This window comes from Ammospiza nelsoni, chromosome 11, assembly GCF_027579445.1.
Source record: "Ammospiza nelsoni isolate bAmmNel1 chromosome 11, bAmmNel1.pri, whole genome shotgun sequence".
Lineage (NCBI taxonomy): Eukaryota > Metazoa > Chordata > Aves > Passeriformes > Passerellidae > Ammospiza > Ammospiza nelsoni.
In genome coordinates, this window is record NC_080643.1 from 3035783 (window position 1) to 3179961 (window position 144179).

Genomic DNA, 144179 nt, shown 5'->3' on the forward strand with positions numbered 1-144179 from the left:
GGCAGGGATGGCAGCAGAGAGCTGGTGTGGTTTCCTTACTGTCACAAAATAAATGTTAATGTTGCACTGATGGAAAACCCATTTGCTCTTTCCTTTTGCGAAGTTTAACTCACAGTGAAGTTACAGAGAATCCCAGAATGGTTTGGGTTGGAAGGGAACTTAAAGGTCATTCCAGTCCCATCCATGGGACATCTTCCACTGTCCCAAGGTGCTCCAAACCCCAATGTCCAACCTGGCCTTGGACACTCCAGGGATCCAGGGGCAGCCACAGCTGCTCTGGGCACTCCAGATGCTGTTCTGGGCACTCTTTTTATTTGTTGTTTATCTGGTTCCTTGCCAACCCTCCTGAGGAAAGCATTATTCTGATAAATTGCACAAGTTCTCTTTGCGTTATGTGGAGGATTTCTAAAAAACCCAGCCCTTTGTTTTATGTACCTGAGACTTTTCCTGATTAAAAGGGGTTGGGACTTCTAGAAACAAAATCCCAGCAAGGCTTTATCATCAATTGGCAAAGCTCTGTGGTTGTGTTCTTCCTCTCCATGAAGTCCAATATATGCAGATCCAATTAATATTATAGGAAAGTGAAAGAAGTCCTGAAAGTCTCCTTTAATATTAGGCTTTGAAAAATCCTGCTTCTCTGATTCATTGTGGTCAGGTGAATTTAATGGTCTGCTTAGTCAAAAAAAAGAAAAAAGCTAAAAGCTCCAAAAGCCTTTGTAAAATTAAAATTCTTTTTTATGAGTTAAAAACATGCATTGCAGGCACAGCTTCAAGTATTCTTGTGCAAGCTTTTTTTCGTTGATGAGTTTATGCTTTGTTCTTGTGTTAATGGCACCACTTCAAGCCAGGCACAATGTGTTCCTCAAGGCTCTGATTTTCACCTTCTCTCCTGTACAGTGAAGGATGCAGAGGTGTCCCAAATATTTCAGCAGCTGCAGCCTCTTTCAGGCCATGTGAGAAAGATGTGACTCCTCAAATTCCCTATTCAGCTTAGAATCACCTCTCCCTGTGAGGAAGATGAGAACATGACACACACAAATATGCATTCTTTAGAGAGAATCTTTCCTCCTGATGGTGGTAACTCCAGAAAAATGAGATGCAGAAAATCTGGAGTTCTCTGGGAACATCTGGAAAGAATTCAGGGATTCTGCTGCCCCTGGATCTGACAGGTTTGGGAAGAAGTATTAGGTAGGACTGTGCTTTAGCACAGAAAAATACAGATTTATTGGTGGGTTAAATTTATGTAGCACATCTCTAGTCTCTGTTTTAAAGGACCTCTGGTGTCTTTGGCCTCTTCTTCCTTTGCTGGCTCAAAGCACAGGACTGCTGTTACACCATATAAACAGTTTCCAGTCTGTGCTTTAAATCAAGGTGCTAGGGGATCTTGCTAAAGGGAATAAAGCAGCTCTGTGTGCCTGGAGCCCAGCGCAGAAGGGCTGAGCTCTCTGGTTCAGTGGGTTTATTGGTTTTTAAAGAATTATGAATTTAGTTTGGGGTCATTTCTGGAAAAGCACTTTTTCTTGGTCTGCACTACACGATTAATGGCGAGAGCAACGCCAAGTGCATTAAGACGTGAAGTGAACCTTGGAGATCTGAAAGAAAAACAGCATCTCCTCAGGCCTGGGGCTTGCTGCTGCGTTCCTGTTGGACATGGTGCAAAGGAATTGTTACTCTCTGAAGCAAAGTGGTATTTGGGAAGTGGAGCTTTTGGGTTAGTAAAGCTCCCAGTGTGACCTTCCTGGAGTTGTACCTCAAACTCGCTTTGGTGCCATAATAAACCTCACAACAATATTAACATCAGCATTATGGAATAAAGCTCCTGAACCTCAGAATTTAAATTTGTGCTTGTTTCTCCATCCCTGTGCATGGGCTCTGTCTGCATCACCCTTGTGGAGATTTGTTTTCCTGCCAGTGCAGAATGCCAGGGGATTTTGTGTCTTGGTACTTTGAATACTTTACAAACCAATTAACCTCTCTCCCCATCTTTCTTTTCCTTCCATGTTTTTCAGACCTTTGTCAGACAGAGATTTCCTAATTTGAATTTAGCTCCTAAGTCAAGAAATTGATTTTTTTCAGCTCTTTAGATACTCCTCGGTTCATCACCACTGAACGTTATCTCAGTGTAGGTCTCTGCTCCTTCCAGTTTTGTTTGGGTTTTTGGTGGTTTTTTTTTAAACCAAAGCTGTCAAACTTGCCCAGCAAAGGCAGTGGAGTCTTTATCACATCTAACCTTGTACTGATATTTAAAGGGATCTTGTTAAGTAATTTAAATACTTGCTTGGTTGTTTTTTTTTCCTCCCTGAAAGTGAGGCCTCATTACATGGGAAAGATAAAAGAAATGTTCCAGAGTTGTTTGGCTAAAAAAGCTTTAGGTTTTGTTTGCTGCTTTTGGTGGATCAGCCACATTTGCATGCATTAATCTTGGGATGGGCTGTAGCATTCATCTCTTGGAAGTGTCAGTGGAAGAAAACTTACTGGAATTTAACCTTTAATTTTTGCTTTTTTGGTCTTATGCTGAGACTTTTCCTGAAGACACAAGGAACAAAGATCCCCATATAATAATAACTGCAATATCTAGATTGTACAAAACTGAGATGAAATTCCCTTCCCATCTCAGGGTGCTGGACTCCTCCAGCAATGAGTTAATGAAGCAAATGTGTATCAAAACTAATGCTGGAATTAAGTGGATTAATGAAGGGGAGCAGGGATGTGGACAGCGAGGAAGTGAGGAGTGGGAGGAGGGTGCAAAGTGTTTGTTAAAATGAAAATAATAACTGAAATAACATATTCTGTGTTATTAAAAATAACCATAAAATGGTTTGATTCTCTTGCTCTCTTATGTGAGAGGACACAAATCAGCCACACTCATCATCCCCTGAACATCTCTAGTGGGATTCTCATGGTCTCCTGTGGGTTTTGTTCTGCCTCCTGGTTGGGTGTTTCTTCTCTTACAATCTCACTTTTTGATTAATATCTGTGCTACTGGTTTGAAATTTGGCTGAAATGCAGTATTCAAGTTCTCAGGCAATGTCTCATAGTTTCCTTTGTGAAAAAGAAAAGAAACTTTTTCACAAAAATATTTGAGCATTTTATTCCTGTTCATAAGAGAGAGGAAACTCTCTCAGACTGAAGAACTTTTCAAGTGAAACTTCATAGACATCAATGCAGATTAAGCTGCCTTGGTCTCAAATAAGAAGTAGAAGGGGGGGAAAAAAAAAGTGCAGAAATGGGTTCAGCTGTAACCATTCAGCTGTGACTTTGAGCTTTTCTCTCCTTTCACATCAGTGCTCTGTGCTGCCGGGGATTATTTTCCTGCATGTGACTCGGAGGGAGATAATCACAGACAGGATAGATTAGGGGCACCTGTGGCCATATCTCCCAAAGCTCAGTTCCTTGCTGAAATTGGTGAATATTTCTGTCAAGCTCCTCCATTCCCACTCTCTCTCTGTGTATATATATTTGAAAAGAATAGGAAGAAGCTGGCAAAGCTGTATATGAAATGTAAATTTCACTTTTTTTTTCCTTTATTCCTCTTGTTTGCTTCCCTGCTGAAAGCATCTGTCCCATTTTCCTCTCTTGCTTTATTATTTTTTGGGAATTAATTGTTCTTTTGTGATTGAACAGAGAAAAAACATCTCCTTACCTGTCGCATCTTGGGCTGTAAACAAATGTGATGCTGGAGCACCTATTTTGTATCAGCTTTGGTCTGGGGATTTTCACTGGTGTTGGTCAGGAAGAAACAAATGTGTAGTAATAATAAAACATCAAATTCACACCATGTGTAGGATCAATTTAGAGTACAATCATCTGCCTTTGTGTCATGGAATACATTTGTTTGTTTGAGTTGTTGATGGATTAGACTCCCTCATGTTAAAAACCCCAAATAAAACCAACCCAGCCATCAGAGATGATCTGCAGGGCAGTGGGAAAAGCTGTCCTGTCTTGCTCTGAGTAAACTGGCCAGAAAAGTCTGCATTAAAATTCATTATTTAAGAGTTTAAAATCTGCTGTCTTGGAGGCATTTTCCATTTAAAACCCAAGCTGCGGCCAGGGCTTTGTGGGAAGCCCCAGTGCCATGGTGGCATTTGGGTGGGAGAGGTGCAGGTTCTCATCTTTACATCTCTTAGGAATTCTCTTTAATTTCTCTTGGGAAAAAGAAGTGACTGTCCTGCATTTTCTGGAAAATTCCTGGCTAATGCAGTGCACAGGTCATGTTTTAGGGGTGGGTTGGTGTTTATGTGGTGATGTATGGGGGGGAATCTCTTCCTGTATTGGGATGGCCATAGGACAAAAATGCCATTTAAATGGAGTAAATTTTCTTGTTGGCACTTGAGCGTTAATGAGACTTGGGAGGAGGAAAGAGAGGGTGAGAAGGAAGAGATTTTTCTGCCATTCTCTCTTTAATATACATTATTAAACTGATACATATATATATATGTATGTATGTAGAATATATATATATGTATGTATGTACATATATATATGTATGTAGAAATATATAAAATATATATATATTTGTAAATATATTTATACATATATATGTATGTGTAAATAAATATATAAATATATATATATTTGTAAGTATATATATGTGTATGTGTAGGTAGCTACACATTTTACTGTTTGCCCTAAAGAGTCTCTGGAGTTTTTCAGTCCCAAAGTGTCTGACTGTTTAGTTTGTCAGCTCTAGAGGTATTCATAACCAGCCCAGAATGGTTTCCTCGTGTGTTGCAGTTTAAGTTGTCAGGGTGAGGGGAGTTCAGTGGGTTGGAAATGCTGTTCCTGCCTGCTCTGATGGACTTTGAGCCTCTACTGTCGTGAGAGGGACCAGGCAGGCTGAGTGCTCATTTTGATCAGGATTTTTGGCGCTAAGGGCAGCAATAGGGAGCTCTGAAAATCAGAGTAACCTCTTAGGAGAAGTTAAACACTGCCCTGACGTCAGTTCTGGCACATTTGGGTGTTGAGAGTATCTTTGTGTTGAATTTTACATTCTTTTAAGTTGCAGAGTAATATTGCCAGCACTTTTTAAGTGGAGTTTCTGTGTCACTGTTTTGTGGCATTTAATGGGCTGTCTATGGTTGGTTTTTGTAGTTTCATTTTTAATTTGTTTTCAGTGTTTTTGTTGAGGACAGGCTTCATGTTTGTGTCAGATTTTTTGCTCTGTTTATTCAGTTGCTTGCTGGCCTGTTGTCACTTTGCTCCCTGGCTGCCTCAGTTCAGGATCTGCTTGAATTTCCCTTCTGGGATTTGCTCAGGTGTAGGATCTTGTCCTACCCTGTGATTTTTGAGTAGAGATATGAGGGAGAACAGCACATTCCGTTAAAAAACATATTTGAGGAAGATGGTTTTGCCATTTGCTGTAGCATCATTGGGAATTCAGCAGCCTGTAAATTTTTGATGAGGAGGGAACTGTTGACAAATTGCTGCAGGTGACCCTTGGAACCAGGGCAGCCAGCATGGATCAGCATTCCTGCAGGGGATCCGTCTGGGATGTGGGTGTTAATTCCAGCTGGACACCAGAGAGAGGCACAGATCAACTTTGTTCTGGCCAGGGAATATCAAAGTGGAATTATGTATGCAGGGGAAAGTGAGGAGTTTTTATTGGGGCAGCAGTGCAGGATGAAAGAGGCTTTTGAAGCTGTGATTTGTGGTGGATGGCAGGAAGGTGCTTGCACAGAAATGCTGATTTTTGTGCCTCATCAGGGACTGCTCTGAGTGTGCTGGTCAAGGCTCCAGACTCAGGAATGAGGTATGAAAGGACCCTGGGCTGGTGCCAGCAGGAAAGGGGGGATCCTGCCCTGTGCCCAGGTGAGCCCCCACCTGCAGAGCTCAGAGAGCCCAGAGGAGGCTCCAGGATGGTGCCAGGGATGGAGCAGCTCTGCTGGGAGGAAAGGCTGGCACAGCTGGCATTGCTCACCTGCACAGAGGAAGCTTTGGAAGCTTTGCACCTGAGCTCATGGCGGCCCTGCAGGAAACATGAAGAGAGACAATTGACAGGGGATGGAGGGACAGGACGCAGGGAATGGCTTCCACTGCCAGAGGATGGATTTAGATGGAATATTGGGAATAAATCATTCCCTGTGAGGGTTCTGAGGCCCTGGCACAGATGCCCACAGCAGCTGGGGCTGCCCCTGGATCCGTGGCAGTGCCCAAGGCCAGGCTGGATGGGACTTGGATCAACCTGGGACAGTGGAAGGTGCCCCTGCCATGGCAGGAGGTGAAATGTGATCTTTATGGTCCCTTCCAACCCAAACCATTGTGATTCCAATGTTCATCCTTCTTTTCAGGGACTAAGAATTGTCCTAGCATTGAATTCTCCTCCTCCTCCACCCCAAGGCTCCCTGTGCTGCTGGCAGCCCTGCAGAGTTTGGAACACAAATGCGCATGGGAGTCGTTCCTCTTATGGAAATAAAAATCACATCTCACCTTTCCCCCCACTGCAGCTGCACAAGCCAGAGTTCACCCAACTTCATATTTGATTTTTTTTGAAAAATTCCAACAGCTCTGATTTATTTATCATAATTCTCCAGCCCTGCATTATTTTGAAGTGATTTGTGACATGCTGTCATGTGGGTTCACAGAATTCCTGACCTCTGGAGGTACCTGCCTTGGGATGCCTGGTTGGAGGTGTTGACCCATGAATGTTATCAGAAGGGGTCTGGAATTGGTAGGTCACAGGGGAAAAGCCTGAGGCACACAAATTATAACAACAGGGGCCTGAAAATAACAGAGGAAATGCTTGATTTTTGACAGGTCACTCTTCTGGGAAAAAAAAAAGACTTTTAGTCTCTGATAATTAGTTTAAAGCATTGTTACTCTAAGAAAGGAAGAATTATTGGGCAGAGCACAGGTTATGTCATCAAGGGTGCGTTGCAGTTTTTACATTTTTGTGTTCATCAGCATGGGTTTAAATGCACAAGTTGGTGCTGTCGCTGGTTGGGAAGCCATTTAATAATTACTGAATTACTGAGTAATAAATGGAGATATTTAAAGTAGCAGCTGAAGTTGGCTTTTGGCACTGAGTGAATATGATTATCTGCTTTTCAATTTTATTAACACTTTTACAGAATCTCAAGCTTTTCTTTGTGCTAAAAATGCAAAATTCTGGGTTACCACAGGTAAAGAACTTCCTGCAACTATTTGGTTTTTAACATCCTTCTCTCCTGTATGTTTGGGAAGTACAATTTTGGCACTGAAGGAAGGTTTTGGTTGGAGTTTTGGGAGTGAGTTTGGTGTTAAACACAAAGTCTGTGTGCAGATGAGAAAAAACAGATTTCCACAGCAGTTCAATGTGTGGATGTCTCACTAAGTAATGCAGAAAAGGGCAATATAATTCTGATTTAATTTAATAGCTGCATGAAAAATTAATCTGCTCTAGCAGTGTAACACCTTCACTGCACCAACACCAAAAATAGTTTCTGTGAACTCCACGTGTGTGCTGGTGTTCACCGGGGTCCCAGGATGAGGGAAGAGATGAGAATCTTGACTTCATGTTTCAGAAGGCTGATTTATTATTTTATGATATGTATTATATTAAAAGAAAATGATATATTAAAACTATACTAAAGAACAGAAGGAAGGAAGGATTTCATCAGAAGGCTTGAAAGGAAAGGAGTGAATAATAAAATCTTGTGACTGACCAGAGAGTCTGACACAGCTGACTGTGATTGGTCATGAAGTAGAAACAACTCACATGGACCAAATAAAGATGCACCTGTTGCGTTCCACAGCAGGAGATAACCATTGTTTTTCTTTTCCTCTGAGGCTTCTCAGCTTCTCAGGAGGAAAAACCCTGTCAAAAGGAGTTTTCATAAAATACATCCGTGACACAGGTGGCATTAAGTTTGGGTCACTGTGGTGGGAATTGGTCTTCGGTGTTTGCTGGGTTTTGAGTTGCTGTTGCTTCACTTACTAATTTTAAATTGTATCTCATAACTGATAAAATGGCAAGAGTTTAAGGAGAGCCTGGTGAACGTTTCCCAGAAAACTTTGTGAAGAATGTAGAGCTGGTTCTTGGCTGAAGTGTTCCCATGGGTGTGCCAGGATTGATGGAGCTGAGCTGTCTCCACAGGTGCTGCAGAGCAAAATCCTCTGGCAGGATGTGAAGAGGCTGATGGGCTTAAAACAGAGCAGCATTCCTAAGGACTTCAGGATAACTATCACTCCTTAATTTATTTTTTTTTCTTGCTGCTGTTCTGCTTTTGTTGAGGTGAATAACTCCCTGTGGTAAGAGCTGAGCTGAGTTAAAGGTGTTTTAGTGAATAGTGGGATGGCAGAGTTGCAGGAGGGAGCTCAGCAAACCCTGCTGTGTGTGCAGGGGCTGGGCTGTCGTGAGGAATCAGAGATAAAAGCAGAAATGCTCTGTGGCACTGGCTGTGGGCAGAGTGGCCGTTCAATCACTACAAATGTTCTTTGCTGCTCTGGGAGAAGGAGGGACGGGAATCAGTTCCAGGGCCAGGGAAAGGGTTCTGCAGAGCAGAGCCACCTGTGTGAGCTGGGTTCCAGGGAGCTTTGGAGCAAGGGCAGAGGATGGATGGGCTGGGGAGGCCTCAGAGCCCGTAAATGCAGCCTGACAGGAGAAGCTGTAATAAAACTCTCCACAGAACAGTCGCTGCTTCTTCCACATGAAGCTGTTGTAAATTAATTTTGTATAAAACGATGCTTTTAACTAGGCCTCTGCTGATGGAACACTGGAGAGAGCTCTAACCCTGCTCGGTGCTCGGGAATGGAGGAGTTTCTGTGGAAGTTGCTGGCTGGTTTTGTGCCTGCAGCTTGGTCAGGGGGGTTTGGCTGCTGCCAAACAGGGACCGCAGGCTGGGGAACAGCCAGGGCTCCCTAATGAGTGCTGCTGCCCTGCAACTGGGAGCTAATGAGACCCCACAGGAGCTGCAGCAATCCCATTTTTTTTTCCTTGGAGCACCATTTTAAACTTATCTTACTTATTTAAACTTAAATTTATCTCAGGAGCAGGGCACAGCGTTGCTCAGCAGGTTTGTAACTCTGTTCTTTTGCTGCTGTGGCTTTTAACTGGTCAATCCTTTTTTATTTACAGCCTTGCAGGTGTAGTGGGTGCATTTGTGTTTCTTTCAGAAGCTGCTGCCACTGCTGCCTCTGTGCTGGCCAATATTGCCTCTGTGTTTTGTTTCCAAAGCCTTTGCAATCTCTTCCATGAATTTACTGTGATATCTGACTCTCTAGATCTGCCTGGTGGATGATAGCAAATTGAATTAACTCTTTCCTTCAACTGACAAAAAAATCCATTCTAAATTCTTAAACTGGCACCATCTCTGCTTCAGTGCAACAGATGACAGATACCAGTTTAATTTTAGTAAATAATTAGTGGTCACCTGTGCCATTGGACAGTCCAACATTGCCTGGGTATTTGCAGATACCTTTAGCACTTTTGAGTTGGATTCACCTCAACACAGATCCAAGTGAACTGGGCTGTGTTGGTGTCAAAGCAAAATCTGGGGATTCCCTGGTATTAGAGAAAGATCAGCTTGATAAATCAGGCCCAAATGGAGAATTACCACAGGGGTTCAGTTCTCTTTCCTTTGGGTTTTCCAAAGCCTGTGACTGTAGCATTTTTCTAATTATTTTTTATATTTTCATCATGTTATTTTCATCATGGCACTGGTGCTTGGATGGGGACAGTGGGAGGCAGAGGTTGGACTCAGTGGTGAGGAAATTCCCAGCTGTTTCCCCATGGAAACCTGGTTGATTGGGTCACTTCCACAGCTGCTGATTTCATTCTGAGGGTAATCAGAAATGGGTAGCACTCCCCTCCCAAAAAGTAAATAAAATGGGCTGCTTGAGCTTCTTGTGGAGCGTTCAGCACCTCATCTTTCCGTGCTGTGCTGTGGAGATGACTCCAGCATTAACTGGAGGGTAAATCTCAGATTTTATCCAGATGAGGCCCTGGCACAGCTGGGCTGCCCCTGAATCCCTGGGATGTCCAAGCCAGGTTGGGCTTGGAGCACCCTGGGACATTGGAAGGTGTCCCTGCCATGGCAGGGTGGGAATGAAATGATCTTTAATGCCCTTTCCAACCCAAACAATTCCATGATTTTATGAGATTTTAATAATTCCCTGCCTTACCAAAGGTCTGCTGACCTCTAGTGTCAGGACATCACTTGGTTTTCCGTGCTGGGCTTTGTGATCAATACAGACAAATAATAATAACAATAAGTTCTGGGTCTCCACAGCTCTCCTGAGTGCCAGGAATTTCTGATTAATTTAGACTTGATGACTCTACAAATTCCTCCTGCTCAAACTCCAAGTTTAAAATGAACTTGCCAGCCAGCTCTGACAAGTTCCAGTTCTATATATATAGAAATAAAAATTCCACCTTTAGGGAACTACTTCTTTTTTATGTTTGACTCTGTATAGTAAAAATTAAGGTCACTGAGTAAAATTACTGACACTTGAAACTTTCCCAAACTTTTTATTTCTTTCAGATGTTCATGTGCATCATTTGCCATATTATATGATCTGAAAGTTCAAAGGCCTGGAAGGTTAATTTTAAAGGAAAAAAATGTAGCTGAATTTTTTCTATGTGTATGTGCTCCCATCTTACTTAATTTGTTTGGCTGGCAATTTGTTTTTTTTTTTTTTTTTTTTTTTTTTTTTTTTTTTTTTTTTTTCCTGCAAAACTGGTTGTTTCCATCAAGAAAATGGTTGGAGCAACTCATGAGAATTGACTTTTCTCAGAAAGTTGAACAAATTAATAAGAAAGAAAGGTCATCTGTTAATTTTTCCTGGTGATTTTCTCACCACTTCACAGCTGTGCTTTTTTACTGCCTTGAAATAACTTTGGCTTCTGAGAACAGAGCACTGCCTAATAATAGGAAGCTTTCTGATTTAAAAATAAAGTTTTATTTCCTTTTGCATATTCTGTGGCTATTACTTTGTTTCTTTACAGTCTTTTCCAACCACATCAGGTGCTGTTTGCCTTTATTCTTCCTGTCCTTTACATACAAAGTGCCAAATTTGGGGGAGCCAGTTTAAATCTTATTTCCAAAACCCCCCAGATAATGATGTGGGTCTGCCCCTCTGCTTCTGTAAAGGGGGACATAAAGAGACTCTTAATATTAAAAATAATTTTATAATAATTTATACTTTATTGTTATTAATATTTTAATGTAGATGTTTTACAAATTAAATTTTGATGCAATATTAAAATGGGACATTTTCAACACGAAATCCAGAGGCAAGGGGCTGGGACCTGAGGAACAGCTGGGGCTGTGAAGGTGACAGATGCTCAATGTTGTCCTTGGATTCTGGATCCCTTCTTTGGCAGTGGATTTCTTTGATGCAGGTTATTCCGTGTCAGAAATAATTGGAATATGTACATTTCCAAAAGCAGTCACTGCAGCCTTTCTAATACAATATTGGCTAATTTTAACATTTTCATTTTTAGATCATTGGGGTAAGAGATAAGAGGTTACAGTGAGGCTGAGCTGCTGTGGTGCTCAGAATTTGATTTTTTTTTCCTTTTTGGAGCAATGTCCAAGGCAGAATCTCTCTCCAGTGCCAGGCATTGACCAAGGCTCTGTAAACACTGATCCACTGACTTGGCCAGGGGCAGCTCTGCTTTGCAGCCCTTCGTGTTCCCTCTGCAGAGAAAAACTCCTTTGGTTCCTGTTCTTGAGAGAAGAGCAATGAGCTGGGGAGGAACTTGAATAAATTCACGCTTTGGGTGTACATCTGGGTTTGCATCTTTGTAAAGAACAGATATTATTGGTGCATTTATCTGGCTTAGAGCTGGGAATCTGAGCACTCCTAAGTGTGGTGCTTTTAGAATGAAGCAGTGCTAGTCAGGAATAGATCCTAGATTAGCAAAACCTCACAGAACACAGGGAAAATGCAGTGTTTAAAGTAATTTAAGTCTTACAATGCTGGCTGGTCGCTACTATTCTCTCTTTAGATATTAACATTTATTAAAATACAATGCAGCCAGAGGTTGAAATGTGTTTTTATGATTTTATACCCACATACAAAGCTTTCAATTTTTCAATTTTTTTTTTTTTTAGCTTCTACCAAAGCAGTTTTTTTTTTCCTGGCCTGAAATGGATCTATCACGTTCTGCTTTGCCCAGAGCACTTGGAGAACAAAACCAAATTAATTTAGCTTCTCCATTTTTTATTTTTGCCTTGCAAGACTGCAAGAAAGCTGAGACACAAGAGTGACCCACTTTAATATTGATGCTTCTCTCTGCTCTGGGCAGCTGTGGAATTCCTGGGTGCCAGGGGCTGGGATGGTGATAAATGTTATCCATGGGAAGGCTCTGTGGGTGCTCCTTGGAAACACAGGGTGAGGAATGGCCAACTCCAAGTTTACAGCTTCCACAAGAATTTCTTTATGTTGTTTGGTTTCTTTTTTGTTGTTTCAGTTTGCCCTTTTTTCTGGGGCTTTGTGTTGTTTTGATGGGATTTTTTGTTGGCTTGCTTTGCCAAGGAAAGCAAAAAAGCAGAACCAAAAACCAAAGAGAAAAGGAGAAAAGGAAAGCCTTGAGCTGCAGATCTGCCACAGCGCAGGTTTCTTTGTGACCTCACTTTTTGTTTGGCTGAATGAAAAGTTTGGACAATGCTCTGAGGCACAGAGTGTGTCCTGTGCAGGGCTAAGGGTTGGATTTAGGGTCTTTGGGGGTCCCTTCCAACTCAGGATATTCTGTGAAGAGCTAACTGTTTGCCAAAGCACTGTTCTGAGGTTTTTACCGCGCAAAATGAACGGAGTTCATTGTACTTCCACCCTCCTTTTGGAAACCAGTGACATTTTAATTGTGTGTTACCAACATTTTCCATCTGAGATCTGTGAGAACCTGGGTGAGGCTCCTCAAATTGCACCCAGGAGTGCCCTGTGTGGGATATTCCCATTTGAGGTGCTGCTGTGAGCCTTCCTCCGTGCCAGCTTTGCTGGGGGATCAATACCTGGTGTTTGACAGAGATGTGAGGGCCTGGATTTGCTTATTTTGTGGTTTAGAAGCACGTGGGAGAAATGAGAGAGCAAGAGCTTCAGCACTAGATGGAGGATGGCACTGCCAGCTCTGTGTGGGTCCCACAGGAGCCAGGGATGGCAGGATGAGGAAAAAATATTCTCCTTGTTGTGGCATTCACATTGTCTGGAAAAATCCCTTCACCCAGGGTTTTTCTTCTGGGAAGCTGAGAAGCCTCAGAGAAAAAGGAAAACAATTCTTATCTCATTTGCTTCTCCTGTGTTGTGCTGCTTTGGAATGTGTTTGGAGATTGTTTACCCACAGGTGATTGTTTGATTGGGTTTTGCTGTGTATTATTTTGACTCAGTGGCCAGTTGGGGCCAAGCTGTGTCAGGATTCTGGAGAGAATCACAAGTTTTCATTGTTATCTTTTTAGCATTCTGTATCCTTTCTGTATTCTTTAGTATAGTTTAGTATAGTATTCTTTAATATAGTATAGTACCATAAAATAATAAATTAGCCTTCTGAGAACATGGAGTCAGATTCATCATTCCTTCCTGCCACGAGGGTCCACACAAATACAATACCTTGTGGCAAAGGGTGATGTGTTTTGGAGGAGAGAAAATTCTCCTGGCTAATCACAGGCTTGGGAGGTATAAGAAAGGACCCTCTGAATTCTTTTTCTGGGGAGCTTAGCTACAGATTCAAACACTTGTTCTACAGCAATATTAAACCCTTAATTCTAATTAAAAAAACCAAAAAAAGGTAGTTCACATGGAAACATCCAAGTTCAGGCAGCTCAGATTTGGCTCCTCAGAGTTGGTAGTTGTTTTCTTGACCTTAATATGGCCATGCAGTGATCTGTAGGCTAATTCCAGAAGGAATCATTGAGTCTGAGCTGTGTCCTGCCTGTCTCCCCTTCCTCTGAAGGAAAAGGATGCTGTGGAAGTGACATCCAGAAAATACATGGGTCAGAGTTGTCCTGCATCTAAAGAAAAATTACTGTAAATCTGCTTTAGGAAAAAATACGAGTGAAATAATGTCATAGGTTGGTAAGGCTGGGCACAAGGTTTGTCATCTGGCCAGTGACAGAGGTAGAAATCGCAGTAAATTGGTTCATTGCACCTGGTGCAGGAGTCCAAAGAGGAATTAAAAACTGAAAAAGCCTCCAGTGAGCACCTCACACTCCAGTACATCAGAAAAGGGATGGGTTGGACATGGCTTTAATTAAATCAGTCCCAGGTTTGTGTTGCTGCCAGCCTGGCTGGCACAAGGCAAGTGCAGCACAAGCTGCTCCTCCCAGATGTGTTCAGTGCTGAACTGTCTGTTTGCACCTCATCTACTCCCTTCCTTTAAATCCACTGTGTCTCACAAATAAATCAGTGCTGGAGCTTGGGGAAACTGCAAAATCAACTTTGCTGTCAGCTCTGCTCCTGCTGGAGAATAAAACTTCCAGCACCTCATGTACATGAAAAAATGTGAAATACAGATGCACCCTTCTGTTGGGGGATTAAGGCCTGGAGAAAAGAGGAATATTAAAGGATGTGTCAACTTTGTATTTATTTAAAAGTGCATTATCAAGGAAGCTGATTCTTAAGGACCACTAAGGGACTCAGTTTTATGTCTGTTCTTTTAACAGGTTAAACCTTGCCACCTGAAAGTCTCAAACACACATTCCTGTGAGACAGCCAGAATTACTGAATCCAGGAGACTGAAGATGCTGCTGCTGCTGCTGTGGGAGCAGCTGTTCCTGGTGTCATTTGTTGGCTGCCTTGCAGGTAACAACCATCTCTAATTTCTCTCTTAGAGCTGTGCACGAGTTCCCAGATTCAAGGTTTCAGCTGCACTTGAGGAGGAGAACCCAGAGGCTTTGAAATGCACAAGTTATGTAGAGTTTAGAAACCAAGCATGCAGTATATGTGTTAAATAATGCAAAATATTAAAACTGAGTGAATGAAAAGAGCCTTCGCTGTGTAGCAATGTGCTTTCCAAGCAGGCAGAAGATACTGGGATGCCTTGAGGATGCTGTTGGTGGGTGTGCTGTTTGAAGAGCTGCAATGTGTGTTTGTCTTTAACTGGACACTGCGGATTCTTGCTGAGGCTGATTGCTGCAGCTTTTCCCAAAACCCTGCTTTGGAAAGGGGTTTATTGCTGAGGAGCAGCCCTGGGTTGTTGCCAAACTGCTGAATTGGTGCAGAGATTGGCTTTTCTTGCTGTGCCAGACAATTCTGGGAGCTTGGAGCTGGTGCTGCTGCTGAGCTCTCCTTTCCCCTCTGTGCTGCTGAGATCTCCTCTCTGCTCTCACACCAGCCCTCTGCAGATTCATTTTCCTTTCCCTTTGGAGCTCAGTGCTCACTCCCAGCAGCACAGGGCTCACTGTGATGATCTCTCTGCTCAGCTCTCCTGCTCCAGCCTCCCCTGTGATGCCAGGGGTGTGAGGGGAGAGGAGCAGCTCCTCTCCTGTCCGCAGGGCTTGGCTCTGGTGAATTCTGTGCCCTCTGGCTTTGCCAGGCCTGCCAGGAGCGGTGCCCAAATGCCCCCTGTGCATCCTCTTGAGGATGGGCAGCGCAGCTCTGGGAGCAGGGCAGTGCCTGCTCTTTGTGGAGCATGGAAATCGAGTGGTTTATCCCCAGGGCCTGCTGTGGATAGATGAGTTTGCTTTCCTCCACTACAGGAGGGAAATGCTGTGGCTGCCCTGGGCAGTCCCTGGCTGGGATCTCCTCCTGATCCTGTGCTGTGCCAGCCTCCCCTTCCATCCCCTTCCATCCCTTGTTGTGCTCAGGAGGGCTGGGGTCCTGCACACAGCTCCAGGGTGGATGGATTTAGCTTCTCATGGATTCTCAGAGGGCCAGGATTTGTTTTTGGCTATCAGGAATTTTAAAGAAGGGGAAGTGGCGTTGTTAAACCAGTGTCCATCCTCCCAGCCCTCTCTGCACCCATTTCAGGTGACTCCCTGTGACATTGCCAAATGTCAGTGTAGTGGCCATGGGGAGTTGGTAAATTGGAGAGCCAGCTAGAAGTCAAGTGAAGAGCTGATTTTCCTGTTTCCAAAAGCCAGCTGGCACGCTTGGGAGCCTGGAGCACCCATCAAGGATGCACATCCCAGATTTAATGTTGGATTGGTGTCACTGGGGAGGTTCTGTGGAGTCCCTGCCAGCACCTGCCCAGACAGGAGTTGAGGCAGATGCAATTCAAGGAGCTGAGCATTTCCAGCTGCCTGGCCCATCTCAAAACTCTGCAGAAAGGCTCAATCCTGACATAAAAACCTGTTATTTGGGCATGTGTTCATGCTAACATGACCTGTGTGCTTCAATTGCATGAATCTCTTCAGAGGACCTAAAATCCACTTGGGAATCCTGGAGCTGAACTGATTTCAAAACAGATTTTAGTAAGAGCACTCTGTAAATGTGGAAACAAGTTGTCAAACAATTTGGAGAATTTTGTTTTAAGCTCTTATTAAGACAGATCAGCAGGTATTCTGCCTGCCCGTAGAAAACCATTTTTCTTTTGCTCTGCCTATAAGCAAAAAGACAGTTCTTGGAAGAGCTGTGTGCAGTTCAGTGTTATGAAATAACATCACAGCTGCAGAAAAGGAGATGATGCTGATCTTGGCTTATGAACCCTGACATTGTCTGTCTTTGCAGATAATGTATTTCAAACTATGCCCCTTATTGCAATGTCCTATACTGAATTGCTTTTCCTTTATCTGTTGTGAATCTTCATAGTTCATCAAAGAGGAGAATGTGAGAGGATCTAATGAAAAAAAAAACACCAGTGGCCCTTGGGTTTTTGTTTATTGAAGTATGATTATATCTGTGTGACTAATGATCCCATGGGGGTTTTTTTGTCCATTTACCTTGGAGAGCAAAAAAGGTGATTCCTGAGTATTAAATATTTTATTTATATATATATATATATATATATGTGGGGTTTCCAAATGTCTGCCTTTTTAGGAGAAGCATTCAAAACACAAGCTTTAGCATTATAATGTTTAAATTACTCTGAAGAACAACTTCAAAGATAAAAATGAGTAAAACATGGGGAACAACATCAGCAATGAAAGTGCCAAACTAAGCTTTGCTAAGTCATGAATTAATTCCAGGTGTAACTTCCTGCAACTTGTGATTCTTGTAGGGCTTTCACCCCTCCTGAAAGTGCTGGTTGCACTTGGTCTTTGGGGAACTGGGGTAGAATTCCTGTCTGGAATATGTGAGGAGGAATTTGATGAGCAGTTTGATGCATTTGTGAACCCCCATCTCACGAGTGTGTAAAAACCTCCCTGCGGTTTGTGAGGCAGCTGCATTTTCTGAGCACTTTTGTGCACTTTTGGCTTCATTTTCCAGTTCTTGGAGAGCAGGAGAAGGCACCAAGGGCTGCTCCAGCCCTGCAGAGCTCAGGCTCTGCTTTCTTCCCTCCCTCACTGTGCTCTGCTGTTCCCTCTGCTCAAACCAGCTGCTCTCCTCCCCAGAAATGGATGTTCCTGAATCTTCTGAGGTTTAACAGAAAAACAACTTCTGAAGGGTGGTTGCAGGGGAAGGAAAGCTGTGAATAAAGAGAGAGTTCAAAGAATCGAAACAAGGAGGATTCTGTGTGTAAATGCATAAAAATTTTTTCTCCTTCAGGAGATGAAGGGGCACATTTCAAACATCATGTCCAGGGGTGAGGCTGGAGACGCCACTTGGATTAACTTTCTCTCCTGAAATTCTGACTCCCTGCCATCACAAACCGTGGATCCTAACACTGGCTTTGCTGCACTTTATTTACTTAGAGAAAAACAAAAATAATTATTAATTTTTTTCCTCCATCCATCGCGAGCCTTGGCAAAAACCAACCAAACAAAACCACAAACAAAAAACTCAGCCAATGCTCTACTGTAATATATAGAAATTATTTAGACATTGAAGCCTGGTTCCTTTTCTGTCACTTTATACTAAAATTTGCCAGTAGGGAGATTTTTCTTCTAATTCCTTATTCAGCAGTCCATTTGACTTAAAAACTAGATCATATTCTGTGTATTTCTTTATGTCAATTCAGGTGTTTTTATTGCTTTCATTTTCATTTTTTTCATTTTGTTTTCTCAGTCTAATACAGAAATAAACTGTTAAGCCCTCAGGCACAGCAATGTCATGTATCAGATTCACAGTTCTCTCTTTGAGTATCAAGTTTAGGAGACTTATGAAATTGGAAATCATGATTCTTTCTTTATTTCCCAAAGAGCATGAAAACAAACCTTCTGTATTCTTACTGCTCTGATGTTGGGATTAAATCATGCCACAAGGAGAGCAGAAATATCCCCTTCACATTTAGTCTTTGGTGGGGAATTTCTTTATGGGTAAAAGTCCATTTGTAAGGAAAAAAAAAAATAAATAACATCATTTACTACTCTTGTTCAAATTCAGTTTTCATTTAGAGTTACAGCCTTCAGCCAGAGCCAGCCTGGCTTTTGATGGATAATTCTTTTGCATATTAATAGTAATCTCCTTTTTGTGCATTATACATGGCCAGCCATCATGTTCAAGTGCAGCTATGCCAGTGGTGACTGTCAGAATTGTTTAGCTGGGATGGCTTGTGCAGCACCGCCAGCATTCCTTGCACTGCCAGAAAGTTTGGGTTCAGTTAGTTACAAAGTGAGAAACTGGCCCTGAGAGTTCTGCTTTTATCTGAAGTGTCGGGGGAGCAAAAAGGTGATTAGTGAGCCTTATTTTTATATATATATATATATGTGTGTGTGTGTGTGTGTATTGTGTATATATATATATTTAGATTTATATTGTATATATATATTTTATATATGTATATGTTTGCATATATTCAAAATGTCTGCCTTGTTCAACATTTCAAAACACACACTTTAGAATTACTATTTTTGGATTACTGTGAAGAGCAACTTCAAAGATAAAAATGAGTAAAATATGCAGAACAATGTGAAGAGTGAAAGCGCCAAACTAAGCTGTGCTGAAGTTACAGATTAATTCCAGGTATAATTTCCTGCAGTTTTTGATTCTTGCAGGCTTTCACCTGTTGCTGCGGCCCAGGGTAAATCTCACCTTCCTCTGCAGCTCCTTTATTGCTCCTGTAGCAGCCTTGGGCACTCGTGGATGGGGTGACCACATTTAATCCATTCACTTGGAATTAGGTGAGGTGAAAGAAGAGTCTCCTTCATGAGGATCTGTGCTTTCTGGCCAGCTAAATACAAACTTGGAGCTGGATCTAAATTTGAGCCCAAAGCCCATGAAAAGACCTTTGTTGGCATCCCAGCCTTTCTCCAAGTTCATGGATTTCCACGAGTCTGGGTTTCCACAGTGGGTGTGCTCTCACCAGTTGAATATTGAATTCCACAAGTTCCGGAAATGCTGTTATATTCAAATTCTTTTTGAAGGGATACCTTTAATAGCTTTTGAAGAGTCTCCTTGGTCTCTGCTTTATCTTTCCAGCTGAGGGAAGCCTCCTCCTGAAGAGCAGCTGCAGATGCTGTCTAACCTTAAAGCTGAATCCTCACCTTCAGACAATTAATGTCTCATTTTAACGAGGCAAATGCTGCCTTTATCTTCCTTAATTAAGCTCATTGCAGATTTGATGGCATTTGAATGGAGGAATTTTGGCTAGTGGCAATTCTGATTTTCACATAAATTACCAAGAAGGAATTTCCAAGTGGTTTATCCTGCAATAAAATTCTGTTACTGCAAATATTAGTGAGCATGGAGGCTGCACATTTGTACTTCTGCCTACTGCAGTTTGAAGTGTGGTACAATAGAGCAAATAATTCCAATATATTTCATGTAAAAGGTTGTGGAGCTTGGGCACATTAGATAATAATCCCTACTGGAATACTTACTCCAGTCCACAAATAAATATTGATTTAACAGGAATTGTGGTAAATCCCAGTGCTTTAGGACTTCTGTTTGCTGAATTTTTTGGTAGATAGATCATAGCCTGGTATTTTGTTTATGGCTACTTATTTGCTGTATGACTTCAGCATTTTTTTTTGCCCAGACACCTTGGAAAAAAGTGACTTTTGGAGATTCCCAGTTTGCCTGCCTTGAGACAAGGACAGCGCAGGAGCCTCTCCATGGGTGTTTTTGGGTTTTAGTATGGAAAACACAGTCAAAGTTTCAGAAATGAGGTCCTGAAAGTTGTTGGAAGACTCTTTGCTTCCACCCTTTCCACCCCTTCACTTGGGAAGCTCAGGACACCGTGGAGTTAAAAAAATCAGATTGAAGAGGCTGAGGTTGACAGTTGAAAAACAGGGGAGGTACAGTGGGTTGAAATCTAAAGCTGAATAATTTGGCAGATGTTCAGCAAAACAGCAGAACTGAGAATAGTTCAGTTTGTATTTAAAAAAAGCTCTTCAGTAGAAACTGTTCTGATTTTTCATGTTGTTCTTAATGATGATGTTCAAAATGAATGCTTTAGGTTTTTAATTTTTTGGTGATTTTAAATATGTGGCTGCCAGTGCCTTGGACAAAAGCTTTATTTGTGCCATAATTAACCTCTCAGTTTTCTGTGTAATAACAAATGTGTTAATAGTAGCCTTTAGCTCCTCCAACACAGGATGTACATATCAGCAGTAAGATTCCAGGGATCAGTATTTATCAGGGATTAAAACACAATTTACACACTGTTTTGTCAGTAACAAAATAACCCAACATTGTAGAGTCTAAAGCTTAACCTCAGCCATATTTACTAAACGTGTTTGAAAACCTAAGCGAATAAAAGCTCATTTATATTCCTGTCTGATTAGCACAATCAGAACTTATTGATGCTAAAACGAGCCAAATTTCCATAACTATAAACAGAATATTAAAATACAGTTGAGTAGCAGAGCATGGTGCCTTTCCCCTCCTTGGGTGGAACATGGAGTTACGACTTTCTTGGTGACTTTTTAGGGGTCTTTCAAGAAAATCAAAGGTATTTCAAAGCCAGGCCTTTGGGCAGGGAAGCAGAACTTTTTCCAGGCAAGTTTTGCTGCTGTGGAATAGAAAGCAGAAGATGAAGTGGAGGTGAATGTGTTTGTGCTTGGCTGTCCTTAATTTCTGCATAGTTGGGGGTCAGATGTTCAGGTGCATTTGAATACAGAAACCTTTTTTTGAAGAAGCCACTACAAGTATTTGTAGTATTTTACTCAATGAATGGGGCCAGAAAGCCTTAGTGAAGAGGGGAGGTAGAGTGACTTTGAGCAGTGATGTAAATGAAGGAACTCCATACTGAAGCCAACTGGGTGTGTAAAATGAGAATGACAGAATGGTTTGGGTTGGAGGAGACCTTAAAGAACATCCAGTTCCACCTCCTTTCACAGGCAGGGACACAGAAACATGGGATAATAGCACAGTAAAGGAGTTTTGAGGAGACCTGGGTTTGGTTGTGATGGCTGTGAGCTCGTGCAGGTGACTCAGGTTTCCATTTAAATTGCCAGGAACAAGCCCAGTGACACTTTGGAAGTTTTTGTGTGGTCCCAGGGGTCTGGGTGAAGAGTCCCAAAGCTGAGACTTGCCACATTATCCTAAATACACATCAGGATTGGTTTCTATCTCTGAAGTGTCATTTTGTTAAAAAGTACCATGTGAGGAGCGAGCATCACTTTTGGACACAGCAGAGTGTATCAGGATCCTGTTTGAAATAATCAGAAAATTTTGCGTCTCCAGTGCTGCCACTCCGCCCTCACAGACTGTGAGCTGCAGAATCACACCTTGCACCTGCTTTGCAAAATTATTTGGGGCAACTCGAGGTGCCCTGCATGCAACAAGGAGCAAAGGACTGCAAAGAGAAGTGTGGCATTCCCTTGCCTTTGGCAGCTGTTGTGCAATGAGAACTTAAAAATGGTTTAAACCTGAATTAAAAATAGCTTCATTTGCATAGTCAAGGGTAATTAGTGTGTATTTTATCCTCCTACAGCTATTTATAAGTCTGAAAGCAGTAAAAATCCTCAGGTAGTTGGATGTTTGATTCAGTGAAGGATTCTCCTGTAGCTCAGGGTGCCACATAAAGATCTCACTGTTGGCAAACACCTGAGTGCAGATTTGGATGCTGCAGTTGGTGGGCATAACTTGGGATAGATAAAGTGCAAATAAGAGATCCTCTTCCAAAGCTGTGCTGCATGCCCTGGAAAAGTTTTTATCTTGATTATTCCAGATTATTTCCAGGCTTTATGTTGCCAGAGATCATCCCCCGGTAGAGACTTTAGGAATTGGGCGTTTTAAGGTTTCATCCCATTTCTCATGTTTAAGGTTTCCTGTATAGGGAGATGCCATGGCCCTGGATTTGTTGAGTCAGGGCAGCTCTGGGGGTGTGCAATGGAAGGAAAGACATTTTCCCTGCGCTCTTCAGAATGAGAAGAGACATTTATCCTGCATCAACAACCTGAAAATGGGACAGATTCATTCCATGTTTTGTGCTGGCTGGGAGATGATTCCAGCAAGCACTGATAAGAGAGTGTTTTCTGAGATAAACTGCTGACAGTAATGGTGCCTTGGCTCTTTGGGCAGGTGGTGTGTGACAGTTCTTTCTGCCTTCAGAGTTCACAAGAATTGCCTTTGATTGCAGCTGTAGCAAAACCCTAAATCTGAATTTGCTTGCTGGCCTTTGTAAAACTTTATTGCAGACCACAGACTGTAGTTAGAAGTGAGACAACTACATGGCTGACTCTATTTTTTTATGCATAATTTATATATAAAACCTAAAGATTCATCTCCAATTTCCCGTCTTCATCCACAGCATTGCTGCAAAGGGGGCATATTTCAGCTTTTGCTGGAGTTTGCCTAGTGAGTGACAGCAGTGAGCAACATATTGGGAAATATTACTTCTAATTCATTTTTTAAAGTTTTTTGAATCTTAACGTGAAATATTGTATTCTGTAAAGAGATTCTGAGGAGAAAATGAAATTACATAAAAGCAAAGAGGAAATGAGGGAGAAAAAGCAGTGTTGTTTCAGATCATAACCTCATTGGTGGGGGTGACAGTTTCAATTCCATCTGAGTTCTCTCCAGTTCTCATCTTTTTATGTAGGATTAAGTTACAGTTTTTGTCTTCTTATTCCCATAGCAACCTTATCTCTCTTTATTTTTTTGATGTAAATCTGCTTGTCTCTTACTATCTTTCAAAACTTGTGCATGAATAGCTTGTGAAGGAGAGGAGTGTGGCAAGGAGAGAGCAGAGACTTTCTGGCATAGAAAATAAGAGAATATTTTGGAACAAAAAATAGAGAGCTTAAAAACCACTTTTTTCCTTGCAAGGTTGTTTAGTACATCGTTTTCCCATGTAGTTTTTTTCATGAAGGCTAAAGCTTTGGTGCTGTTTTAGGATGTTGCGTGAGCTTTACTCCAACAGTTTAGGCCAGCCTGAAATGCGGATTTAATGCTCTGTAGCGCTATAACTTGGGAAAAGTTGGTTTCTGTGACTCGGGACAAGTGCAGAGGTAAATCTTGCCGTGCCATGGTTTTGCTCCACATGGAATCTCTTAGGAGAAGGTTGAGTTTTGGGCAGGACCCCCAGCTTTGTGTCCAGCCCTCCTTTGGTCCAGCACTGGTTCAATCCTGGTGCTTGAACGCTCAGAGTGCCAGGGATGAAGCTCCAGATCCCAACCCTGCTCATCCCAAAGGCTGCACATCCTCAAACAGGGGCAGCTGCTGCTTGCCCTCAGGCATTAAATGAAGTTAGAAAATGCAGCTGTTCCTTTGTCTCCCCTACATCTTTTTTTCCTCTTAAATACTTAATTGAACTTGCTTAATATGTGTCTGAAGTGCAAGGGAGACGCTGGACACCAGTATGGTTTTATATTTTTAGACTTTATGCCTAAATTCTATAATCTTTTTAACATGAGCCTTTTGAAATGCTGGCTTTATTTCTATAAGAAATATTTATAAATGACAAAAAATTTTAGCATTTCCCGCACAGCTCCCCTCACCTGGTAAAGCTTTAAATCAAAAATACTTTAATTATTACGTGTGTGTGCTTGATTTCTTTGTTTAAGAAAAGCAGTGATGTTCCTTAGGAATTTTGCATTGCAGGACTGTTCTTAAAACTCTGAAATATGGATTATTTGGGAAAACAGAGCTTATATTCACTAAAAAAAATCAAAGCAAGTCCTTGGTAAGGAAAGTATTTCAGCCCTTGATTTGTTTGTCAGAATTACCCTAATGGGGTCTTGTTAGCCCGTTTAACATGCTCCTGATGATATTAAGATAATAGTTAAAAATGTTTACATTACATTAATACCCCATTAAGGGCCTGATCTGAAGCCCATTGAAGTTAATAGGAACGTTCAGTAGGCACTGAATGCTTTGATCTCTCAACTGTACTTTTTGCGAGTTAGAAAAAAATCAAACATGGAAATTGTTCCAGTCAACAGAAATACGACTGTGCTGCGCCCTGCCCCACCCTTCATGGCTCATAAAGCTGTTGGATCTGGAGCCTCCTCAAACTGAAATAAAGATTGACAATATCGATTTGGAACGTGTTTTGACAGCACCAGGTTGTGATGTAGAAAAAAGGTGTTGCTAAAAGGGTGAAATAAGGGAAGGCTTGGCTGGGTGGCTGAGAAAATTTGACTTTGTTTAGTAGATGTAGGGTTTGTTTTTCTTTTTTTTTTTTTATTTTGAGATTTTGAGGTGTGGAGTGCCCTGGCGTGGTTTTAGACAACATTACATTATTTAAAGAACACCTTCAATAAGACAGAGCAGATCTCCTTTGCTTTTGAGGTCACTTGGAAGATGTGCGGAGGAGAATTTAGGGATGTGGTTTAGTGGGACTTGGCAGTGCTGGGGACTCGAGACTCTTGGAGATCTTTCCCAGCCTAAATGATGCTGTCATCTATAACAAGCACAGATCTTGTGATCTGCAGAATTACTCTGACATTCAGTGAATTTATAAGAAATACACAGCAAAGTTTGGCTGAATTAACCCCTGGCTGCAGCCCAATAAATGTGGACAGATTGCAAATAACAATTTCGGTGCCTTCACTGGGTATCACCTTGCTTTAAAGATACTTTTTCAGAGCTCCAGCTTGCTGCCAGCTTGTGTATTTTGCTTTCTGATGTTCATTACAAAGCCAAGTAGGCTTTGTAATCTTAAAACTGAAGCAGTGGAAGTTAGAGAGCTGCTCCTGTTACACTGCATTGCTGGTGTCTCTGTTCTGGTATTGATTATGTATTTATGTCTTGTTTTTCATCCACTGTGGCACTGAGCAGTTACAGAGAGCCCAGGCTGGGACTTGTGGGGAGTCTCATTTAATAACCAAGGAAATTCTCTGTACTTATGAGAAGAGATGCAGTACCTGATTTTATTTTCCTGTTATTGCTTCTCTCAGCCCTGTGCAGTGAGACATCTTCTCTCTTTTTTTATGGAGCTGTATTTTTTCAGCCCATGACTTTTTATTCAATTAGTTAAGGATATATTTCTGAGGATTACATCATCTTGCAAGGAGCAGTGTGGCTTGGGCTGGGGATCAGCATCTACCAGGGAACAATTCTGCTCAGATACCACAAAAAGATTTGAGGTCTTGTTGTTTTTTGGGGGGTTTCTCCTTACTTGCATGTCTCAATCTATTAAACTCTCCTCAGCAACACTGGGACTGTATTTATGTCTCTAAATGGAGTAGCAGAACTCAGCTATTTCTCAGGAGTTGATTTTTTTTTTTTTATTCCACTCCTGCAGCCTCTGTTGTTGGACGGTCTGATGCTGAATTTATTAATCTATGCTGTTGCTTGCTCAGGTGTAATCCTGTTCAGCCACATTTATTCACCCACTGAAGGATGTGCACATTGGTCCATCATGGCATATTAAAGGTTTGCCTCCTCCTGCCACAGCTGTCATCTCTGTGACCCCTCAGTAAACTAACAGTCTTCCACATAATTTTGCTTTCATTCGAGTGTAATGCCGTTACTGTGGAGGCAGACAGAATGCAATTCTCTAAAGATCTTGTCTCATTCCCTTCTCTTCCAGGGAGGTTAATGTGCTCAGATGATCCCTGCCTTTTCTTTTTGCTCTCTTGCTGCAAGAATGGCAAAAAAATAGTGCTCCTGGATAATCTGTTTGGACTGGCTTTTGGGGGATGTTGCAGGCTGGGAAGATGAACTCACCAGCTGGGTAGAAACTCTCTTGAACACTTGTGTTTCAAATGCCTTCATTTGTTTTCCTAGCACTTTTTATTTCTACTGCTTTTTACAAAAATGTTGTACAGATGTTTTCCTGAAATGGAAGTAACTGAGTCAAAACCTCTTTACCCAAAGCAAGCTAAGCCAGGTTGAAATATTAATGATGTGTGGGAATCACTTTAGTCTGAACTTGCAGCAGTGTTTTGTCCACAGCCATTTGTCATTTACAAGTGGCATCACTGCAGAAAAGCCCCAGCCTGCAGGGAGTGTCTGCAGGGGCAGTGCTGGGGTCACAGGGATTCCTGATTTTGGGAATGAGAGCTGGGAGGGGATGGTCAGAAAGGAATCCTAATCCTGTCCCTGGGTGCAGGTTCCCTGGATGAACTTACTGTCATTGTCACAGCTAATGACTTGGAATGGCATTGATTGCCCCTACTGTACACACTGCTATTTTACCCACTAATTAAGTTTAAAAATCAAATGAGGCAGTGATTTGTTGGGTGTAGGGGATGGTTCTGCCCTGCCACAGCCTCTCATCTGCTGGCTGAACTCTTGAGTGTGATTTGCCAGAGGCTTCCCTGGGTATCAGATGAGAGTATGAGTGTGTGATATGATGCTTTTGATTTTTAATAATCTGATCTTAACAGTGGTAGTTTGCATTTCCTTATCTGTTGTTAACCCACCTTTGCATTCAGCTGGTTTTGAACCTCTGATTTCTTACCACATCTCTTTTCCTGATTTTATTTCAGATTCTTTTCAGAAGAATTTTTATCCTGCTTTAGTTAGTGAAATGTAGCATCTTTCTCCTTAGTATTTCATAACTTCAGCTCTTAATAACACATGCTGCTCTAACTCACTCTTTCATCTTTTTCTCTATCTCTTTTTTGCTTCCATTTAGGAGAAACTTCAGCACCTCTTTAAGCCAATTGCATCTTGTCAATCCCATATTTTTCTCCTGTCTGTCCTGATGAGCATTCAGTGGAATTACTGTTTTATTTCTTCAGGAAACCTCTTTGCCTTATAATGAATGAGTGGGGGAGGAAGAAAAAATCAGCTTATCTTGTGAGTGCAGGTCTGAGCTTTGTAACTAAAGTTGTGAGACCTGAACATCCTTGCAGAGTGTGGTGTTTTCTGATTCTGTGGCCAGGGTGGGATTGGTTTGTCCCATCCCAGAGTCTGGAGAGGCTGGCAGAGGGCTGAGAGCCTGGCACATGGGCACGGGGAGCTCCTGGTGTGCCATCAATCTGTCTCTGCACAAGGTGACCCAGGAGCTCCAGGTACTGAATGAGTTCTCACCATTTTGTGTAATGAATTTAATTTATTCCAAGTCACGCTTGCAAGGGTCTCCTGCTCTTCTTGCTCCAGACTCTGCAGGTCCCAGTTCAGCCTGATCCTTGGAATAGAAAGCTCAGATGCAGTTTTGTTATCTCTTTACCCTTTTGTTTAATTGTGTAACGATTATCGTTGATAAAGCAAAACCTGGGATTTGTTATCTGCCTGGGGATTACTGATTGGGTTTTCAACGTGCCTCTGCCACATCTGGGTCAGAGCAATGATTAATATTGAAAGAGAGCTTTTGTAACCAGGCTGAAGCTCTAGCACATGTCCTGAAAAGGCTGCTGTGATTTTAGAGAGGCTCTGAGGGGCACAAGTGGATGTGTGGCCGAGCAAGGGGAATTTGGGCTTGATGACAGCAGGTGGAATTTGTCACCCTGCTTGGGCTGATCAGCCTGGGCTTGTCACTGGCAGGAGCAGAGGGATGAAAGGTGGTGCTCACAGTGCTTAGAGTGCAGAAAATCAGCTGTGCCAGAGGTTATTCAGAGCTCTGTGTTGTCTCACAGGTATCACAACAAGGGCTTTACTGCATGACCCTGGTGTCAGCCCTTCCCCACTCTGCAGTAGCTGACCTGGGGCTGTCATTCTGGCTTGGGTTTGCCTGGCTGCAGCCTTTGGGTCTGTTCTGCCTCAGAAGTGCCTCGAGGATCAAGAGCTTTGACCTTGTGGTGGGAGCATCCTGCAGAGAGCCCCTCTGGGCATCCTCTGGAGCTGCCCCCAAATCCCTTCACCCCTCACCAGGGAGCCTGTGCTGCCTGCTGGGAGCTCCTGATGGCAAAATCACGTGTGAGACAGTTGTGTACACAGCTCCCCATCAGCAGAACAGCAACCACGGGTCCAGCTCTGTATGTTTGAGCAGCCACAAGTGGCCACTGCTCCTCTGGTTCCCCCAAACACAGAGCCAGAGCTCAGGGCCTGGGTGCGCGATGGCCTCACTCCTTCCACTGAGCACTCAGGCTCTTGAAAACTGATTGAACACACTCAGCAGCACTTGAGAGGCTTCCAGGTAAGGCAGCAGAGTGGCTGCTTTAATGGCAGGAGGCCCTGGTGTGTGGTGGTGTTGGCAGGGGTCTCAGAATGAGGGAAGAGATGAGAATCTTGACTCCATGTTTCAGAAGGCTGAGTTATTATTTTATGATATATATTATATTAAAAGAAAATTATATATTAAAACTACTGAAGAATAGAAGAAAGGATTTCATCGGAAAGCTTGAAGGGAATACAGAGGAATGAATAATAAAATCTTGTGACTGACCAGAGTCTGAGCCAGCTGACTGTGATTGGCCATGAATTAAAAACATCCGCATGAGAGCAATCCCAGATGCACCTGTTGCATTCCACAGCAGCAGATAACCATTGTTTGCATTTCGTTTCTGAGGCCTTTCAGCTTCTCAGGAGAAAATCCTGGCAAAAGGATTTTTCAGAAAATATGAACACCATGACACTGGTGTGAGCCACAGTGCTGGAATGTCACTGATGGGGCTGCTGCTTTGTGCCGCTGCCAGCGTTTGTGGTCTTAGGCAACCTTAATTCTGGCATTTTCTACCTCCAAATAATTGAGTTTGCAGCCTCAGTGTGTTCTTTTAATTTTATTAGGGACTAGAGAGTAATAAGTTTGCACAATGCTGAATTAGGTTATGCAGTGGTTGTTATGCAGTGGTTTTCTTCAGCTTTTCATTAAATAATTAATTAACAGCTCATGCTTGTGCACAGGCTGGAGATGTGACTTTGGTGGGAAACTTCATCATTTGGCTTTCATCTTCAGCACTGGAGAAATGATTTTGCCTCATGGACTCTTCCTCAGTCTGTCTCCTGGAGATAAAGTTCTAATTTTCATTTTTGCATTTTTTGTAACCTGGCAAATTAGTATTGTTTTAAACATCTCCACTGTCCACACCACAGTAACGTGGGGCTTCTTTCAATTTTTCTGCCTTATCTGCCACAGAAAATACCTGTTTTGCTTGTCAGCTGCAAATGACATCAGGATAAGAAATGCCTTTCCCTGCACTCCTGTTCCTGAAGTCTGTAAGGAAATAACTCCAGCCTGTCTGCTTTACCCACATTTTTGCAACTGTGAAGGAAGTGAACAAAATCTCTTCTGCTTTGCTTTGATGTGCTCCTGAACATCCATTAAGCTACAACCTCAGTGCTGCTGTATGGTGCTGGGATAGAAATAGATCATTTTTCTTATCTCTGCTGTCCTTCTGAGCCTGTTAATGTAGTCTAATCCCAGCGAGTAACCCCGGAGATTCAGAGGCAGAAATGTTTGCAGCAATTTTGCAGAACCTGTTCTGTGCTGTGCTGACACCTTGGTGCTCACTCAGGTCCTGCTGGGCTGGAGAGGAGTCCAGGGCAGAGATTCAGAAATGGTGGGTTTGAACTTCACAGGAGCAATTAATGTCAGTCCCAAATGCTGGGTTCAGGGTACTGAGTCTGAGGTGCTTTATGTGTCAGATGTGGAAATTCGCCCGCCCTTCCTTCAAATTGTGATGTGAACAGTTAATAAGTGAAATAACTGTTCTTCCTATGAGCCAGGCAAATGTGCTCTGAAAACATATTACTTTTATTTCTGCCTCTTTTTCATCTTCAGTAATAGAATTAAAAGTTTAAATTTCTCCTAAATTCCTCTGTAAATATTATTTTTGTTACGGTGTGAATCATCCTTGCATCTTATCCTCTCTACAGCTCACTTTGAGTGGGTTATTGAATTCAGTTATGCAGAAATAGTCACCTTCTCCAGGTTCCCTTGTATTCCTTTTATTAAAGAGTTGAGGCATAACAAACCTGAGGTTGAGAACCAGTAAAGAGGAGAATTACTAAAATAAATACAAAAAATAAAAGTCCATTAACATGTGTTAATGTCCAGTGTTTAACACATCCAGTTAAAAATACTGAACAGCAGCTGGACCTGGAAATGAACCCCAGAACAGAAAATGGCACAGGTGATTCTGTCAGGGTGAGTAATGGGTAAAGGTTGGGTCTCTTATTCTTGGTTTATTATTTCACTGTTACGAAATAATTATTATTACACTGTTATATATCAATAGTAATAATATATAAATACATTCTATAATAATATACTACATATTATATATTATATACTATATATAATATAGTATATAGTATATCATATATAGTATATAGTATATATTATACAGTATATATTATATAGTATATAGTACACAGTATATATTATATAGTATATATTATATTAATTTATATCTAATATAAATTAAATAATATTATTCCACTGTTGATGGGTAGGGAGATGATGTTTTTCATTACACATACAACCAAATATTTTTTGTTATTTTTTGCTCAGCCCAGGTAGGGCCCCACATTTGGATGAGCACACAGCTGTCAGGAATGGCTGTGAACATGGGATTTTTCTGCTGACTCAGGTTGGTGGTTTGGAGGTGTGGAGAGCAGCCAGGGTGGGACATCTGTGGGCAGGACATTTCTCCGTCTGCTGTGTCTGCTCTTTGTCACTGTCACATCTGGGTTGGCCCAGGTGGCCCCTGCCAAAGCTGGGATCTGTCCCAGCTGCTCCATACCTTGGAGACAGATCCTGCTTGTCCAGGAATCCTTTCTGATGATGTTTTTTCATACTTGGGGCAGAATCTGTGCAATTCTGTGTGGAAGGTTCCATCTCTGGAAATACAAAGGACTGAAGTCAGTGACAGTAAAAAAAAAACCCAACAAATCCCACTGTTGTCAGCATGTTCCCAGTGCTTTAAACTGTGCTGTTGTAGGATGGTTTTCATTGATTTATTTATTGAGGAAAGGCTTTTTGGGAACATTGCTGCATATTTAATAAATAAACAAACCTTCAGATAATTAGAGCTAGATCTGGCAGGGCTTTAGCCATCTGTTTGACTATTAAAATGTGAATAGCCTGGTGTTCTTCAGCACTAAACCTGCTTTGTGCTTACGTGGCCTGGTGCTCACTGACTGCCAGGATGTTCTTAGGGTTTGTTTTGGGAAAGTGTTAGAGGGAAAAAAAAAAATCTGTGTTGCATCTGAGAAGTCGACTGTAGGATAATTTCCTTGAGCAAACATCCTTGCCTCCTGAGATATTCCTCAAATTGCTTGAATTGCTTTGTTCAGTGCTCTGTTTGCCTGGAGTTGAGTGGTAATTCCCAGATAATAGGAATTTATGAAAGGCATATTTTTGGAAATACCTATTGGAGAACATTTTTCTTTCAAAACATGCATTTCCCTAGTAATGCTCTTGGGGCTTGGTTTGGTTTTTTCCCCCTGTTCTTTCAGTGCATTTTTGCCAGGGCAAAACATGTTTTAAAAAAATACTCCTTGCTTATCAGATGTTGACCCAACTTTTATGCTACTAATATTATTTTTCTGGCTTTTTTTTTAATCTCTGCTGTCTCTGGTTCTTTCCTTCAGTTCCACAGGGCCCACAACTCACCTCATCCCTTTCTGTCCATCTTTCCCCTCATTATTGCAAATTCCTCTGCCTCTCCCCATGCTGGCATCTCCTGTTCACCACACTCTGATACATCTGTGCCAATTTATTTTTTGGCTTTTCCTGCTTGTGTTTATATAACAAAGACTTTTGAATTATTCTCCTTTAATTGGTGTAAGAGCATTTAAATGTCTCCTGTTTCATGTTTTTCTGCACCTCAAGTTGATTCAGGGGAAGGGGAAGAGTTTCAAAGATTTGTAGGGTTTTTTTTGGTGTTGTTGGCTTGTTGTTCACCTATGAGATAATTCAGCTTTTAATGGGATGGAAACAACCTGCAGGGTCTGTTCTGCACTGAGGTCTGCTGCATTTTATTGGCAATATTTCTGTGGGTTTCTGTATTTCAAACTCAGTGGATTTCTGTGGTGTTCTATGGACACTCAGATGGGTTCTGACCTGGGCAGAGATGGGGACAATATCCCAATCTCAGAAGTTGTCTGAGTGGTATTTTGGGTGTAAAATGAGCCTTGAGGGATGGGAGGTGGTTCTGCTTGCTCTGTCCTGGAGCTTTCAGGGCATAAAGTGCAAGTTCAGCCATTTGGCATGGAAGGAAGGGATTTTGTAGAGGTTGGTGTGGAATTCTGTGATTCCCCTGACCAAGTGAAACCCTGGGGCTGCTTCTGAATCTCTCCTCAAGTGACGAATCTGATGAGTGATGTTCACTCCTGCACTGTGAATATTTTTGTCCTCTCTCTCTCTCTGCCCAGCAGGAATTGATTACAGAGATAATTTTTGGTCTCATCCCTCGCTCCTAGCTCAGTGTGATTCTGCCAGGCTCCATCCAGGCCCTGGCAAGGCAGCAGGAGGTTTTTCACTGGCTCACTTCAGCCCTGGTGTGGTGGTTCCTGTTGGGGTTCACAGGCTGTGCATCCCAAATATCCTGGTGGAAATTAATTATGCAAAGTGCACGTTTAGTTTTGGGTGTCTGTCTAGAGAAATACCAAGTTCATGATCACTGGTATAGCAGATTTTGGAGTTTAGGGGGATGGGGAACAAGATTTGTTCATGCACACAGGTGAGTTAGGGGATGGTGGTGAAGACTGCTGGGTTTTCTTATTTCTTTTTAAATAAGTGTGCTTGTATTTTTTCTTTTTAAAGAAACAAATTGGTGTTCCTCTGTTTTCTCCAGCAGTTCTCATTACCAGCATAGCTATTACAACGTGCTGAGGCTGTTATTTGCCCTCAAGAGCTGGGAGAGTGGAATTTCCGTTCTTTTTAATAATGTGACTTTTACCAGGGCGAGTGGGCTGTGAATTAGTGCTTCATTATGGGCTGACATCAGAGTCCCCACTTCAGAATTACCCACTCAAGAAAACAGCTTAGATTTGCTTGTCTGACTCATTTAGGCACTTGAACATCCAATACAGAATTATACCTAAAGTACATTTAACAAGTTCTGCTCCTTTGAATAGCAGTGGGTCTGATGCAGCAATACAATAAATATTTTCATGGCTATTAAGGCACAATTATGTTTTTAGAGCTTGAATCCTTGTTCTGCAGTTTTCAAAACATGGTAGAATTACTAACAAATATGTGTTGACAATAAAAAGGAATTGATATAAGTGTGATAAGATGCTAGGGTGTTGCTGGATTTGGAGTTGGAAACCTGAATTTTAAAAAAAACAGCTGGAAAACTGAATCTTGTTACTCTCACAGTGAATTCTGTGTATTCACTTAAAAAATAAGTGTTCTGTGTATTACTTAAAAAAATAAATAGGATTTGGTGCAAGTTCTAGCAGTGCCTGCCAATCTTACAGAGTTCCTGTGTGCAGAACTGGTGTCTGGGGGTGAAATATCACACAGGTTTCTTGACAAAACACCCCATAACTCAGCATTGCCACACGCCAGCAGCTCTGTGTGTGGAGCAGCTTTGTCATCAGAAATGCTCTGGATTTTTCATAGCACCATGTTCTGTGTCTGTCCTAACCCTTACCCATCCCTTCTCAATTACATGAGATCACAAAACAGAAACCTCTGGGAGGTGCTTGCAATGAATGTGGTCAGCAGCCTCTGAGATTGGTTCTGATTTATTCTTTTATTAAAATGTCACTCTTCTCAGTCTCATTTTGTTTGCAGAGATGCTCCAGGTCATGTTTTCCTATCACGAATCCACAGATTTTTGGTTTGCATTTTAATTGTCCTGAGTATCACAGGAGTGTTCCAGTGCAGCTGTTACAGGTTTGGTACATCACTGTCACTCCACATTTTGGAATCTTTCTCAGTCACTTGAAGTCTCAGTGCTTGAGACTAAAAACTTGGCTTAATAAACTCCTTAAAAGGAGGGAACTCCGTGGAATATGCAGTTTTCACATCCTTTTTTATGGGTATAAACTCATTCTGTTCTTGCTTTGGGTCGAATCAAAGACTTTTCAACAAAGCTGAATTGTGGGGTTTTTTGTCCATTTTATTGCAGTGGTGTGTATATTTCAGTTAATACAACTTTATGGACTTGGTACTAAAGCAATGAGGCAAATATGTGTTAGCAGGGGAAAGGAGAAGAAAATGCTGTTTCAGGAGTCAGAAAGCCTCAGTTGCTAATTTTAAACTTCCTTCTATATGGCAAACTATAAACAGGCAATAAAAACATTTAATTTGCAAATTACAGTTTTAGCTTGGTTTTTACGTTGGATTTTTTTTCCCCTTGTAGTCAGGATTTTTTGTAACATTTTCACCAAAATATTTTCAGTGGCAGGATTAGAGCCTTTGCCTGGTAGGGTTGAGTAATAAATTGTTCATTTTTTCCACTTTTCAGATGAAAGGAGATTAAAGTGAGGTGTAATAAATGCAAGGAAGAAGAGAAAAGAATAAAGCAAGAGAAACTAATGAAAGCACTAAGTTTGGTGACCAGTTTGAGGGAGTTTTAAAGATCTGCTGATGGATAAACCATTCTTTAGTCCAGCAGATAAAATGCAGAAACACTTTTTGTGTTTCTGGCCTTTTCTTTGTGATCAGTGGGATGTTGTCATCCCATGGGTGCTGGAAAGTGAATCCTGCTCTGACTCACCACTCCTCAAAACCATCTTCTGTCCTGATCTCTGCTCTTTGTTTCCAGTTATATTTTATCTATCAAGAGAGACATTTCAGCAGGATGAGAGCCTCTGATTTCAGAGGGATACAGTTCAATCTGTAAAAGTAAACAAGCTGTGCCATTATTAGCCCACCTTTTAAGGGATTTTATTTACCCTGAGGACTTCATGTCCCTTCCCAATGAGTTCATGTAATAATAAGTTTTGTTAGAAGACCCAGCTCTCCTCCCTGGCATTATTGTGATTGCAATAGTGGCTTTATTAAAAAATCAAACAAAAATCCAACAAAGAAGCTCAAGGATAAACAATCACTCTTGATACACTTCCAAACATGTCTGGGTTTGACCTTCAGTCCTCTGAATCTGCTGCAGGAGCACCAGAAAATCAGACCAGCATCGTGTTCAGGAGCAGCCAGTGCTCTCCAAGGTCAGAGATTGGGACTTCACTGTGTAATGCTAATGAAGAGCCCTGCTCTGTTCTGCATGCTGATTTTTCATTATCAAAGCTGTGCCAGACAAGAGAATACAGAAGTTTGTAGAGAAATTCAGTTCTGGTATTTGGGCAGCTGTGTGATGGTGGTTGAGTTGCTCTGGAAGGCGGGATGTGGAACTTTCTGCTAATTTTTGGGAAATTATTCTTTTATTGTAGCATGGCTTCTATTCTCCATTTTTGGATGGATATGTCTTGCTTCTTGTTTCCCCAAAAACTGTTTATCTTTGACAACTGTGTCTTCACCTGCAATCAATGATTAATAATTCAAATTTTTACAACATTGCAGCAGCTCAGACTGCAGGGCTGTGGTGGGTCCTGTCTGGGTACCTCTGGGCTGATTGCCTTCCCAATCCTCCAGCATGTCCCACATCCCTTCCCAAGGTGCTCCCAACCCAGTCCCATCCTGCCATTTGTTGGACAGCACACTCAAGGAAGGTTCTGAAGGTCTGTAGTTGCAATAAATGAGCACATGGGCTTAAAAACCCATTTCAGTTATGGAAATGGTATTATTTGAGATTGATGACTTCTGGTGGTTGTGATGTAAGAGGGCAAAATGTGGTCTGAATGAATTTTTTGTGTAAAATATTAATTCTTTGGGTGTGATTCATCCTGGAACAGAACAGTGTGTGTTCTCTGAGGTGCTGTCAGCTCCTGGTTTTTCCTTGCATGGGTCTGAGGAGTGGTGTTGGGGCAGCTGATGAATGTATAATGTTATGGGAGAAAGAGCAAGGTGCTGGAAAGGCCTGAAACAATAATTTAGAGCTGTGCTGTTTTGATCCCTGAGTGAAATCACTTTGGCTGGGGTTTTGTGTGACTTCTCCATCACATCCAGCAAAAGGATCTGAGTTTATTCTGAGGATACCTGCGTGGAGGAAAGCTGAAAATGTGCACTCACAAACGATTGTACAACACTCTCTTACTGCAGCATTTTTTAAAGGAAGCATTGAAATTCTGGTCTCTCTAATTCAGTGTTCTCACTGTAACAGCTGTTGCTTTGCAGCAATAAAAAATGCTGTATTTTGGGGAAATAGCTGCTGTTGGTCAACTTACTGCTCCTATTATGCTTGGTTATAAAGACAGCTTTATTTAAAGACTGTGTTAGTTTAGCATCCTATACAAGGTTATAAACAAATATTTTTTTTTAATTGTCTGCTGTTATGGAAAAATGTATGGCTTATTTATGGAAAAGCCTTTGTAAGTGTAGGACTTTGATCTTGGTTTGTATTACATGTTGTATTTAGCTTAGCTTAACAGTATAATGAGGCCCAGCTTTCTTGGATCTTGACTCACCAGTTAAAGGGAAAGCCAATATAAATTTATGATAAAATATTTACATTTATGGATACTGAAGCGTTTGCTTCCCCCCAAGAAGTGCTGGACAATGCTGTGTATGATTTTTGGGGTGTCCTGTGCATGACCAGAAGATGACATCAGTAATCCTTGTGGATCCCTTCCACCTCAGGGTGTCCAGTGATCCTTACCCAGTTTAAAATAATCCCAGAGACCCGAGGCCAGCCAGAGCAGAGCCCTGGGTCAGCACACCGAGGAGCAAAGCTCTGCCTTAGTGATGCTCCAGGGGATTCTTCTGCTGGAATGAGGTCCAGGAGGTTCCTTGCTCTTGGGAAAGATCCATGTCTGTTTGCTGAATAGCTGTTAGTGGTGGAATTTTACACTGGGCATGGCAGCTTGATGCTGTTCATCATTTCCAAAGAAAGAGTGGATTAAGGATTCATTTTTAAGTCATTGGCTCCTTTTTGGTTATCAAAGTCAGGGTAGCAGAAGCCAGGCATAAGAACAGAATTAGCCACAGGATCTGTTGAATTATCTCACTGCAGATTAGATCCCTTCAGCCCTAATTCTGTCATCCCCCCTTGTGCCAGGCAGCCTTTGCTTCTGCAGGGGCTGTGCTGAGTCTGCTGGGTCCAGCTGCAGAGTGAGAGATGGGAGGTCAGGAATTGGGAATGTCGGGATGTGAGAATGCCAGGATTTGGGGTTGTCGGGATTTGGGATTGTCGGGATTTGAGAATGCCAGGGTTTCAGAATGCCAGGATTTGAGAGTGTCACTGTGCTGTCTGTTGGTGTTCCCTGACGTTCCCTGCCGTTCCCTGGCAGATGTGGAGAGCTCCAGGACGAGGATGAGGAGCGCGGTGTCGGTGCGCGAAGGCCAGGGCGTCGTGCTGCTCTGTGGGACCCCGCCCCGGGCTGGAGGTAAGGGGGACCCTGGGCTGGTGGGGCTGGGCAGCATCCCTGGAGTGCTAAAAACCGGAATTATAATGAAATCTGAGTTCTGAGTAAAAGCAGAGAGAAAGAAACCAAAAACAGAGGAGGGGGGAGGGAAGTATTTAGGAGGATTTACTTTTATCTCGTTCCCAGTAATTTCTGTGCACTTAATGTGTCTGGTTTTTATGGAATTTCTTGTAATTAATGGAGTATCTTCTAGAGTTGCATTCTGCCCAATTTCACAATTGCTGAGCCTCAGTGAATCCAGTTTTCCCCGTGAGCAGAGAATTGCAGGTTGTCTTGAGCAGTGCCTGAGTTCTTGCAATCAAGACATTCTGTGGTGGGGTGGAATGATGCTGCGTAATTTAAACCACTGCTGCACTCAGGGGGTGAGAAAAGTGGATATATGGATTCTTGGTGGACCAAAAGTTGCAAGTGCATTTCTTCCCTCATTCTGCATCTTCAGGCTCTGACTAATTGCTATTGAGCCTCCAGTAATATCTGGCAGGAACTGGTTTTATTGTTTTTAATTGATAGGGTGTGTCATTATTGAAGGGCTGTGATGTTAAACATTGGATCTGATTGCAAAGACGAGGTGATAAAAGCTAGACATTATATTCAATAATATAGGTGTTGTGGCCTCATAAATTTGGCAGAGTCCAAGCAGACACAGCCATAAAGTGGCAATTTTACAACTGTCTGAGCTTGCAGAATTTTTCCCCCTCTAAACTGATACATACCCTTAAATCATCTTTATAGCCTTGCAGCAGCTTTGTCTTTCAGCAGCTGAGGAAATGGGTCATTCTCCCAGCTATCCATAAGAATTAGAATGATGAAATTTTCCTTCCAGATGCAGCCCCAGGGCTGGACTGGCCCAGCTGTTCCTGCAGCTGTGTCCTGCGTGTGGGTTCGCACCCAGAGGTGATGGCCAAGCTGAGGCAGCGCTGCCTGGCTCTGGCAGGGTTTCACTTTGAGGTGTGGAGCAGGAGGTGATGCCAGACGTGCTCCTGGTGCTGGGAACAGTGGCTGGGAGAGGTGAGAATTCCCCCTGCACTCAGCAGATGGGAGATGATTGACACCCCCACATAATTGTGGCGTTCGTGCAAAAACAGAGCCGAGCTCTCCCAGAGTTACCAAATGGCATTGAGAACTGGCACCAAAATTATTTCAAATCTTTGAATCTGTCTGGGAGTTGGAGGATTAAATGTTCAAGTTTTCAGGAGATGTGGAGCAAGGTGAAAAAAATCCTTTCTTCACTGAAATAAAGCTGTAGAAGGGGACACAGAACACCCCTGCAGGGTGGGATGCAGGGCAGGAAACCTGGGATAAAACATCTGGCCAGGAAGCAGAAGTGGCTTGTTAGCAAGAGCAGGGATGGTTTAGGACCAGCTGACCTGGCCTCAGGGATGTTCAGCCCTTTCCAGATCACAGATCTGACTATTTTTTTTTTTTTTTTTTTACTTGGAGTCTGTATTTATTGCGCTGAGCTATCAAATAATTCCAGACAATGCTAATTCTAAAAACGTGCTCCACCAGCTTGTTTCCTCTCCCCCTGTAGCCCCCAAAATACTCTGCTTTTGTTTCCTGGTGTGTTGTGCAGTTTCTAAGATCTTGCTAACTTAATTGCACTTATTTCTTGCATTCTCTGCAAAGAGTTTGCAAGAAGAGACTTGATTAAATAGTGATTATTCCTCCATGTACAGCATCCCAGTTACAATAGAAAGCAATGCTCATCCCCAAAGAAATGCCAGCTCATAGTATGGAAAAGGAAAATTGCTTCCCTTCTGCAATTTATCATATTTTTTTCCTTGCTTATCTTAGGCACAGATATTTACATAAGTCATATGAATGTCCCTTTTCAATGGGGAGCAAATTATTCCTGCAGTGAGCAGTGGTTTTGTCCTTTTGAGTGTGCAGTTCCAGCTCCTCTGGGCTGTGGACATCCAGCATTAAACCAACAATGAAACTCCATTTACGAACCACAAATCACTTTCTTTTAAGTTACCACATTTCCCCTTTCTGGAAATTCATTAAAATTCCCTTTTTTAGCAGTCTTGTTTGGGATTCACTGAGTGGAAGATTTGGTAAATGACTGGATTTGAGTGTGAAGACTTTTTCCCCCAAATATTTTTCTGATCCAGACTGGTTTTATATTAAATACCCCAAGTTGTCTCATAATTGAGCAGTGATGTTTGGATAATTAAGATGGTCATCTGTCATCGTTCTGCATGGCCGTACTTCTGGATCTTTGAATGCTGTTGCAGGGAACCCGTTAAAATACCCTTTTTTTGCCACCAAAAATCAGCAATTCATCTCACCCACATGCTCCAAAGGTAAAATAATGTCAAAACTGGATTTATGTATCTCTCCTGCTACTTACCAGTTGTTACAGCCTTCAAATTGCACTGAAATCTCTACAGCTATTTTGACTTTTTACTGTGTTACTGTGATGTCGTTAATGGTTTTAAAGGGCTGTCAATCCAACAAACCTCTCAATATCCCAAACCTAATGTTGGACACAGTTAATGTGCAGCTGGTTAAAAAACATTCATGTGATGCTAATTTTTGCCCATTCTGCCAAGAATGGGGAAAGCTAGACATATGGAGATCTAAAAATGATTTTTCTCTGCTACTGATTTTGTTCCAGAATTGGTATCTAACGAGTGACAAAGCCCTCAGTAAAGCAAATCTGAGTTCCTGTAGGGTTTTACCTCCTGTTACTACTGAACTGTATTGTGATTATTGTGTAGCTCCTCTTCAGCTGTTATTTCTGTTCCTGTGTATTGTGATTTATATTTGTTTAGTACAGTCAGTTTTCCTCAGCTGACATTGATTTTGGATTTCTGAGGTGTTTCTGCTCTTTGAGAGAGGAGCAGGCCATGAGGCATGATCCTTTTGTGTTGTCTGGGGTGGCTTAGAGCTGCTTTATACACAGAGAAAAAGATGATTTTTAATGGAAGAAGTGAAGATTTGCTTGATAGTTATTTGAACATTTCAACAAATTTTGGTTTGCCTGGAAAAACTCAACATTAGTTTTACATTGGTGTACATCCTGCTGCAGTATTCCCATGGGGAATGGGACCATAACCCAAGAAATAAATAAATTAATTTTTTCTCAAAAACCAAAATGCAGGAAATTAAATAAATAGCAAGAATTTTGTGGAACTGTTGCTTGGAAATTGCAAGGAAATTCTGCTTTTTTCCCAATGAGCCTTGTGTGCTCTGTGTTCCTGTTTCATGCAGTGTGGCAGGGATGTTCCTGCATGGATAAAGCAGCCAGGATTTGTCCTCCCTCTTCATGTAACTCCCTGATAAATGTGGGTTTAATCCATAAATGAGACAGGATTTGAAGGGCAGGGATCAATTCAGCTCACAGCATATTGTGTCAGAGTTGTGACATGCTGATAGGAAATAATATTAGATCATGGAAAAATAGATCCCAATTTATTGCTCAGTGTTTACTGTGACAAATCCTTCCCTGAATAATGTCATGTCTGTTCCAAGTGAGTGTTTAGACTTGCAAATTTTTGCTCGTGTCTCTTGTATTGCCATTTGGAGACCTGCGAGTTCCAGCAGGGCTCTGCGTCATGAATAACATGGCATGGAAAGAGTCTCAGATGCCAGAAATATTTGGATGCTCTGATTGCTTCTCTTCTGCAACTCTTGAATAGCAACATGCTATTTTTTTAGGGAATTTTAAGTTGAATTAGTTATACATATTTGACTTTGGAAATGTTTTTTTCCTTTAAAACAAAGTGAAGTTAAACAGGTGCAACTCCAGAATAGGATTTCTTTCCTACTGCACTGCCACAGACATATTTTATGAAAAATCCTTTCCCTAGGATCTTTTCTCCTGAGAAGCTGAGAATCTTCAGCTTCTCCATGTTTTGCTGCTTTGGAGTGTGATTTGCAGAATTGTTTACCCAGCATGTGAAATTGTTTTTACTTGATGACCAGTGGCAGCCACCTGTGTCGAGGCTGTGAGCAGTCACAAGATTTTATTATCATTCCTTTCCTTGCTAGCCTTCTGATAAAATCCCTTCTTCTATTCTTTAGTATAGTTTTAATATATCATTTTCTTTTAATATAATGTATATCATAAAATAATAAATCAGCCTTCTAGAACGTGGAGTCAGATCCTCATCTCTTCCCTCGTCCTGGGACCCCTGTGAACACCAGCACAGTGCACAGCAGGTTTTGGGTTGGAAGAGACCTTAAAGATGGGATTCCACCCCATGGGCAGGGACACCTCCCACTGTCCCAGGAGTCCCCAAACCCCAATGCCAGCCTGGCCCTGGGCACTGCCAGGGATGCAGGGGCAGCCCCAGCTGCTCTGGGCGCCTGTGCCAGGGAGCAATTCCCAATATCCCATCTAAACTCCCCTTTGCCCATCCTGTTTTGCACCTTTGCTCCTGCTGCCGTTGCAGGCTGTGGATGACACAGGCCTGGGCATCAGGAATAAATCACACTTGGGAAGGTTCTTGCACGAAATGCATTTTGAGGAGAGTGGTACCTTGAATATTGTAAGAGCATTGGCCTTGGAAATGGCTCCACGGTGTTCCTGTGCTGTTTCAATCTGCCAAGGAGAAACGGCATTTTTATTTAAAAACATATTTTTCAATAGTCCTGCTGGTGTCATCATCATCATCTGCACAAATTTCAGCTGACAGTTTGAAATCAAATGGTACCTGAGAGACACTTATGTTTGTCCATATGAGGGGAAATAATACATGTTCACAGCTGGATCTTCCAGTGATTTCTACCTGCCCAGAGCATTATTGTCACCACCAGTACCAAACCAGTGCTGCAGAGACAGTCTGCTGTGCACTTTGTCAAATGCAGTCATTCTGAAGCTCTTTTTTCTTTTGATAAACCTGTTTTCCAGGCTGAGGTAATCCAGGCTGAAATTGTTACATATTACTTATAAATTTTAACTTACCATATATGTTTACAGATTTATTATTATTAATAATATATATATTTATATATTCTTGCACCATCTTCATTTGCTTTATAAGTATATAAGCATAGATAAGCTGACAGAGAGGTAATCCAGGCTGAAAATAGTACATCTTATTGATAAATTATAAATCAATTAATATATATTCTAATAGATTTATTATTATTATAAATATTATAATATTATAATTAGTTTATATATTTATGCACCATCTTCATTTGCTTTATAGTGCATGTTTTTAAGCTGACAGAGAGGTAATCCAGGTTGAAATTATTATATCTTATTTATAAATTATAAACGAATTAATATATATTTTAATAGATTTATTATTATAAGTATTATACTATTATAATTATATATATATTTATATATTTACGCACCATCTTCATTTGCTTTATAGTGCATGTTTTTAAGCTGACAGAGAGATAATCCAGGCTGAAATTAGTACATATTATTTATAAATTATAATTTTTATATATTTTATATATTTATTATTATAAATAATATAGTATTATAATTATATATATATATTTATATATTTGTGCACCATCTTCAATTGCTTTATCATGCATGTTTTTAAGCTTACAGAGAGGTGGATAAACAGCCCTAGAAGCTTTTAGCAATTTCTTACCCCAAAATCTTACAGAACTCTTGAACTCCACATTAATTTGTGGAATTCTCTTGGAAGAATGGAGGGATGGAAAGAAAAAGGCAGAAGTTGATTAGGAAGAACCAAATTGCAAGAAAAAAATTCAGGTTGAACCTTTTTACTTACCCAGTCCCAGGTATCTCAGTTATGCCTTGGGGGAAAACGGAGAAAATTGGAGGCAATAACTGCATTTCACTCCTCCACCAAGTTTATTTTTATCCCTAAATTGTGACTGTGGGGTGTTTCTCCTCCAGCTCTTTATTATCTTCTCTAGTAAAATATTTGGGTTTTTCTTTGCAAACAGGATAATTGATTAGGAGGAGGCAGGAGGGAGGTGGCTGCAGTCCCAGCACTCAGAACAAGAGTGCTGAAAGGAATTTTTGTTTTTCACAAGGATTTTATCAAGTACCTTCTCCTAAAAGAGTGCAAGAGTACCAAATGAAAGTGTCACTAAGTACTGTTTCCACATATAAATATTGGTGCTTTACTTTGAAAATTGACTCCTGGGTTATTTCCATTAGTTTCCCTTGGTTTATGTCCCTAATATTTAACATTCACAAGAAATCAGATTTATTTTAGTTCCGCAATAAACCAAGCGATCGCCTTTTTTATCCTCAAAATTATTACAGGCAGGAAGCAATTTTAAAATACTTCCAGCTATTGAAAAAGCACAACAGAGCTCTGGAAACGCTCTCGGCAATTAAACGTAAAGTTCTAGGGAGGTGATTAAAGGAACAGTTTGTCACTTGGAATGGATGTGGCTGATGGGGATGTATTTACATATTGCTTCCTAAAGCATTTTCTTACTCCTGTGCTGCCTCCAGAGTGGGAGCAGCGTGCTCAGAGCCAGGGCTCCTGCACAGCACAGCCAGGCTGGAGCAATCAGTGCAGAAACGTGATGGGGAGGAACCAATCCATCCCCTGCACAGCTCCAGGGGAAGCAAAATTGGGATTTTTGTTCAGCCCTGGGAGCCCAGAGCAGCAGAGCTGTTCTGTCAGGCTCTCATTGACATCTGGGCTGCCCTGGGAGCACCCAGGGGTGTTGCAGTGCCAGCTCAGGAGCACTGGGGATGCAAAACCATGGGCAGGATCCTGGATGATGGTCCCTGGGCAGCAGGGCCACGTGCTCAGCCCTTCCCGAGGGAATCTGTGGTGGTTTTGGGGTTCCCCAGGAAATGAGAACCTGACTCCGTGTTCTTAGAAGGCTAATTTATTATATGATACGATATATGGTATGAGATATGATATTAATTATATTATATTAAATGCTATACTAAACTATACTAAAGAATAGAAAAGGATACAGACAGAATTTGTGGGGAGGAAAGATGAATCTGACTCCATGTTCTCAAAAGGCTAATTTATTATTATATTATATTATATTATATTATATTATATTATATTATATTATATTACATTACATTATATTATATTACATTATATGATATTACATTATATGATATGATATGATATTATATTACATTATATTATATTACATTGTATTATATTACATTATATTACATTATATTCGCTATACTAAACTAAAGAATAGAGAAGGGATAATTACAGACGGCTGCAAAGAATGATAATGAAAACTCGTTACTCCTTCCAGAGTCCCAACACAGCTGGACAGTGATTGGTCATTAAGTCAAAACAATTCACATGGAACCAATCAAACAATCACCTGTTGGATGAACAATCTCCAAACCACATTTCAAAGCAGCAAAACACAGGAGAAGCCAATGAGATAATTACTGTTTTCATTTTTCTCCGAGGCTTCTCAGCTTCCCAAGAGAAGAAATCCTGGTGAAGGGACTTTTCAAAAAACGTGACAGTGACAGGAATCTTTGGGGTGGGACTGACCAGGAGGGGGTTGGTGCTAATGAAGAAATCAGCTGCCAGTCTGGAGCATCTGTGTTCCCAAGGACGAGCTGGGAAATGTTGGTGCTTTAATTACAGTGGTGAGCCTTGCTTGTGATGCTGCTTGGGATGATTTAGAATTATTGTTGTTGTTATTATTATTATCCAGGAATTATTTAGTGGCTTCAGCCAGCTTCAGTGGCTGTGTGACATCCCTGTGGCAGCTGAGCACCGGTGACACATCATTGTGTGCAGTCACCTCTCCCGTGGCTGTGCTCTAGGCTGGGGGACAGCACAAAAAAGTACAATTCAGTATTTTCAAAGAATTACATCTGGTTTTGCATCAAACTAAAGCTCCTTCCAAAATCAAAGTAGCAAGTGGACTCTTACCCTGTTTTGTTTAAAAATGAAAATCAGGTTTTAGCCTGAAGTAGGAGCCTTGCAGCTTCAGCTGAAACATTTCAATATTCCCATTTAATGAGTAGATTGGAATTGCAGGATATTGTGTGTGTTTGTGTCTCACTGCTCTCATTGTGCTGGGCTGTTCCATACACACAAGTTGCATGCCTGATTACCTGCACAGCAGGCTGAAAATTGATCTGGTGTATTTTAGCTATGAAATAATTCAACTTTTATGCCAAAACAATTAATGTTATACATTAGTTTCAAATCAGAATGTTGCCATCATACTCTGGAACATAAAATTAATTTCTGGGGATACATTTTTCACTTTTGGTAGCTGGACTTGCATTCCCATCACGCAGTTTGCATTTGGTATGAACAAAAATTCAGCCAGAAGAGTTCTCCTGCAGAGTTCAGGTGAAATCCCAGTGGCTGGGAAATCTCTGCACCTATTTTGAGCAGATCTCACTGTCTCCCATCACTCCTGGAGGCCACAGGTCAAGCCCTGCCACACAGGTTTTGTAATTGTCATTATTTTTATACAGAGAACATGAGCAAAAAGTAAATACCAGCCCCATTTGTTCTCTGAAGTGTGACTGCAGCTGAAGTCTTTTTCATTATCAGTGATGGAACTGCCTGAATGGCAGCAACCCAGGATCCCCCTGGAAATGCAGCCTGAGCCTTGGCTTGGTTTGTTTTTCCCAGCTGCACACACCTAGGACAGTTTTTAATTTCTGAGCATTGAATATTTTCCAGAATATACCTCAAACCCTTGAAATTATCTACAATTGATCTCAAATAATATTCTAAACTGATTTTTCATTGCCAAGATGCTGCCATTTCTCACAGAGGCACCTTGTGACATTTTAAGCTCCAGTTTACACATATGTTATGGGAGCACACAAACACCTTGTTCCACACTTCCAGAGCAGGAAATTTTTATTTGGAAAGCAATTTTTAACGTTTGCCAGGAGAAATGAGGGAGATGTTACCTGGTTTGTGGCACAGGGAAGAGCAGCTGGAGGTGGGGCTGGCCAGGGGAGGATGGAGTGCTGGACTGAGTGCAGGAAAATTGGCTCAAGTGAGAAAGGGAAAGTATTAAGGAGAAGCTTGAATTAATTTATGTAAAATAAAACCAGTTATGCCCCTGGGAGCACTGACATTCCATTATCCTAGTCCCACAGCAGTGTAATCCAAGGATTTGCCTGCAGGGAGGTGAGTGGGGACAGTTGCACCCCAGAGCATCCTCTGGGACCTTAATTGCACTTTTACCTCATTAATTAACTTCCTGCTTTTAGGTAATTTGTTTGCACTTTCCCGGAGGTTCCTGTGCAGACAGACTGCTGCAGCCGTGGTGAGAAATGGACATTTTTGTGGGTGATTGTCCCAAAAATCCCACCCTGGATGCTCAGTGTGAGCTCCCAGAGCTCCTCCCTTCTGAGTGAGTGATGCTCATCCACAAACTCCCTTTTCTGCCATTTCATCACACTTGCAGCTGAAATTGGGCCAAATTATGAACTAATTGGTTTCTGCCTTAATTAGGGAGTCTGTTATTATCCTCTCAAAATCAGTGTTACTTTTCCATCACTTTTCACCTAAGGTAGATCATTCCAAATAGCTGTTTGCTGCACATTTCCATGGTTTTAATTGCAGTTTCTGTCATTGCTAAATTCTGTCTGATTACTTTCTTGGAAACAGTTTTCCAGGAGCCACCTGTGCCATCCTGTGGGATGGGCAGAGAGCCATTGGGAGGCACAAAATTCCAGGATATTTCAGCTTCTCCTGGTGTTTCTGCTACAGAATAGTGTAAAATCAGAACTGGAGAAATGCTGATATAATTGGGATTTGGGGATTAATGATTGACATGAAACCTCTTAATGTTTTGGTGGTTGGTTTTTTTCTTTGTTTATGTTTCTGGATTTTTGTTTTTTTGGTTTTTTTAACCTTGAAGTATTGTTCCATCAGCTCCATGCCCCCCAAAATCAAGAATTTTCATTTCTTACCAGCTTTATTTCTGGAAACACCCACTTGGCTAATTCAAATCCAGTCAGTTTGGAACATTTTAAATCTGTTGCAGAAGAACATTGTTCACTTTCTTGTGGCTATTTTAGAACTTTCAGTTCTGTGTGAATTATGGGGCTGGCAGGTAGCTATTAAGCAGTTTTATTGAAGTGATGGCCCAGAAGACAAGGAGCAAGAGCTGGCATTATTTATGCAAATAGTGGATAAAATTAACTTTGTTAATTGTTCTTCTCCTTTTGATCATAGGTCTCTGTGCCTTTTTTTCCCCCCAAAATTTTGCTTTTCCAACTTCTGAATTTAATTACAGTTTGGGGTTTCCACCACTGCTGTTGTCACTTAAATACAAGAAGTAAAATCACCCTGGTTCTGTAAACAATCTCCCAGTGAAGTGATTCAGTCTCATTCAGAAAAAATGTGTAATTTCTTTAAGTTCTATATTTCTAAAATTCTTTAAATATTATTTAAAGCCATATTTTCAAAAGGATGTTCATAAACTTTAGCCTTGACTTTGAACATAGTTAAAAACCGATAAATGTGGGGGTTTTACCCCTTTATGTTCCTTTAACAACAGTAATTTGGTGTTTTTTAAGGTTCATAAATGGCAGGAAATGACCCTGGTAAACCCCAAAGGCCATGGTGATTTAATTGTTGAATTTTGTAAAGAATTCAGGTTTAAAAATGACAGGTAATTTTATAAGCATTTTTTTTAATTGAGCACTTAGGTGCACAAAAGGCTTGGAACAGTGTGAACATGCTGAGTGTGTTGGAAACTGCACAGTAAATAATAATCAAATAATGCAAAATAAAGAGAGGCCGCCAACCAAGACGTAGTAAACAAATAAAAATTGAGTAATAACTGTAATTTCCAATACCTTATCCATGTATGGTTGCCAAATAAGGAAAAAATGCATTGGAAAGCAAAGGCTCAGAACTCAGAGGAAGCCCAGGAGAGACATATTACTTCCATTTATAACAGAAAATCAACTGAAAACTTGTAATTGACAGAAAAGGAGTGAGTTTGTGTCCCTGGAGGTGCCCCAAGATCAGCAACAGGCAAATGGTGTAAACATAATAAATCACACCACAAGTTGTTTAATATGATTTTTTTTTTTTATTTTGAAAAGTAAGAGTGCAATTTTGTAAAGAACAATAAATATAAAATGAGGTGGTGGGGCACAGGGCTAGAAATACCCCAGCCTTTTTTAAAGGGGTCGGTTAAAATAAGTGTTGAATGGGGAATTAGGTTTCCAGGGGTGTTTATTCATGGGTTGAAGGCCCCAATTAAACTGGAATCCACTTTGCATGGCTGCCATAATCCCAGTGATCGATTTCAGTGGGTTTATTCTTGACTTACCCAATATCCTAGCAATGAAATGAAGCTGCTTCTTTTCCTGCTGCATCTCCAGATCTCCACGCTGTTGTGGACATCTTTCTTCTTTTTATTTCCTCCTATTTTTAAGCATGACATAATGTTTTGAGGAAGGAAGCACAGGTGGTTCAATAAATAGCAGAAGCAGGAAAGGCTGGTGTCACCCACAGCTGCCTTGTGGGTGTCTCAGTTTGGAGTGGAGGAGAAAATTGGCTTTTTTTGGTCCCTAACTTCAGGGGACCTGTTCAGCCCTGAGATCATTGTGTCCACCCAGCTCTTCTGCAGAAAGAATTCTCCTCTATTTTCTGCCTTTCCCATTTAGAAAGACCCCACATTCCTTTTTCCCTCAGACCACGTAGTGCCCTTCAAACCCCTCAGGTGTGCTCTCTTTTTTTCTTTATTTTCAAAATAATTTAATGCTTCCCACTGCACTAATTCCCCCATTATTTCATAACAAATCCTTGCTGCTTTTCTTTCCATAAATTAATTACACCTCTGAGTTCTGGAGGAAGGAATAGTGGTGAAAGCCATTGGTGATCCTGAGGTCCATGGAGGTGATGGTCTTGCAGGTCTTTTCCTCCTTATGGTTCTGGTTTTGGCAATAAATATTTATAATATTTATTTATTTATTTCTAATACTTATTTATTGATTTATTGATTTGTCCTATTCATTTATCTTCATTTATTTCGAATGTTTTTAAATTTGACAGAAGTTTAACTCCTGAGCCTGTTAATGGTTGGCACAGGCCGCTGCTGCGGAATTATCGTAATGGAAAGAGGTTTAAATATTGATAGAAGAAAATTAAATGCAGGTTAATGATCAGCCATTTCATTTGATGCCTTTTCTGCATTAGGCAGCCCATAAATATCTTAATAATTTCATTTATTGAGTGGGGGGTTTTTTTCCACCTGCACAGTCTTGCCCTGTGTTGAATTGTCCTGCTGGCTTTGGCAGCCTGGGGAGGGGTTGAGGCCTCAGGTTGTGTCACCTTTACATTCCATGGTGCACCCACATTTGTGCACCCTCAAATTAAAGCTGTGCAGGAGGGGCTGATCTCCATTTCGTGGGGGCAGTGCCAGTGCTGCAGACACTGCAACACAAGAGAGGTCAATCAGGCTGTAATCATTGCTAATTAGCACCTCCAGAAGCTGTAATCTTTGTATAAGTGCCACGTGGGTGAAAAAAAAAATTATTCCTTGCCTAGAACGCCATTAAAAATTTATTTTCCTTTGATCCTGTAGGAAATGAATGAGACAAACTCGTGGCCTGGCACAGGAAGGGGCTTTTGCCAATTAAAATTGGCCACACAAGGCTCAGAGTGATGCTCAGGAAACAAAACAAGTGCAGTGGATTTTTTTGCCAAATTTCTTCGTTTCTCTTTCGAGGTGTGGGTTTGTTTTTTTCCCTTTCACATAATCATAGTGAGTGGTAGGGAGGGCTACTTGGCCACAACACAAAGAAATGTTTTTAATGGAGTTTTTTATGGATTTTTGTATGAAAAAAATAGTTTTGCTGTGTGATGAGCCCTACTGGGAATTTAGGCTTCTTCTGACATCCTTATCACGTGGATTCTGCTGTCCTGATTCTACCTGCTAATCATCTGGCTGAGCAGTTAAGTAGCTACTGAATGAATAATCTTTCCATTTTAGCAAAGTTTGCTCTCGTTTTTGCTGTCTGCTCCTATTTCTGTGCATAATAAATTTCAAAAAAAAAAAAAAAGAAAAGAAGTAGATTTAAGCAAACCTGCTAATATTCTGGATTTCTTTTGCCTTTTTTTTTCTTCTGCTGGAGGAGATGGTGAGAAAAAAAATGGGGGGTTTTGCTACTTTCTGGTACTTTTTTAACTGTATTTTTCTGTCACTGCCTCTGTTTGTTACAGAGTACAGTACTGTAAATAATGCAGTGCTGTCAAATATAGCAATAAAGCAGTCTTTGAAGGGGAAAAAGGTGGAAAAATCCTATCAAACACCTTTGCATGTGTGCTTTTCCCTATCCCAGAGATGGTGAAAAAAATGGGGGGTTTTGCTAATTTCTGGTACTTCTTAAAATGTATTTTTCTCAGTCGTTGGCTGTTTGTTACACAGTACAGTACTGGAAATAATGCAGTGTATTGTATTTGCAGGGATCCCCGTGGCAGGGAGGAATGATGAATCTCACTCCATATTCTCAGAAGGCTAATTTATTATTTTATGATACTAGAATATATTAAAGAATACTATACTATACTATACTAAAGAATACAGAAAGGATACGTAGAGAATGCTAAAAGGATAATAATGAAAACTCCTGACTCTTTCCAGAGTCCTGACACAACTTGGCCTCAATTGGCCATTGAGTCAAAACAATCCACATGAAACTAATGAAACAATCTCCAAACACATTCCAAAGAAGCAAAACACAGGAGAAGCAAATGAGATAAGAATTGTTTTCCTTTTTCTCTGAGGCTTCTCAGCTTCCCAGCAGAAAAACCTTGGGCGAAGGGATTTTTCAGAGAGTGGAATGCCGCATCAGTGCTGCCAAGTGTAGCAATAAAGTACTCTTTGAAGGGAAAAAAAAAGTGGAAAAATCCTACCAAACACCTCTTCTTGTGTTGTTTTTCCCCACCCAGACCTGTCGTTCGCCTGGATCTTCAACGAGTACCCGTCGTTCGTGCAGGAGGACAGCCGGCGCTTCGTGTCCCAGGAGACAGGGCACCTGTACATTGCCAAGGTGGAGCCCTCGGACGTGGGCAACTACAGCTGTGTGGTGACCAGCAGGGCCAGCAGGAGCCCCGTGCTGGGCTCCCCCACGCCCCTGGTGCTGCGCACGGACGGTACGGAACGGAATGGAATGGAATGGAATGGAATGGAATGGAATGGAATGGCATGGAATGGCATGGAATGGCATGGAATGGAATGGATGCCAGGGGACACACGCATGGTGTGATGGTGTTCATAGGGGGCCCAGGATGAGGGAAGAGATGAGGATCTGACTCCCATGTTTCAGAAGGCTGATTTATTATTTTATTATATATGTTATATTAAATATAATATACAATATACAATATACTATATATTATATATTATATATTATATATTATATATTATATATTATATATTATATATTATATATTATATATTATATATTATATATTATATGTAATATGTAATATGTAATATACAATATGTAATATAATTATATTATATATTATTTTATATTATATATATTATATCAAAACTATACTAAAAAGAATAGAAGAAAGGATTACATCAGAACGCTAGCTAAGAATAGAAAAAAGAAGAAATTAATAACAAAAGCTTTGGTCTCAGACAGAGTCCAAGCCAGCTGTGATTGGCCCTTAAGTAGAAACAACCACACGAGACCAATCACAGATGCACCTGTTGCATTCCACAGCAGCAGATAACCATTGTTTACATTTTGTCCCTGAGGCTTCTCATCTTCTCAGGAGGAAGAACCCTAAGGAAAGGATTTTTCAGAAAATATCATGGCTACAACACGGAATGAGCAGATGTCTGAGGCAAAAAAGGGCATTTATTTCTGGACCTCGGTATTTATAGAGTTTGAAAAGCAGTGACTGTGGATTGGAGGATGAAATTGCCACCTCTCCAACCACACTGGTCAAACCAGCAGTCCATTGTTGCCCTGATTAAGTTTTTCTGAGCCTTCTGATGTTGACATTCTTGTAACGAAGTTTCTCACACACTTTCTGTAAATAGTTAATTGTTTTGCATTCTTTTATGGAGGAGGAGAAATTTCATGGACTGTTGTCTAGTTCAATGTCATTGGAGAGGTGGCACTGTCACCCTCCAATCCACTGTCACTTTTGGAAATCTGTAAACGTTGGAGTCAGATAATAAACTCCTTTTCTCTTCACCTTGAGAACAGCGGTGTGTGTCCTCATGTTGTTTCATGTCCTATAGCGACAGTCCATCAGTTCTGTCCTCCTCCAGAAAGGAATGCAAAACAATCATTATTTACACTGCATTGCAAAAATGTAAACATCAGAAGGCTTGGAAGAACTTTAGAAGAACAGGGCAACAGGGAGCTGCCAGGAGCCTGACTGCATTTGCAGCAACTCAGTTCCCAGAGTTTTTGGCTCTTGCAGCATAAATTCTCTTGTGTTGTTCTGTCATTGTCACCTTTGTAATAAAGGGTGACACCTTTGTAATGAAGGAATGGGACCACCATGGGGTTAAGAATGATTTATTGCTCAGATAAACATCAGTCTCAGAGGCTGAGAGGTTTTAGAGGAGCAAGAACTCGGCCATAGCTCAGAGAAGTCACAAGTTCTTTGTTACAAGGCAATACAGAACTTTCTAACCCAATAGACAGTTGCCACAGGGTTTATTTTGCTTTTCTTACCTATCACCTTTACTTACTTCTGCTGCATTGTGGATACTTTTATCTTATGGGCTACTATTACACATATGCTTCTATCATAACTTGTAAACTCTTAGTTTATTCCATACAACCCCACCCTTAGATTATAAAACCTCCACCATTTTATCAGTACAGTTTATCACTTGAGGCATATTCTCACCTACAACTATAGAAACAGAACTATATTATTTTTCTGCTTAATGTCTATGTGTATTTTTACATCAATCCAAGCATCTCTCAAGGCTGCAGATCAAACCCTTCAGTGTCTGTGCAAGTTTCTGTATTTCCAATTCCCACAGTCCAAACTTTCTTCTAAGATAAACCCTGTTGCATCCTAACTCTGTCCCTGATATCACTGTGCTTCCCTTTATAAGCAGATAGTCAGAGAAATAATCTTGAATTGCAAGAGAGGGAAAGAAAACCCTTTGAAAACTTGACCTTCTCAATTGTCTCACGCAGGTGTGATGGGGGAATACGAGCCCAAAATAGAAGTTCAGTTCCCTGAGACCCTGGCAGCAGCCAAAGGCTCCACTGTGAAGCTGGAGTGCTTCGCACTGGGAAAGTAAGTGTTCGTCTTCACTGGAAGGTGAAGCACCTTTGGGTTCACCTGCACAAGAGCTGTGGGGCTCTGGGGTTTCCCTGATTTTGGTCATCACAGCTCCTGCCTTGAAATGAGAGAGCAGAGACTCATGAAGTGTATTTTGATTTTGTTTAGAATTAAGATGTGTATGTTGGCAGGGCAGGAATTCACATTTCATTTCAAATTAACTTGAGTAGATACTCTGTGGTTTTGCATATGACCTTTGAGCTAAGTCTCTTTTCTTTGTGCAAGGAAATGGTGCTGAAGCCTGTGAGAATGTTGTCTGAATTTTCCCCTTAAATGTACTTGATGCTTTCATAATATTGTTCTTTCTTTATGGCCAAAATAAAGACGGAAATGCATTTCTCTTCTGAATGATGCTTCCATCACAGCTGATACCTTTTCTCTTTCACAGATGATCTGAGAATGCATTTGTGTTTCTGTAACTGTATTTATTTACCAGTGTGGGGTTTGTTTGCAGGCAGGTTGTCAGGTGCCCATGTCAGATTGATAACTTGATCACACACTGTTGCTTTGGCTCCCTGGAGAGGAGAGGGGAAGTTTGCAAACCAGAGCATTAAAGGCTGCTGGAGGATGGCAATTCCAAAAGACTTGCCTGGATTCTTCCTCTGTGGAAGCCTCTGGTAAATCACACCCATCCTCTGGGGAGGCCACTGCTGATTTACAAGAAATGTTGCAATTATTTGGCATTCACAGAGTTATTCCTGACAAATTTGGGACCACAAATGCAACGTAGGAATCAGCAGGGAATGCAAATCAGGTGCCTGAGTGTCTGACCATCTGTCATGTACAGTGTGGTTACTGCATTTAACACAGCCTGCAAGTCACTGCTGAATTTAGTTTGCTTTAAGTATCTCATTATGACAATCAAGGACTTTAAGCAAAACTGTTTAAAATCTCATTACTCTCTCTTTAGCCCCGTGCCTCAGATTAACTGGAGAAGAACTGACGGGCTGCCATTTCCAAGTAAAATAAAGCTGAGGAAATCCAATGGCATGATTGAAATCCCTGATTTCCAGCAGGAGGATGCAGGGCTCTATGAATGCATTACTGAAAACTCCAGGGGCAAAAACATTGCAAGAGGACGTCTCACTTACTATGGTAGGAAACCTCTGGTCTGTCTATCCCTCCTTTCTTTACTCATGAAGCAGAAACTGCTCTGGGGTACTCTGGAATTTCCACTTTCTGCAGTTCCATTGGGCATTTGGGCTTGAAAATCTGTGGCATTTTAAGTGCTTGCAGAAAATGAGAATTTCTGCAGTAGTTTCTTGGTAAGGTCTCTAAGAAATGGCTTAAAAGCTCACAAGGATTGCTGAGAGTAAAGCACAGTGTGCTTGTGCTTGGTTTTTTCTCTGATGGAAACACTATTTTTTTTTTAAGAACATTTCTTTTTGGTCCATTGGTGAAACCTTCAATTTTCAGTCAATTGGATTTATTTGGGGGATCATTTAGGCCTCCCATTTATGACAAGTACAAATTTTGTCTTGCTTTGTGAAAAGATTACTGATGGATATTCTCAATCCTGTGCTTTCAAAACAGCCAATTTTATTTTAAAATGAGTAAATAAATGGGAGGATATAATCCAGTATAGGAAATGAAATAATATGAAATTTTATAGCTGGAAAAAAAGCAGTCTCTTGTGCATTTGAGGCTATAGAGTGAAATGAGTATCAGCAAAGCACACTGGTGGTGGTGCAAAGCGAGAGTGATTTGCAACAAAGTGGTAATTGACAATTTTTGTTAAAGCCAGATCTCAGCAAATATAATTTTCTTTACTTCAATGGCAATTTAAACAGTGATTCTGACTCTGCCTTGGAATGTTTCCCTCATGGAGGAATATTTGAGCAAGGAGATGGGTTTAGAGTTGGATAAAGGCACAGAGCAGGTTCTTCACTGCCTCTCCATGGGGAGCAGCTGGCTGGTACAACACACATTTTGGTCCTTGAAGATTTTACTTTAAGGCACAATAGGTTTTATAAGGAGGAAGGAAAATTTCTCTCCTTTCCAACTTCCAAGTTAATCTAATTGAATGAAGGCCCCGTTGTTGGAAATGTTCAGGGTCAGGTTGGGCAGGGGACTTGAAGCAGCACAAATTTTCCATGCACTGATTGTAATTATGACTTTTTGAGAAATCCTGTGGTTGACATAGGGCAGCAAATCCAAGCTGCTTCATCTGCCAGTGTCCTCTGCCATGCCAAACTTGGCACTGTGCATCTGGTTCTATTAAGTGACCTTATTTATTTTTTGCTTGAAAGTTCCAGAGTTGGGGTTTGTTCATCATTTTGCCTCAACATTCCTATGGCAGTGTTAAATCAGGACAGTTGTGAGATACATTACTGTAAATAAGATATAAATTAGAGTAGGTAAAAAATAGAGAAATCAGATATAAAGTAGAGTGAATTTGTTCATCAGTCCTTGTAATTCCAGCAGTGCCATTCCTGGGGTTCCTGCCCTGCTGTCCAAATTCTTCTTTGCTCTGGCCACAGAGATGAAATAAAGGATGTTGCTAATGAGCAAAAGCAACTCATCTGCAGTTCTGTACCAATGGAATCATTGGAACAAATGGAACCTTTTCAGTGCAAATCCAGACAGGGATTTGAACCCTCCTACTCCAGGAGGAGTGGCTGCCCATGTTAGGAGGCATCCCTGATATGGATGTTTATCTTGAGAAGAATAATGAGAGCTGTAATGGCAGTAATGGCACTCCAACTGTTTCATTTCATTTGTTCTGCTTCATGGAACCCATTCTGCAGAATTAAATAGATCTAAGTAATCTTTCTTCTTTTGGTGCTTGCTTTGTTGTTGCAGTTAGAATTCCAACAAGCCTGGATTCGGGATGAGAGCATTTATAACTTCTCTTGATAATTCAAAGTTTTATAACTGAAGATAATGTCTTCTGATGGGTTGCCACCTCATCTGGTGCCAGAGCCCAGAAATCTGTCTGGTGAGGAAATCTAACCACATCCCAGTCAGCCTTCCAATAAAATATCAATATTTAAGGAAGTTGTTCTAAAAGCAGATGAGGATTTGGGGGAAACTAATGCAATAAACTGAAGACACAGAGTAAAAAATCACCCATCTGCCAGAAATACCAATGCTGTCAAAAATCCACAAATCTGCTGTTTTTAGGGAATGGTGGCTGCTGTTAGAACATTTAGAAGTTTAAGGCAAGACTGCTTATCAAACATGGAAAAATAGAAACATTACAAAAGCACAAATGTCTTTTTATTTCAATAGTGACAACATTCATTTTCCTCTGGGCAGAACAAAGCACATTTCTGCCTGACCCCAAAAGAAATCAGTATGAGAAGGATTGGGGTTAATGTTTTGCAAGTTGTTGTGGTGAAATAATATGAAAAAGAAATCTTTATGCAGAAAAAAGTATTGATAAAAATCATTCATGTCCCTGAAATATAGGTTTTTCTTTCTTTGCAAACTTTAAAGATTCTTTGAAATGTAACATAAAGCTGGTCCTAAACCAAAGTTTGAAACATTCATTGCTCTGGTACAAAGTGAAACACTCCTATTCTGATTTGTTTTATGACCTGAAACTGCAAAGTTTAAAATCTGAAAATCAGGTTTTCCAGTTCATAAACAGTTTGGTTAAAAGCCTTCCTTTTTCATCCAATAATGAATTACAGCCTTGAAGCCACAAAGTCCTTGAACAACTTCACTCCTGTCCATAGTCACTTTCCCAAGAATTCCTATAAATCTATCACATCTGTAACTCCTGAAAGAAATGAAATGAGTCTGTTTTATTATAATTATGGTGTGTTTTAAATATAGCTCTCCACCCATAGTTGGAGTTGATAATTAAAATAGATATTCTAAACCAGATATTCTGGGTTCATTACAGTACTCACAGACTATTAATCTTCCTTTTCTCTCCTGAAGGATTTTATCAAGAAAAGCCTGACATCAAATGTTCAGTTTCTTGTCCTTTTTACAGTTCCAACATTTGTTAAATGCCAGTTTTCTACTCAGGAGAGCTCAGATTGTGCTAAAAATAGGAGAAGATTATCCAACTTTGATGGAATGTAGAACCTGAAGATTTAAATAATTTGCTTTCCCTTTATTAGCCTGTTCGTTTGTCATCGCTTTTAGCTTCCCATAAAGAGATAACAGGGGAAAAAAAAAGAATCCACAGAGGTGTTCCATGGCAGAGAAAAATGAGAGGAGATGAAACAATTTCATTTTTGTCTTTTAGGATGCAATTAAATATGAAGCACGGTAAAGATATGTAAAGCAATTAATTTTAGGTGTAATTGAAGGAAATATATTCTTAATTAGCCCATGCTGATACAGCAGCAGTCCTGCTTGGCAGTACCAAGGTAAAATGTTTGACAGGAGAAGGAAATTCTGCTGCTGTTCTCCTTGTGCTCTGAAGTGCTGGTCTGTGGTAACAAAGACAAAATCCCCCAGGAATCAGTAGAATCTGCCTCATTTTTTTAGTGTGTTAAGAAATATGGGTATATTTTGTTGTTTTTTTTTTTTTTTAATAATCTATCAGCAAAACTAAACTGAAACTGTTATTTGTGTATGTGAAAGAATTTCTCTGTTTAGAGGTTTTATCTGATGGTCTTGTGCTTGGCAAGTCTTCAAAATATAAACAGCAAAGTTACAAATGATTGAATAATATCAATGAGTTGCTGAGCTTGATCACCCAGAGTTTAATTGTTAATGCTGTCTAATAATACCATTTCTTTGCTGCCCAGATAAACAGTTTTTTCTTCTTTTACATACTAAAGCTTTTCCCTGTTGCTTGAGGGCATTCTGATTTTCCAATGAGAGCCAAAAAATGAAATTTTCAGAGATGTCTCAGCTGCTTCTCCAAGCCCAGCTGGTTCAGCAGAACAAAAGTGATTTGTGCTTGAAATCCTTGGAGTTCTGAGGTGAAAGCAGAGTTCATCCCTGCTGCGGGCATAAGTGGGAGTGTCAGAGCCTGGCTTTGAGGCAGGAAAACTGCAGGTCACATTTTTGGGGTGGGTTTTTCTCCTGGTTGCTTCACAACTTCCCCTCTTGTGCTCTGGGAAGTTCTTTGTGCTCTGATTTTCCTGCCCAGCTTCTGAGCTCCCCAGAGGTGTTTCAGAGAGTTCCAGCCCAGCTTTCCTGGTGGAAATGTCAGAGTGCAAGTGTAAGAATGGAACATTTTGTGTGAATCTGGAGGAGCTCCCCAGGGGCTTTGGCTCCCAGCAGTTCTGCCTTCCCTTCACTGCATTCCTACAGAATTAAAACCAGATTTTTGTTGGATTCTCTCACTCTGAAGGAAATAATACATGAAAATACGTGTTTTGCTGCACTGTGCGTGGTTAGGCCACAAATAATTCACAAATCCCAGCCCAGCCTCTGGAAAGTGTCACTCCTTCAGCCAGAAGCATCCCTGCAGTCGTTCTTCCTTCACATCAACCCCCAGGACATCACAAAGGATTTTGTAAAATCTGAAAAAATGGGTTTTCCTTCCCTTTTAGCCTACGGGGGAGGCCTGGAGTGTAATGGAGCAACAGTTGTTTCCTGCAGGCTCAGCTGGCTGGGTCATCACAACCACGAGAAAAGATGAGAGGCCTCTCCCTGGGATGCTCTTTATGAAGTTACACACTTGTTCTCTCCTTGCCTCTGGGACCACGAGCACTGCAAGGAATATTTTAGGCTAAAACAAGTGAAGCAAAATCCAGGCTGGTGCTTTTCCAGGTGACTGGCCATGGAGCTGACGGCTAAACTGCCTCAGAAAATCACTTTACCTACAAGCATGTCATCCTGGGGGAGCTCCAGATGAATCTTTCATGAAGATTGCACAGCAAGTTCCCAAGAATTCTTAATATCATCCCAAAATACAGATTCCTATCACAGCCTCAAACCCTGCACTGTGAACTCCTTTAAAATTAACTTCCAACCTCTCAGCTTACAGGACAATGTGTATTTTTTTTAAATCTCAGCAAGGATGTGCTGCCTACCTATTCCTTGCTTTAGAAGAAGGGACTCCTTTTCTCTCCTCAGGAAGATCCAGGTTTCACAATAACTCTGCAGTAGTTCCAGGAGGTTCCTTCCCTTCACTCCATTCCTACAGAATTAAAACCAGATTTTTGTTGAATTCTCTCACTCTGAGGGAAATAATACATAAAAATACATGTTGTAATACATAAAAATACATGTTGTGATGCACTGTGCGTGGTTAGCCCACAAATAATTCACAAACCCCAGGAGAAAATGAGGCTTTGTTAGCAAGCCTTCCTTCAGGAGCACGGATGTGGCAATGATGGTGGAATCACATCTTTAGGGCAATAAGATCTGCTAAAACTTGAGAGGAATAAAGCTGGTTATTCGGAGTCCTTCAGATGTCCTCAGAGCTCAACAAAAAGGGGCAGAGCTGGGCTTGGCAAACCAAACTCCTGTTTTGGGAGGGTGTCAGAGCATCAGAGCAATGACAGAGCTTCTGATATCTGACTTTATTTCTGCACATGAAGCACCTTTATCCTGGCCAGGAGTTAGAGTATTCCCAGCTGGAATTGCCCTCTTGAGCCGCCTTTTCGATTTTGAGCTGGTTGGTGGAATTGTTCTCTTTCTAAGACAGGTTGAAAATGGTGCTTCTCTTCCTGCTCAGCTCCTCCATCAGGAATTGGAAGAGAAAAAAAGAGCTTTCCTCCAGGAAATCACTGGAGTCTCCATCAGCACAGACAGGCAGCCGGAATTTCTCACCCTGTGCCTTGGGAAGCTGCTCTGCTTTACTCTGTTTTCACATTTCTGCTTTATTGTGTTGTGTGGGAACTTGGGAGACCCTCCCATGGAGACTGCCTGACACAGTCCTAAAACATGATTAAATAGACGATGATTTTTTAATTGGTAGAATTGAATCCAAGATCTTTAGACTTGAAAATAGTTTATATTTAACCTGCTTTCAAGTGGAGGTGGGCAGCAGATGTTAATTATTCCACATGTATGGATCCATCAGTAATTCAAGCAGTGCTGAATGTTGCGTAAATGTTTAGGTGTGCAAAGTGCTCATTACATGGAGCCCTGAGCTTTCATTCCCTTGAAATGAAAATTCTCCCAGTGACAATGTGGGATGAAGCAAGGGCTGGCTTAACTTCAGTGTTGTAACATGGACTTTGAGGATTTAACCCAAATTAATACCAGTGAAATTGTACATCCATGTGACACAAAAATCATCCTGTCTTTGGCAGCTGACCTTGATAAAGAGGGTGCAAAAAATAAATTATCTCCACATCGGTGAAAGGTCTTAACCTCATATGGATGTTAAAAAAAAAAAGGTAATATTCAGAGGGTTTCACTGTCAGCAAATATTGTATTTATCATATATTTATATATATTATTTTATATATATTATTTTATATATATAGTATTTATCAAATATAGATATAGTATTATATACTATATCTATATTTGATAAATACTATATATATGTATATAATACTATATATATACAATATATAATATGTATATAATACTATATAGATATATTATTTCTCAAATACTATACAATATACTACTATATACTAATATAGCATAGTAGTATATTGTATAGTATTTATTGGTAGTTCAAACCTCAGTGAATACATTTCAGCAAGTTCTTCTGTAAGCAGTTAACCCTAAATATGGGCACATAAATCATAAATAGATAAATCATCTTTATCATAAAAGCCTGGTGCTGTACATGATCGTGTTGGGGTCTTTTCACTGCATTGCAGAGCCTGGGATGAGAGGAAATTTCCATGCTGGGAAACAAGGAATTTTTAAAATGGAATTAGTGCCAGCCCTGACCCAGGCCTGGCTGGGCTGGTGCTGTTCAGCTCTTGGCTGTGCCCACTCTCCTCGTACCCATGGGCAAATCTTTAATTTCCCTGGCCTGAGTTAATTGCTGCTGAGCTCCATTGCAGTCAGAAGTTCCATGGGAATTAATCTGACCTCCTGTCCTTCCTAAATTCGTGTAGTAAACAATGTTTTCCTACATCACCAGGGACTTGTTTTCTCCCTGTTGGTTCCACATGAGGGTGGTAGGAGACTTTCCTGAATTACTGACTTAAGAGAAGCAAATTGACTCTGGAAAATTCTAGCTAAATGTTTGCAGCCAAGTTTCATCCTGCTCTTTCATCTGCTCTTTTCCATAGGCCATGTCCAGAATTCATCTTGGAGAAATAGCATAGGCTGAGATGATAAACCTTCTAGGAAATTAAATAAATTCAAAGAAAATTCACAAATTACCTATAAGATAGTGTTGAACTGATGTGTGAAATGGCACTAAAGGAATAAAAATAAATTACTGTTGTCTTTCATGCACTGATGTTTATTTGCCAAGTGAGCTTTCTACTTCCTGTGAAAGCTGTAATGGATGTTTTAAATATCTTTACAGTTTTAACTGCATTTTGGGTAATTCTGAAGGATGTCTGGTATAATTGCTTCAAATTTTGGCTTAAAAAATAGTGATTTTTATGAACTTCATTCTACTGCTTTGCATTACCCAAATTCTGTGCCAAGACTTCTGCTTTCAAAAACAATCTCATATATCCATGTTTTCATCCAGTTAAGTACTGCCTTGCATTAGAAAGCAATTTAAATGGTATTTAGCACTAAGGCTGACATACCATTATTTTTTTTAAGACTTAAAGGATTCTCTCCAGCATTAATTTGATGATTTAGCCACATCACTTATTTAATTTCACTCTTGCCATTAATGCCTTTCTCTTACGTTTGCCTCGATTGCAAAATGATGTTGTTTAATCATTTGAGATTTTAATATTGGCTTCACCAGTGCAGCTTCAGTGATCTGTACTCTCCGTTTTCTTCTGGCTTAGTGCTCGTAATAAAAATGTACAAGAGGAATAATAAGTGATTTATTTCATCAGGGGGCTCAGAGCAGAACCAGTGGGAAGCTGTGTTGGCACAGATGAGCCTGTGCAGAAAATGGATGAGTTGTGTGCCCATTGCTGTGACCTGGAGCAGTAAGTTGTGTTTGCAGGTGTTTGTTGTGTGTTCTCCCCGCAGCAAAGCCTCACTGGGTGCAGCCCATACAGGATGTGGAGGTTGCTGTGGAGGACACCTTGTCCTGGGACTGCAGAGCCAGTGGGAAGCCCAAACCCTCCTACAGGTGGCTGAAGAATGGAGAGCAGCTGGCCATAGAGGTAACATTCTGTTGGAAAAGAGCGGTGCTGTGTACAATTAACAATATCCATCCATCCAGAGTGTCCTGGTATTAGCCAAGAGGAGTTTTGATACTGGGTTTGTGGTTTTTGAGGGCATCCTGATGAAGCCTCAACAGCTGTAAAGACAAATTATGCTGTACAAAAAATTCCAGCTAAAAACGTACTCAAAAACAGTAGGACCACAAAATGAAACATGTAAGGAATGACTGGAGAAGGAAGTTTAATAATGATATAAATAAAGAACTGTAAATAAGGGATGGAGAGCTTGAATTATTTTACTATATTTGCAGCTGGCGTTTCATTAAAGGCAGTAAGAAAATATTTTCCAACTTCTTGACAAAACCCCTGAAGATTCAAGGGTTTACCGCTATTTGTTGCAAAGAATGGAATACAAACAGCAACATGACATAGATGCTTTATTGCAGTTGCCACAGTAAATTAATTGAAAGTAATGCATTTGATAACAGAGAAGTTGAACTTAGAAGGGGAAAGGTCAGAAATGCAGAGCAGGATCTGATACCCCTTATTTATTGATTTTAAGTCTCACTGTTTTGGAAAGCAGCCCCTTTCAGGTTATCAGGAATATGAACTGCAGACACTTCTACCTTTGGCCAGAGCCTTGTGCTCAGCACTGAGTTTTGGGGAGAAAGGGCCTGCTCAGGTGAATTCACTGGCTGGTTCTGAAAAATGAGCAGAGCACTGGAAAGCATTTCTTACATCCCTGCTGGCTAAAAGGAGTGGTGGTGCTTTGTGGACAGGTTAATGAGGGAGCACAAAACCCTCTGTGGGTGATTTAAGAGCATTGTTGCTGTTCATACAGAGCCACTGAGGCAGTGGGCTCCTTTTACCTCAGGAAGTACAAAAATACCTTGGGATCACTCAGTCTCCTGTTTGTCCAGTTTGGAGTGATGCTGCCCAGCCTTTTGGCTGTGACTTCCCTGGGAAACAGTGAGGGAGCAATTTGGGAAGCAGCCCTGGCAGGACCATGGGAGCTGTGTGTGTGCAGGGATCCGGTGTCCTCTGCTCCTTCACTGGTCCTCCTGCTGGGTCTTCTTCAAAACATGTTCCACTCAGGAACAAATCTTCCCCAAGAGAGAGCTTGGGATGCTGCAGAGGAGATCAGGGCATGGGCACTCAGCTTTTCCCCCTTTGGGATTGTTGTCTGTCTGTCTGACTGTCTGTCTGAGCCCCTCGCACTCAGGAGCTGAGCTGCCCTGGAGTCACCCTGCGCTTGGGCCAGATCCAAAAGCAGCACTTAGAAAACACTTCTGGGCAGGCAGTTTGGGGTTTTGTGCATTCCTGGTTTTCCCCAAAGCTGTTCCCCAAAGCTGCTGCTCCTTTGGCTTTGACTTCCTCCCTGGTTCCTTTTGCCACCGGTTCTGCCACTCATATCAGTCATTCCTGCTGTAATTGAGCTTCCCAAAATCAGCAAGGTGAGGAGTCCCAGGTACTTGAGAAGCTGAGCTGGCTCCATGCACTTCAGTTTGTGCCTTTGGTTCAATGGCTGCTGGAATTTTTTCTGCAGTGTTAGAGCTCATTAGCGAGTGGCACATGTGAAATCCCTTAAATGGTGTGAAATGCCAGTGCCATCTGCACAGTTTGGATACTCTGGTCTGTCTGAGGGGGCTGGTAGATTCTGTCAGTGTTTCTGGAGAAATAAAGAGCATTTGAGATTGCCAGACCTCAGTGCAAGTGGGCAAATTAGAAGAATTACTTTGTGCACTGCATGAATCTCCATATCTGATCACCATTGCTGTACCATGCTGCAGTCCTGTCACTTCTTCTAGAACTGTTCTCATTATTATGCTTTTGCATTTAACCTATTCATTGTATTTATGCTGTCTTATCTCTATTCCTTACTTATTTTAAATTTTTCACAGGAAATATATCATCAATAAAGATATTTTTCTTAATATTCAGGGAAGGATCCAAATTGAAAATGGTGCACTTACAATATCAAATCTAAATCTGACAGATTCTGGCAGATACCAGTGCATAGCTGAAAATAAGCATGGTGTCATCTCTTCGAGTGCAGAGCTCAGGGTTGTAGGTAAGATGTTCCTTTTTTTCACTAAAACACAAACCTCATTATCCCTCTCCACACCCCCTCAGATTGCACCTCAGATTTAACTCACTCGGCTGCTGTCACTGAAATAAAACGGTTTTGTCAACCTGATGTCTTTATCTGCAGAGCAGAGGAGTTGAGTCATCTGCTGCCTGAGGATTTTCAGGCCAATCATTCATTTAATGCAGAACAGGATAAATTATTCACGAGGGGAAGAGCAGGGATGGGATAAAACCCCTGGTGTGCTCTGGGGGTGCTGCTTGGCTCCATCAGCTGCTCTCACTCCTGTGGGGGCTCAGGGACACCCTGGGGTTAAAAACCTCTGTGTGCAGCCCTGGAGGAGCCATTTCCTGTCACCTCACACCCGCTGGCATGTGGAACTGGGAACATTCCAGTTCCCTGAGGTTCAGCGAGATTCCTGATGTGATATTGATTACATTGATCAGATAAATGTGCTCCTTTCAGCAGAGCATCCACTTGGGCAGGTGCTGAACATGAATCTGGGTTCATTGAGCTTTGGTGGCTTTGATTTTCTGTGCTTGCCCTGTTGGGCTGCACTCCTGAGGCCTTTGGAAGGTCTCAAACACTGAATTTCCTTTCCAAGTTCAGTGTTATATAGGGAGAGGCCACAAGCCTTCTCAAAACTCTTAATTCATTAAAAGTTCACCCAGAATGATGTGCACTGTCATTTCCTGTCATCTCACACCCATTGGCATGTGGAACTGGGAACATTCCAGTTCCCTGAGGTTCAGCGAGATTCCTGGTGTGGTATTGATTAGATTGATCAGATAAATCTGCTCCCTTCAGGAGAGCATCCACCTGGGCAGGTGCTGAACATGAAACTGGGTTCATTGAGCTTTGGTGGCTTTGATTTTTTGTGCTTGCCTTGTTGGGTGCTCAGCTGCACAGCTCAGACCTCTGGAAGGTCTCAAACACTGAATTTCCTTTCCAAGTTCAGTGTTACATAGGGAGAGGCCACGAGCCTTCTCAAAACTTAATTCATGAAAAGTTCACCCAGAATGAGCTGCACTGTCATTTCCTGTCATCTGACAGGCACTGGCACATGGAACTGGGAACATTCCAGTGAGGTGCAGCGAGATTGCTGGTGTGATATTGATCAGATTGATCAGATAAATCTGCTCCCTTCAGCAGAGCATCCACCTGGGCAGGTGCTGAACTTGAATCTGGGTTCATTGAGCTTTGGTGGCTTTCACCTTCTGTGCTTGCCTTGTTGGGTGCTCAGCTGCACAGCTGAGACCTCTGGAAGCAGGATGAGGTACAGAAAAGGAGGAGGAAATGCCTAATTGCCCAATAGAAGATCTGTCTGAACTAATTAATGGTGTTAATTATGTTTGGAGTCTGAGAAGTGCTCGTGTAAGTGCTAACTAGTAGTATCATTAATGTCACTAAAAGTGCTTTATTTCACTGCTACTACCCCTTCTGTTCCAGCTTCTGCTCCAGATTTTTCCAAGAGTCCAATGAAGAGACTGATCCAGGTTCAGATAGGCAGCACAGTTGATTTTGAGTGCAAACCCAAAGCTTTCCCCAAGGCCAAATGTTCCTGGAAGAAGGGAGGTGAGCAGCTGCAGGAAAATGAAAGGTACCACGTTACATTGGTTTATTTGTTTTAATCTTACAAGAAGCTTTTGTGTGTCCTTTTATGCAGTCGTGTCAGCTGTAGACCCAAACACTTGTGAAGTCTCTGAAGTCTGGCTGGCCTGGGGTTTTTTGCTTGTTTTTTTTGTTGTGATGGTTTGAGAGCACTGAGAGGGCAAGTGTGCTGCTTTCTCTAAGGTCAATGGTCAGATTTTGTTTTCAGTTTAATGTAGAGTTGGGTCTGATTTAGAGAGAGCCAGGTACTGATAGGAAATTGGGAATGCTAAAATACTAAAAGGCTTCAGCAGAATGCTCTGAAAATGTTGGCAAAGGGGCAGTTGAGGTGTGTTACAGCCATGGGGATGATACAGCTGAGGAAAGAAAGAAAAGTTAATTTGGAGGGCAAGAGTAGCAGATGAAAACATGAAAAGAAAAGGAAAATGTTCTTCCAGGTTCTTTCCAAGCAGCCATGATCCTACCAGGGATAGCAGATACTGCCATCATTGTTTATGTTTATTTGTGAGGGTTAGGGTGATAGTGGATGTATTTTCGGATTGTGATTCGCAGGGGAGAGTTTGGAAGTCACCCACACCCCCAGCTATTGATTTCCAACAACATATAAATGTTTTTTTCCAGCAATACCCATTAAAGCACTATTGAATTAGTCATAAATTGAAACGGCACAAGTGTGCTGGTTAAATTGTATAAAAAACAATGCAGGGCTCTCCCGCACTGTGCTTGGCAGGATAATTCATGGACAGAGAGGGTCCAAAGGCCAGGCATGACACTGAGGAGAGCAAAGAGGAGGGTGTGCAGGAGGATTGCCATGGTGGTGTGATTTAAGGAGTGTGTCCCTGCTCCTCTAGGACTGGGGGTGATTTGTACAAAGCTTAGCCTGGCATCAGGAACCTGCTTCTGAATTAGACAAAATCTTCCGGTCCTGTTCCTGTAAAACACCACGTTCTGCTTTTCTTCTGCAGTTTTTAAACACAGAAGTTGCTCTCAGATAAATAAAACCTGGAGGGACATCAGTGGAGACCTTTATTTGTGCCATCATAAGGCTGGAGCTGTCTCCCTGTACCCAGAGGCTTTGGGCACTGCCATCTCTGCCCTGGCTCTTTGTTCACGGGGGCCTCAAGAGTTTCCATGAGTTCTGGTGTTAAGTGTTGTCAAATGTGACAATTTGGCAGCAGTTGGGGCATCTGTTGCTGCAGAGCTGGACATGGTGCCACAGCCTCCCTGGCTGCCTGCCTGCAAGCAGGCCAGCAAAATCCCTTCCAAAACAGCACTGCTTCTAGCCTTTAATTAAACAATATTAATGTATTAAATTAAACTGTGACATCTAACATTTATGTGAAACTTGTTGCCTTTTGATGGATCTCAGTTTTATGTTTATGACTGCAAAAAACACACAGCACCCGATTTTGTCTATTTAGGGCAATTCCCAGCTTTTGTCCCCGTTCCATTTCCATAAAAAGCTGAATGGTATTAGTTTCATTTGGGGTGATAGTAGCAGGCTGAAGAAATCAACACTCAGTTTGCAAAAATGAATTGAATGTGATGCTGCCTGCTTTAGGTTTATGAACATAAATTACAGCTGTTGCTTCTGCCAAGTGCAGGTAATTCCAAAATATGACCCAGAGCGTGCATTTCTGACAACAGACTCTAAATGGCTTCCAGAGGAAGCACAATAACAAGGCAGTAATCCTGAATTAATCTAAATGAAATAAACTTGCCTTTGGAGAAGAGCAGAGGGAGGTTCTTTGCAGAAAACCCTGGAGTTCATTACTGTCTGCTGTGAATAATTGCAATCCGTGAATTTCATGCAGTTCTACAAATTCCTGCAATTCAGGAAGAGGGTTTCAAATTAGCAGAACATTTTTCAGCCCTGAACTCCATTTCCAGTGGAGAAGTCTGCTGGGGAGGGTTTCCTCTTCTTTAATTGCAGCGAGCAGGAGGAACGGGTTCCTGCCACAAGGGAGGTCCAGCATGGGCAGCACCTGGCAGAGGTGGGGAGGCAAAAGGAGCTGAATTTTAATTAATTCAGCAGCTCATTTAATTTAATTAATATTTGCAGCAGCATGGATGGAATGTTGGGGTGTTGTTGTGAGGGTCCCCAGGACAAAGTGAGAGATGAGAATTGACTCCAAGTTCTCAGAAGGCTGATATATTATATTATATTATATTATATTATATTATATTATATTATATTATATTATGTTATATTATATTATATTACATTACATTACATTACATTACATTACATTGTATTGTATTGTATTATATTATATTATATTCTAAAACTATACTAAACAATAGAGAAAAGAGACATCAGAAAACTAAATAAGAGTGATAATAAAAACCTGTGACTGACCAGAGAGTCTGACACAGCTGGACTGGGATTGGTCATTAATTAAAAACAATTCACATGGAACCAATCAAAGATGCACCTGTTGGTCAGCAACCTCCAGACCACATTCCCAAGCATTTGGGTAATTATTATTTACATTTCTTTTCTGAGGCTTCTCAGCTTCTCAGGAGAAAAATCCTGGTGAAGGGATTTTTCAGTAAATATCCTGGTGACAGAATTTATATGTCTTAAGAAAACTCCTGTTTGAATAATGAAAATAAAGCACAAATACTTGAATTTCTTGTGATCATAGAACTTGGGTTTCACTGAGGCACTGACCACAATGCTTTGGTGAAGCCTAAGAGAGTTTCATTTTGATGGCGCTCTTGCTCGTGTTCCTAATTTATTTTTAAATGGTGCTGCTTTTTTCCCTATGTAGAAGATTTGGATAATGACTCAGTAAATTTTAATTAAATGAGCTGAATATAGTGTGTCTTGTGGAGGGGAGAAAATATAATTCAAAATGGATTCATGAGCTCTGGGCTGAGAAATCGCTCAGCATTGAAGAAAGCAATCTTGTTTCTTGTTAATTTTGCAAAGTATGTGATTTTTTTTTTTTCTAGAATATCTTTAATAAAGAGAGCTGAACATTAAAGAGCAGTGGAGTGCAGAGAGCAGTGAAAGCATAGGATAACATGCAGAAGGAAAGACAGAAAATGGGAATTAAATTTAGTGCCTGAGACACCTCCAGCTCTGGATGGATGAATTTTTGTTGTCTTTTTATCCTCCAGAAAAGGAGGATTTGATGCTTAACCAAGGTTAAATGCTCCTCATGCTGGTTTAACTTACCAAAACCAGAATAAATGCTGAAATAGCTGTTGTCCAGACATAACCCCTTCCAAGATTTCCTTAATGTTTTATGTATGTACGTGAGTTTTAATTTTCAGTTTGTGCCTGACAGTCTCTGCGTGTGGTGGGTCTGAGCTCCTGGCTCAAATACCTGACTGCAAGAGGGTTAAAAACCAGGATTCTGTGAAAATGCAGAGCAGCATTTAAAAATAATTCACCTTTAAACAATCTCACTAGATATTTCTACATTTACCAAGACTAGAAAAAAATGAGAATATGCTGCAAAAACTTCATTGAAAGACTTCCCAGTAGAATTCCCTTAGGAAAACTCCAGTTTTAGCAGCTTCCATTGTGGCCAAGTGATGGCAAATTAAAGGAGGAAAGAAATAATTCCTGATAAAAAATTGCACTATACTTAGAAGTATTAGTTAATGGTTTTAGCTTCCTTGCAATTTGAACTCAATATTTTTATTCATTTTGTGTTACAGTTTGAAATGCTGTGATGTGAAAAGCAATGCATTTACTCACCAGTACTTGCATAGGATTTTATTTTGCTGACTTGCCTGCTAATTAATCTGCTTTAATTTAGTTGGAATTTGATTGATACATTAAAAGACAGCTTTGACCCACTTTTCCCCTGTTCCTTTGCACTGAGGCGTTATGAACTGGAAAGGAATATGTTTGTGTTTATTACCATATCAATAAGGATCTAAAATGGTTGGTTGTTTGGGTTTTTTTTTGTTTGTTTTTTTTCCTAAATAATCTGAGAATTGAAACAGGCAGTGATTCCTGAGTTTGATGGTGTTTGATACTTCAGAAATACAAAATTGCCTTGGGAAGGTGAGCAGGTTTGCAGTCATCAACAGCTGCATTAATGACACCGAGTTTCAATGGAGGCACACTCTGTCTTCTCTCTAAATATCAATATTTAAAGATGTATAATTTTAAAATAAGTGTTTAAAGAGGTAAAATTTCTGTCAAGTTGGGAACCCCAAACTCCTGAAGTTGTTCAGTCCTTCTCCCCATCCTGCTGATTTCAGTGGCAGGGTGTGGGGGTGAGGTAAGGGGGTTTTATTTGACTGTAGAGGAAAAGAATCTCCCCAAATACCAATTTACCCCAGTTTTGCTCAGGAATTAGTGAGAGATGTTGAGTTTGTCAGTGATGCTGTAATCTGATGACCAAACAGGTCCTAAATCCATCTCCAGCTGGAATTGAGGTGGGTTTGGGACCATCACTGAAGATTTTGTGCCGTTTGCCAGGGTGCCAGAAGGGTACTGGTTGTGGAAAATGGAATTTCCATGGAAAATTGCTGCCCTTAAGCAAAATAATTGGGAAAACACCTGTAGATAGAGGAAAACCAAAGGCTGGATTGTTATTTGTGTGTCACAGGTCTGGGTCTCTCCTGGCAGTGTTCCAGCACTGTGTGTGAATATTGAATAATTCCAGTTAAACTGAAAGCTGTGCTTTCTCTCCTGTTTCAGCAGGAGGGGCAGAGCTGTTTTTGGGGTTGGGGTTTCCACAGGCTCTGAGCTGCATTTCCTGTTTTGTAATTGGAAAAAGTGGAGCATTGCTCTTTTTCTAATTTACCAGTAAAGATTTTGCTTCAAGTATATTATTTTTCTCTAATTGATTTTTTTCCCATGTATTGTTTGCTTTCTGTTTTTACTTCTATAAAAAAATTCTAAATTATATCAGGGTTTTAATAAGCTTTCTGTTTAATTATTTTAGGCAGGCTAGGCTTGGAGGTAGCTCCGAGCACTCTAAAAGTGATTCATGTTAATTAAACAATAGACATTTTCAGGTTTATTCCCTGATCCTGCTTTTTCTTCTGTTTGATCTTAGGCTTTGTCAACACTTGGGGTTTCTTTAGTTTTGTATTATTTCTGTTGGAAATTGCATCAAAGCAGACGAAGCCTCAGCTAGAAAGTGCAACAGCACTTGCTTGTAACCATAATTGATATATTTTAACACCTTTTTTTGATGTCATCCTAATTACCTATAAAATGTATCACTCATGTCTTTAACACATTTTAAAATACCTATAAACCATATGGCACGGTTTAATTAATTTTAAATGTTCCATCTCACATGAAGTGCAGCCAAATATGACTGAGGAATTTTCCAAAACAAGTTAATGAACCCCAGGGAAGTCACTGGTGAGGCACATCCTCCCTTGAAAAAACACCTCAAATGCCACCACAGCAGCTGAGGTACCTCAGGATGCTTTGTGTGGTTATAAATGGATTAAACTTCCTATTTATAGCTCTCTTTCTCACCCCAATAAAATGCTTCTGTCTGTTGTTCTAACAGGGTGACTTGTTATCTCCTGTTATTTGCATCTGCTAATTTCATTATTGCACCACCTCTGCCCAGAGGAGGAGCAGCTCAGAGACAGCACTGAGAGCTCAAACACCCTTTTTAGGGAAGTACAGAATGCAATTTGAGCTAATTAAGAGAAAAGCGTTTAAAAGTTGTGTATATTTCTGTGCTGTAACTACAGAAACTCAGTTTTCCTTGCAGAGAGAGCTGTGGCAGAGTGCAGATTCAGAGGCTGTGAGGATGAGGAGGGTTTGCAGCTGAGGGAGGGAGTGGAGCAGTGGAGTTCCAGAGCCCTGGAGTTCTCCCACGGCTGGGATTTGCATTTAGGGAATGTGGGTTTGGGTCAGAGGACGCAGGATGAGATCACCGAACCTTCCCGTGATTAAATTTACCCCAAAATCAAATCTAAGCCTCCCTGGCCATTCGTTGTCATCTGGGAGAAGAGACTGAGCCACCCCTCACTTTTGGAAATCTGATCCCACCCCAGCAGAATCCCACCACAGAACCCAGCTGGGATGAGTGCTGGGGATTCACTGACTATTTTACCTCAGGAGTGTTGAAAATAAAAGGAGCAGCAGAGGTGTGTGATGAATTCACTCCTTTTTCACTGGATGGAGCAGCAGGTGGGAGTGAGCAGGCAGAACCCTCCCAGCTCTTGGTGGCACTGTCAGGTTTGGTGGCATTTGCTGCCTTTTCAGCTGGCACTTGCCCTAAAAGGGAGCAGGACTCAGATAATGCAGGCAGAGCTTTGCCTGGAGAGGGTTTGTTTGCTGCTCACTTTCCAAATTTCCACATCACCATCCAGCCAAGGTACTGTGCTCCAGTTTGGTGCCTCTCAGATGGGTTGATGGGCTGTGAGAGAAAAGCTCTGAAGCTCTTTTGACTTGGGCATATCAGGAAAATGGATATTTTTTCGAATTTGTTAATTTGGTGTTTTTATATATATTTATATTTTATTTATATATTTATGTGTTATTATTTATATATTTATATAGATTCAGTTGTTTTGCTGCTGCAGGTTGTCTCAGGGTAGAAGTCCTTGCAGGATAGAACAGATGGGAAGACAAGAAATAGGGGAAAAGGGAATCAAATGAGCCTTAGCTGTGCTGCTGTCTGGGATGTCACTTCTGCTGTGGGGACATCCCTGCTCCTCTGTCCTTATCAGTTTTCTTCTCTCCACATCTTCTATAAGCACCTTCCTGCTTTTCCACGCTCTCCCTGTGTGGGGTGAAGGGAATTTTCTGTCCTGCAAGCCCTTCCACAAAGGAAGTTCATGAGCAGCCCTATGGAGTTGTTGTGGTAATCTCAGTGACTTCAGAGCTGCTGTGCTGGATTTCTTGAGCTGAACAACAAAAGAGCTGAAAATTACTCCAGTTTCAATTGGTTCAGCTGAAAGAGGTGGAGCTCACGTGGGATTTGCCTCTTTCACACCCATACATGTGCCCACATCTCTTAAAAAATTGGTTCCAGTGGTTTCCAGAGTGATATGTCCAAAGTAATACGTAGTTGAGTTCAAATTTGTTGTGGATGGCCACAACATTTTTCAAATGTTTTGTTGTGGATGGCCACAACATTTTTCAAATGTTTTGTTGTGGATGGCCACAACATTTTCAAGCCCCAGGCTGGTAATTGTCCAGATGTCAGGTGACATGGAGCTCATTTTCTTCCTGATTGTTGACAGAGTCTAATATATCAGAGATAACACTAAAGCATGAAAGAATTTTGTCTACAAATGCTGTGACTTTTCAAACTCTCCTTGTAATTTTCCAGGATCAGCCTGTTAAAGGATGGAGGGCTGAGGGTGGCCAACGTGACCAAGGGGGATGCTGGCACCTACACCTGCCTGGCCACAAACCAGTTTGGAACAGCCAGGGGCTCCACCAGCCTGGTGGTTACAGGTGGGTGAGCTGGAACTGCAGCCTCGGGGGCCTGCGGTGCTGTGGTACAATGTAAAGGCCATGAGAAGTTATTTATTTAATGTATAAAGATAAAAGGATAGCTGTTACAGCTCTTTCATTAGTGTAAAAGACGCTGAGGGATTTTTTTCTGCCTTTGACAAAGATATTTCTCAGATGTGAGGGAGTTCTGAACACTTCCCTCCCTCCTCTCACTTCTCTAAACACTAAATAGTGCAATTATGCTTTTAAGTTCGTGGGGGTTTTTAATTTGTTATGAAAAAAACATGTCAATCAAAAAAATCTTTGAGGTAATTTTGTATTCCTGTGGAAAATCTTTTGCCCAGAAGAGGTTTAAATGCTGTTTGCTTGTGGAAAAAGATGTGGTGGAAACTCCAGCTACAGGGGAGCATTCAGGGACTCCACGGGCAGTAGAACACAGTCTTTGAAAAGTAAATTTTATACAGAATTGTTGTTCAGAGGGATCCTTCCTCCAAGTCATCCGTTCCTGGCTGCTGGTTGAGATACTGGATGAAAAGAGCCAAGAGTTTGTGAAATTTATCTGAAAAATGTCTTCTATCATAACGTTCTTTTTCAAAAATTTTAATATCTAAAAATTTCCCAAACTCGGAATTATCTGATATCCCACTGCATTACATATTATTTTTTTCTCAGAGGTCCAAACAGAATTATTTTGTTCAGTGAATTAACATATTCATATCCTTTTATATACAAATAATAAAATTATATACAGAGAATTCCTAGAATTAAATTTCATTGTTACAGTATTTACAGTACCTGAAATTTTTCCCTGTTAATGTGATTCTGGGATGACAAAGAGCTGCTCTTAATGACACTATTTATGTTCTGTGTGATGTATGGACCCAAATATCCAATGTGCTCCTCCTCAAGTGGATTTCCTGCAGTTTCTGGGTTTATTAGGGTCTTCCCTTTCTCCCTCCTCTTCACCTGCCCAGTGGCTGCTGCTGTTCTATAACCCAGTGGGGTTGCTGAGAGCCTCCCATGGCAATTCCTGCCCCTGGATTCAGCTTGGTGCAGTGGATTGGCTCAAATTCAGGCTCAAATTCACCTTCCAGTGCCCAGCAGCTCCTGCTGGGAAGTTGTGATATTTTCAGGGTCCACGTTGTGGGAAGGAAAGATGAATCTGACTCCATGTTCTCAGAAGGATTATATTATATTATATTATATTATATTATATTATATTATATTATGTTATGTTATGTTATGTTATGTTATGTTATGTTATGTTATATTATATTATATTATATATTATATTATATTATATTATATTATATTATATTATATTATATTATATTATATTATATTATATTATATTATATTATATCTTATCATATTTATGCTATACTAAAGAATAGATAAAGGATACTTACAGAAAGATACAAAGAATGATAATGAAAGCTCATGACTCTCCCTCCAGAGTCCTGACACAGCTGGACAGTGATTGGTCATTAAGTTAAAACAATTCACATGGAACCAATCAAACATTCACCTGTTGGATAAATAGTCTCCAAGCCACATTCCAAAGCAGCAAAACACAGGAGAAGCAAATGAGATAATATTGGTTTCATTTTTCTCTGAGGCTTCTCAGCTTCCCAGCAGAGAAATCCTGGGCTAAGAGGATTTTTCAGAAAATGTGATGGTGACAGGAAATGCCAGGACACAAAGCTGCAGGCGGCATTCCCAGTCCAGCTGCACCTTTGGAAATGTCTGTCAGCGATCCCATCCAGGAATGGGGGGATATCAGTGGCAGGCAAAGCTCAGCAGAGCAGCAAAACCCAATACGCAGTGTCTGTGCTCCCTGCAGAGCCAACCAGGATCACCCTGGCCCCTTCCAACCTGGATGTGACTGTGGGGGAGAGCGTGGTGCTGCCCTGCCAGGTGCAGCACGATCCCCTGCTGGACATCAGCTTCACCTGGTACTTCAACGGGAGCCTCACCGACTTCCAGAGGGACGCATCCCACTTCGAGAAGGTTGGAGGGGTGAGCTCAGAACTCCTTCTCTTCTCTTCCTCCTTCTCTCCCTCTTCCTCCTTCTCTCCCTCTTCCTCCTTCTCTCCCTCTTCCTCTTCTCTTCTCTTCTCTTCTCTTCTCTTCTCTTCTCTTCTCTTCTCTTCTCTTCTCTTCTCTTCTCTTCTCTTCTCTTCTCTTCTCTTCTCTTCTCTTCTCTTCTCTTCTCTTCTCTTCTCTTCTCTTCTCTTCTCTTCTCTTCTCTTCTCTTCTCTTCTCTTCTCTTCTCTTCCCTTCCCTTCCCTTCCCTTCCCTTCCCTTCCCTTCCCTTCCCTTCCCTTCCCTTCCCTTCCCTTCCCTTCCCTTCCCTTCCCTTCCCCTTCCCCTTCCCCTTCCCCTTCCCCTTCCCCTTCCCCTTCCCTCCCCTTCCCCTTCCCCTTCTCCTCTCTTTCTCTTCTCCTTCTCTTCCTCTTCTCTTTCCCAGAACTTCCTCTCCCCTCCCCAAAAAATTCCCACAAAAATTGGCTTTTCCCTCACAAACTGAGTCCCATCTGCTTTTACCACAACACAGAGGAGCTTCTTGCTGCTCCCCCAGTCCCTCAAGACTCTTCCCAAACCCCCACAAATTACTGAAATGCACAAATTACTGAAATGCAGAGTTCACATTTTGCTGAGGTTTATTTCAAGCAGAACTCTTCTATTTTAAGCCCTCCCCTCCCCTTTGGTGAGATGTCTCAAGTTGACTTTGCTGAAGTTTGTGTAGGATGTGATTTGCTTGCGTTCTCTGCTGGTGTTGGGCATTCCCTGAATATCCACTTCCAATCAAGGAGATGGATTTTAGATTGCTTTTGACTCAACTTTTAATTTATTGTAAGCAATCAGCACTGAATTGTCCTGCAAACAACTTCCATCTGTGCTTTCACAGCAGACCAGGCACACACATGGACGGGAATCAGGCAGAATTGGCTTCAGCTTGTGTTGAGTAAAGAATTGAGACATTGTAATGCTGAAACAAAGGAAAATAATCAAATGTTGTGAAAGGTTCATGTTTTTTCCAAGATTAAAATAAACTTCAGAGTCATGGCTTTGCCTTTCTCCCAAACTGCTGTTTGCCCATGGATCAGTGGCCAAAGTAGCTGAAAATACCCACATATTAGTGTTCTGTCCTTGAAGAAAATGCTGCTTGTCCAGAATAATTGTAATTTAAAAATTAAAATCTGACTGAGGTGTTTTTCACCTGGAAAATTCAGCTGGAACTGAGTTAAGGCAGTAATTGAGCTGACACAAAGAGGAGATTTTTTTTTTAAGGGACACAGTTTAGCAAAGGTTTAATATCAAGTTCTCTGTTCAGTGGTGTAGAAAACAGAGAGTGCACAAATGTGATAGGAAGTTACAGTTTCATTTAGGTTTTATTCCTTTTCCCATGATCCAGGAAATAACCACATGCTGTGATCTGAGAAAGAACAACAGGGAAAAAAGACTAAAGATTAAATACTCAGTGAATAGCAAAGAGCGGAACTTGGGCTTGTAAAATGGGAAAGTCAGCCTAGAATGTGCAACCTTTAAATGAAAGTGCTCACAATAACCTGGAGGATGGACTGAATTCAACTTTGTCTTTTACACATTTGAACTCCTTAAAAATCTGTCATAACTTGACTTAAAAGTTCAAGATAAAAACTCCATGAATTCTGTCTAGAAATCAAACTGGTAGTGGCCACAGAAAGCATATTTTTATTTTTTAGGGCTTTGGGACAAATGGTCACAGGGCATTGAGGTTACTGGGGATTCCAGGCAGGAGATGCTCCCAGTGTGAGCTCCCCATGTTGGAGCTCATTTCTCCCAAAAAAGGAAGAAATTTGTCTTTTACACATTTGAACTCCTTAACAATCTGTCATGACTTAACTTACAAGTTCAAGATAAAAACTCCATGGATTCTGTCTAGAAATCAAACTCGTAATGGCCACAGAAAACACATTTTTCTTTTTTAGGGCATTGAGGTTACTGGGGGTTGCAGGCAGGAGATGCTCCCAGTGTGAGCTCCCCATGTTGGGGCTCATTTCTCCCAAAAAAGGGACATCAATCACCTCATGTTTTTTGGGAAGATGCTCCCAGACAACAAGCCTGGAGCTGCTGATGGGCAGGAATTTGCTGTCCTGCAGTGCAGCTTTTGAGCAACCTCACATTTTTGGCGGATTTCTTTTCCCATTTCAGAGAAAATACTAACCATGAAGGGAGGGATGTTTGCACTAATGAATGTTGTGTGTCCCCAGAGTGCATCAGGGGATCTGATGATCAGGAACATCCAGCTGAAGCACAGTGGGAAGTACGTGTGCATGGTGAAGACAGAGGTGGACAGCGTGGCCTCTGCTGCCGACCTCATCGTGAGAGGTACAGCCCAGCCCATCGTGTTTTCCACCTTTTTTTCAAATTACAGGCTACAGAAATAGCTGATGGTGGAGGTCACAGAGCCAATGCATGGTTTGAATGGGGTGATGAATGGCTGTGAGTTGGATTTATGTCATTCTGGCCTGCAGCTAGGGAGAATTACAGCTCGGCTTTTGGGTGAAGCCTGATTTTTGCCCAGAGAAATGAGGAGCTGGGGGTTGGAATAGTGACTTCACATCCTTTTTCACTGCCAGTCCTTCAGGCTGCCAAGAGGAGCTCACTGGCAGCTCTGGGGTTGCTGCCTCTGCAGAATGAAGTGTTGGGGACTCTAGAATATCCCTCCTGTGAAATGGGCAATTCTGCCAGAGCCCAGGAGAGTTTTCCCCTAGGGTTTAAAGCCTATAATGCAGGATTATTCCTTTTCATTCACAGTTCAGCCAGAGCTGTGGCTTTCTCTGCTGATGTTACAGCTACATTTATTGCAAGGTAAAAGCTTTGATCTAGAAAAGCACATTATGTGATCAGCACTTACTCAATATATTTTAAAGTATTTCAGATATTTTCTCATTGTTAATGCACTGTTACTCATTTCAACCCCCTTTGCTGGTGCAGGTGAGACAAAACCCAGCATTTTGGGCAGGAAGTGCAAAGAATGAGGATTTTCCAGAAGGCAGCAGGAAGTTTGTGTGACTGAATTACTGCTTGGGGTGCTGGTCACATGTGCTGAAAAATTGTTCCAGTAATACAAGTGAAGTAAAGAAGTTGTAGGTAGAAAATTTCCATAATACAAAGATTTGTCTGTAGATTAAAGAGGACATTTAGGACTAAAGGAAAAGGCACTGGAAAGACAGAGGGATGTGCTGAACAAAGATTTTGGTAAAAAAAGCCAAAACCCAGGCATAATTTCTGCCCTTGAGAGTATTTCAGGTTGAAATTATCCGAGTTTAGCGAATGTAAAACCACAATTATGAGTGTTCTGATTCCAGTCTGAATTGTTTCCCTCCTCCCTGAGGAAGAAAACAAAGGGGAAGTGATTCCCAGGGCTTCACCAACCTGTGCCTGGCTTCCCACCCCTCTGCAGGCTCTCCTGGGCCCCCTGAGCACGTGAGGGTGGACGAGATCACGGACACCACAGCCCAGATCTCCTGGCAGGAGGGCACAGACAACCACAGCCCCGTGACCACCTACACCATCCAGGCCAGGACGCCCTTCTCCGTGGGCTGGCAGAGAGCCACCACAGGTGAGCACAGCTCAGCCAGCACAGGTGAGCACAGCTTAGGCAACATAGGTGAGCACAGCTCATCAGCACAGGTGAGCCCAGCTCATCAGCACAGGTGAGCCCAGCTCAGCCAGCACAGGTGAGCACAGCTCATCAGCACAGGTGAGCACAGCTCATCAGCACAGGTGAGCACAGCTCAGCCAGCACATGTGAGCACACAGCTCCCAGACCAGCCTCTGAGGGAATGGCTCTGGCCCCTGAGCCATTCTCCTTTTCCTGAGCTCCCTTTCCCATGAGACATTTTTCTTCTCCTCAGCTCCCTTTTCCCTTGAGCCATTCTCTTGAGCTCCCTTTTCCCTTGAGCCATTTTCCTTGAGCTCCCTTTTCCCTTGAGCCACTCTCCATTTCCTAAGCTCCCTTTACCCTTGAGCCATTCTCCTTTTCCCTTGAGCCATTCTCCTTTTCCTCTGCTCCCTTTTCCCTTGAGCCATTTTCCTGAGCTCCCTTTTTCCCTTGAGCCATTCTCCTTCTCCTGAGCTCCCTTTTCCCTTGAACCATTTTCCTGAGCTCCCCTTTCCTTGAGCTATTTTCCTTTTCCCTTAAGCCATTTTCCTTTTCCTGGGCTCCCTTTTTTCCTGGGCTCCCTTTTCCCTTAAGCCATTCTCCTTTTCCTGGGCTCCCTTTTTTCCTGAGCTCCCTTTTTCCCTTGAGCCATTCTCCTTTTCCTGGGCTCCCTTTTTCCCTTGAGCCATTCTCCTTTTCCTGAGCTCCCTTTTTCCCTTGAGCCATTCTCCTTTTCCTGAGCTCTCTTTTCCCTTGAGCCTTTTTCCTTTTCCCTTGAGCCATTCTCCTTTTCCTGAGTTTTTTTTTTCCTTTTCTCTCCCCCAGTTCCGGACGTGATCGACGGCAGAACCTTCACGAGCACAGTAGTGGATTTAAATCCTTGGGTTGAATATGAATTTCGTGTAGTTGCCACCAACAAAATAGGAGGTGGAGAGCCTAGTTTGCCCTCAGAAAAAGTAAGAACTGAAGAGGCAGGTTAGTGGGTCCTTCTATTTGTTTTTAATTCAAGAATGTTGTATGTTAACAGAGAAAAGGAGTGTTCATATCTTTATCTTGGCTCTTTGCAAACAAGCTTGGAATTGCCATTGGATATAAAAGCCTGAAACAAGTTTGTTCATATTTTTCCATTTTGCTGTAGGACAGTTTTTGTGCATTAGTGAACATCACAGAAGCATAACATCTAAATCCATTTAAACTGCATTTACTGTGGCACAATCTGCCAGTTCAGGCAGTGCTGCAGAGTCTGAAGGTATTAATGGATGCAAAGAGGTTAATTTTGACAGGGATTTTCCATTCCTGCTGTTTGATCAGTGAAACCCTTCCATGTAACAGGCATGTGGCTCAGAGGAACCCATCAATTACAAACCCAGCTCACTCAGAATGAGGCTGTTTCCTAATTTATCTGCATAACATCCCAAGGATGTGGAATTCTGAGCAACATGGTCCAGTGGAAGGTGTCCTGGAACAAGATGATCTTTGGGGTTTCTTCCAACCCAGGAAGAGTTAACTCTAGAAAAATTAGGCTTGAATGCAGTTTTTGGAAGTTCCTAGACACAGCAGCAGTGGTTAATAAATAATGAAATAATCTGTGAGCTGCTGAGGTTCTTCAGAACTCAGAGGAGCCCCAGCCTGGCCCAGGGAAGGGTCAGTGTGGGTCAGGGCTGGGGCTCTCCAGTACTCCCTACCCCAAAACCATACCCTGATGAATGTGGGTTAAACTCAGAGCATGAGGGTGATGTGCTGTGTTCTCCTGTCTCTACTCTGTGCTGACATCTCTGCTTTTCCTTCCCACAGTTCCTGAAATTCCCCCCTCTGAGGTCAGTGGGGGAGGAGGCAGCAGGTCTGAGCTGGTCATAACGTGGGATGTAAGTTTGTGGGGAGAGGTCCTCTTCACAGAACTGTTTTCTTTTTCTTTTTCTTTTTTTCTCTTCTCTCTCTGAATTTTCTCTGGGATGTGCAGGTGCTCTGGGCCCTGCGTGATGTGAGCCCTGCACTCTGGCCTTTGTTCTTTGACTCTCACGTGTTCCTGGGCTGGATGGAAATCCCCAGGGGATTCAGCTTGGCTGGGATTGCTTCTGTTCTCAAACAAATGTTGATGCTAAAAAAGAGGCAGGAGGGCAGGACAAGGGGCTAAGCCAAAGAACTGAGCTTTGCAGTGCAGATTTGCAGTTCTTGCTTTCCCACCATTAAATCTGGATGCACGTGCTAACCAATTTTCATTTATGTTGTGTATCCCTTCTTTAATGATTTAAAGAAATGTCAATATTCTGTTCCTAGCATTGACTTCTCTGTGTGGTTATCTAATCATAATGACATCAGAAGAAGGTTTCAGCCACTGTATGAAGGTGGTATTGGATTCTCTAACAGCTGACCAAGCAGTCATTCATTTTTTATGAACTGTGCATTGATGAAAGAAAAGCTGTATTTACTGAAGACCATCTTGAAGCTGAATACTTAGTGAAAACCAGAGATTATACCTGAAAGCTGTCCTCTTATTGAAATGCAAACCTTAGCATAGGTTATAGGGAGCACATTTTGCTGTTCTGTCCCAGAGTTTGATGCTGAGTGCAGTGCCAGCACCTGGGTCATGTCTTGAGTTTCTCCTGCCCATCCTCCTCAGTGCCTCACAGCTGTTGTTCTTTCCCTGATGTGAGATGAGTTTCTCCCTGCCCATCCTTCCCAGGGCTTCACAGGTGTTGTGTCCCTGAGTGAGATGAGGTTCTTCTGCCTGGCCTCCGTAGTGCCTCACAGGTGTTGTTCTGTACCTGGGTTTCTCCTGCCCATCCTTCCAGTGCCTCACAGGTGTTGTTCTGTACCTGAGTTTCTCCTGCCCATCCTTCCAGTGCCTCACAGCTGTTGTTCTGTCCCTGGGTTTCTCCTTCCCATCCCTCCAGTGGCTCACAGATGTTGTTCTGTACCTGAGTTTCTCCTGCCCATCCCTCCAGTGCCTCACAGGTGTTGTTCTGTCCCTGGGTTTCTCCTGCCCATCCCTCCAGTGGCTCACAGCTGTTGTTCTGTCCCAGCCCGTCCCCGAGGAGCTGCAGAACGGGGAAGGATTTGGGTACGTGGTGGCTTTCCGCCCCTCGGGCACCTCGACGTGGATCCAGACCGTGGTGACCTCCCCTGACACCCCCAGATACGTCTTCAGGAACGAGAGCATCCTGCCCTTCTCGCCCTACCAGGTCAAGGTCGGCGTCTACAACAACAAGGGAGAGGGGCCCTTCAGCGCCGTGGCCACCGTGTTCTCAGCTGAGGAAGGTACAGCCCTGGGCTGCCCCAAAACCTTCCACCAGGTGTTCCTGGGAGGCTCCCTGGAGCAGAGAATGGGCAGATTTAAATAAATAAAGATTATTATTATTATTATTATTATTATTATTATTATTATTATTATTATTATTATTATTATTATTATTATTATTTACAACAAAATAGTAATAGTTATTATTGTTATTATGACAGGTAAAAGAAATATATTTAATAATAAATATGAATAATATCAATCATTTGTTTATATTTATTATACAAATAATAAAGACAGACAAATAAAACAAATTTAATAAAAATATATTTAATATTATGTAATTTCTATGTTATATTCTATATTATTTGTATATTATATATAGAATAATAATAAAAATAATTTATTTAAATAAATAAATTTATTAAAGGTCTTCAAAGGATTCACCTTGAGCAGTACAAGAGCCTGGCCAGGGCTACACCCACGGTGGATAAGGGTCAGGAGTTCTCACACTTTTATCAGTTTTGCTCCATTTCCATGTTGGGGTTCATTGTCCAATCCCAGCTCCAGGTGATGCAGTCCCACCCTCCCAGGTTGCTCCCCTCCATTCCCTGCTGTTTGCACTTTTTGGGCTGAAGCTGCAGCCCTGGTGTCCTTGGTTCTGGGCTGGACAAGGATTGTTCTGTGGGACCGAGCTGTGAGGAGAGCTGCTGACGCTGTGTGTGGAGCTCAGAGTCACACACACACAAAATACAAAACCTAAAACTGAAGGCATCAGTTCCAGCAGCAGCTCGGGGCAGGGAGGCGGGTTGGGATGAGGATTTATTTATTAATCCCCAGGTTTATTCCCAATCACCTCTGCCGTTTTGATTTCCCAACGCAGAGCCCAGCACGGCCCCCTCGGGAGTGTCTGCCACCAGCCTGTCCTCCTCAGCCATCCAGGTGTCCTGGACAGCCATTCCCTGGAAGATGAGCAATGGGAGGCTGCTGGGCTATGAGGTGAGTCTGTGGAAATAAAACATATATAAAATTTCAGTGAATCAACCCTGTTTATTAAATAAAATCCACTCCTCTTTTTAAAGGGCCATGGGCCAGAAGGGTCGAGCAGGATGCAGCACAACCACACAGATTCACCCCAAATCTTGCTCTTCCTGCCCCGCCAACAGCCAGAAGAAGGACAATTTTTTCTGTCTTTGTTAAAAAAACCCTTTGTTAAAAAAACTTTGTTAAAAACCAGAGTGAAGTTGTGTTTTGCTGCTTGTGCTGATAGATATGTTTCTAACATAACTCCAAGCTAACATTTTTTCAGAATTACGTTTACTTTCAAAGAAACTTCTTTACAAGGTACATTTTTCTGAGCTTGTTTCCTTCTTAATGAAGTAATGGTTTTCCTCTTGTCATTCTGTAGTTCAAGCAAGATCTAATATTTCAATTGTCTTTTTGCTGCAGTCACAATGAAAAGAGCAGCAAGCGTGAGAAGCAGATGGATAAGATGGGGTTTTTTTGCACAGTAAACATATTTCTGAAACTTTAACTTGTATTTTTATCTTACTCAGCTGAAGGGAAAAAAATGCACTTAAAAGAGTCAAGTACAACACTGCGGGTGAACAGCCCTTTCCATGCAAGATTTAAATGGTTTTGGTTTTTATCTCCTAGGTTAGGTACTGGAATAAAGGCCAGAAAGAAGAATCTTCCAACAGAGTAAAAGCAGCAGGGAATGAAACATCAATAAAAATTACGGGGTTGAGGAGCAACCTGGATTATTACACCGCTGTGCGTGCCTACAACAGCGCTGGGGCAGGGCCCTTCAGTGCCACCGTCAATGCCACCACCAAAAAGCCACGTGAGTACCTCAGATAGCAAAGGGCACAGGCACCAAGGGGGGCAGCACGTGCAGGGTTGAGTTTGCAGGGTCCCCAGGACAAAGGAGGAATGATTGAACCTGACTCCATGTTCTTGGAAGGCTAATTTATTATGATATTATATTATACTATTATCTTTTATATATTATATAATAGTATAATTATATTATTTAATGTATTTATAATATTTATTAATTAATATATGTATATATAAAATAATATATTTATAGTGTACATTAACATATTTACATTTTTATAAATTTCTATATTTATATCTATGTTATTTTATTTATATTTATTATGTAATATGATATTATTCATTATATAATATGAAAAATGTTATATTATATTATATTATATTATATTATATTATATTATATTATATATTATACTATAATATATTATACTATAGTATATTATAGTATATTATACTAAATTAAAGAATGCTATACAAAAATTATATAAAATAATAGAGAAAGGATACAGACAGAAGGCTTAACAAGAATGATAATGAAAGCTCGTGACTCCTCTCCAGAGTCCAACACAGCTGATGGTGATTGGTCATTAAGTCAAAACTATTCCCATTAAACCAATCAAACAATCACCTGTTGGATAAACGATCTCCAGGCCACATTCCAAAGCACCAAACAAAGGAGAAGCAAATCAGATAATTATTGTTTTCCTTCTTCTCTGAGGCTTCTCAGCTTCCCAGGAGGAGAATCCTGGGCAAAGAGGATTTTTCAGAAAATATGACAGTGACATTGGAGGGGAAAGGAAAGCAGTGGAATTCCTGGGGATCACAGTATGAGTGACCTGAATTTCCGTGTAGTCACATGAATCAAGCACAGAGCTTCCATCAGTTCTTGAGCAGGGTGGGTGAAACCCAACAGTGCCAGGGGAGCCCAGGGAAGATCTGTAATTTCTGCACTGAACCTCTGTTATGCTGCTAATGACTGGAAGAAATTAAAAAGAAAAATCTCTGTTATTTAGAAGAAGGAAAAAAAAAGGAGACTTGTTGAATTTTTCAGTGTTCTATAACATATTTATAAGTTCTCTAGGGCATGGGTTTTGAAATGCAATGAACCTCCTGGAGTCCATGCAAAGCAATCCTTCATGTCCACTGTTTCCCCTTGAACAAATTGCACAAGAGGCCACTCTGCTGCTGCAAAGGCAAAATTAAGCTGGAGAACAGATTGTCAAAGGCTGCACTAATTTTTCTAGAAGTGGAAATATTTTTAGTGTGCTCCTCTGTTGTAATACAGCTCAGAATCAGGGTCATCAGTCTTGAAGTGTTTCTGTCAGAGGCACAAGAACAGACAATTAAATCTGTCTGAAGGGTCAAATTCCCTGCAATAATCATTAACATCCCCCAGCAGACAGAGTTGGAGCATTAATATTATGAAATAAGCTAGTTTATCAGAAATTATTCTATGCAGAAATGAGTGTCAGTCTGTCACTGAGGACTAAACCAACTCAGATTTGCCTGAGTTTAAATATATTATGTGCACAATTACCATGAACTGGCTGATCTGAAGTGACTCACTGCCTGCAGCCTGGACAGGACATGGGAAAAGGAATTTTTTTCTAATTAATCATCTTTGTGGCTGCTCACTGGAGGTGGTGCCAGGCTGGTCAGCTCAGGGATTTTCAGTCCTTTTTTATTGTGCCCCCTGCTTTTGGGGTGTGTGACTGAAGTGGACAAGCCCCTGATCTCACTGGTGTGAGCAGGATCTGGATCAGGGCAAAATGCTGCTGTTTGGAATAATTAAAAAGGAAAATTAATTGCATTATCTCCATGGATCTTTCTGGTGAATAAGGAGAGCAAAGGCATGTAATGTCAGTCTGAAGATTTTGATAAATTAGTTGAATTGCTGAGAGAAATAATTTTCCGTGCTACTGCAGTGAAAACTGATTTTTCATTCAAATGTGTAATTTTTAATCAATCCTGGTTTGTAATTTAATTTGAATATTTTTGATTGGTGTGGTTTTCACTGTGAAGGATTTGCATTCCCCCACAGGACCTGCCAGGTAAATCTCAGAAACTCTTTGCCATATCAAGGAATACAAATAGCTCAGTTCTGTTGGCAGTGTATATTTCCAAATTAAAAGTGAGCCTTTGGCAATTAAAATATCTTAGCTCTAAAATTTGCAATACGCATGTTTACAGCCCAGAATAACAAGTGGAGGTTTAAATCCTGCTATGTAAAATGCCAGGTGGGTGTGAAAGACTTGTCTAAGTTGTGGGAATTATTTCATATTTCAGAAGTCTTAAAATAAAACCCAATGTTCTGTCCATCAGCTCTTAATTCTGAGCAATTCCCCTGCCTGAGAGCAGCTCTCAGAAATCCCTGCAGCTCCTTGGACACGTCCTGAGGTGATTGATGGACCAGGACCTGCCACAAGAGAAGTTCTGAACTCTGCTGAGTGCTGGAGATTTTGGTGTCTGCAGCAAATGGAGCTTCTGAATCCCTCAGACAGAGGCTTGAAGTTTTTATAGATAATTACTCTTCATTTTTTTTTTCCCACGTGTCATCTTAATATTTTGTTGTGGATTTCAAGGATGAGTCATTTCCTTTGAAATTCAGCTGTAATATCTCAGTGTGAAAACGATTCATACGTGCTGTAACACTTCATTCTCGGGAGTGAAACAATCTCCTCTTACATTTACAAGGAGTGGGTATTATTAGAACACCAGGTTAAACCTGCCTCCGTACACAGAACAAGACAAATAGTCAAAGAAAATAGCTGGGGGTGGTTGGTTGACTTTGGAATAATTCTTTTAAGTCTCAGGGGTGGGTTTTTTTCTGTTTTTTGAGTATAATCAGGTGGGTTTTGAGCTGACTGCTTATGGAAAGAAGGCAGGGAACATCCTGTGTGAGAGAATTGAAAAGAGGGGGGGAAAAAAAGAGGAAAAACTCTATGAGGACATGGATACAAGTGTTCAAAAGCACTCTCAGTGCTTAAAGCTGGAACCTCCAGTCTCAAAGCACAGCTCAGCCCACCTAAGCAGCAGTTGCCTCCACTAGGTGACAGCAACAGTAAATTGTTTTCCTTAACGCATTTAGAAAAGATTTTAATCATTGATTTGTGTCACTGCAGGACCTGTTTTCTGGGAAAGCAACCTGAGGCATTTGAGGAGGTTTGTACTTCCCTGAAAGCTTGGCAGCTCCAAGGTACATGAAAGGGGCAGAGCCCAGAGCATGCAGCTGCTTTGCAAATAACAGCCTTGGGTTGCTAATGAACCAAAAATCCCAGCAAATTTCTGTGGCCAAAATCCACTTTTGGCACAGGCTCAGTTCAGAGCCACAACTCGAGCTGGAAGAGCCAACAGACAAAAAAATCTGCAAATATTTTCCATAGCTGACACCTTAAAGTAAATCAACATAGTGGGTAAATTTGAATATTCACTGAGACTAAATTTGCCTAAAAATCTATTGTGAAGAATTTTCTTATTCTTGGCACTGTACTAAACCTAGAAATTGTCAGTTACCATCATTAGAGTTTGTTCTAATTAATCACCCATGTCCTAAGGCACATGCTTCTGTCTGGCTGTATTGAATGAAGGACCAGCAACAGATATTTCAGCTTCAGAAACAACATTTATGTGCCATTTTGCTTTTTCCTTCCTCCTGTTTTTCAAATTTAGCCTCTGAACCATAACATGCAGAGAGAGGAGCCTGCACTGGAGCTGGTTTTGCATCCCAGATGCAATGACAGCCAATTACCTGAGCAGGTGAATCAATCCCCAGTACCAATTGAATTAAAGTCGTGCTTTTGTTGTGTGTTTGAAGCACCCAGCCAGCCTCCAGGAAACGTGGTGTGGAATGTCACAGACTCCAGGGTGCTGCTGAGCTGGGAGGAGGTCAGAGCCATGGACAACGAGTCCCAGGTCACAGGCTACAAGGTCAGTGGGGACAGAGCTGGGGACACCAGGGCTGGGGTTTCCTTGTCTGTCTGCATGTTCAGGGCATGCACAAACCCACCCCTAAACCATTTCACTGGGCTCTCCTTCCTAGGGATTTTAAGTATTTGAAATATGTATTTCAACAGTGTCTCACCATTAATGTCCCCCAGTCCCTTTTCCTCCCCATCCTGGCATTGCTCAGCTCTTGGGATCCCACCCACACCTGCATCTGAGAACATTTAAAACACTTACCACATCCATAAGTCTTATTTTAAATGTGTAACACTTACCCAAATGGATAAAACTCTGAAAGAAACCACAAATATTTAGCCTGATGGATGTAGCTTCCATTGCTGGCCAGGTGCATTTATTATATTTCTTATATATTATCACATATATTAAACTGATATTTTTAAACCTTTCTCCTTTTACCTGCTGTGGGCCATGCTCATTTCCCTGACAGAAGTTACCCAGTTGCACCTGCTCTAAATCTAATCAGCACACAAATGTAAAAGTGTTTTAAAATGTCATATAAGTGTGTTAAAAAACAGCTGACAGTGCTCCTGCTAAGCTCTGTGCAGCTGGATCCCACATGATATAATCCTGAATAAAAGATTTAGGCTGAAGATCTGATGACCCACCGAGTTGTATTGGCAAGAAGTACATGTTTACAGCTTGTTCCAGTGTCCCATTATTTCATATTATTGTAATAAAAATAATACATAATATGTATTATTTTCATACATATTATGTATACATACATTTTATATGCGTGACAGTGTTCACAGGGGTGTGAGGATCTGACTCCATGTTTCAGAAGGCTGATTTATTATTGTATGATATATATTACATTAAAATGATACTAAAAGAATAGAAGAAAGGATTTCATCAGAAGGCTAGCTAAGAATAAAAAAAGAAGGAATGAATACAGCTGACTGTGATTGGCCATTAATTAGAAACATCCCCATGAGACCAATCCCAGATGCACCTGTTGCATCCCACAGCAGCAGATAACCATTTTTTGCATTTTGTTCCTGAGGCCTTTCAGATTCTCAGGAGGAAAAATCCTAAGGAAAGGATTTTTCATAAAACCTGTCTGTGACATTATATGTACAAATACATTTTATATGTATGTATACATTTTTATGCACATATACATTTTATAACAATACAGTACAGTTGTATTAGCATCCGTTGTGCCATTTGAAATTAAATCTGGAATAAAAGGGGAAAAAATGTTCGAAAATTAATGAAAAATTCATTCTTTTTTTTTTTTTTTTTAATGAAAAACATTGCAAAAAATATTTTTGAACATTTTGTTACAATGTTCACAAGAGAGCATTGATTGATACTCCCTTCTTCCCTTAAATACAATTCCGCCCTGGAATATTAACCAAAAACCATCTCTTTTCCTTCATCCCATCGCTGTTAAGAGCTGAAGCGCTGTGTGTTGGAGGCAGGGGAGGGGCTGAGGGCCTGTGCTGTGTTGCAGGTGCTGTGCAGGAGCAGCCAGGGCGGGCTGCAGGTGCTGACCACGGCGGGCACCGCGGCCGAGCTGTGGCTGCAGCTGCAGGACGATTATCTCATCGAGGTCAGGGCCACCACCGAGGGCGGCGACGGCAGCAGCAGCCAGCAGATCCTCATCCCCAGGCTAGCCAGTACGTTCAGCCTCTTTTTGTCCCAGTTTGTCTCTGCTTCCTTTGGTGGTGGGGGGGGAAAACTAAAATTAATGCTTAGACGTTGTGCGGTGATACGGTAGTAAAAGGAAAGCAATTAAAATCTTCATGCCCTTATGCATGGCAAACTCCATTCTGCTGAACTGGTATATTCCCATTTAAGTTGCCACTAAAAATGTGACCTTTTTTTGCTTTTCCTCCTTTTTTTATAAAACACTATTACCTTGAAAGCAAACTCACAGAATGATTAAAGTTGAAAAAGATCCCCAAGATCATTGAGTCCAACCTTTGACCAAACACCGCCTTGTGAGCTAAACCACAGCACTAAAACCATTCATGATCACAGCATCTCTGTAATTTTTAAATATTTACTTCCTTTTTGTCGATTTTTGTAGATTTTGTAGATTTTTGTGCTTGTAAGAAAAAATTACAGTAATTTTCGCTTGGCATCTAGGAAGAGTAATAACGTGGCACAGCAGATACTCCTGCTTTCATTTGATCCTGAATTCATTTTTTCCTTTGTCACAGGTATGGATGCAAGAGGTTCTGGACCGTCAGTGTTGAGTATCTTCAGTGTCTCAAGCTTCTTAGCAACAATATTTTCCTTGACCCTTAATTCTGTGTTGTGCTGATATATTTGCATTTGCTGGGGAAAAAAAAATTGGTTACTAAAGTGCATTTTTTAAAAAAACTGCAGTGGTTAATGCATGTTTTTTCTTCTATCCTGACGTGTTTTTAAATTCTTTATATTTCACTGTAAGTTGAAGTAAAAATACCATGTAAAGTTTAGCAAATCCTTTAAAAAGGAATCTAAAATGCCTTAATACTTGAACCAAAGGAGTTTACATGTTACATACTTCAGATACAGTGTGAGAGAGGGGTAGGGATGGCACTGTGAGGTCAGGACATGAGGGAGAGTGAGAAAAAACATTTTTGCAGCAGCCCTGAATTGTTCTGGGTTTGTTCTGCATTGCTAAAATAACGTTTGGCATGGAAAGGATGAAATCAGAGCTGGGGCTGTTATCTGCTGGAGTTGATAATGGCTGCTCCCAAGGCAGTGCCATCACCCTGGAGTTGGGATCATTTCCCTGCTCCCCTTTGTGAGAGTTGCTCTAAATGGAAAGATATCCCAAAAGGAATCTCCTTCAAAGAAATCCCACCTGGAGCAGGGCAAAGGCTCCGTGCTGCTCCTGAGAAATGATCTCCCAGCTGTGATCTGGGGCTGCTTTTGTGCTGCTTCTCAGTAAATTCTGAAATTCATCTCCTCATCTCCCCACCTTGCCTTCCCTACCCAGGTTCTTTGTTCAAAACCAAACTCTCCCACCCTGAGGGCGCTGTGCTTGCCCTGCTGCCAGTGTCCAGGGGCTGAGGTGCCCACCTGGCACCCCTGGGGCACCCACCATGGCCTTGGGGACAGGGACACCCATCCCTGCCTCCTTCCCTGGTGCTCCCAGCCCTGCAGCCCCAAATCCTCCTGCTCATTGCACTGCAAACACCCTGAATGCAGAGCCACAGCCAGGCCTCTCCTTCCTGCTGCTCTTGAACCACTTCTGAACTGTTCCACCTGCTCTGGCTCTCAGCTGCACCCCACTGCTGTCACATGAGTCTGGGAAGTTCATGGCAATAGTAGGATATTAAAAAAAATGATACAACAACACTTCAGAATTGCTATTGAAGAATAATCTGTGCTTTCTTTCATGCCAGTAAATTAAAGATACATTCAGCCTGGTCCATTTGACTTCTGGAGTTGTGGCTTCAGTCAAATCAACCTTTTTAGAGAGGTCACAGCATCCCTGTTCAGGTAACATAAGGCATCATCTCCTCTTAAACGCTGGGGTTTTTAAATTTCACAATACTACTACAACACACAGAAGTACAAAGGGAGAACCAGGATTAATAAAATTATGGTAGCACTTTGGGAAAAATACCTTGATGTGCATTGAGCTGGCAGATGAGCTCCAGATGAGATCAAGTGCTGCTGAGGAAAGCAGGAGCTGTAAATACTGTACATAGAGAGCTATAAATGAGTTTAAAATTAGTTGCTTTTCAGTGTTGTTTTCAGACACTTGCTAACAGGGGGGTGGGTGGGACATGGAAATCCAGGTGTTCCTAGTGAGTAAATAGTTCTATTTCATGCAACAAAGGGTGACTCTTTCTCTTGTTTCACAAAATTCTAGTCCAGGTTCCTGTACTGCCCATTTTTCATGCACACTTACATTGTATTATTACTTGATTTCTAGTTCTATATCTCCATGAGATATGTACCCAGTACCTTGTTTCATATTGAAAAGGTTGAAATTTATCCTTGAACTTCCAGTTGTGTGTGTATCCTATGGTTATCTGTATGCATTCTTTTCTATGGCTCTAATAAAATATTTATTACATTGAGGGATAATAGAATATCTCAAAGTGTTATTGCTTGTTCCTGTTACATATTTGCACACGTTGGGGATTTAACACATCTAAAAATGGTAGTGCTCAAGCTGCTGAGCTCCTCCTCTGCTTGGCTTTGCATCAGGATGGGCAAAAATCCACCTCCATTTCCCTGGCTTCATTTGCCATCTATCCAATCAGGCTGTTTACTCTTCCCTAAAGTGGAAAAAAACCCCACTGTAATTACACTGAAGAAGAGTTAGTTTTTTATAATAATTTATTCAGTGTATCCCTATTTAGCATTAAATTGCAGGTCCTGTTTGCTGCTGCAGTTGCCTGTTCCTTACACACTGCAGCTTCCCACAAAACTTGAGATTTTCCAGCACTGAAACCTTTTCCTTGGGAACACAGGCACAGCACAAGTATTTATTTTAAGCTTTTAAAGTGTGGGTTCTACCTGCATAATAGGGAGCTGATCCAGATGCTGCAATGAGGGTTAATAATGATCCAAACAAATCACAAGTATGTACTTATTCCAGAAAAATTATTCCACTCTTGTGTGTAAATCAGGTTTATCCTGTCAGATGGTTGTAGGTGGACACTCCTCCCTTGCTCTGCCTCCCCCAGTGTCCAGATTAATCTTCCTTTAAACTGATCTCTCTTTCTTTCTCCTATCATGTTAATGCAGCTCAGAGTTATTTGCATTAATAGAAGTGTCTTGGTTCTCCAGTAGGTTGATAAAAAACAAGCTGGCGTTGGGAAGGTGCAGGAGGAGAAGGTGGAGAGGCAATAAGGGATAATGGGATAATCCTACCTCTTGCAGGCGTTTCCAGAGCAGCTCCTGTGACCATCCCAAATTAGCAACTCAGTCCTGGGATGAAAAAAAAAATAAAAGGAAGAAAAATAATAATGAAAAATGTGACTAGAATTACTTATACAACGAGAACTGGAGGTGGTTCTGCCATTCCACTGGACTTGGGCTTCCCCAAATAACCAGCACTTTGTCACATCTAATATTTGAAATCTCATAAGAAACAGTGGTAGGCTTCAGTCATTGTTTTTAAAATTGCATTCTTTTCAATTCCCCATCCAACATCAGAGCTGTGTTCTAAAGCCTGAATTTCTCAGAGGTGCTTGCAGTAAGAATTTTTTCAAACCCAACTTTTCCTTTGAACAGTTTTACTGTGGGATATGTTACAAACATGCAGGATCCTCTATGAATACAAAATGAGTTAAAACCTAATATCACTTCAGGCCAAAGAAATATTGGAGATCTCTATTTTCTACTTAATTTGCCTTTCAGTGGTGGCAGGCAGATGTGGGCAGTGCCTGTCAGGTTATATCTGTTATGTCTTAATAACAGGCAATAAAGCAAGCTGTCCAGCATGAGGGAGTGCATTCATCTGACAGCTCTGCCTGAAATAAATAACAATGGAATATTGTGAAAATAAAATGAGTTTGTAAACAGGCCCTAGCTCTCTTAGGGGAAACAACCGCCTGGATTGTTTTATGCTAATGCTGTGAACTCCTGCAAATCAATAAAAGGGGATGTGTTCAGCACAGACAGACCTGAGTGCACCTCCTGCTGCTTTATCAGGGCTGATGGACGGATGGATGGACGGATGGACGGACGGACGGATGGATGGATGGATGGATGGATGGATGGATGGATGGATGGATGGATGGATGGATGGATGGATGGAGAGAGGCCCTTGGAACCTGGGAGCTGCAGGGATGGATGGGGAGCTCCTGCAGCAGCTCTGGGAAAAGGGATTTCCTGACAATGCCACAGCTCACAGCCTGGGGCCCTGGGGAGAGGGAGCAGCCCAGGGACAGGGACAGAGTGTCTCGTTTTCCAGGCTGAGCTCACAGAATTGCAGGGTTGGAAGAGACCTCCAAGATCATGGAGTCCAACCCAGCCCCAACCCCTTAACTCCTTAACTCAGCCCTGGCACCCAGTGCCACATCCAGGCTTTGTTAAACACACCCAGGGATGGGGACTGCACCACCTCCCTGGGCAGCCATTCCAGAACTTTATCACCTTTCTGTAAAAACGTTTCCCTGCTATCCAACCTGTATTTCCCTTGGCACAGCTCGAGGCTGTGTGCTCTGGCTGTGTCAGTGCCCAGCTGAGCACAGGCACCTTTCAGCTGAGCTGTTGGGGCTGGACTCAATGATCTTGAAGATCTCTTCCAGCATGATCATTCTGTGAACTCCTCCTCAGCAGCCTCAGCAAGCTCTGTTGCAGTTATTGAAGTCTCACCTTTGGCTTGGAAGTGTTCCCAGAGGTGGCTGAAGGTGGGACACCCCATTGCCACCCCTGGGCATCCTCTCCAGGACAGTCCTGTGCCAGCTCTGCCACTTTCCCTGCTGGCAGGTGCTGCCAGAGCCAGGGGACTGTCCCTGGAGATGCCCTCAGAGGGCACCAGTGTGTCTGTGCACGAGTATTTGCCACAAACACAGCCCACTGTGCCTCTCAAATAACCCTGCACCAATCTGGGATCCATTTCCCTGCTTTTCCCTCTGTGCCAGTGGCTGTGGGTGCCAGTCCTCTCTCCTGGCTCTCAGCTGCACCACAGAGCTGGAGTTTGGTGTTTCAATAGAGACTCTCACCTCTCCTCTTGTTTGGTGTTTCAATAAAGAAACCTCTCTCAGCTTTGCTTTGGCTGCTCTTGCAGAGCCTGAGCTGCAGTGTCTGCAGTGCCCTCGTTGGAATTCATACCCTGCTCTGGGTCTGAACTCTGTTTTCAGACTTCACACTTTGTGCATGAGAGTGTTTTAGTATTAGAATTTCACAGGACCTTCATGTGCATCCTTCCTTTGCTTTTTCCATCCTTAAGGGTCAAGATGTGATAAACTCAACTTGGAATTAAATTTCTTTTCTTGAACTCCTCACTGATCTTTTTGAGGTCAGGAAGTGTCTTTGAGGCTCTTTTATTTTTTTTTCCAAATGCACAAATATAGGAGACAAGCCTGTAACCCCATGCAGCATCACTGAGACACTTTCTTCCCAATGGACCCAAGATTATTTTCTTACCCTTTAAGAGCGTAATTAGTCCTGTGAGGCCTGGACCATGCCTGCTCTTCGTGCTGTGCTCTCCATTCCTTCCCAGCCATTAATTCCCTCGTGGGGGGAGAGCATCAAGGCACTGGCAGAGGCTGAAAAAGGAACAATCAAAAGCATCACATGGGAGCCTGTGAAAGGATGCAACTTCAGGATGCTCACTCACTCAGCCTGTGACAATTTAAACTTAAAACAGCTCCTGGGATAGTTGGGACAGCCAAAAATGGCCATCAGGGAAGAGAAACTTTTGAGGAGTCCAGCTCCTTGCTGCCTGATCCTCCCAAATCCTACAGTCCTTGGGATGCTGAACTGTGGCATTTTCTGGAAGAGAAAATGAATTAATCTGACTCCATGTTCTCAGAAGGCTAATTTATTATTTCATGATCTATATTACATTAAAGAATACTAAACTAAAATGAAAACTTATATTAAAGAATACTAAACTAAAACTATCCTAAAGAATAGAGAAAGGGTACAGACAGGAGGCTAAAAGATAATAATGGAAAACTCGTGACTCCAGAGCCACAACACATCTTGGGCATCACTGGCCAACGAGTAAAACCAATTCACCTGTTGGATAAACAATCTCCAAAAACAATCCAAAGCAGCAAAACACAGGAGAAGCAAATGAGATAATACTGTTTTCTTTTTCTCTGAGGCTTCTCAGTTTCCCAGGAGAGAAATCCTGGGCAAGGGGATTTTCCAGAAAATGTGACGGTGACAGAGAGAGCTGCAGGTGAGTTTTGTTTGCTGTGACTGTTCCCCTCAGACTGGAGCACCCAAAGGCTCTCCCTGAGCCAATTCCTTCTCAAGATGGGGTCTGGATGGGCAGGAAAGGTGTCCCTTGGGATTGCTGTCCCTGGGGGATCTCTCGTTAGTGCTGGAACACAAGCGAGGGTCTCTTACATCAGGTAAAAGCACAAAAAAGAGTCAGAGAAAACAGGGGAAAGCCCTCCCTGATGATATAAAGAATAAATCACTTTCCCAGCACCTCTAAAGGAGTCTGAACATGTGTTTAACAAGAATTTCCCTCATTAGCAATCCAAGGAGGGCCATGCTTAAGGCAGACAAATAATTTAATTTTTGTCACACTTCCTAACATTGCCACCAAACGGAGGCATTTACAGTCACCCTTGTCACAACACTAATTATCTATTTGAATAGCAGAGCTCTCTGCTGATTGAATGAGTTCTGCACTGAGAGCAGATCATTTCAGCAGCGCCATCTGATCATCATTACTTTCTGGATATAGGATGTAAATAGACTATCATGACAAATAATATGGCTCTGGTACCTTTTCAGCAGCTTCAGATGAGATGGGGGAGCTTCTGCAGCAGCCAAAAGCATCAGTTCATGGTCTGGAAAACAATGTCCTGGGGGTTTGTGTTGCCTTGGAAACGTGAAAAATAAAGCACCGTTAATTACCAATTTTCAAGCAAGCAGTGCTGAGGGCCTGATCCCAGGCTAATGAATCCCTCACCCCGATTTCTGCAGCCTCGGGCTGATCAATCAGCCCTGCTGAACCAGGGCAGGGCTGAGGCACAGCAACTCTGCCAAGATTTCCTGCTGGCTCTGATTCCACAGCGGCACCAGGAGGCTCCAGGCAGCTCCCAGGGCTGTGGTTCCTCTTGCCTTCACATCCATGACCTCAATCACATCTTCAGCTGGTTGGTTTTTACAATAAATGCACTTTTTATTCAAGGAGGTACTAGCAGCAGGCCTGATAAACGTCCAGGAAAACACATATGCAAGCCCTATATAAATCCCATATATATATATATATATAAAATATATATATCATATATATATAAAATATATATCCTATATATATCATATATATATCCTATATATATCATATATATATATCATATATATATCCTATATATATCATATATGTCCTATATATAAAAATAAAATTATATTTTATTGTGTATATCTATATATATTTTATAAATATATACATGAATAATTATACATGTGTATATGTATATATATTTATATTTCTAAAAATTGATTTTATTTTCATATTTTATAATCTATATTTATTTATATGTTTAATTTTTAGGTATTATTATATATTATATAAAAATATAATATGCAATATTATATACAATATATATAATGTAATATATAGTTATATTATATTATATTATATTATATTATATTATATTATATTATATTATATTATATTATATTATATTATATTATATTATATTATATTATATTATATTATATTATATTATATTATATTTATTTTGTCCACATAAAACCCATTCTGGTAGTCCTGGCCACTGGCACAGAACCAGGAGTTGAGCCAGACCTTCTGCTGTCATTCTACCCAAAATACTGCCAAAGTCTTTACTGCTACATCTTTTGGATAATAACAATTTTTAAGTGGAATTGAACATTTTTATCTACAGATAAAAATGCATATGTTGGTTTTTTCTCCTTCTAGTACTGGTGCCTTGGTGCTAGTTTTACAATTAGGAAATCTAACTCTGTATGATAACTCTGTGAAATAACTCTAGCAATAAATAACTCTGTGAAATCAGTGAAACTGGAATCAGTTTCTTTTGGGAATGCTCCACCCCCCTGGCAGCACAGCCCAAAGCAATCAGTGAAAACTTTAGGCACAGAAAGTATGGAAAAATAAAAATAACTCCAGCAATAAAATAACTCCAGTAATTCTGAGATTTTGCCCACAGCACAAGTCTGGGGCACAGCCACCACCCCAGAAAAGCACCACTTTCATCTTGTATCACACTAAGCAAATGCTATTTTTATATTGGTCCCAGCTATTTTAAGCAAAAATTTGCTTAGAAAGGACACTGAAAGACAACTTTTTCCCTTGGTGAGCATCCACTTCTAAACGAGCTGTTTACAGCAGTAATTTGGAGTTTTCTTTTCTCTCTCCAGTTTTCCTCAGGACTAATGCCAGTGGCAATCTCTGTGAATCTCCTGACTCTTTCTGGAGGTTAAACTGGCTGCAAGAAAACCAGATCAAAGGGAAAGAAAAACTTTGTTTGGGAAGCACAAAAATATTTACATAACACAAGATAAGCCAGAACTCCTCATTTCTACCATGCAGACACGCTTGTAAAAAGCAGGTTAAAAACTGTCCATTTTTAGTTCAGCTGGGGAGGAGAAAAGGGATTTTATAGCTCATGTAAGAGAAGAGAGACAAGGCTGGGAATCAGTTTGTGATGCAGCTAATTGAAAAGATCCAGAGTTTCCTGCCTGGAGGAGAAGAATCTCTTGGAGCCATTTTGATGCACAAGAGGAAAAGAAAATAAAGTTTCCCACCACAGACAGGTGACCGGGAAATGGCAGCCAGAAACAGCAGGACTGGAGCAGGCAGAGCTTGGGAAGCAAGACAAGAGCTTTGCTTCAACATCCTCTGAGCTCCTCAGCTGCAGCCACCAATTTGGGCAGCAGACTATGAACAGAACTCCTGAGAGATAACACAGATTGTACTGGGGCTGGCCACTGCAGTAAAAAAATTAGATATGCTTTTTCACGAGATATTTCTCAAGAATTCACCTCTTTTTTTAGCCAGCTCTGGTAAACTCAGACAAAATGGGGAGTTCAGAACATTTATTGATATTTCTTCTACCGAGGGTCAGGCCCCTCCTCAGGGGCTTTCAACCAAATATCTCTTGATTTTCTTGAAGCCTCGTGGATCAGAACTCTCCCTTACACCCAGCTGTGTATTTGGGATGGAAGCCCAGATTTCAGACACCATGGTTTGATTTCCAGGCCTGGATCATCTGGTAATGATCTCCCTTACATACAGCCACAACTTCAAGACTGAGTTGCTGAAAATCAAGTTTAAATCTCAGATTTTTTACCCCATTTCTCTGAAGTTTCAATTAATTTCCAATATTCCACGTGCTCTTTTCTCGAGTCCCAGCCCAGCTGGGGTGCAGCCATGTGAGTCCTGCCATTCCCAAAGCTGCTCCTGACTCACTGCCCTTACTGGGGCAGCAAGGGCTGGGACCAGCTCCCAAGGAGAGAAATTGCTGGTGGAATTCACCATGTCTCCTGTGCCCAAAATAACCAGACAAGCTTATAAATTTAAGCAGACACTACGAGGGACACTATGCTGAAAATGTTGGATTATATGCTGGTGGCATTTAACGGGAAAAAATTGAAATTAGAAGAGAATAAAAAGAGAATTGGAGAAATATTGAACATTTTGTCTATTTCACCTGTCAATAATGCCTCATGTGTTGCTGTAAGGATTCAAGAAAGGTTGAAGGAAGGTATTTGAACTGCCAAGAAAACATCATTTGTTGGTGAGTCCAACCTGCCCAGCAGCTGCTGTACATGGGCTTGGAGGGCATTTTTCAGTGGTGGTAAGGAAAAAAAGCATTTGAACAGAGAACCACAGAGTCATTTAGGGTAGAAAAGACTTTTAAGATCATCAAGTCCAACCATTAACCCAGCACTGCCAAGGTCACCGCTAAACCACATCCCCAGGCACCACATGTACACCTCTGTTAAATCCCTCCAGGGCTGGTGACCCCAGCACTGCCCTGGGCAGCCTGTTCCAGGGCTTAACAGCCCTTTCAGGGAAGAAATTCTTCTAATATCCAATCTAAACCTCCCCTGGCACAACTTGAGGCCATTTTCTCTCTCTTATGGCTCGTTACCTGGGACAAGAGATATCTGTTTCCCACTCTGTGTAGAACACTGAATTTTGTGAGCAGGGGAATTCAGACACAGAGATGCTCAGATGATCAAAGGGCACTGGAGCATCACTGCTCCAGAGGGAAAACCTTCTCCTGCACACCTATGGCAGGACAGGACTCATTGCTCACAAATTCAGGACTTCTTCACTTAAACATGAAGACAAATATATAAAACACAACCCAGAAACCTGAGGGAGCGAGGGGCTGGTTTCTCCACACGCCAGCAGCAGAGATGCTGCCGACTGCCAGGCTGCAGATGGACACTGCATTTACAAATTAAACTGTAAGTCACTGGTTGTTGGGTTTTTTTTAACAGCATCAGTCAGGTTTTGTGTCCGTGGGAAACTTTTCCTCAGAGAGGCTCTTTTCACAGACACAGCAGGGATGGAGGTAACAGCACGAAACGAGAGAGCTTGAAAAGCAGCGGCGTGCTGCAGGAAGCCCAGCATTTGCATGTTAAGCTACATCTATTCCCTGAACGCTCAGGCACATGAAAGCAAGCCTGGTTAGCAGCAGATCTGTTCGCTGCAGCCTGAATTTAAAGGTCAGGGATGTTTAGAGCTGGGTTTTTTGCACTTAGCTGGAGCAGAGTTGCACGGCTCTCCTTGGGAGGAGGCACCGTGCTGGGACAGCGGGGCACGGTCCCATCTGTAGCACAGGGCCCCCATATCAGCCCCTGTCTCCCAGTGCCAGTGGCCCTGCTTCACTGGGATGTTGTAGGAGAGACATTTCTCTGATACCAGTGACCTTAACAAGAGCTTTTCAGCGCTTGTCAGGCTCTGACAGCTGAATCCTTTCAGGCACGTAAATGCCGCGTGAGTGGAAAGCAGCCGAACGGAGCCTTCTTCCCAAAAACACAGCCCTGGGGGAAGTGTGAGACATTCAAACTCAATTCAAACCTGTCTCTTCTTCAGAAATTAAGCTGATTTTTGACCAGGCTGAAGCTGTCCTACCTGACATGGCAATTCTGCCCTTTGGCTCCTGGAGGGGCTGGCACCAGGGCTGCAGGCACGGGAGATGCTCAGCTCTGCCTCCCGCTGCTCCTCATGCTCCTGTGACACCCTGATGAACAGCCAGGCATGGCAGGGCTGTCATGCACACCCCCAAGCTCCCCAGGATGCTGTTTCCTGCCTTGCTTTGGCATCCAGGAGCGGGAGATAAAGAATAAAATGATGACCCTTGTCATCGCCTCCCAAACGAGCAGCTCTGATGTGCAGCGTGTTTGAATAGTCAGGGCAGGGGCAGACACACATGCTGGATTTACTGAGATAAATGTTGGTCTCAGCTGTTGAATTCCTGGTGCTGGCGAAGGCTGCAGAAAAAATTGTGTGTATGCAGAGTGGATAAGAGATGAGGGCTTGCTGTTGCCTGCCAATAGATAAAGGAGTGGAGTGACTGCTGCTTTGTTTGGGTTTGTGATTAGATTGATATGGCTCATTGTCTTAGGATAGGTGAGCAATCAAACAGAAATACAAGCCAAGATCCTTGGATTCACCTGAAATGCACTGGGGAGGGAAGGGTCCCTGGAGGGAGCGATCCAGCCCCATAAAGCAGTGCACGCCCTCCAGAGGGTTTTTAGCTCAGCTCTTCTGGACTGGTCACTTATCTCATGCTGGTGAGGTGGCACAGGGTTCCATCTCCTCTCCATCTCACATCACCAGGCAGTGACACCCCAGCACTGAGAGTGGAAGCAAAAGCCCCTCAGATTCCCCAGCACAGCTGCACACAGTGGCATTTAAAATGCCCATTTCGAGTCCCCTCACCTTCCCCTCCCGCAGAGCTGAAGGGAAGCACAGCCCCAGCAGCATCACTGGAAGATGAGTTTGCCTTTCTCAGAAGCCCTGGAGGTCCCTGGGCTTGGCTCCCGAGTGCCACCAGGGCCCTGGGGACAGGCAGGTGGGTCACCGAGCCACCAGGCTGCTCAGCCAGGCACAGCAGCCCCTGGGGCTCTGCCAGGCTCTGCTCCTGCCCTCCCAGGTCCCCTGCTTGAATGCATTTGTGCTTTGCTCTGCTGCCTCCACAAGCACTGCTGGTGCTGAGAGCGTCGCTTATCCCAGTGAGGAACATGACAAAGATTGCTGGGGCTTTGTTCTGGCTTTTTTAGCTACTTGCTGTATGCAAATAAGTTCCTTGTCTTATTTTTGGAGGAAATTTTTTGCTACTTTCTGCCTGTAAACCTCCCACCCAAGGGCAGTCTGCAGTGCCTGGGGCATCTCTTCAGGACAATGGATATTGGGCACTGTGAAACCTCAGGGATTTTCTCTGCCACCAGCCCCAAAGCACCTTGAGAAATTCCAGGTGTCTGCCTCCCAGAGTGCCTCTGCAGCAGGTATAAATGTGTACGTCTGCCACATAGCCTGCACAGGTCTGCTGAAGAGGAGGAAGAGGAAAGGAGAGTCTCCTTTTCTCCTCTCTCCTTTTCTCTCTCTGCCTTCAACAAATCCACACCTGCCTATGGCATCTGATGCTACTTGCATTCACCTCTTACCTGCTCCTTTTATCTTTTCCTCTTCTGGGACTCCAATCCTACCAAGGACAGCTGAACTCCCCAGAACTTTTCTCCTCCTCAGCTCTGTCCTGTCTGTGGGGGTTGCATTAGGTTACCCAAATTTTACTGCCGCGTTCAGGGTTCAGAGCAGAAGTTACACAAAGCAGCAGCACCTGTGCAAGGAAGAGCTGATCCCTCAGAGGGGATGACATCAGTTGTAGCTCTCAATGGCCACCTGAAATGGGCTTTTATGAAATTGCAGGTAGTTACAAAAAATTTCAAAAGACAGGAAAGCATATCTGACATACCTATGAATGAAAATATTGCTGGTAACAGTTAAATGCATTATCCCACGAAAAATGTGCTCATACTCCATTTAAACACGTGACTATCTCAGGATTTAGTGTATCTGCTGAAAATTCTCATTGCAAAGATTAAAAAAATTAAAGGTTTGAATGAGAGTTGCTCACCTCATTTGGGCTGTGCTCAGATCTCAGGCACCAACAGCTCCACACCCTCCAACACCTGAACGTGGACTCAGGGAAGGTTTCCTTTGGGAACAGTTGGGAGAATCAAGCTGAATCACAGGTGTGGCTGAGTTGGGAACTCTAATGTCTGCTCGATTTTGGGCACATTTGTAATCCATCTTTAGATTTCAATTATTTACATAATTGACAGAAATGTAAAAGCAAATAAGATAACAGAGTGAAAATATTTGTGGTTTCTTATGGCAGTAAAAGACAACTCAAAACAGCTTTAAAAATGAAGGGCAACTTATTTCCAGATTTAGGGATTCTAATGGTCTCAAAAACACACACTAACAACTAAATCAATGATAAGTGAATGCTGGAGGCACAGTACAGAACATTCTGGAGTAACAGACATGCAGGACCAGAGTCTGAACTGGGAATTCCTGTCCTGACACCACACAGCCTTTGGGTGGTCACAAGGAAATAAAATAATGTATCTGACCCCTTTCCCAATACCTGCCACGGGCAATGGAGATCCCAGCCCACACAAAGGGCCCTCAATGATCCACCTGATCCTTTTCTTACAGATATACAGGGAGCAGGGCAAACAAAAGACAGAGCTGGGGGCTGATGTGTGCTCTGCTCCATGATTCAGTGTTGCCTCAGTCCTCCCACCGCTGCTCTGGTGAATGCAGGAGCACGTGGGGCTGAGAATTACCAGGCAGGTGTTTAAAAGATATCTGTAAGCAGTTCTGCTATAGTCTAATTAGTGCTCTAATACACATTACAGTGCACAGTCATCATTATTTCCTCTTCATTAGCTGCTGAAATATAACACATCTTTAAAAAAAAAAAAAACCCTAACCCATTTTCCTTTTTTTTAATTAAAAAAAAAAACCCCAAGAGCCTGTTTCTGCCATTACCATAACAAAGGCAATAGGAATATGATTAATGCATCCATCCCAGCTATGTGCATTGTACACTAAAGGCTCACACTAACTTGAGCTCCCACACTCCAAGCCACACTTGGAACGTTCACACTTGCACCAAAGGAAATGATTGGAAAGGAAACTACAGAAGAATGGATCTTTTCTCCTAAAAATGCAGAATCTTACTTTCTGCAAAGAGGGAGGCCACAAGCCCAGCAGAATGCACCCAAATCATTCAAGGCATGGTCTGAGAGGGACAGGACTCTGTCCTGTGGTCACTCTGTGAGGGCAGCCAGTGCCAGCTCTGCCCAGTTTGGGGTGTTTTGGTGGTGATGGCTCTCTCTGCCCCAGCAGGCAGCTGCAGGATGCAGAAATGGCTGAAATGTGGCCACTGCTGCCAGCTCCTCAGAGGGAACTGCAGGATCCTGGCAGTCCCACACATCCCAACGCCAGCCCTGACAGCACAGACAGGTCAGGAACAGCTCCTGCCTTTGGGCACTCCTCACACAGATCCCCCTGGGGTCACCTGTGCCAAGGAAAAGGGATTCTCCAAGCCTGGGGGCCAGGATTTCTGTAGTGGCCTGTCCCAGTCAGACACCGGGGTACAGCACACTCCCTGCAGAGCCTTTGGGGTAATTTGTGGGATTGGGTGGGAGATCAGGGGCCAGCTCCTTTCCTCCATGCCTGTGCACACTGGACACCCTCATGAGTCACCACAGCCTCCCTCAGACAAGGCATCCCCTCTTCCACTCCAAATTTAATTCTCCATCAAAGGCTGGAAGTCAGGATGAACTCACCAGAGGGCACAGCAGCTGAGGAAGGAGCATTTTTCTGCCTGCTTGGCCTCTGACAGCAGCCCTTTAATTACAGAAAGTTTTCAGCGAGTCCCTGATCGTGCCCAATCCCCCAAACTCGACTTGAAGCTTCTCTGCAGCTCCTCTCTTCTCCCTGTGTGACAGAGCAGTGACAGATGCTCCCAAACTGATCCCTCATGAAACACAGCACCACGTCTACAATGCGCCTTTACTGCAACAACAGATTTTACTCTTCCTCTAGAGATCCACGGAAATCTGGCCAAGTTTTAGACTAATTCAAGCTCTGGGGGGCAAGAAAACCCCAAAGTTGGTGCTGCTGCTGAAGGTGGTGGAGCAGCAGAGATCAGAGCTGTGGGGCAGTGCTCTCTGAGCTGCTCTGCTCCCACAGCCACGCAGAAGGGGATTTACATTTTGAGCTAAAAAGGAGTGAATTTACACCCAGCTGAGGCTCAGGGTGTCTCACCTGTGCCTTGGTCCCTATCAAAACCTCAATCAGCTGGAAATAGCCCAGGATTTTCCAGGGATGTTTCTGGCCCTGGGTTTCCAAAATCCCCCAAAACAAAACCCAACAGACCCAGTGATGGATGCCAGGGCAGGGAAAGTTTCGTGTGCCTTCACTTTAAAGACAGGGGAGCAGCAGCAAATAGGTGAAACAATTTAGCCCAGGTTGTTCAATAAGTGCTTTGCAGAGCCTGGGTTGGGATCTGGAGATCTTGTCTCCTGTTATCGACTTGGTTTAACATTGCTGGAAACACCTTAATTATTTTGTTTTGTTGTTCCAAAGAGCCGAGCATAGGAAATAGTCTAAAGCCCCGTGCAGTGCTGAAAAGAAAGCTTGATGAGATTTTGTTTCTTTTGCTGAGAATACAAAGAGCAAAAGGTTGAAAGCAGATGGGCCACTGAGTTCTCCTGGTTTGCTTTTACAGGTTGTTTTTCCTTATTTTCATTATTAATCAAAACCACTCTGAAGTTTCCTCAGGAAAAGGGTAATGGTGTCAAGAAAATTTAACATGTGCTCGAGATGAATTCAATGCAGCTCTGTTACCTGCAGGTCAGCTTGTTTTTTCTTTTAGAGACAAGTTTACATCTCAGCTTAGGGAAACTATTGAACCAGGCACAACAGGAGCCCTGTGCTGCTCCTGGAGCCCCGTCACAGGAGCTGAGGAGCACAGGGGTTTGATAACGCTTTAATGCAGCACAGACATAGCATTTGATTTCTATATTGATCACTCTGTGCACAATTAGTGGAGTAAGTGCAAGTTTACAGCTGGTGCAGCTCCTTGCTCTTGTTTTTGGAGTGAATAAAGCTGAAGTGAGGGGAAGCAATCATGTTCCCTGACCTCAGCAGTGACATCCAGCAGCAATCATGAAGCACAAAGGCTTTTTAAAACCATGAAGAAGCTCAGTCCCTTGGAGTTATGCTGACTGCTCTCTCACCTGTGATTGAAAATTATTTTAAATAGATGCTTAAAAAACCATGATTTAAAATATTTTTTAATTGGGGTTAACCTCCAGCTTTAAAAAGCCAGAGGAAAAGGACTACTTGCTGAATTTCAGTTCCAGGCACTTTTGTATTTGACAGGTAAAAATTGCAAAAAAATATTTCATGCATTTAAAGGCTTTTCTTCCTCTTGTTCAGATATTTATATTGCATTCTAATTGCTGATTACTCAACAGACAGAAGGAAATGCCTTTCACCCCAGAGACTTTTGAAGATGTTATTTTGACACGTCCACGCAGACCAACACCCACTCAGCACATCAGGATGGAACTGCAAAATCAATTAATTCAACAGCTATTTCTGCAGCCCGAAGTGTAATTACCCATGAAATGTTGATGGGTTTCAGGATAGCAGAAATTCATCATTTATGCTTAACCTGGCTCGCTTTTCCCCTCCCTCCATGCCAGAAGTGGCGCTGGGATGCTCAGGGAGCAGCGATGGATGCAGGGCAGTGGGGTCTCACCCACTCTGGACCAACTCAAGGCATTTTCCCCTCAGCAAGGTGAGGAGGAGCAGGGGCAGCTCTCCCAAAGCCCTGCAGAACCAACACCCAGTAAAACCCTCAGCAAATCCTCATCCTTCCCCCTCTCCCGCCTCTCCTCTGCTTCTCCCGTGCTGCTGCTGTGGATGAGGAGTTTCCTGGCTGCCCTGCAGCCCTGCAGGAGCCCTCTCCTGCCTGGAGGAACACATGCTTGCCCAGCAGCAGCTCCACCACAGCCCCTGCCCACCTGCAGCACTTCAAGGGCACACCCTGGGATGAGGCTTTCCAAAATCCCCCACACGCCCTGCACGGAGCTGCAGCAAGGAGCTGGCTCCAGTTATGGATGCTGGATATTAACAACAACTCTAAACACAATAATTAATTCATTTATCTCCAACTTACAGTAGCCTTTGTGTAGAAAAGCGTTTTATGGTTGAATAATTTTAATTTTTTTTAGTTCTATGTAAAACAGGCATCATCAGTATAATCCTTAGAATCTAATAATGATTCCATCAGTGTAAAATCATTATCCTTAGGCAAGAAGGAAACCAATTCAATTATGATGTTGGTTGAAAAATCGAGGGTGAAAAGTTGTAGTACATATTAAACTTGAGGCTGGAAAAGTTGTAGTACATATTAAAATGGTTACTACAAAATTTGTGCATCCAGGCTAACAAATGCTAATATGTTCTTTTGTTACCTTCTAATTTATATGATTCATGTAAGCCCGCAGCAAGAGAAACTTGTTTTAAAATTCATCTACATTAAAAAATAGCAATGCAATGAATTGTAAAGTTATTAGCATTCATGTCTAGTTGTGTTATTAAGCTGTACACATCAAATCGGGTACTACAAGTACAGAAATGTCATAATGAAGTAGAACAGCATTTAATCAGAAGAATTTCTAAAGGTCATCAGAGCATCATATAAATTCATCCATGCATGACAGCACTATGAAATAAATAACTGCAAGAACACTGCAAGAATAAACTTCATCCTGGGAGCTTTGTTTCCAATAGTGGAAGAATTAGCTGAATTTCATGCTGAGAGAACAGCTAACAAAAAAATACTGAATGCCGGAGTTTTAATTAATGAAAGCCTAATAAGAGGCAGATAAGGAGTTTTCCACGAGGGAGCTAACGAGGTGTGCTCCCTGATAGCTTCCCACCACAGCTGATCTCAGACATCTCCCTACAACTCAGAGCCAGTGCTCAGCTCTGGTTTTTCTTCCTCATTAGCCAGATGAGCCCTAAATGATTCCCTTTAAATAACCAACGATTTGTTAATATTTTTGCACTCATAACAAGCCTTTAAGAGCTTTAGGATGTGTATCATAGGCCTGACAGCTGGCAGCTCCAAGCACTGGAGCTGCTTTGATGTCTCATGGCAAGGCAGGGACTGGGATGCTCCAGCACGGCCAGAGCAGATGCTGTGGTGGCCCAGGGCCAGGCCCAGGCACCTGAAATCACGTTGAGGTGCACCTTGATCTGCACAAACCCTAACTGATTTCACTGGGAACCCTCCCAGAGCAAAGCTCAGCTCCAGGGATGAAAGGCAGGGGCTGTGGATGGGAAGGTGCATTCCCACAGTCTGGAAGGGCACACAAGTGTGAGGAGCCAGGCTAAATCACTAATTCATCAAAGGCTGCTCCTCAGCCCTGCATGGATCTCTGGCTCTCACCTCATTAGGTGTCCTGGCAGAAAAAGGAGCTCAGTGTTTGCAGCTGCTGCCAGCCCTGGGCACTGCTGGTGCCAGAGGGACAAAGGGGATGAGGAAATTCCCTTCTTGGAGTGGCCACTGCTGGGCAGGACCAGGAGCCCTGCACAGGGCACCCCATCCTTTATTCTGTTTGAACAGGATCCCTGGGATGCTTTAAAGATAAGGATTGGGGGTTTTGTAATTTTAGTTCTGTGCTAGGATTCAAGCAAGCCCTGCTGCAGTATCTGTGCTGCCAGGAGAGAAAGGAGATAAAACACTTTTCCACCTCCATGGATTTCAGCTGGACAAAGCCCCAAGCACTGAGCAGCCCTTAAAATGGATGTCTCAGCTTTCTCAGCCTAATTGCAAGTGGGAATTTCTCACAAAGCAGCCACTCCTCTCCTGCTGGTCCTCCAAGTTTCTGTGTGTGAATCTGTGTTGGCCCTTCCCCTCTGACAGGAGCACCACAGCCATGGAGGACTCCTGAAATTTGGCACTGAAGCAGGGAAAAAAATACAGACACTATATATTTGTGCAGTGACAAACCAGCTGGATCATCTGTGTGCTTTTGTGCAGCACCAAGAGGAAAAATGAACATGCTTTTGTACATGTCAGACTGATTTGGAGAATCTGCCACTGTGCCTGCAGAGAAATGTTTGCTTGTCCCTTGTTTGCTCCTCAAATCACTCAGAATGAGCTTGGCCAGCACTCCCTCCTCTCCTGTCCTCTCCTCCCCAGTGCCTGTGCTGGTGAGCTCAGCACAGGGCACTGGTGACTGAACCTTCAGCCTCAGGTTTGAATTCCCTGCACCAGCACAGCTCCTCCTCTGGGAAACAATGCCAGAATCTCAGACTCTGGATCATAACCTGCAAAGGCAGGAATGCCTCACTGACATACACACACAGGACATCACATTACCCCTTTCCATCTCCTCATTCCATATTCCCCATCAAGAGAATCATTTCTTTTATTTTTCTTCTTCTTCTTTTTTTTTTTTTTTTTTAATTCTAGCAAATTACTGCAAAAAGCAACAGACAACTCCAGAGGCTGAGCACAGGCTCATGCATCATTTTCATATCTTTTTTTAATTAATTAATGTCTGCGCTGAATGAAAGAATTTATAACCACACTCAGGTTTCCCAAGAAATCATTCTAGCAGCATGTTTACTGAATCAGCAGGAAAAACGAATAAACAAATGAAATCAGAAAAGAAAAGCAGTATCGAAATGAAAGCCAGAGGAGCTGAAAACAACCATGAGATTATAATCTTAAATTAAAACCACAGCGAGGGCAATATAAAAGATATTCTAATCACTACATCCAATTAAATGGAGTAAATCACTAAAGCATGTTAAGTGCCTTAACTATTATAATAATTAAGAATCAAACAGAAATCAAGCATCTCTGAAAGACTGATGATGCACATTAGTGCACAGGGAATGCTGGCTCCCATTTGAATGCAGAGGCAGAGCAGAAAACATTTCCTGGTGCCCAGGCCAGCCAGGGTGAGAGGGTGAGGGTCCAGGAGAGAAAGAAGATAAAACATTTTTCTACCTCCATGGAGGTGGAAAAAAAATAGATAGATAGAGATAGATAGATAGATAGATAGATAGATAGATAGATAGATAGATAGATGTAGATAAAGGTAGATAAAACACTTTTCTCCCTCCATGGGGGTAGAAAAAATTAGATAGATAGACAGATAGATAGATTAGATAGATAGATAGATAGATAGATAGATAGATAGATAGATAGATAGATAGATAGATAGACAGACAGATAAAGGTAGATAAAACACTTTTCTCCCTCCATGGAGGTAGAAAAAATTATATCTAATTTTTAGAGATAGATAGATAGATAGATAGATAGATTAGATAGATTAGATAGATTAGATAGATAGATAGATAGATAGATAGATAGATGGATGTAGATAAAACACTTTTCTACCTCCCCCCAGTGGGAGAAGGGGTGTCCCAGAGTGTCCCAAGGTGAACACATCCTGCACAGGAGCAGGGTCCAGCTCTCCTCCCTCAGGAGAAAAGCCAGCAGGAATCTGATGAGAACTCCCACAAAATCCATTATTCTGAGGCTCCAGGCTGGGCAAGCAGAGCTCAGTGACACATATTTTGGTGTCTCACTGTTGGCAGCTCCAAAGCATGAACCAGAGCCAGAGAATCTTGGTTTGGTTTGGTTTGGTTTGGTTTGGTTTGGTTTGGTTTGGGAAGGAACTTTATTGGCCACTGAGTCCAACCCCTGTGCCATGGGCAGGGACAGCTCCACCCAGATCAGGTTGTGCTGCCCAACCTCATCTTCCCCGTTTCCAGGGATGGGGCACCCACCACCATCCTGGGAAACTGCTCCAGTGCCTCACAACCCTCACTGCAAAACAATTCTTCCTTAAACCCAGTTTAAATCTACCTTCTTTTAATTTAAAACCATTAACCTTGCCCTGTTGTCACTGCTCCATGTGGCTCACGGATGGCTTCACCAAACCCTCCCACAAAAATGTGGATTATTGTCCAAATCCACCCAGCACATCCTCAACACAGGGATAAAACCCAGCAGAGGCAAGAACCTGAGATCATGTACAGCTCCTCATTAAATTACAGACAGTGATGCTCCTATCTTAAACCCGTCTGAGGCCGTGCATGGGTGAGAGATATTTTAATTAGCAAAATTAGCAAGCAAGAAGTACAATTTAGACACAAGATTTATCTGCAAGTGGTAATTCCCCAACTTTTGTGCAGTAGCTGGGGCTAAGCCTATTGAATACAAAATGGAAACAGCGGACACACACAAACCTCATTGATGACTTCCCCACTTCCAGAGATGTTTCATAAATACTTCTTTTTTCTCAATTCAGATCATTCCTGCTTAAACAAGAGCCATTCTACCTAAATCCCACACAGCTGGGACTTCCCAGCCTTCAGAAGGACATGCTTAATATTCCAGGATAGCTGAAATCAGGTGAACTCTAAAATTAGAGTCAAAAGGGAGCTGTCTAGACAAAATGTGCTCATATTTGGGGAGAATAGCTAAAGAGAGAACCCAGGGAGGAAAACTGGCCCTGCTGGAGTTCTCTGCTGCACAAAGAGGCCCTGAGGGGCAGCAGGAGGAGCTCAGGAGATGCAGTGAGCACACCTAGGAGGGATCATTTGCACTGTGTTTTACCATCTTTTCCTAATAATCTGGAGAGTTAATTCAGCCCCTTTGCCCTGCACTTCAGGGAGGAGGAACAGTATTTGAAGAATCAAGACACGCTGAATGTTATAAGTAGGTTTTTCAAACCTACAGTTCTCCCTCTACTTTCATTTTGCACACTTGAAAGATGGCAGAAGAAAAACTCACTGAGAAAATACAAAACTGAACAACTGAAACATTGATTTCTTTTCTCCCCCCTCATCCTTCTTCATATTTGTTTTCTTTGTAAGAAAAACACATTGAAGAGCTCAGTGTGGGATTTCATGTCTACCTCAGGGAAGCAATCCCTCCCACACTCATTGTATGGGAGGGAAGGGAGCCCATCAGCAGAGAAAGGCTGCTCATTGCAGAGTACTGCTGCAAGGAAATAACAGCTGCACATGGAGCACAACAATCCATGCTAAAACTGTAAAATACCTGCAGTATGTCTTGGTCTGTTTGAGAAAGAAAAGGGAAACCTGTTTGGTTCCACGTGATGGTGTTCACAGGAGTCTCAGGTTGAGGGAAGTGGTGAAGATCTGACTCCATGTTTCAGAAGGCTGATTTATTATTTTATGATAGATATTATATTAAAACTATACTAAAAGAATAGAAGAAAGGATTTCATCAGAAGGCTGGCTAAGAATAGAAAAAGAAGGAATGATAACAAAGGTTTGTGGCTTGGACTCTCTGTCCGAGCCAGCTGACTGTGATTGGCCATTAATTAGAAACAACCACATGGGCCAATCCCAGATGCACCTGTTGCATCCCACAGCAGCAGATAACCATTGTTTACATTTTGTTCCTGAGGCCTCCCAGCTTCTCAGGAGGAAAAATCCTAAGGAAAGGATTTTCCATAAAAGTTGTCTGTGACGGTTCCAGGCTGTTCTGGCAGCAGGAAAGAGTCTGGAGAGGAATATGAGCAACTGCAGCCTGCAAAGAGCAGGGCACCACTCAGCCAGGACCAAAAGTTTAATTAACAAGGACCAAAATTTTGATCAACAAGGACCAAAAGTTTAATCAACAAGGTGTGACACTCCCAACTCTGTAATTCCATTTGCAATATCACTTCCAAGAAGCTTGTTTTCCCCCAGTCCAGCTCATCATCACTTTTGTGTCTTCAACCACAGAACTATTAAAACTCCACACTGTTGGACCAAGTGAAGGTAAATTCATTGGCAAAACTGAGCCTTGAATCCTTCCTGTGCTACACTCCCCAAGCACAACCTGCTCCAACCCTGGCAGCCTTCAAGAGGATTCTCCCCAGACTGTCCCTCACCATCCCCCAAAAGCCAGTGATGCTGAACCTTGTCCCACCACCAGTTTCTTGGTCCCTGCAGAAATTCCAGGAGGAAAATGATGTCCAAGGGCACCGAACCTCCTGAAGGCAGGAGAATGCAGCCCTGGGCTGCCCCTCAGGAGTGTGGTGGGAAGGGGTTTAAACCAGGCAGCAGCAGGCTCCTTTCCAGGGCAGATGGAATATTGACACCCCATCAAACGTGTGTTCTGAGCTGGAGCTTCCAGCCCAGCCTGGAGCCCCACTGAGAGGATTTACAGGATGATGCTGCATTAAAAAAACTGCAAGTGAAAGACAAAAAGCAACAACAAAAAAGTGCCAACATTAAGCCAAAAAGGCTTAGGAGAGGAATCCCTTCAAAACAGATACCCACAATCCAATTCACACTCTCTCAGTTCTAACACACAAAAAAATTGCAAACTACAATGGAGAAGAAAATCCCAGAGCCCTGGAGACAGCCTTGGCCTCCAGTGCTTGTGCCACGCCACAAGTGAGGCTTTTAGAGTGATTATTCTGTACTCCTTGGCTTTTAGGGTTATTGTTCTGTACCTGGGTGTTCTCCCCAGGTATCTGCTGCTCCCCTAGTTGGCCAGAGTGATGCTCCAGTCCCTGTTGTGCTTCCAGAGTGATGCTCCAGTCCCTGTTGTGCTTCCAGAGTGATTCTCCTGTCCCTGTTGTGCTTCCAGAGTGATTCTCCTGTCCCTCCTGTGCTTCCAGAGTGATTCTCCTGTCCCTGTTGGGCTTCCAGAGTGATGCTCCAGTCCCTCCTGTGCTCCCAGACCCCCTGACCACTGTGGCAGGTGAGTTCATCCCTCACAGGTCCCCTCCCAGCCCTCCTCCTGCATTATCTGGATCATGTAAGCCCTCAAATTCTCATCCCCAAGGATTTCTCCAGCCTCCCACTTCCTCTCTCAAGAGCCTCCACTTATCTGTGAGAATATTTTACCTTTCACCACATAAAGCTTAGATTTCTCTACGTTTGAACTTCAGTCTGCTTTATTTTATCTTTTAATATATCTCGGTGTCTTTTACAGTTCCTGGTTATATTATTATGCATTTGAGCAGGTCTCCCCTAAGGAATGACCTTATCTGTGGGTATTAAAGCCTGACAGCTTTCAGCTGTTCTTTTACTGCTGGATTTGTTCTTTGGGCTGGGGAAGGGCAGGTTCAGTGCAGAGCCAGCAAATATCTGCTGAGGTTTAACCCCTTGCGCAGGCTCTGACTACAAAGCCTTCGATAATTTCTCTGTCTTTTCTTTCCCTAAATTAGCCCAAGAAAGAAAAACCTGCATCTCCAGCAGTATTTTCGAAGCCTGGCATTTCAGAAATGAGGGTTGCTTGCCCAGAAGCAGAGCAGGAGGATTTGTTCATGTGGGATTACTGCCCCGGGTCAGACACACCAACCAACATTTCAAATACAGATGCCAACAGCAATAAGGCAGTGCCCAGCCCCTAAATATGCTTCCATTTAAATTGAATTAATTTAAAATGTTATTTTCACATTTAGTATTTCAACTCATCAAAAATATATCCCTATTAATGGGATTCTGGGCACCCTCATTGCATATTCTGCTTTTTAAGCCCTGTAAATTGTGATCCTGAACGCTGCCTGCTGACAGGGAGTTCTTTAGGGTTCCTGTGTACAGAACTGCTCTTCCCATTAAATTTCCAATAAAGCATTTCCATTTTTATATCTGAAACCCCAGAAACAGCACTGGAGGAACCCAGCATTTAACTCTTAAATTTAATACAAACTATTTCGCTCGGCATGAAAGCTTTTTAAAATTACTCCAGTGCAGATTGTGCTCCACTCTTGTACTTGGTGAGCTTAATATGTCCATGGCAACTGATGAATATTCCTGCTGCTCCTGCTATAAATAACAAACCTATTTGGCAAAGTCTGAGATGTAAACACTAAATCCAGCACGAAGGCTGCTCACAAACACATCCCTCCCAGCATTTCCAGCAAAGCCCTGCATGGATTGTGCCATCAGCATGAGCCTGACAGCTGCCAGGCAGCTCCTGCAGCAATGCCACCACTCCAGAGCCTGCCACGGAAACGTGGGGCTGCATCCTGCAGCCCTCAGCTCTGGGCTCAGAACAGCATTGGTTACAGCTGGGGAAACGCCTCAGCCACAGAAATAAAGAGCTCAGAACCAGTGCCAAAACCAGGCTTGTAGCACAATTTAAGGATATCACTCTCTCGAGCAACTGAACTAATTCTTGACATCATAATAACAAGTAATGGAACTGTAAAAAAAAAAAAAAAAAAAGGAGCTGTGGATTTCTGCCTGTAGGTAAAGTAAGATTTACAGCACAGAATTGCTGGGAACTTCACTGGACCCATCCATAACGTGGATTCAGTGGATTAATAATAAAAAAAGGTTATTTTTTACACAAAGTAATTAGATGGACAGGGAAAATACCAACTTTTCTTATAGCAATGCCCCAGTGGAATGGATGGGATAGGTCAGGAATTCAGATTCTGTTCTGCCTGACTGAGGGTTGCAAGGTCTGGGATATGCTTGGCCCTGGGAAATCAAACACAACTGCAGATATTGGGGTGGAGAAGAGGTGAAATGCTTCATCCTCTAAAAGGAAGCAGCAGCTAAAGACCATAATGAAAAATATACACATGAAAAACATGTGATTTTGCACATTTGGTTGGTAGTCTCCTCCCTACATAGCCTAAACAAGGATAAAAAAATAAAATAATTCATCCACATTTAACGCCAGCTTAATTTCTGACAGGATCTTTTACTAGAATAATTTATTTTCACTTAAGATCTGCATGTGGGAACCTACTGACTACCAAAAGCTGAAAAAAGCTGTTCTTCAGCTTTTTCTGCAAGGTAAATCCTTGCAGTAATGGAGCATTGTGAGAAAATAAAACTCTGGGCTGAAATTTCCCTCAGGAAAAGCTCCTGCAGGGAGTGTTGAAGGAGAGGCAACACCGAACAATAAATGGAATATTTCCATATTCCAGACTCTCTGCCACTGAGAGTGGAAGACTGGAGGTGTTCTGCAGCACAGCCAAGGAAAACATGAGATCTGCTCATTCCTTTAATGACAATTACAGGTAATTAATCCAAGAGAACTCTTCCCCTGCACCCAGCAGGCTCAAGGTGAGGATGAGCTTCCCGAATTCTGCTGCACTCAACAAAGCTGCAACACTTAAATTCTCCTCTGAATCTTGCCCTGGGCCATCTGAAATGCACAAACAGATGCAGAATGAGCCTTTGCACCGTGGAAACACCTCCCAAGAGCATACCCACCTTCCAAACAGCTTTGCATTTTGTTTACTGAGTTTTATTGTCCCTGGTTCCCAAGTGCCTGCTTTGGAAATCTCTGCTGCTTCCCCTGCTGTTGCTAATTTCACCTGTTTGGGCTATTTTAAGTTTTTTTCCACCAGCAAGAGTCTCTGAATTCTCTATTAATGGCAAAGTGTTCACATCATTACCCCACAGGCATTCCCAAATGAGGAATTTCCATTCTGCCACATCCCCCCTTCCTCCTGGCCCTGCCTGCACCCATTGCCCTCTGCTGGGGCTGGGGGTTCTGAATCTCTGCTGAGTTATAAGGAAGTCTTCCAGAGAAAAGGGATTTTACTGCAACAGTCACAAATTTATCTTTGTTCTTATCTACAGCCATACCTGCAAGAAAACACCAGTCCAGTATTTCAGTGTACTGCTGCCAGTTCTCATTGCCTGGATTAAACAGTCTCATTTCTCCCTAAATTGCCAGACTTAAAATATTTTGTCACTCATGTTGTTTTAAAAAAGGTTATCCATGCACTCCTAGGAGGAATCATTACTTGATCAACTGAACCAAGACAAGACAGAGAAATTCCCACTGTCCAGAACACCTGCAGCACAGACCTCATCCCCCAAAGGCCAAACCCAAATCATCTCCATCAGCTCATAATTAATTTTCTCCCCTAAATTACCAAGCCAGGAAAGCATCTGAAAAGGCAGAGCTGCTGCTGCCACCACTGATTACTGCAGTTCTGTTTTGTTTACTGGTATTTCCATAGATGTGATTGAGCATTTGAACTCAATTAAAGGGCATCATCCACTGGAAAATTCACAGCCACTGACCAGGCTGCTCCACTTGGAGCACTGGGAAAGAGATTTAGATCAGATTTTAGGAAGGAATTTGTTACCATGGAGGAGCTGAGGCCCTGGCACAGGTGCCCAGAGCAGCTGTGGCTGGCCCTGGATCCCTGGCAGCGCCCAAGGCCAGGTTGGACAGAGCTGGAACACCCTGGGACAGTGGAAGTGTCCCTGCCCATGGAAATGGGATGAACCCAATCCATTCTGTGATGATTTCATGACTGTCACTCTTTGCCACAACAATTCTGCTTTCAGCTGGGGAGGGGATTGACAGCACAACCCCTCTCCCAGCACAAAACTCTCCCGTTGCTTTGCATTTCCAGATGCACAACAACGTTTTCTGCTCTGTGCACTGTCAGTTCTGAGACTGTTTTACACCCCATAAATTCCATGATGTGCCCAAGCAAAGATCGACAAACCCTCGTTGTTTAGGACCATATCCACTGAATTTCATGCACTTAAGCTGCTAGCACTTTTCACAGTGCTTTTCCTAGAAAACATCTCAGTGTCACTGGGGCAGCTCCAGCCTGCAGCTTGCCCCCAGCACGGGGCTGGAGCTGGGCTGAGAGCTGAGCACAGGGAAGCACAAACCCTGCCCGGGCAGCTGCTCCCGCTGAGCAGGGCCAGCACAGGCAGGGCTGGGTCCCTGCAGGCTGCCCTGGGGAGCACAGCAAATCAGGAAGGTCTGAAGCAAATGGCCAAGCCAGATTTTCTTTGGTGTGGGTGGATGGATGTGCTGACAGCCCACGGTGCAGCCCGAGCTCTGGCTGGCTGACACAGGTACAAAACTCAGCTACCAGAGGTGTTCAGATCCTCACAGCTGATAGGTGATCCCACCCTCCATTTCCCTGGGTGCTTTGTGATCATTTCTAGCTGCTGTCCTGACCAACAGTGGGCTCTGCAGGGGGAGCACAGCAGTTTCTGCTCCTGCACAACGCAGATGCTGCAAAGCCGGTGCCCTGTGCCAGGACATGGCAGACTGGGGCTGCAGGAAAGCCACACACACTCCTGTCACAGACATCTTTCCATTAAAAATTCTTTCTTAGGAGTTTTCTTCCTGAGAAGCTGAGAGGCTCCAGGAACAAAATGTAAACAATGGTTATCTACTGCTGTGGGATGCAACAGGTGCATCTGGGATTGGCCCATCTTGGATGATTAGAATTAATGGCCAACCACAGCCCAGTTAGCTTGGACTCTGTCCAAGACACAACCCTTTATTATTCATTCCTTTCTATTCTTAGCTCAGCCAGCCTTCTGAGATGAAACTTTTCCTTCTATTCTTTTTAGTATAGTTTTAATGTAATGAATATCATAAAATAATAAATCAGCCTTCCGAACATGGAGTCAACATTCTCGTCTCTTCCCTCACCTGAAAACCCCTGTGAACACTGTCATACACTCCAGCCCTGTGCACTCAAAAAAGCCTAAAATCTTCCCACATCCAGCACTTACACAGGCAGCAGATCCTCTGTGTGGATGTGTTCCATGTCCCAGGAGCACAGCAGGAGGAAGAGCTCAGGATGTGCAAGCACAATTCCACCTGGTCCAGGCAGGAATGGCACAGAGCTGGGGATTGGGGGTGCAAGGCCAGGAGCAAACACTGCTATTCATGTAAGACAGGGAAAAATACAAATCCAGACCCTGATGGATGAATGCACAATAAAACAAAGCCCCAAATCCACATCCTTGTGCCCTGCTCTCCCTTCTCCTGCACAGCCATTTCATGCACTTCCCCTCTGACAACCTTTCTTTCCAGCACACTTTTACACCTTCCAGGCCTGACTAGCAGTCGCATTTATTTCCATAAATCCACTGAAGTGTAGATTTCTGTGCAGTTAAACATTTCCTGTGCTAGCAGACGTCTCCCATGTGTTTGAGCATCCAGAGCCACTCGCAAGCAGGCTTTGCTATCTCTCCTCAGCACACGCAGCCAAATCCCAGCATGGGGGTTCTGCTGGGGAAGAGTCTAGCACAGAATGAGGCTGAACAGAGAAATGCTGTCACCAAAGAGAGAAAAAGAAAAATAGGAAAGAAAGAAGAGAAAAGCTGACCAGAGGAAGAAGGAAGAACTGACACTGGAAAAATGCCAGCCCGGGACAGTCAGTCTTCAGGCTGGCAGGAAAAATGTCACTAAGGGCAAAAGGAAGAGGGTCTCTGATGACAGATGTGTGCACAGGTTTACACAGGGTTGATTAAAAAAATAAACAACAATAAAAGTCACATTTCTCTCTACTTACAGTTGGTAACAATTTATGGCAATTCACAGACACAACTGAGCAAAATTTATAGCCTGCAGTCAGACGGAGCCCTTCACCTACCCCACAGGTCAGAAAAGATGTGAAACTACCAGAAAAGATGTAAAACTACCAGAAAAGATGTAAAGCTACCAGAAAAGATGTGAAACTACCAGAAAGATGTAGAACTAGCAGAAAAGATGTGAAACTACCAGAAAGATGTAAATCTACCAGAAAAGGTGTAAAACTACCCAAACACCTGGGGTTTTCCTACCTGAGCTTTTTCCCCTCTCAGGGGAGAATCCTTCTCCTGGCACCAAACTCAAAGACACCTCTGTCCAGGAGCAGGTCCCACCTTGGCAGGGTCAGGGCCCTGTGGAGCTCCTCCACCATGAGCATCCCACAGCTGCATCCCCCTCTGCCCATGGCAGCCTCCAGGGATGGATCCATTGGCACTGGAGAGTCCTAAGAGAATTCAAATGAATTTCATTCAAATAAATTCAAATTTGGGGTATTTTCAAAGCGGTTAGAGTCAGAGAATCACAGAATCACCGGATTGGAAGAAACATCAAGATCATCGAGTCCGACCCAGCTCTGACACTTCACCAAACCCTGGCACCCAGTGCCACATCCAGGCTTTGTTAAACACACCCAGGGATGGGAACTCCACCACTTCCCTGGGCAGCCATTCCAGAACTTTCTCATAGATATTTAAATACTGACAGAAGCACCCAGAATTAAAACCCTACCAAGTGACTATCCGCATCTTTAAACTTCTAAATTCTTCTGTATAACTAGCATTTAAAGGCTTAATTTTCAAGTCCCACTTGTTTGAAATTATTTCATGAGTCCACATTGCTTTCAACAAGTGGAGATCTTATTTCAGACAGGTATTTTAGCAAAAAGGTTAAGCAACCTTATCTACAACTCCCTGAAAGGTGCCTGTGCTCAGCTGGGGCTGGGCTCTTTCTCCAGCAGCACTGACACAGCCAGAGCACACAGCCTCGAGCTGTGCCAAGGGAAATACAGGTTGGATAGCAGGGAAAAGCTTTTTTACAGAAAGGGAGATAAATTTCTGGTGGAGTCCCCATCCCTGGGTGTGTTTAACAAAGCCTGGATGTGGCACTGGGTGCCAGGGTTCAGTTGAGGTGTTGGGGTTGGGTTGGACTCAATGATCTTGAAGGTCTCTTCCAACCCAGTGATTCTGGGATTCTGTAATATCAGGCTCAGCAGAAGGCAGAGAAATGGGTGATGCTCCTTCCAGCCAGTCCAGCCTGCAGGGGAAGGAGGATTTTGGGTGTCAACATCAAATATTAAATAATCCAGAACAGCCCAGTAATAACAGGCTAAAAATAACTGAGTGAGCACACTGCCTATGGAACTCCAAACTGCCTGCCAAGCCTCACAGGACACGCACTCCTCCCCCTTGCCAGGCATCAAATGGATACTGCACAGGCTTGGAAAAACCCCAAATGAATAGGTGACACATAAATGTCCACGTGGGAGGAGAACAAAATACAAATCCTCTATAGATTTCCCTGGTTTTCTCAGAAGTCACTGCTGCTGACCACTGTGAGGGAAGAGAGGTCTCACCTGGCATTGCAATGGGTTTGTTCCTTAAAATATGTCAGTATTCTGCCTTTGGTTCATTTATTGCACCTGGTATAAAGCCTAGCCCCTGACCTGGCTGCTTTATTCTCCCCATTTTCTGCACAGGCATTTATAAATGAGGGACAGAGGCTTTTCTTCAGACAATTCCTTCTCTTGCTTTGTTTTCTTCCTCATCTAAGATAAAAGATAAAGTGTATTTGTGCAGGTTTTGTCACCAGAGAGCCACAGTTAGAGCTGGCTGGGTGACAAAACCTGGGCCTCTCCAAAACACACTCATAATTTAATGGCTGTGATTCTCCTCTGGGAAAGGGCTTGGGGGTGCTGGTCAACAATTATCTCAACAGACCTTCCTTTCACCCACACCCTTCATAAAAAATTATTGCAATCCTTACAGTTTGAATCCTGACCTTCCCTTTATCCTCCTCTTTTCCCTACAAGTTTTCTCCAAGTGTTTCAGACCAGCTGGGGCTGCAATGGTGATCCCAAAGCACAAAGAAATTGTCAACTCAATGAAGTGCGAGAAGAGCTGACAGCACATGTCCCAAGGGGGAAGAGTCTCATCCCAAGTTATCCAAGTGGTGCTGGGGCAAAGCCAAAGTTTTTATGTCAATTCTCAGCTTGGAATTAACTCCAATTGCAATTACAATTCAGGCAACACAGAATTCCAGAGAAAACATTTTAAAAAAAGAGAAAAAAGCCAAACCAGATGAAAGATTTGGTTTTGGGACAGAGAAGGATCTTAAACCAAGAGACAGTTTGTTAGTTATGTCCATTCTGGGAATATCTCAAACCTGCCCAGAGGCAAAACAAACCAAGCCAGTTCTTTGCTGGCATTTGGGACACTTAAATGCTACTTGCCCTGGGTACTTAAATTAATATAAAACAAATCACCCTGGAGCAACAAACAGAACATTTCCTAGTAAACAAGACAGCTCTAATAATTTAACAGTGGAACCCAGAATAATTAAGCCACGGTATTCAGAGCAGCTAAAAGCTAATTATATAATCAAGTATCCAAAATATTTCAGCTCTCTTTTTGAAAAACAGAAAAACCAGGTTGTTTCATTTCAAGACCAGGGAGCACCCAGCATCTCCAAGGACAGGGCTTCAAGGTGATGCATCTCTGCCTTTCCCAGAGGCTGGCTGGGACTTGGACTCCTTCCCTGGAGCCCTGGCTGCCCTCTGGAGCAGCTGCTCTCCCTCCAGGCACGTTCTGGCAGCTGGGGGGCTCTGCTAACAATTCCCTGCCCTCCCTTTTCCCTGGGATGCTGCCAGCTCCGCCTCACCACAAAGCAATCATCCCCCTGCCCAAGGAGCTGCTCCTGTGGGGGCCAGGGGCACACACAGAGGGATCAGAGCTTTCCCTGCACTGGTTTTAGGAGCCTGCAGCTGTTTGGAGTGGAGGGGTTGGGATGGAGGAGTCGGCGGTGATGCCTTTTGGGGCTACCTAAAAACAGGGGTCAGACAGAATTAAGGGAATAAAAAGCTGTTCCATTTATTGAAACTGTTCTGTTCATTGAAGGGCCTCAGGTACATTTAGGGCAGACAAAGCCCCCCAGGGGCTGCACCCAAAAATGGTGCCAGGGAAGTGGTGGTGCCTTGGTGGAGTGGCAGGAAGGTGAGATCTGGGTGGGACACAACACACTGACCCCATTTCAAGGGCTGGGCAGAGTGGATTGATGGGGCTGATGCCTTTTTCTCTGTTCCTAGAATCACAAACCAGACAGAATAAGGGTGATAAAAAGGGGTTACCTTTATATAAAGATCCTAAGGTGCACAATTGGTCAGGTGGAAAATGCCAATGATGCACAGGCTGGGCAACGTGTATAAAATTTTTATAGATTTTGCAAACTAGAATATCTGACAAGAGCAGTGATGCCTTATGGGGCTGCCTAGAAACAGAGGCCAGACAGAATTAGGGGAATAAAAAGCTGTTCTATTTATTGAAGCTGCTCTGTTTATTGAAGGGCCTTGAGGTACATTTTGGGCAGCTCCAGGGGTTGCACCCAAAAATGGATGATGGTCAGGGTTTGCACACTTTTATAAATTTGGTCCATTTGCATTTTGGGGGTGAATCTGCCAATTCCAGCTGCAGGTACTGAAGTCATTGACCCCAAGTTTGCTCCCCCAACTCCCTTTTGTTCCCATCTCTGGGCCTGAGGCAGTGAGGTGCCCTTGCTTACCAGGCCTGCAGAGGAATTGTTGTGTCTGCCCCAAATGGGAAAGCAGCAGCTCCCACTGAGTGTGGGGTTTGGAGTTACACACTAAAGAATTACAGAATTACAAATATATGGAAAATAGAAAAGCTGAAATCCTGAGGCATCAGCAGCAGGAGGGACAGCACAGCCCTGTGGCACACACCTGGGAGCTGGCACCCCCTCAGCATGGCACAGAGCCTGCAGCCAGCCTGGTGCCATCAGGCAGCTCTGGCAGCTCCAGGGGATGAGCTGGACACTGCCAGGATGTGGGAGATGCCAGGAAAGGTTGAGCTGGCACCTGCAGCCTGGGGTAATGGAGCCCTGGTCAAGGCTGGCACCTGCAGCCTGGGGTAATGGAGCCCTTTCTCCTGGGGCAGGGCCCTGGGGCACCCAAAGGTGCCAAAAGCAAGGGCTAGATTTTGGGATTGAGCTCCCCCAGTGCCTCATTACTCTGCCACTTTAGCAGTGCTGGATGTGGTGTGCTCTGAGCAAGGGCAGTGAAACACTCAGGAGCTGGGACCTGCCTGTTCTGGAGTCTGAATCCCTGAGGTTGTGGGACTCCATTCCCCAACAAAACACCCCCACCACCAACTTCCATTCCTGCAGCTCTGCCCAGCCAGTGACACTGGGTTTGTGCTAATGTCACTCCTGGGACACCACGGAGTGCTGGGCATGGCACAGCTCTGGGAAATGCAGGCACTGGGGGAAGCAGCTGCTAATGAGCACATCTGGATCCCCACCTCCTGCTGCTCATCAGCAGCACCACAGCAGCTCTGCAGATGTTTTTAGGTAGCTGGGCCTGGTGCCAAATCCACGTCCTGACCTTTGAAAACAGCTTTTTTCTCTGTGACCATACGCAAAGCATCAGGCTCTGCCGAAAGCATCGGGCTCAGAAGTGATCATTCAGTCCCTGTTTCCCTTCAGACTTCATCATTACAAGGTCATCAAGCACAGCGTGGTTTAAAACACACATAAAACAGCCACCAGAGTTCTTAGGAATATCAAGCAGCTTCTCTGTCTTTCTGCAATGCTTCAATCTGGCTGCTGATTAACTCTCGCTTTATATTTAAAATTCCACTTGCCATAAGAGTGTCTGAGGGGGTGTTTGAAAGCTGAATGACACGACTGTAATTACAGGCAAATGGATGCTTCATGGCTGAAACATGATGGCTGCAGGAAGACCAAAGGGTGAAATTAAACACTTGAGAGAAGAATTAAAAAAAAATTAATGAAACCCCCAAATTATGAAGGATTTTAGCTAAAAGCTTTTCAATGTCTTTGCCTCCTGGCTTTAGGCTGCCTCATTCAGGTTTTTGCTTATTAGGAGATTTAGAAATGTGCTTAAAAACGATCCTGAGTTCTTCACCAGATCACAGGAGACAGAGAACACAGTGAGAATGTGCAAGGTATCACATGGCTCAGATTTCTATGATGGACATTGGCAGCACAACCCAAACATTCTGACAGGCTCCCCTGCTCCAAAGAGGTGTCACCAAGGGTGATCCCCACCTCTCCTTCTTCATGTCCACTGCTATCTACACTTTGACCAAACCCACTGATTTTCTGCCAAAAGCCCTCCCTTCTTCCCTCTCCCATTTTTCAAGCCCTTGCTTTAAAACACTGCACCCTCTTTCTGCCAAACCTCGTGGCTTTTCATCTCCCCTTGCAGGAACATGTGCCAACAAGAGCAGCCAAAGTACTTTTTGTTCTGTTCTCGAACCTGAGACCTTTGTGAGCTGGTTTTGAACTGTTTTCATGACACACAGCACGGAGCAGCCAGATGAAAGGGCAGACCCTACATGTCCACCAAACCCATCCTTGCTCCACATCCCAGTCCCACACAGGACAGGGACCACACCTGCACCATGGAATATCTGCAGGGACTTGGCTCTGCACCTCCTGCCTTGCTCAGAGACCTCCAACCCTTTCCTTGGACATTTCTTTGCTCAGGGCCCTCCAACCCTTTCCTTGGACATTTCTTTGCTCAGGGCCCTCCAACCCTTTCCTTGGGCATTTCTTTGTTCAAGGCCCTCCAAACATTTCCTTGGGCTTTTCTTTGTTCAAGGCCCTCCAACCATTTCCTTGGGCATTTCTTTGCTCAGTGCCCTCCAACCATTTCCTTGGGCATTTCTTTGCTCAGTGCCCTCCAACCATTTCCTTGGGCATTTCTTTGCTCAAGGCCCTCCAACCCTTTCCTTGGGCATTTCTTTGCTCAAGGCCCTCCAACCATTTCCTTGGACATTTCTTTGTTCAAGGCCCTCCAACCCTTTCCTTGGGCATTTCTTTGCTCAGAGACCTCCAACCCTTTCCTTGGGCATTTCTTTGGTCAAGGCCCTCCAACCATTTCCTTGGATATTTCTTTGTTCATGGCCCTCCAACAATTTCCTTGGACATTTCTTCTTCCTCAGAAACCACAGAATTCCATCTCAGCACTGCAAGGCTCTGTGCAGACCCTTCCAAGACCCAATTCCCAGCAGCTCAGGGCTGGATGTTCACGTTGTGCTGAGCTTCCTCCACCAGCCCCGCTCCTGCTCTGCCTCCCCCCTTTGGAGCTGATGTGCTCATTATTTGAGCTGTTAATTTTATGACTGCATTAAGTGGTGCCAGCAGAGCACGTGGGGCTGTGGTTGATTGAATTGTTGATTTTATACAGTTGTCTTCTCCCTGCACTGCTAAGGGTTTTTATTTGGGATTAACAAACCTCACCATTTCACCATTCCACTTCACAGCTCCTCGGCTCCTGTTCAACTTCACTACCTTACATGCACTTTATGGGGCAAGGATCCTGTTCAGCCATCTCTAAATAAAAATTCTAAAGAAAAATAGCATAAAACAGCAGCCCATAAAGGATCAGAAGCATACACACATTTTTTGGGCCTAACAAAAAAAAAAAAAAACATAAACCACACAAACCCTGAAGTGTGACACCCCAAATTCTTTGTCTCATTTTTAGTAAGAAGGCAACTTAGTTTGGTAAATAATATAAAGCTGTAATTACAGACACAAAATACCAAGATATACTTATATATATATATATATATATATATATATATATATATATATATATATTATATATATAGTTATATATTTTATATGTATAGTTAGATAGTTATATAGATATAGATATAGATTATATAGATATATAGATATAGATATAGATATATGTGTGTGTATATATATCATTTAAAGTATCTTGCTAAAACTAGAACACAAGGTTCAAGAGCAACCAAAAAGTGTCACAGATTACTGTTAACCTATTGCTGGTATAAAAAAAAGATCAAGGAAAGTAAAACACACAACTAATTAGTAGTGTGGTTTTTCAGGAACAAATACCTAAAAGCTGTCCTCATTCCATAAGAATTAGACATTTTGGATTCTCTCTACCTAAAATGAGACAGAAATTTTAAATATTTACATAACTGAGCTGCAATGTTCCATTTAGATTATTGCTGGGATGATTATTTTTTCAACACTCTTAATAAAAATAAAATAATTCAATACCAATTGCATTTTTAAAGACAAAGCTGCTTTGATCCCAAAAAGTTATGGCAGAAAGACACGGTCTGCCGAGTCCTGAACCTGCAGCAAACAAGATGTGAGATCTTGGCAAAATGAAAGTACAGCAGAGAAGCAGCACTTTAAAAATCCTTAAAATTGGAGAGGCAAAAGATGATAACCCCATAAAGAAGTGAAAGATTGGAGGGCTGCACGATCACCTGTTTGGAGTGTGCAGAAAGCAATCCCAAGTTTTATAGACATTAGAGAACTTTGTACTGCTCGCCCAAAAATAAAGCAGGGCTTGGAAAAAAATCTGCCCCCGAGTCCTTGGAGAGTTAAAGGGTAGAACAAGCTGCTATCTTGAACAAAGATAAATAAGACACTTTATATTGCTTTTCAATTATTTCAGGCTGAGGATCACAATGTGGGAAAGAGAAAATGTCAAGCAGAGATAAAAGCAGGGCAGACATTGATAGAGGAACGTGGATTTCCCTCCCCAGGAGATGCTGCCTTAACCCCCAACCCACTGCTGGGATCTGCCTCAGCAGATGGAAGGGAGATGGAAAGGAGATGGAAAGGAGATGGAAAGGAGATGGAAAGGAGATGGAAAGGAGTCACAGTTTGGTCCTGACAGGGGAAAGGGACAGTGGCAAAGAGCACAGAGCTGTCCCAAGGCTGGGAGGGCAGGGAGAGGCAGCACTGCCAGTCCTGAGCACTGATGGGGGTGGGATTGAAGGCAGGGTGTCCCTGATGAAGGAAATTATTGATACTGACTCTATTGATTCAGAAGGATGAACAATTGCTTTATTAAAACTATATTACATTACATTATACTATACTATATTAAAGAGATACTATACTATACTAAATTACACAGTAAAGAAAAACCTGTGACTGTGTGCTACAGCCCAGACACAGTGATTGGTTAATTAATATAAACAATTATCACTAGAATTCAATTACCAAATCCCTTCAGGTAAACAATCTCCCTAACACATTCTACATGTGTAAAAACAGAATGTTTTTACATGGAGAAGAGAATAGGGATAAGAATTGTTTTGTCTTCTTCTCTCTGTGCTTCTCTGGGAAAAAATCTTGGGAGAGAGAATTGTCTCTCTCTCTGTTCAGAGAATGTGAATGCCACAGGCTGGAATGTGGATGAGCCTTGGGATGTCCAGCCCAGTGCTCCAGGAGCTGGGAGCCACCAGGAGCATCCAAACCCAAACCCACGAGGTGCAGACAGCACTGAGCCTGCCCCAAAACCAACCCTGAGCTCAGCATCCTCCCCAGGCTGGACCTGCCCTGAAACCTAACCTGAGCTCAGCATCCTCCCCAGGCTGGATGCAGGATAGATCCTTCCCCAAAACCAACCCTGAGCTCAGCATCATCCCCAAGCTGGATCTGCCCCTCTGATGGTCCCTGGGGACACCAGGCTGTGTTGGGCCAGCTGGGACCCGAAGTGTGACCTGAGGAGCTCTGCTGGGCCAGCAGCCAGCCCTGAGAGGAGAAAGGGATGAAAGGGAGGATGCAGAGGGCAGGGAGGGGATCAAAGGGAGGATGCAGAGGGCAGGGAGCTCTCTGCTCCCTTCAGGACACGCAGGACTGAGCCAGCTCCTCACAGCACAGAGCCAAGACCTTTTCCTGAGAGACAAAAGGAGGGAGGAGGGAGATCAGTGGTGTGTTACAGCAGAGCTGCCTTCAGCTAATAGCTCAGCAATTTGGGTTCTGTTCTCTCTGCTGCTGGGCTCAAAATATCTCCTGTTTCCCAAAAGACAGCCCTGGCTGCCAGCCTGCAGGCTGTGCTGAAGCTGTTCCACTTTGCAGAGGACAGCTAAAGATTTGTTCTGCTGCCTAGAGTGAATTTATTTTACTTTTTTTTAAATCATCGTCATCTGGCCCCTCTTCAGAGCATTCATCCAGGAAAGGGGACACATGGGGTCCCAAGCAGTGCTCCAGTGATTATTTAAGTACATCAAATGCTCATTAGGTAAGGTAAAATCAACAAATATTCACCAGGGCATGGGCTAGAGAGGAGGAAGGAAATCAAACTATTAATTCAAAGGGCAAGGGGAACATTTCTGAGCAGGAACTGAAGCTTCTGGGAGAGAAAGGCAGCAGCACTGATGAATAGGAACAAAAAGGAAGCAGGAGAAGTTAAAATTTCTATGGCTAAAACAGGAAAGAGAAGAATTTTGGACAGAAATAAAAGAGAGGATGAGGAATCTGAGTGTGATGGAGTGGAAAATGTGAGTGAGCAGAGCTGAGGTGGCAAAGTCAGGCAGAGTCAGAAGCACCCTGGCAGCTCCAGTGCGTGGGACAGGGAGGTGACACCAAGAGTGCTCCTGAGAAAGGACATTGACCCAAACACAGGGGAAGAGCAGGCTGCAGAGACAGGGCAGGAAGAGCAGAGAAACAGCAACACTTCCATGGACAATCAAGGCATGGAAATCGAAAGGGGCTGAGTTACACAGGGCAGATAAAGGAGGGCAATATCCATGGCACAGCAGCACCAAACACTGGGCTGGGATGGTGGGAAGGTGGGATGATGGGATGTATGGGATGTTGGGATGTAGGGGATGTATGGGATGTAGGGGATGTATGGGATGGTGGGATTTTTGGGAGGTATGGGATGTATGGGATGCTGGGATGTATGGGATTTTTGGGATGTTGGGATGTATGGTTTGCTGAGATGCTGGGATTTTTGGGATGTATGGGATGTTGGGATGTTGGGATAATGGGACGCTGGGATTTGGGGATGATGGGATTTTTGGGATGATGGGATTTTTGGGATGTATGAGATCTATGGGATCTATGGGATGTTGGGACGCTGCTGCCTCTTTCTCCTCCAACACCCAAGCCCAGATGCACACTGTGCATCCTCTGACCACAGAGAGAGTTCCCCCAGCCCCAGAGAGAGCTCAGTGCTGCTCATTTTAGCAGTGCTGAGACAGCAGGACAGAGGTTATACCCGAGCTTGGGCTGATCCAGTGCACCCAGGTTCTCACATCTGGTTTGAAGGCTGATGGTTTGAAGGCAAGCTTGATTTCCTGCAAACCTTTTGAACCTTTTTTTGTGTTGACACAGAATCCACTTTATCTCCTGATTATACTCCTTAGCCTGTAAAGACTTTGCACAAGTACAGTCCTACTAGTGAGGCATAATATTAACAGCATGCACAACCTTGCCCAGTGCTGAACTGCTCCATCACAGTAATTACTGACACAAAAGTGCTTGATCTAGCTGAATAAAGTCCATGTACATTCACCAGGAACAGAAATCACAGCTGCTAAAAGTCAGATGCATAAAAGCAGCATTAGGGGGAAAAAAAATGCAGATTTGTGGAGAGGAAAAAAAAAAAATCTATTGTTGCTGATTTACCCATGTACTAATCTATTTTTGCCTCTAAACTGAAAGAGGGTTTTGTTTGGTGACTGACACGTATTTGAGTCACATCAGAAGGGAGAGAATAATCCCCACCTGCTGTCATATTGTTCTCCAGCTGATTGTCCTCTTGATCTGTAGTGCTCATATCACAGCAGGGAGCACATGGAAAAGGGGGTTGGACAGGCAGGAGAGATGTGCTGGAGAGAACAGTCAAAAATGCACAGAATGGCCTAATCAGCAAAGAGAAAATCAGGCTTTTGGCAGGAGGGGGAAAGGAAAATGAAGCAAAAAAAAAAAACCACCAAAAACAAAAGCAAAAATATTCTGTTGGGTGAGACACAACAACCAGAACCCCACGCTCACGGACACGGATCCTGTGCCCCCCTTGCAACCCACACATCTGATTTTCTGATTCTTCTACAAAGTCCATGACAGCTCATGGTATAAACAGCCCAAAAAATCCAGTTGTGACAGATACAAAATGTATTTAAGGCAGATTTTATCCTGCTGCTTGGGAAGTCCTGCCCCGTTCCCAGCACTGGGAATTCAGAGCTGCCCCAGCACTCCGGGGTGGGAGATTTAAGTGCCTCTGTCTCCAGAGCAAGAGCTGCCTTTGGGCCACGTTTTCACAGATTAGTTGTTTGTACAAGTGAATTGCTTTTTGAAATGCCCTGATGCCTCTGGGACCCCCTGACACACAGTGTGAGCCCAGGCACTGCTGCAGCCCTGAGCCCCAGCCCCGCTGCTGCCACACCCGGAGCATCAAAAACGCCGAGATAAAAACCCAAAATGTCAAACTGATGCTCTCCCTGCCCAATTCGAGCCGTTTTGACACAAGTCCAGGCTCCACCACAACGTTTCATTCATCCTGAGGTCTTTAATGAGGAAGACTCATTAGCATGTAGTCAAACCCAGGTTTCCCCACCTCGGAGCACATCCCAACCTTTGCTGCTCTGTTACCTGTGCACAGCTTCTCATTAAACATGACACAGATTTGTTACCTTGCTGAGCTGGCTGTAAATTGAACTTGTCATAGTGAAGTGCATGTTTTCCAGTTCTTCATCTCTTTGCTTCCTGTTGCTATAGTGACCATCAGAAATCAGAGCCTAAAAGGCAAAGAGAAAGGAGATTCTTTCTCTGTTTAAATAGCACCTTCCATCTCCAGCACCAGCAGGTTCTCTCCTTTCAGCTTTACTTGTTAAGATAACCACACAAAGGAGCTGAGCTGCTCCAGCTCTCAGGGTCTCAGCCAAATCTGCTGAAGCCAAAGGCAGCATTTTCAATGGCTCCAAGGAGCTCTAGATCATTCCTATATTGCCTCAAAGATGAATTCCGTACAGATTTGCAGCACTTTGGAGCTCATTTTAGCTTAAACCCCTCAGTGCAGGAACATGCTGATGTCCTGCTACAGCAGTGACTGGTGCCATGAGGAGAATGGGACATCCATCCATCCATCCATCCATCCATCCATCCATCCGTCCGTCCGTCCGTCCATCCATCCGTCCATCCATCCGTCCATCCATGTGAAAGAGGTTCTACAGCAACTTCTGTGAGCCAGAGAGAAGTTTGATAACAGCATCCATGTCTACCCCTGAAAGAATTTTCTACCAAGGGCATTGGCATGGAAACCAAGAAAGAAAGAAGTAGAAATAAGAGAAACCTGCAACTGCCTGTTTCAATGAGCACTTTGTCTCCTGTGACCAATGAGTAAAATTAAGAGTTTTGTAAGAATGTATAAAAAGTATGAATGCTGTAATAAAAACAGGCTTGAAGCCTTCTGAAAATGGAGTTGCTTAGTATTGTGACCATCTCAACTACAATACATCCATCTATCATCCATGGATCCCTCCACCCATCCAATCCCATCCCTTATTCTATTCTATTCTATTCTATTCTATTCTATTCTATTCTATTCTATTCTGTTCTGTTCTGTTCTGTTCTGTTCTGTTCTATTCTATTCCATTCCATTCCATTCCATTCCATTCCATTCCATTCCATTCCTTCCTTATCCATCCATCCATCCATCCATCCATCCATCCATCCATCCATCCATCCATCCATCCATCCATCTACAAAGCCAGTGCTGCCTCTCCCTTGTTACCACACGCCCTTTTCATCTCCTGAATTTATGTCCCACTTTTTTGTTTTAAAGACAGAATAGGTGCTCTTTGATAGTGGTTATTAATGCTGAGAGACAAAAGCCAAGGTAAAATCACTGGGATTGGGTCTGAAAGTGGACGCTGAAGGGTAAACAGCACCCTCCTGTACTGGGTGCTCTCTGCACCCATCCACACTGATTGGAGGCCTGAAATCAGAGGTATCCCAGTTATTCCTTGCCTCAGATATCAACCCCAAGCCCCTGATAACATGTCATTATCCACCCTTCCACAACAGAAGCTCTTCCTTCTCCTCTTCTTCCTCCCCCAATGCTCCAGCCCAGAACACAAACAGCAGTCAGAAACATTCCTGAGTCATGTAGGAAATGCTCCATTTCAACCAACATCTGGCAGTCTTAAATGTTGTGTTTCAATGCTTTGGGATACAAAATCACAGGCACAAATTCCCTTGCTGATGAGCCCTCCACTTCCCCACATCCCACCTGCAATAAATGCAAGCCATCAACATCACACCATGCAATTTACCCACACTTGCAGTTTATGGAAATATTAAAAATGAAATGCCAAACAGATGTTCAACAGTCCTGCTTTGATAAGAAAACAAATTAGAAGTTATGAAACTAATGTCTTCGTAAGGGAGGAAATGCAAAGAGCTTGAAATTCAATAAGTAAAAAATGTGGAAATTAAAAGTTGTAACATTTTAAAAATTGGTCAGAATCACAGGATTCTGCAGGGAAACACCCAATTTCTTGTCTGACAGCAAGTGGCAGCAGGTGGCAGCAGGATTCCCACCACAAATTCCAGATTTGGAACAACATCCCCTAGATCATATTTGATCACTCATCCATGCCCTAAGGTTGTTTGGTGAGTGAGCTGACAGAAATAAACCTGGGCTAAGCACATCTGCATTTCCACAGCTGCCAGTGGAAGTTCACAATGCACGAGCTGAAAATATTTGGTGTTTAACAATTATTAATAACATCAGTTTTTGTCCATTAGAAGCCCAGAATTTGCACTTTCAAAACTTTCAAAAGTCTCTGCTGCTGTTACATCACAGCGCTCAGTGTAGGTGGGACTGAGAAACCTGGGAATTTAGAGGTGAAATATTTCCATCAAGTAGCACAAAAACATTGGTAGGAATTCCTAGAAAATGTAAGAAACTGCATTCTGTAAACCTCAGCCCAAAACTACTTCAGGAGATGCTTTGGCAAAGGGATGCACAGAGAGCTGAGATGTCTCTGATAAAGCATCACGTGCTGGTCAGGCTGGCTCCCACTAAAGCCTTATTGAATTTAGGGCTGCTGAGAAAAAGCAGGAAAAATTATTATTGATGATACAGGGCTTTGAAATGTTTAAAGGAAACCTTACTCTTATTTATTCCACAATGTTACTCATGGAGCAAGACAGACGTAACTGAGGGAGCTGCTTAGTGATTTGTTAACCAAAATGTAATTAAAGAATAGACAAAAATACTTTAAAGTATTGTGAAGGTGGGGTTATTTGATTATTTTATTTTCATTTTTGTACTTAGCTTGTTTCTTAACCTTATCCTTCAAAGCAGCTTGAGGTAGGGAGGAATTGGAGCACTAATGGGAGCCAAATGGGGCCAGCTGGATGGAGCAACAGGAATTAAAGGACAATAAAGACAGAAAAAGAGGGATGGCAGCCACAGCCAGGACTGTGGCACAACTGACCAAAGGTTGAAGAGACCCCAAATAATGACCCAAAGCCCACTGAGGCCAAGACAATGCCAAAAGTCTGAGGAGCAGAAGGGCAGAGAGAACTGGCCCTCACCAGCTTTAACATAAAACATTTGAAATTCCTTAAACCTGTGAAGGATTTTATTTTTTTCTTAAATATTATTTGCAGGCTTAAATAAAAGAATTCCACCAAGGGAAGAGGCAATTCCCTCCTCTGTCCCCCTGCTTTTAAAGGATGAGATCCAAGTCATGAATATTACAGTGACTTAGAGATTCATTTACACAGTTTTACTGCTCTGGACAAAACACAGGCACTTTCCAAGCCTGATGAAATATTGTTATCCACATAATTCACTTTGTGCAGCTTCAGCAAGGCATTTGGATTTGTGGCTGCTCCCATTTGAGGGCGGAATTGAATTGGAAATTCACGTGTGAGCCACGTGGGTGAGGCAAGCCTGAGGATAAGGAGAGCATCAATTAAATTCCCCTCCAAGCCCAAAATCAAATCCCAGTGGGGAGGCCCTGGAGAGGGTCCCCATTGCTGTGACAATTGAGGACAATGAAAGAGCTCAAGCCAGAGGTGAACACAAGCTCGTTTCAAGTGATGATAATGAAATTTAGATCTATTTTATTAATAGTGTGAGCACTGATTGCTGTGAGCAGTAATGGGAGGCAGCAGAGCAATTTATGCTTTAGCCTTTGATAACATGGACTTATTAAGGACGTTATTGATTAAAGAGAAATTAGCAACTGGCTGATTAACTCATCCCTCATCTTCCCATTCCTGCTGTAGCAAAGGCCATGGAAACACTGTCAGGTTGCTGGTTCTCAGTTCTGACTCTGATTTTCAATAAATTTGGATTTTTGGACATTTTCAGAAGCTTTGAGCAAGTGTCCATGGAAAGTGCGATGCCACCTACTCTTTACACAAATGCACACTGGAAACTTGATGGGAATAATCAGAAAAACCCAAAAGAATGCCCTGAGCTGTTCTGAATAAAATTGTGAGTGAAATGAGTGAAACAGGCACCCCAAATTCAAAGTTTCTCACCTATTCCACAAGAGTTATTTCACCCCCATTCCAGGACTACCTGTAGCAATACTGATTAAGGAAGTACCTAAGGAAACAATTCAGAATATAACAAAGATGCAAATCTGGAAAATATCAGATTAAATGAGGATGATGATGATGTGGGGCTCAGGTTTCCAGCAGAGTTTCCATACACTGGCTGTGACAACAGCTTGATTTGATCTCAGGGTTCACTTTGCCATAAATAAAATCCCACAGAGGGATGGGGCTGGTGATTCCCATCCCTGGAATTGTCCAAGGCAAGGCTGGATGGGGTTTGGAGCAGCCTGGGACAGTGGGAGGTGTCCCTGCCATGGCAGGGGTGGCACTGGGTGGGTTTAAGGTCCCTCCCAACCCAAACCATTCTGGGATTCTCTGAAATTACTCTGCCCATCCAACCCCTCCCAAATATTTGGAAAGAAAGAGAGGAAGGATGAAGCATGATGAATATGGAATCACCATATTCAGGGTTATTCTAACTTTCACTCAGCAAAGTACATCTGGAAGCCTAAAAATAGCTGAAAATCACTTTCCCTCCCTCTGTGATCCCCAGGCAATTCTCTGAGAGCCACACCTCTGGGTCAGGAATGGCATTTCTCACCAATTGACCCAGGAACTGCAGGGCAGCTGGGCTGAAAATAAAAATGCCTCAAATCAGTCACTCTTGTAGGAGATGCACAAATCCAAGGATAAGGCTGGCAGCAGCCAGATGGATGAAAAATCACACTTTTAAAAAAAGCAGAACAGGACAACCAGATACTCCCTGGCAGAATGGTTTTTTTTGTTGTTGTTGTTGGGTAATTCTGACTAATCAAAACAGAAGTACCAGAAATATGTCAGGATTCACATCTTGTTTAAAAACTGCAAAGAGCCATTTACTGGTGCTGGAACACAACATTTCAACACATCTGAAACAGAGTGCTGCAATTTTCTAATCTGAAAATATATTCTTGAGATTTTTACAACACTCTGGGATAATATCAGCTAAAAAGGCAACACTGGGGAAAACATTACAAGTTCATGCATCTTCAGTGGTCTGAAATGGAGGTAGAGCTTGAAGATAATTTGTTTTCCAGGGGGAAAATGGGGTTATTGCAGGGAAAAACCATGCAAAGTTATAGCTTTTCACATATTCTTGAATGGCCAATTTCCACCCAGCACTTCTCAGGTACAGGGAGGGATGCAAACATTCATACAAAGGAGATGCCCTGAGCAAGAACAAAATACGTTGTTAAAATTATTTTTTCTTATTTTCATTAATGCCTTGAGCAAGCAAAGCATCTCTTCATAGAAATATGGAATTTTTGATGTTGGAATGGACTTTAAAGATGATTCAATTCCAGCCCCCCATGCAGCCCAGCCAATCTGGCCTTGGGTGGAAGCAGCTCCCTCTTGTAGGTACATTCAGATTTTCTGGCATTTATCTGCATGGCTGGAAAATGACAAATATGCTGAAATTAAAGACTGGATCATAAAAAGGAACAGAGTCACAGAACAACCTAAACAGCACCAACCCAATATCAAAACCTGTTATAGGCATCAATCTTCTCTGCCTGAAAAGGGGCTGAAATCCTTGCGTTAAAGGAGCTTACATAATTTGGAGTTACATCCACAGCTCTACCTATTTTTATCTCAAAGGTGCAGGCTTGCTCACAGCGAGGAACTTTCTGCAAAATTCTCCATTTGCTGCTCTAACCTGACAACAATTGTGATTCCTCTCCCTCTCTCAGCACGCACAGAGTTAGATAATGTCTGTCACAGGCCCCGTTTCCAGCTCCTTCTCCTTTATTTTCTTACAAGCACCATGAATCCCAAATGCTGAAGTGCTTTCCCCTTCAGATTAACTCTGCACCTGAGCCATGCCTGCTCAGTGGGAAAATCTCAGCTTTTCAGCCCCACAACCCTGGGCAGTATAAATCCTCCAAGAAAGATCATTTCGAGGTAAGTTAATTGCAGACTTGAATTTCAAATGCCTGCTTCATGTTCTTCTCTTTTGAGTCAATAATTCCTGTGGACTGCACATCATCCTGTCATGCAGCCAGGATAAAAAAAATGCCAAGGAAAAAACCCAAAAAACACCACACAAGCCCCTGTTTGCTGGAAACCTTTTGTCATTCCCTGGCAGTGCTTCCATACTTGAATATTCCTGTTAATTTGCACATCCTGACCTGCAGCAATGGAGATATTTGATCACTCCAGAGGCAGCTCTTGTGTAAAGAGCATTTTTTGCTCTGTTTTAACATATGCTAATAATGATATCTGTGCTGGCGCTTCCCCAAGAGTTTTAAGAAAAAAAAAGTCAGGTTCATCATCAGTTTTTCCACACCTGGGACATGCAGACATAGGCACAGGACATTTCCAACTGTATTTACACTCAAACCAGGCCTCTACTATCAAGGATGTGCTCTTTAATTTTAATTCCCTCCACAAATCACACTGAATTTTGCAACAGGAGAATGAAGATGCAAGCACAGTGCATTACTCATTTAAAGGACTTGGAAACTTAAATCTGTACTGTATTGTGGGGGAAAATCTTGCTGCTTTTCCCCATGATTGCTCCAATTACCACTTTCTATGTGAGAGCAAAAATATCTTTAAAATATTGCAGAAACTCTGCATAATATATCCAAAAGGAGATGCAATTGAAATCAGTATTCACCACAAATTTTAAGATAAAAAAAACTCTTCCCTCAAAGGATCTGAGTGCAAAAATTCCCAATTCCATGGCTGCATGTGTTGACTCCTTATTCTCAGGGCTCCTGCCCTTACATGCAGTTGGTATTTATTTTGTGAAATAATATTCATAGAAAATAAGAAGTTCTTTCCTTTTTAAGCCTTCGGTGCAGCACTTCCAGTTTCTCTCCAACCTTTATATATATATATATAAATATATTATATTATATATATTATATATAATATATATATATAATATATAATATATAATATATAATATATAATATATATATAATATATATATATTATATATATTAAATAATATATTTAACACACAAAAAAAAAAACAAACTCAATTTTAGTGCGCGTTAATTCCAGAAAGGAATTAAACAACAGGAATATTTCCTTTTTCTGTAATTCACTACATGGGCACTCGACAAAGTGATGGAGCAAAAGTTCAACAACTTTCCCTGGGAAAAGTGGAGGTTGACATGGACTCAGTTACCATGGAAGGCAAAATGAGCAAAGTTTATGAAGGATGCCAAGCAAATAGGTGGCAATTTACATATTCGTTTACATTTATCTATATATTTTTTTAAGACAACAAAGCCCAGGGAACATGGCCAGAACTCCATAATATATCAAAAAAAATAATATATCAAAAATAATAAATCAAATACTGACAGAAGGAAGGTAAAACACCTGGACCAGAGCTAAGTTGTGTTTAAGAACCTTTCTTCCCCCTGCCACAGCGTCACATCAGACACCTGAAAAACCCCATTTTGTCACCAAAGTGCAGAATTCCCGGTGCTGTGAATGTCGGTGCAGGTGTGCAGGGCACAGAGAAAGGGAGCTGAGCATTCTCCTCCCACTGAGAGCAGCCTCAAACCCAGCAGGGCTCACAAGACAACCCCTGCTCAATTTAACCCAGAAATTGTCCCTCAGGATCCCTTTCCTGCTGTCACCTCCCTCCAGTGATTCACACCTTTGATCCAGTCCCTAAATTCCCTTCCAATCCTATCCATTTAGATTTTTTTACACCAAAACAACATTTTCTATTTAAAACTCCAAATAATAACCCTGTGTTCCATGCATGAAGCACTTTTCTTTCTCTCCAGCAGTTTACCTGCAGAGTTCCACAGAAATGCCTTTCCCAGGAAATAAACACAAGTTTGTCTCTGAAACCAACCTGTAATTGTAGAGAAAAGATGAATTTTGGCACATTAACTGATGGGTGCAAAGTTTTTGTCACTAAAATGATTTGTTTTTATCCTGTTCCTCCATCCTAATTATCAACTGCCAAGGGACTGCAGGGAATTACAGAGCTGTGATCAGCAGCATTGACCTTTTTGCCTTTTCACCACTTCTGTTAAGTCAGTTAACCCAGGCAGTAAAATTAGCAGTAAGACTGACACTGGAGTAAACACCAGGAAAGCAGTGAAAATGGTGGGAAATTACCCTTCTCCCTCCCTCCTCGCAGCACTGAGAGCAGAGCCTCAGCTGAAACCTCAGCCTGCTAAATTAGGCAGAGGTTTGGAAAAGAATGTTCTGATTGTTAATCATGAAATGTGCTGTAATCTTCTGTGAGGCAGCTCTAACCTCCTCAATCAGCTGCATTTTCTTACTTAATTACATGATTTTAAGTGCTTCTAAGGAGGTGCTGTCAGATTTATCCTGGAGTTCTCTTAGACATTCCCACTGTAGTCATGGTGATGATATATAGAAATGGACAAAATGCCAGAGACCAGGGAAAATGTCAGAGCTGCAGAACACCCACAACTTGCTCCTTGACTAGAATTTACTTGGTATTTCTTTGAGTTAGCTGCAAAGATTCTCTTACAGCGCATTAACGTCCCAAAATAACAAGATTAATAGTGGATGGATAATCTTATTGCTAAACACACCCGACATTTGTGGGTAATTCCCACCTCACCAATGTTTGGGGCAGTGCCTGAGCGTGGCTCCCGCTGGGATGTCATTCCCTGTGCTCTGCAGGAACAATCCTGGCCTAGGAGCCAGCTCCCATTATGCTGAGTCCTGCAAGCTGCCTCCAGGCTGCTCATTACTCCCTCCTCAGATGCAGGAAATTATTATTACCTGGATATTTATTAGTGGCAGTGGGGGAAAACAAATTATGAATATTTTTTAATTTAGCAGGCTCTCACCAAACCTTCATTTTCTCTAAATATTCTGCCTACCAGCATCTATTTTACAAGACCTTTATTATTGGTGAGTAGAGCACTGTGATACCAATCACCCAATGCAATTGCTAACAGAAGGCTGAAGTGCCATGGTCCATATTTGTTCTGTCAGGAGGTTGCTGAGCTCAGCTCCTTGAGGAGCACCCAGAAAATTTCCTCCCAAAAAAGCCTCCTTAATTTAGACCAAATCAAACATGGTTGTTTGTGTTTTTTTTAGATGAGTCTACATAACAATCAAGCTCCTGATTTTCAGTTCCCAGCCCAGGTAAGAGTTAAATTTCCTTGGTAAGTCGACATGACAAGAGGGTTCTCACTTCCTGCCACCTGTAGATCTTCAGCTCTGGGAATTACCCAAGCTGAATAAATGGGTGAATATCTCCCATCTTGGGTTTATTTGCCTTTTATTACTGCTTCCCACCAAGTCTGACTCCCATTCCTGCAGTTCACACCTGTAAAAGGGTGGCTGCTCCTCCGATAGCATCTGAGAGCTGCCAGCAGCGGGCTCGGTGTGAGCTGTGTGCTCCCCATGACAGGGATTTGGTTATGAGCACATCATCCCTCAGCAGAGATTCTTATCTCTACGGAGGAAGGAGGTCAGCACTTACTGCAGCACGCCAGGCAGCACTCAGTCCTGCAGGCAGAGTTCACCTGCCCATGATTTTTGTGCTCTGCAATCCATTTCAGATTGAAACATTGCCATCTTTACAGGGGTCATGCAGACAGTTTTTCCTTGGCTGCTCCAAATAGATTTTTGTTGTGTTTTCCTCCCTCGTTTTTGCAGCGAGCAAAGGTGCAGAACACCTGGAGGAGCTGTGAAATGGGAGGCAATCAGTTCTCACTTCCAAGGGCTAACAACTCTTTTCTGTCCTCAGAAAATAAATTAGAGGGTGGGAATCAAGAACGGAGCCAGGAATTAAAGAAGGCAACGTCAGCTGGGGAAAGAGACCCAGGAGCAGCCAGGGAGGGAAAGCAGTTGCAGGTTATGATGTCCTGTCCATCCACATTTTAAGGTTTTGAAATGCTGAATATTTGTATATTAAAACCAAATTATATTCTACTATATTAAAGAGATTTATATTATATTATATTATATTATATTATATTATATTATATTATATTATATTATATTATATTATATTATATTATGTTATGTTATGTTATATTATATTATATTATATTATATTATATCATATCATATCATATCATATCATATCGTATTATGTCGTATTATATTATATTAACTTTTAATTATTGAAAAATATTAAAGAAAACTTGTGTCTCCTGACAGTCAGGATACAGTTTTTGGTGACTGGTTAAGGAAGCAAAATAATTTTTAGTAGAATTAAATTATTAAATTCTTTTAGGTGAATTAGCTTTCTAACATATTCTGCATGTTCACAAACATAGGAGTAGTAAATGAGATAAGAATTGTTTTGATTATTCTGTTCTCTGCTTCTCTCACAGCTTTTATATTTTTCAGGTTCTGTGCTGCTTTAGTGTGTGGGTCTGAGCTTCATATTAGGGGATGGTGAGCTCTCTTCACAGAACATAGAGACAAAATAATCTGCCACAGTGGTGATAAATTATCTGTTATTCTATAAAATATCATTACATTAAAAAGCAAGACTAATAAACTGAATTATTCAAAATTTCATTTCAAGGAAATTAACTATGCAGTGGGTTTAGTGTATAAACAGTAACCGAGCACTCACAACACCACAGAAAAGATTCTTCTGGAGGAAAATGTTTGAAACCTCCTCAAATTTAAAAATCAGAACTTCATAATAACAGAGAAAACCGCAACTGCTGCTGTAAAGTTTATATATATTATACATATATTTTATATATAATATTATAATATAAAAATATTGGAAGTCTTATGTTTTATCACCTAGAAATCTAAAATAATAAAACCAGGACTGATGGCCTGTAAGCCACCAGTCTGCACAGTGCAGGGTGGAAATATTTCTATTAAGCTCATCAGGAACAGAAAAGAAATTATAGTGTTTTTGGAGAATTCTCCAACTAAATTACAGCTTTGCAGGGCTCCCCACTCAATAGGCCACAATAAGTTAACAATGTGGGATCAATATTCTGTTCAGTTATCTCATTTAAGAGATTATAATGCCAGACCCCCTCTAAGTGATCTGTTACCTTCTGTTGCCTCTGGAAAATAATCTCTAGCAGAGGGAGACCAAACCAACCTCAGCCAGAGAGATTTTAATAACTAATACACAGGATTTGGGTAAAATAATCTGTAAAATTACTCAGTGCCCATAAAGTTAACAAATATCTTAGTTCCTGCAGCCACACTGATCTATGGCAGCTCCAGGTAAAGGGTGTAGGATTTCTCCTGCTTTTCCATCTCTGATAATCCATCAGAACCCTTCAGTTCTCCACCCTTTCCAGTTCTGCTGAAGTTTTGTTCAGCAGGAATAGGAAAGGAATTTTGAATTAAGTGATGTGTGGTGATTGCTGAAACCAACACCCCTGCATGGTGACATGGCCTGAGCAGGGGACACAGATTTCCTCATTTTGGGTATATGCTTATTGTTCTTAAGGCTCTAAATATGGCCTGGTTAATTCAGGAATTGGGAATGGGAAACTCTCTGCTCACCCACAAAAAAATGGGAGCAATTTTCCAGCACCATCACTCATTCCCATGGTGGAAATAGCAGGTTCCTTGGGAGCCCATGGCTTAAAACCACAATTTCAGCAGCTTTGCTCCAAGGCTGTCAATTTATGAGCAGGAAAGTGCCAGCCACAATTAAAGCAAGAGGTTTTAGGTCCACTCCCATGAGAGTGCCAGATTTTGGGGGCCAGATGACAGTTTTGGTGTCTTTACCTGTGTCAGCCTGGTGGTCAGCTCTGACTGATCCCACAGAGGGAAAGAGCAGCCAAAACCTGCTGCCAAATGTTAAATCCCATTTCATAATCTGCTTCTTATCACAAAATACTTCGATTCACTTTTGAGAGTTCTTTTATCCATTTTAAGGATGCTTGTGTGAGCATGAACAGCTGTACAGATGGAAACTCAAGGCCTGTCAAGTCTTTTCTCTCAAAGAAGAGTATTCCAGAGCAGGTTAATCAAGTGAATTTTCACAGAATCATGGAATGATTTGGAAAGAAACTTAAATCCCATTCAGTGCCACCCCTGCCATAGCAGGGACACCTCCCACTGTCCCATTCTCCAAGCCCCAATGTCCAACCTGGCCTTGGACATTCCAGGGATCCAGGGGCAACCACAGCTTCTGGCTGGGCCTCCCCACCCTCACAAAGAAGAATTTTTCCTAATATCCAAACTAAGCCTGCCCTTTTTCAGTTTAAAGCCACAAATGAAACTTGCAAATGATATTATCTTCTGGATAAATCAAGAACGTGTGCATACAAAAAAAGTCAATACATAAAGAAGAAAAAAACAGAAAAATCTTTCCTCTTTGTGCATGAAGCTGAAATTACAGCCCATCAAGTCTAAGTTCCCCTGGCTCCTGAGTTTCCTGCCTTGCTCACACAGAAGCTGTGCCATGAGACTTGTGATGTGTGAACGTGGCTTTACACAGCGCTCCAGCTGGAAGGAAGAAACAAATCACTTCAGCATTTTTATGTTTTTAAATCTCCTGCCTGCTGATGTTCCCTTCCCTCTCTGCTCGTTTTGTGTTGGAGCCTCATTGTTGTTCAGCTCCTGCTTTTATTTGCTAATATTACAGTAATCCGATTACAAAGCAGGAACAATCAGCATGCAGTTGGGGTGGCTAACCACAGCCTGAATGGCAGCTTGTAAACTGCAATACCTGGGAAAAGGCACTTTGGGGCTGATCTGGAGATAACTGATATCAATGGAAGCAGCTCCAGTGTCAGGCGAGCCCGTGGAGAACAACCAGAATCCTGGTGATTCCGTGCTTTTTATGGGAATGCAGACTTGCTGATTGGTGTTTTGGTCACTTGCCAGCACAAAGAGTTAATTTCTGCTGTAAAATGTTTGTTGTCCCCTTGTCTGAGCCAGCAGGTCC

The 144179-nt window shown here is 42.4% G+C and overlaps 1 protein-coding gene and 1 long non-coding RNA gene across 2 annotated transcripts; one reads left to right on the forward strand and one right to left on the reverse strand.

The window, feature by feature from the left end:
- The first annotated feature begins 14603 nt into the window (after positions 1–14603).
- On the forward strand, positions 14604–93193 carry LOC132078192 (contactin-3-like). The gene is made up of 19 exons (XM_059480204.1): positions 14604–14712; positions 37468–37563; positions 51447–51650; positions 53678–53780; positions 54736–54920; positions 62817–62953; positions 64895–65024; positions 66489–66639; positions 73925–74052; positions 75896–76071; positions 78309–78426; positions 79505–79663; positions 80531–80680; positions 81500–81570; positions 82729–82963; positions 83827–83942; positions 84600–84786; positions 88597–88709; positions 90914–93193. Exons 1-19 carry the CDS (start codon positions 14652–14654, stop codon positions 90947–90949), a joined length of 2556 nt encoding a protein of 851 aa, XP_059336187.1. The 5' UTR covers positions 14604–14651; the 3' UTR covers positions 90950–93193.
- A 3947-nt stretch (positions 93194–97140) lies between these two features.
- Positions 97141–103553, reverse strand: LOC132078193 (uncharacterized). Its single transcript, XR_009419235.1, has 3 exons — positions 103472–103553; positions 103002–103094; positions 97141–97212 (listed from the first exon to the last, which is right to left on the reverse strand). It is a non-coding gene; the product is annotated as an uncharacterized LOC132078193 (long non-coding RNA).
- Positions 103554–144179: the final 40626 nt, after the last annotated feature.

What these genes read in the sequence shown, in the direction of transcription:
- LOC132078192 (XM_059480204.1), top strand. Translation starts at nt 14,652, where the DNA reads ATGCTGCTGCTGCTGCTGTGGGAGCAGCTGTTCCTGGTGTCATTTGTT. An exon ending in AGGACGTCTCACTTACTATG is followed by an intron (nt 54,921 to 62,816) that starts GTAGGAAACCTC and finishes TTCTCCCCGCAG; the next exon opens with CAAAGCCTCACTGGGTGCAG. An exon ending in GAGAGCAGCTGGCCATAGAG is followed by an intron (nt 62,954 to 64,894) that starts GTAACATTCTGT and finishes CTTAATATTCAG; the next exon opens with GGAAGGATCCAAATTGAAAA.